We start from the raw sequence: 144,179 nt of genomic DNA, 5'->3' as shown, positions 1-144,179 counted from the left end.
TATATATATATATATATATATATATATATATATATATATATATATATATATATATATATATATATATATATCTAATTTACATACGCTATATTTCTTAAACGAATAGAGATTTTCGAAATGGGACAAAAAGTGATCTTATTCTACTTGTAATACACTTTAATATAGCGAAAAAAAAAATCATTCCCTAAAAATTCATCCCTTAGTTACAACCATTAACTTTAATTTTTTTAATAGTACCCTGTATATTTTTTTATAGTTTTGGATGTGGTCTTTTATCGTTTATTCAATAGATTTATTAAAAATAAAATCGGTTTGTAAATAATCAAGAAATCAATTTATTTTTTATTTTTGTTAATTAAGTGTCCCAGACTAATTTATCCAAGCTATAGTTATTAACAAAATAGAGATTTGTTAAAGGGACAAAAACTGGTCTATTCCATTTGTAATACACTTTAATATAACGAAGAAAACATCATCCCCTAAATATTCATCTCTTAGTTACAACCCCTAACTTAAATTTTGTAATGGCACCCTGTACATTTTTTATAGTTTGGATATGGTCTAACGTCTATTCAATCGATTTTTTTTTTAAATAAAATGCACTGAAAATTTTACTATTTGAACTACGTAGTATAACTTCTTACGTGTGTACGAAGTACACACTCTTTTTATTTAAACATTATTTTTAATTTTTCAAAATTTGGTCTTTGTAGGAGCATACGTTATCTTCCAGTGTGCAAAATTAAGTGTGCAAAAATTAACAAAAAAATCTCTTATAATAAAGTCACAATATTTAAAAAACTTTTGCGGTTATTTTACGTCTTGGATATTACCCTTAATTAGGTTGCCACGATTTGATCTGTCAAATCAACAATTATTATTTTTGACGTTTGTAATTAGACCAGTAATAATTATATTTGTTGTAATTGTGTATCTATAATATTTCAATATGCCATATTTATTTTCGCCTGACGAGTACGTTGATAGCATTTTGATTTATGGAGAATGACTAAAAAATAGGAGAATTTCCCGACAATTATATCAAGAAAGGTTTCCAAATCGAAACATTCCAAGCGAAAAAACCTTTAAGAATTTGGAACGCTCACTTAGACAGGGACATTTTCCTAATAATAAAAGAGGTACAATTGAACGCACAGTAAGATGTATCCAAAACCTTATTAATATACTAGCATATGTTAATTTTCATCCCAAGGTGTCTGTTAGAACCCTCGCCAGTAAATGTGGCATTCCAAAAAGTTCTGTGCATAGAATTCTCAAAGATTTTAAGTACCATCCTTTTAAAGTGCACCTAGTTCAAGAATTACTGCCTGGTAATGACCAAAGACGTCTTGAGTTTATTGCAAAACTCAGTTTATCCTTTAGTCTATTTATAGACTCAAAGACTTTAGAAAGTGAAAATTGGATAAATGGAATGTCAACAGAATTTTTTACTTTAAAATTGAAGTTACTTAAATTAACTTTGAGCGATAGACACTAGAGAAATGGCTCGCAAACAAGTTTGCTATTTCCTCACTTGATTCAGCTAACAAGTCATTAAAATGCAAAGAGTTTATATGGTTTCAAAATTGTTTTGAGTCTGAGTGAATAGATTCCTTAATGTTGGAGATATAAGATCTGTAGAATTGATCTGTTAATGTTTTGCATTGTGTTCTAAGATTTGAAAATAAGGTATAATCAGCTGCTAACTGAGTATGTTTGAATTTAGCATGAGCAGTTTATTTTGAAATAACAAGTTTTTAAATCTGGAGAAAACCAACGAGGAAATTTTGAAGGTTTATATGTTTTTTTTTTCAGAACAAAGAGTGGTATTGCTTCAGAAAGAACTTCATAAAAATTATTTACTGAGATATTAATATTTGAATCATCAAAAACAATATTCCCGTCAACCGAAGAAAAATAATTACTTAGACCTACAAAATTTGCATTACGATAGTCAAAATATGTAGTATTATAATCTAATTGTTCAACATTACCATTAAAACTAAGATCACAAGTAATTGCTATATGATAAAAATTATTGGGAAGCAAAGTGTTCACTGCCTCATACACTGACAGTTTCTGATAGTCTTCAATACTGTGGAAAATGAGATCCAAAAATACTCCACGTTTATTCGGTATAATATTTGATTGCCTGAGGTTCAGGTAAGAGAAGCATTCGCATATCAGCTTTGCTGGATATTTTTGTGGGCAGTCAACGAGCAAGCCCTCTCCATTTTGAGCCAGCCCAAGAAGCTAGTGGTAAATCGTAGTACCAAATAAATATATATGTACATCTGGCCTATTGTTTTTGATAGTTTTAACTGCCAAGCAATGACTAAGGTCATCTTCTGACGAGTTTGGAGGAATGTACACTCCACCCAAGATAACTGATGCACATTCATAATCCACTTGAACAAACAAATGCTCAACATTATTAATGACAGATTTGATTTGTTTAGCTTTATAATGGTTTCCTAACAAAATTAAAATTCCTCCTCCACGCTGCTTAGTGCTAGTTCTTAAGTTACGATCCAATCTGAAGATGTGGTAGCCAGAGTTTAACAATTCATTATCTGAATAATCTTGATTAAACCAAGTTTCTACCAGAATGATGACATCATAGTTCCATTGGAAGATGGAAGTTCGAAGTTCATTGAGTCGAGTACGTAGTCCTCCAAGATTCTGATAATATACAGACATAGTGTTTATTGCGATTGGCTTTTTGAAGTTTTTTTAGCAACTTTCGGAAGCTGCTTTGTAAATTTAATAATGAAGTCAGATTCTCTCTTCTCTTCTCGAGCACGCAACTCTGTCAAAACAGTTTTAAATTGTTCCTGTTCAAGTTTCGTTTTATCGTAGCCTATTTTTATGCCATCCTCAATGCGATTGCGCTTATTAATTGCGTTTATGACTAATTGTCAGTGTTTGGTTACCATCTTTATTCGCCTGTTTTTGCCATCAGATGTCTGCCCCACTTGTAATATCTTCACCACATCGTTCTGAGCAAGACCAATGTTGTTGAAAATGGGAGTAAGTGCGCTGTTATCAGCATTTATTCTTTCTTGATGCTTTGATATTCTTTCTTGATGATTACTTGTTGATTCAGGGATGCCATCAGATTATTAGCACGTTCAGCACAATCCTCAAACTCGAGCAATAATGTTTCCACATTAGTTGTACCACCAACGCACTGCTGCTATTGTTGCTTAACTGCGTCTAGCTCTTCCTTTAAAGACTTGATTTGTTCCTCTAGCTAAATTTGTTGGTTAAAACAGGTATTTTTTTAAGGAAAGCACACAGTCTCCGCAGAAGAACAAAATTATCTGTTTTTGAACGACAATGGCTCTCTGCTCACTTGCACAAAGACCTGACCATTTTTTCGTCATCAATGGGTTTTGAGCATTTATTCATATTCATATAACAAGATTTCATTTTAACAAAATAACCTCAAAAATTTTGATTCAGAAAAATGAAGTGCCAGCAATAATGTATATATATATATATATATATATATATATATATATATATATATATATATATATATATATATATATATATATATATATATATAACAACTTTCACCCAAAGATCTTTAGATCTTTATTAATCTTCACTAGTATGAAAATAGTTATTTTTAATCACTTATTTTAGTTTAATTAGGAAAATTAATCACAAACATAACAAACACATGTGATCAACTTTGATGTTATCTTTGGTGATCGCTAAAAAATATAATAAAAAACTCGAGTTTTCCCAACAAATGATTTGTCTAACTAGAATTGTGCTGGTTTTTGTGCGTAGATAGAGTTTATAAGACGACAGTACGAAAAAGTTCAGCAATTCTCTAAAATTTGGTATGAAAGTTATACAACAGACCAAAACATTTTGTTTTTGTCCTTAAATACGGGAAAGCTAGAAAAAATTTAGTGGAGTGACTGTAGATGGCAATTGATTGGATTCTCCGTCTCATGGTGACGGGCAGAATCGTAGTATTATATATTCGTACGAGGTTGGAATAACGTAAAATCATAAAATTAAACAAAATCAGATATATATTTACTTGGTAACATCATATAAAAGTAAAATACATCTTTTTTATATACAATAAATATAATTTATGTAAAGTATAGTTCTACTAGAAAATTTGTATAAAATAAAGTTCTAATTCTTGGTAATAGCTACTATAATCAGTTTAATTTGCATGTAGTATATTACAATTATTAAATTAGAATGAGCGTGAATACCAAGTATCAGTTGTGAGTCGTAGGCGTAGATCCTTTTTTATCGTTTGTCAATACTCAAATACCCAGTGAGATACTCAACAAGTATCTCACTGGGTAAAGTTTCACCGTGTAATCTTTATTTAAGCACATCGGCATTATTTTCTTAAGTAATTTTCATATCTGCTCTAGTTTTTAAGTCAAGTTGCCTGTGTATGGTTATGTTGTTGCTGTTTTTCCTCGAAATGATATTTAACCATTGCATTTGCACAGATTTTAAATGAAGTTAATCCAAAATTGCCTTTGTAACTCTTGTGCATTATATTAGTAAATATAATATTACATTATACACTTTATCACAATCATTTAAATTGTTTGTAAGTAACTAATTTCTTTTGGTATACCAAGCGTCTGTGGCTGGGTCGTAAACGTATGTTTTATATTGGTTATTAATGATCATGTTGAAGGAGTTTCCAGTATTGTCTGGTTTTGATTGACTACTACTCGCATCGAATCTGCTTGCAACTCCTTGATTTCCTCCATTAAATATAGGTTGGTTTTCATTAACGTTGCTTTCACGGTTTAGAGAACCTCCTCGATGTTTTTCAATAGCCTCAGCATTGACATACCAAAATGGTTTGTTTTCATCGGGCCAGGTTTTGATTCGGTTCACAAGATTCACATCACCACGGGCATCTATAGGAATTCTTTCTGTAGTACTAACGGCTACTCCAAATCTATTGCCGACATCTTGAGGAGCTTGATTATACAAGCTGCCTCCGGGTCTGAACCGTGCTGCTACACCGGGAACGCCTATCGCACTGCTGCCTGCATAAGATGGTCTCTGTGCGGCTGCAGATGCAATAAGAATAGAAGCAAGTATGAAGTAGTTCTGAAAATAAAAAAAAAAATTATAGAAATATAAATTAATTACGTAATTAATTTTTAATAATTATACAATTAAATTATTAAAGCAACCGTTAATTAATTTAATGCTGTTTATTTTTATTATGGCAACAATAATAGTAGCATTGTCGTAAATTTACGAAGAAGAAAAAAAAACACTAAATGCCACGGAAAGACAAATCTAACGGGATTATTGCGAGAGAGAAACTGAAAGAGCAAATTAGTTAAATAAAAAAAAGATATTGGAATGCAAAATAGAATAAACAGATTAAAGAATGAAGACCGAATATTGCGACATTATCAAGATATCGAATGAGATGGTACGATGAGATTAAGTAAACATCATCAACAAATCCCAGACAGAGAAAGAGTGTAAATGGAGACGAAAGGGTAAGGTAGAGACAACATAATTCTCTATTAACGTTATTCTCACAATCTGAATAAATGATTCGCTATATATAGAGGGGTCGATAGATATTTTATTGTCATTTCGTTATAAAATATCTATTTCTACGTCCTATCTTTAAATATATTTATATAACACCGATTTGCTGCTCTTAATATGGCTGTTTATATATAAGACAAGGTAGACTAATTGCTGCAATACAGTCGCGTTCCCCCAGTGTTACAGAGAAAACTGACGCAAAGCAGTGACTGCGTCTCTGTCTGATGGGCATCGACCACGTGACCTTCTCATTGGTCACTTAGGTCATGTGTTCGATAAACCTGGCAAATTAGAAAGAGATGCAGGGACTGCTTTACCTCAGTTTTCTCTGTCGCACTGAGGGAACGGGATGGTATTTCAACGATTAGTCTATCTTGTCTATAGCTAGAGTAAAAAAAGTAGAAGTAAAAAAGTAAAATGCCATAACCTTAATTTTTTTTTCAATTTTCTTAAAGTAATACAGCACTACAAGGTAACACTGATTAATGGGCAATATATCCACACCCTTATCGAAAATAAAATATCCAGTTACTTTTGTTACAGAACATAAAGTCCTCACGTATATTATAAACCAGCGGCTCCAACCACTGGCAGAAAATATTATTGAAGAGTATTAGACGGGCTTCGGACGGAGAAGATTGAAACTGGATCAAATAGTTACAGTCAAACAGATCTTGAGTAAATCATGGGAACATGACATTGATGTTCACAATGTGTTTGTAGCTTTTAAGCAGGCATACGAATCAGTCAAAAGGGACAAACTCTACAATATATTGTCTGAATTGGCAATACCACACAAGCTAATTAGACTCATTAAAGCAAAATTGGATGAAACTCAGGCATGTGTATGAATACAAAACCACCGAACAGACTTTTTCCAAATTTCGCAGGGATTAAAGCAGGAAGATGGGCTGGCTCGAACTTTGTTTAACCTGGCACTAGAGTATGCGGTAAAGTAAATGCAAACTGGACGAGCAAATCTACTGACCAACCAAACTGTTTAACTGGCTGCTTATGCCGATGATTAATATTATGAGTAGAACATCAACAGGAGCACAGGAAACTACGCAGAGTTAAAAACGCAAACAAAAATGCTTGGTCTGGAAATTAACACAGAAAAAATAAAGAAATAAGAGAAAATAAGAAATATAGTCCCACAAAACACTATGATAAAGATGACATTGAAACGGTTGGAAAGTTTACATACCTGGTAATAGAAATATATGCCGACGGATCAGAAGATGGAGAAATACAGAAGAGAATAACGCAGGCAAACCAAGCTTATTTTGCTCTCTCCCATATATTTCGGTCTAAAAATTTCCACCGAAATACAAAGATAGGAATTTATGAAACCTTAATTTGACCAATAGCATGATATGGCAGTGAAGCATTGGTCCTGAAAGAAACATCAAAAAGTAAACTCGATACATTCGAAAGGAAAGTACTGAGGAAAATACTAGGACCTGTGAGGGAGAACGAAATCTTCAGTAGTCGATACAATAACAAGTTTTATCAACTGTATAAGGAATCACCACTGTCAGACTTTATTAGAATACAAAGATTGCAATGGGCCGGCCATGTGATAAGAATGGGAGAGGATACGCTACCAAAAAGAGCACTGAATGCTAGAATGCCGGGAAAGAGGCGATTGGTAAGCCAAGAAAGCGCTAGGAAAATACAGTAAACAGCGTCGCACAAGATCTTTTAGGAGTCCGTGTATGAAGAAGATCAGTCACAGACAAGCAAGGGTGGAGGCAAAAAATAAAGAAGGCCAAGACTCAATTTGGGCTGTAGAAGAAGAAGAAGAACTTCTGCTACAAGTTACAAATTTTTCATGAAGTTCTATCGTTTGTAATGTAAAAGTTTGTTGAATTTTGAGATTTTTAGTCTTATTTCAAATGCCTCATCGCCGTATCGTCCGCATATTGCAAATTAATGACGGTTTCACCGTTCACGATTATTCCTTTTTTGTTTTTTAGAAAGTTCATTTCCGAAAACTCTTTCGGAGTAGATTTTAAAACGCAGAGGTGACAAGAGGTATCCCTACCATACACTTCTTTTAAAATTAAGAGCCTGCCATTCCAAATCGTCTACTAAAACTGATGTTGGTTGATTCCAATACAAAGTTGCAATTATGTGAAATTTTGATATATAATTGTTAGAAAAAGGGTTGATAACTATCGTAAAGCACACTTAACGATCATGTTCCTTTTAAAACAGAGAGAGAAGACAAATTTTCTAGTCTAAAGAACGGTTGGTATATACATAAGTACCGCATCTAGTGAAACAAATGAAATAAATAGAATAAATAAATTAAAGATATAGAATAAATGTGTCAGATGAAAAAACAGAAGTTTGTTTAGCAGAAAATGGTTGACTTCAATTAGTGCGGTCGTAAATATTATTTATCTGACTTCGCCCATTGTGAAGATCTTGTACTTAAGGTAAAACATTATTACCTGAAACTGGGCCTTTTATACTATTATCGGTTTACCCAGGATGTTTATAGTCGGTACTAATTGAAGTCAACCATTTACTGCTAAACAAACATTACAAGCACAATTAGTATATTATTTAGTACACTAGAAGAATATTTTGACACACAATTTAGTACTGACTTGTGAATTAATACATATTTCCATGTTAAACATTATAGAAAGGATAAAGATATGGAAGAACCTGAGAAAATTTTTCATAAAACCAACATAAATTTCAATGTCCAAAAAGTAACATAAATAAAAGTAATATACTACCTTACGACTAAGATGAAGAAAGATGTAGGTAGTTAAAAAAAAACACAAGGAAATATAGAAAAAAGGATATTTAACATAGTAAATTTAAGAATCGCATTCCACGTACCTGAGCTATTAAGTTGAATTAAAAAATATCATACAGGACACTAAAGGACATTTGACAATGAAAAAAGTGAAAAGATAATAAAAAAAATTAATGGACGTAGATATTACCATATTTATCAAGATTAGTATTAGTACATATAAATATCAAAATGAACATAATGGTGAACAGCTTGAACTAAATGAAAGTAAAGCAGTAATAAATAAGTACTGTAGAGTACATGTATACAAAAAATATCCAAACAGACATCAAACATCAACTAAATATTAAATAACAACATAATATAGCATTTGAAAAAATTAAGATAAAATTAATATTTAGACGTTAAAACTATCTAAAGATAGATTATCTATAAAAAGAGTATATAATAAGAATATATATAAGAATCTGAAAAGAGCAAAATACTATACGAGACGGAATGGTAATCAAACAAAAATGTGGGAATAAATTTATAAAAAACTACATAAATCCAAAGATTTTTCACAGCACCATTCATATTATTTCACACTTTTTTTATAGAGAGAATTATGAGTTTTAAATATCTATTAACAGAAGATTACTAAAATAACTAATATAATAAAGCATATAGTAAGAACATAAATTAAAGAGCTGATGAATTTAAAAAAAAATTAACCATTAACTGAGAAATCAGCAGGATTTTAATTAAATTAAATAATGTTTCGTTTGATTCACAAAATATATAACTTACCATGATATATAATGTTTTACTGGCAGTAAAATAAATAAACAACAAATTATTATTGAAGAGCCACAGTTCACTTAACAGTAATGAACAAATCAAGATTCAAGAGAAGACTGGCTTATCAACCAAACTTCTCGGGCTATATAACTATTTCAATGATTCGATGAGTGGAATAATGATTAAAGATATTTGCAAAAGAGGAATTCCCACCGACATGACATCGAATAAAAGAAGGGCGGGAAGCACGATAGGACGACCGAAATTTCTGAACATGACTAATACTGTAAAGCGTTTATGTATTTTGTTAAACTTATTCATATACTTCGTTAGAAATTTTCTCGGTAAATGTTGCTGAATGTTAAACATATAATAATTATTGTTGAAATATGCAACATATTTTTGCTATTTTGTTATTCTTCTCGTAGTTACTCGAATTATATTTATTTTAAAAACTTTTCAATATCGAAAAATGTATTTGACGGTTTTTAAATGCTACGAAAATAACATTAAAACCCCTGTGTTGCCAAATACATACATTTCGTCGAATAATTTTGTTTCTAACAAATAAACAAATCCAACAAATTTCTACCGAAGTTCTTAGGCAAAAGGCACTAAATATTTAAATATAAGAAAACAACAAGTAAGAAAATATTTATTTCAATGATTTATTTATTTGTTATAAACATAAATAATATAATCTTTTTTACGAAATCAATAAAAAACTAAATCAATAACTACATTCTATATATTTTCTTATTTTTGCGGTAGGCTCATCCCAAACTGGCTTTTGGAATTCACCACAGCACTTTCTGGTCTTTTTTCATTTGCAAATAGGTGACATGGTGACAAATGTAGCATGACAAGTTTCCTGTCTTTTGGTTGATTATTAGTAGTTGATTGAACTGTAATAAATTCTAATCGCTAGTTTTGACGAATGGTGTTGCATGCTCTACTGATTTGAAGTTCACTTTTCAATCAATGGTAGAGCTAATTCTTCATCCAGCTGGCACAAAACAAGCATTCTTTGGACCGTCCTTTTTGGTGTCATTTTATTATTTTTGTAATACAAAATATAAGCAGCAAGAAAGATGACAAATATTTTGTAGAAAAACATATCGTAACTTTTTCATGAAAGTCAAAAAGAGTTGACAAGAATTCTCTTGTTTTCGAAGCTGTCATTTCTTTAGGAATGTATGACTTGTTTTTTTTTTCAAAGTGGCAACGATAGTGAGGGTTCATGAAAGAAAAAGTTTTAGCTACAGGAAAAGTCATGAAAAATATAACTATACTTATATTTCGAGCAGATCTTTTCAAACCGACTGCAAACTCTTTGACATTTTTCTCCTTGATGGACATTTCTGGTATTACCCTTTTTGCAGAATTTAGCAGAATTTACAAAGCAGTCATCAGATCAATAATGGCATACGCGGCAGAAACACGACCTGATACAGAGAGGATAAAAGGAATGTTAACGAGGAAGAAACAGCAGATATGCAAACACTTACAAAACTGATAGTAAACCACATTGGGACAGAACTAGAAGTACAGATATAAATATGACGTAGATGCAAGGTAGAGAACATCAACGACTAGGTAAAAAATAGGAGAGTAGAGTAGAATGATTATATAAGTGGAATGACATCAAATAGAGTAGTAAAAGGGCAAGAGACAGTTCTCCAATAGAAGACCACGTAAATGATGGAACGACAACTTACTGGAGGCACATTGAAAAATAGACAGAGACATGTCTACATAAAAAGAAGAAGCCGCAGACCTTTTCTTGTGTGTCTAAATCATTTCTTTGAGCCGAAAACCGTTTTCCGCATCATATATCCACAACACTTTTATGTCATATTTAGCAGGCCTCGAAGATAAGTACCGAGTAAACTTTGTTCTCCATCGGGATGGAAAGAACTCTTCATCGATAGTTAAATTTTCGGTTGGCATGTAAATAGCAGCCAAGTTTGCAAATATCAGCAACTGGTGTAGCTTTATCATTACCTGTTCGTGCACGACGTGTATTCTGGTCATAAAATCGTATAAACCGTGAGAACTAACCTAAACTCATTTTTAAATTTGTATATTTGTTTCAAAGATTTCTTTAATATAAAAGAATATAAAGAATATTATTTTAGGCTACTGATTAAGTTAAAAAAAATAAGGCTAAAAGGAACTACAACGTTAAAGGGGTTTTATTGTTTCATATGGTCAATGGATTCCCAAATTTAATAAAAACCGCGGAGTGCTACTGTTTAAAGGGGTGCATTTTTGAGAAAGAAGGGAATTTGCCCCTATCTACGACGCCGCTTTTGGGTAAATTATATATGCAGTTTCAGTACATTAACATCTACAGAAATTGTTCAAAATTAAATTTTTTATCGAACTGCCACCTTTCAAAGTCAAAAATAATGTTTTTTGACAAAAATGTATTTAAAAGAATAAGCAAAAAAAGACAGGAACACACGCGATTTCTCTTTTTTGTCTCATAACTTTTGTCCACAGTGGTTATAGGTATATACATTGTTTTACTTAAAAATAAAATTATTCTTCTTCTAAAATGAAGTTAGGTAAAAGTATTTAGGATTTACAGTATCCCAGATACGATATTTCAAAGTTTACCACGCACACCTTTTTTAACCATCTTTCCTATTTCTTCGCAAACATTGCGATAAAAGGTCTATAGTAGAAGGCTTTAAGACTAATTTTAAGCAAGATACGATTCTTCAAAGTTTTCTATTATTTAAAATTTTTGCTGTTAGTGTTAAGTTTTACGGTTATTTTTTAAATATCTCATTATTTCAAGTTTACAACTTTTTTTCTTGTACATTTAGGTATATGCAATATTAAATAAACGGAGCTTATTTTCTGTGCTTTAAAAAAGTCGATTGCAAAATATTCTAGGACTAATGGTAACCAAGATATGGGCCATCAAATTGTGATGCGTGCAACAATTTGTATACAGATCACGACATTGTTTTATTGACCATACAAGACAATGGCAACCGCTGTGACTGTGTTACCCGTTTCCACTTCTATATTCATTTGACAGTAGGTACGAATTGTCGTAATGGCCACATTGACATTAAAAATTTCAAACAAAGTTCTGAGAGAATAAACAAATAATTAATAAAATGCCTATTACGGTTTATACCGTCCAAGAAAAAGTGCAACTTGTAACATGGTACTTTTAGGGTCATTCGATACGCGAAGTAATTGATTTATTTATTTTTGCCTTCGAAAATAAACCCCCACCAAGTGTTACAACAGTTAAAAATACCATTTTAAACATTTTCAAACTTCGGGATGTATAAACAGTTGTAAAAATGTCATAAAGGTAAGGAACTACGTGTTATACCTGTCGATGAGGAGCGCCAAAAAAGGTATATTGATATTTGTGCTTTTGTGGAAGCTAGTGAACCCTGCAATAGTGTACAAATTGATAGGGAAGTTAACGTGAATTCTCGAACTGTCCAGGGAGTTCTCAAAAGGAATGGGTATCACTGTTTTAAGATACAACCAACACAAGAACTGTTTCCGAAAAATAACTTTAGGCGGATGGAGTTTTGTGAATTTATTTTAGATAAACATAATGAAAATGTACACTTTTTTAATTTTTTTTTAATTTTTTAACTAATCTTCATTTTCATTACATAAAAAACACAATCCATCCATTGCAAGGTATTATTCCCGGAAAAATAAGCACCTCAGTGTTGCAGTACGAACGCAGCATTCGCAAAAGTTAAATATTTAGAGTGGGAAGTTAGGCGACCATATTGTCGGTCCGTTTTCTATCGATGGGAACCTAAACGGGCCCAAATATTTACAACTTTTACTCCAAAATATGAGGAGAAATCTGTATGACAGATTTGGTTACTGTTTAACTTAGATTAAAGAAACCCTTAAGAAGTTGATCTACTAGCTGAGCCCCTAATAATGAAGCTAGTAGTTAGCACTAAATGTGGGATAGTAATTGATTTTAAGGGTGCTACCTTTGCTTTGGAGCACAGTAAATGTGTTTGATATATACTTTTAGCATCTACACTTCTTTTGTAAATGCAACTTGCATAGTGCACTTCTTATGTAAATACACTTGCTTGTAGTGATGCATCACAAAAACAATGCAGATCCAATAGTTTATGGGTTCTTTCGACTGCTAATCTTGGAATTTTTAATTGATTTAAGTAGGCAATTAGTTGTAGACTTGAAACCATTTGATAAATATAATTTCTGGAACTGGTTCATCCCAAGGTAATTTAAGTGACCATAGTTGCTGTATAATTATTTTTGAAATGATTATAACTGGACTTAAAATTCCTAAAGGATCATAGATTTAAGATATGATAGATAAAATTTGCCTTTTTGTAATCTGATTTTCATGCTTGATGGAACATATTTTATACCTTAAAATATCTTGCTTGCTAGACCATTGAATACCTAGCGTTTTAAAACTTTTTGATTCTCCTATATTTAGAATTTCATTGGGAATGTCATATTATGTACCAATATTGTTTAATACACGGGCATCATTGGAAACCCGTTTTTTAATATAAAATGAGCAGATTTTAAGATGAGTGAAATGTCTCTACATCTATCCTGGAGTTCAATAATATCATCAGCTTTAATCTAAGCTGTTTAGCACAAGGAGGTGGAATATTTGAGCACTTAATTCATTAATCTGCTCTCCTAATTTTTATTTTTTGTTAGGTACATTTTACGAAGTTTACAGGTTCTTAGTTTAAGTTTGTAAGAATTTTATTGTTTTTTTATTTAAAAGTAAAAACGATTCTTATTCTGATTTTTTTTCTTCTTTCTTGTCTTATTGTTATAAGCTTTGTCCATAAAATTTGTACGATTTTCAGTGACAATAAAGCATATTACTTATTTAGTTACTTATTTATTTGTATTGCTATTAAGGCTAAAAAATAACCAAAAAATTAGTTTTAGAGCATTATAATAAATATACTCTAGAGATGGAATTGCAATAAATCTTATTTCCTATGGTCAACAAAACAATGTCGTTATCTGTATACCTAAATGTAAAGAATACTCCAGTCGCAGTCGTTAGAGACCAAAATTCCATTGAACCTTTAAAAATTATACAAACAAGCCGAATTTTGCTGAGAATGTGAATTTTAAGACCCCAAAATATGCAAAAAAGTTTACCACTCCTACCCCCGTACTTCCCCCTAAAACCGCCTCTCGAAGGGGGAGGGCAATCGAAAATGATCAATTTACCAAGAATCTGTGCGTTGCAGAAAAAAATATTTCAAACAAGAAATGTAACTGGGGTAATGTTGAACAAAAATTATAATAAGCGTTTTTTTCTATAGAATAAACCGTTCTCTCAAAAACAACGCTTAAAGCGACCGGTTTAAAATGTGTTACGCGTACAAAATAATTTTTTTTAATACAATTTGTATCAACTCGACGGCAAAAACTCGATTGCTTTTGTTCAGAGTGTTCTATCGACAAAAATTAAAATTGGTTGTAAAGATAAAGAGTGCAGCTTTCGTAAGTAATTTTTGCATTTTGCCGTAAAGAACAAAAACTATTAAAATAGAAAAATTTGAAAAAATGTTCATTGTTTTAAATTAGTCCTAGAGCCTTCTACAGTAAAACATTTTAAAAGTAATTCGTTATTCTTTCTATTTTATTGTATCATTGCATATCTAAAACTGCGTAGAAAAGAGTTAAAAAGAACAATTTGTAAGAAAAAATAGGGAAAATGGCCCAAAAATGGCAAACTTTGAAAATTCATATTCTGGATAATGCTAATTCTAAAGACTTCTACCAAATGTTGTTTTAAATAAGAAGGATAAAGGTTTTTTGGTGTTCCTGCTTTTTTTGCTTCTTTTTTTAATATATTTTTGTTAAAAAATATTTTTACTTTAAAAGACATTTCCATAGAAAATTTAATTTTCTTATATGCGTGAGATTAGAACGAGGTTTTCGCTCAATTATTTTACAGTGGTATTGAGTGATGAACGTCTGTATAGTGTTATAAGAATATTTTATGGGAATAAAAAACAAATAAGGAGCAAACATTCAAAAGCCGATATGTTCAAATTTTGGAAAATACGTTTTAAGATCAGTATAAAGTCAACACCTTGTTTTAATCCATTTTTCAAAGGTATCAATTTTAAATTGCTACCTCGATATTTGCTTTTCTATGCAGACAAGTCCTTATGGCGAGTATAATATTGCAGTTTCATGCAGTCAAAAGTAGACTTACTTGCCGTGAATATGCTTTATTGCCCTTAAAGTCAGACATGTCCAAAAGTAGTTTTATGAAAACTGTACAGTGCTAGACAAAAGTTCCCCTCCCTCTCGTATCTTTTGAACAGTTATTCTTATAATAGTAAAATTTGGAGGGAGGAAATAAACAGACGTAGGTTTCTCAACTAGTCATAATAGATGTCGTAATAGTTATAGATGATTTTACAAAACCACTGTAATCGATAATTTTAAATAGGATCTTATGTCAATTGATATCTTGTATGAAAGATACCGAACATACCTATTCAATCATACTAATTTTGTTTGGGTTTAAGTTGATTTTAAAAAATAAATTAAATAAATACTAAAATTATAGTTTCGTGTTGAATTAATAAAGATTTTATCGTCCGCCTCAGGCTATTTATTTGTCAAAAAAATTGACCTTTTCTCTAGTTGTTTTTACTTTGCTAAACTTTTGCAAAAGTGTTTATACCTTAAATATTTAGTTTAATTATTGTTTACCCTCCTTCTTCTCTAGCCCAAGTTGCATCTATCTATTGAGTAAGTCAAAGGTCAGGACACCGAATGTTGGCTAAAAACAAATTTCATCCATACAAATTAAAAATTGTGCACCAACTTTCAGATGATGACGCCAACCATAAACTAGAATTCTCTAAAAATATTTTCAATAAAATTAACCAAAAGAATAAAAACAATTTGTTTTATTGACAAAGCTACTTTTCCTCTCAATGGAAATGTTAACACACACAATGTGAGGTATTGGAGTCACACAAATCCTCACGTCTCTCGTGAAAAACATATTCAATTTCCAGAAAAAATACATGTTTGGACAGATATTTGGGGAAACTACACAGTTGGGCCTGATTTTCTAAACGAAAACTTTACCGGTGAAGTGTATCTGGAGATGTTACAAAACGCAATTGATCCGTTCATTCTTGAAATTCTGGAAGATAATCCAGATGAACTCGGCAAATTGGAAATAAAGTTTCAACAAGATAATGTTCCTGCACACGATTATGGTGCAGTAACACGTTACCTAGATAAGGAATATCGTAGTAGATGAATTGAATGACGTGATTCGATAGATTAGCCAGCTCGGTCACTGGACCTCGTACCATTAGATTTTTTTCTGTGAGGGTACTTGAAATCTAAGGTTTACGCTGCAAAACCCAACAGTATTGACATTTTTTAACAACGAATTGTAGAAGAATGTAGAGCAATTTCCCCTGACACGTTTCACACGTCAAGAAGTAGATTAAGCATATTTTGAACATTTAATATAAGTACTGTTCTTAAATCTTTGTTAATTAAATGTGAAACTACCATTTTAGTATGATGAAAAGGTTGCTGGTGTGAGCACATATTTATGAATGTTAGGGACTAGTGCCTTATACTCACAATCCTCCTTAGGTTGTAGATTTTTTATTGGTTGAACCAACTGATGACACACTGATATACTTTAGTTTTTTGAGAGCTTGATGATGCTGTATAACTTGTAAACAGCGAACCCGTATCCCAATCTTTAGTTTAATAAAAAAATTTACAACCTAACACAGATTGTGAGTTAAGACCCTATTTCCTAACACTTATACAATTTTAGTATTTATCTTCATTTAGAATTTATTCATCAAAATGAGCTTAAACCCAAAGAAAATTAGTATGATAGAATAGGTATTTTTAATATCTTTCAAATGAGATACGACTCTTCTATCAGGTCCCATTTAAAATAATTATATTATGATTAGTTCAGAAGCTTACGTCCGTTTATTTCTTCCCTCCGTCTTTTTTTTATATTTATGTACAGCCAAAAAAACACAAATATTGTTTATTAGAAAGCAGTAAATTGATTCAACTTTTTTCTTACATAATATTTTGGAGTATTTGCTTTTGGTTTTCTGTTAATTACTTAATTAAAAGCTTATTTAATTCTAAGGAGTAAGACGTTATCTGGGTCAGCTAGTTATAAGTATACGGGGTGATCACCGAATCCGATCGAATATCCGTTCAAAAGATAAGCGGGGCGGGAAGGGACTTTTGACTAGCACTGTATATTATTAGTATTGTGTATTAGGTAATAGATGGTGCCACAAACATTTAAAAATATATTTTTAGTTTGGTGTAAAAAGCACGTGGTTTTTTGACAGTTAATATAGCTTGTTTGCAAGATTTAAACAATGGTACCAGAATAAGGAAAATAAATGAGAGTAAGAACAATTTAGGAAAATGCGATAGTTACGATTAAATTTAGATGTAATTGCTAATTTTGTATGTTAAATCTATGGCTTTTTTTTTGCAGATATTCGAATAGTCCCAAATTTGTTAGATCTTGTCGGCATATTAATAACAGTTTTTAGTGTGAATTAATTACTCAGAATTAATAACTAGACAAACTCAGAATTGCTCGTAAATATTATTAAGAGTATGTTAGCCGTCTGTGAACCACAATGTCGCAAATCTAGAGGCAACATTGAGCCATGAAAGTAAAAAGAAAAAAGTTTTAGATTTCTTATCACTTTCGTATAGAAGAAAATAAAAAATGAAAATGAGTAAATGCAGTTGCAAAAGTTGTTCATGAAGGTAATATTCCCAAAGAATATGTTAGTTTATCGTGTCTGTGTATATGTATCAATGATTCTATTGATTTTCTTTATGATGATTTTATTGATTTCGTTACTATTAGTATATGCATTATTTATCGCTTATATCTTTAATTTAAATACCAATAAACTGTAAAGCATATTTTTAGATTTTTATTAGCTTTAACGTCTTTATTGACACATGTGACCAGAGACTACTTATTAAATTATTTTTGGGTACCTGGTATACGGATAATTTATTTACGGCCTGTGACGGTGATTGTTCCTCTTGGCCATTATTATTGGTCGCTAAAGATATTACGCTTTTGTAATATCCTATTAACCATAGAATATTGTGATGTTTAATTGTCGCTTTTTAGTAATCTCATCAAGAATTCTTTTCATTTGCAAATAAATATTTGTTATATATAGTATTGGTTTAGTCTCATATTTTCTATTTTGTAGAAGTTGATAAGTTAGCATTAAATGTATATGTGTTAGTTTTTTTTATTTTAAATACAGTCCATTTGCTTATTTTTGTTACCTTTTTTTCCTACTCTTTTTGCAATTCCCCCACTTACTGGCCAACAGCTTCGGGCGGATGAGCTGGTAAGTGTAAGGAAACTCCTTTGTTCTAGGGTTAGGAAACTGGCCCTAAAGGCGGATGAGCTAAGATATTAACCAACGGCATAAGTATACAGAACGCAACGGGAAACCACTGTATTAAAGACCGTAAGATATCCCTAGTCGAATCATTATGAAATGAGAATACAGAGTAATCAGACGTGTACTGATCATGAGTATCGGAAAGCAAGATCCGGCAATAAAGGAATCAGGGCTTTTCAGGTTGTCAACCAGCGAAATCACTACCAGAAAAAAAAATGTTCGAATCCGAAAAAACACACAATGTAATCCACGAAATGAAAAGAATTAACATCAATATTTTAGGAATAAATAAAACTCGAAGGATAGAAAATGGAAAATGTAAAGTTGGAGATCATAATAATGACCTACAACATCGACATGGCAATAATACTGAACAATGAAATCTCACAACACGTCCAGAGATTTCTACCTTTTTCCGAAAGAGGTATTCTATTACAACTAAAAACAAAAGACAGAAAAATAAACATATTTCGAGTCTATGCCCCAACGACCGAAAAAGATGACGAAGAGGTGGAATTGTTCTATGAACAAATTCAAGAGGCATTGGGAACTACCAAAACATGTGACGTCACAATAATAATGAGTGACCTGAACGCCAAAATTGGAAAGGTTAGCACAAGCAACGTAGTGGGAAATTTTGGATTAGGTAATCGAAATCAAAGAGGAGATAGGTTGATACAATTCTGCCAAGATAATAATATGATTGTTACAAACACAAATTACGTAATAGACGTTAGTACACGCGAAAATCGCCAAAAGATAACGAACATCAGATAATGAGAAATCAAATAGATTACATAATGATCAAAGAAAGATATCGGAATAGTATTACTGCAGTCAAAACACAACCTGGAGCAGATATAGCATCTAACCACAATCTCTTAGTAGCACATATGAAAATTAAAATAAAAATAATAGAGAAGACAGTAAAAGAAGAAAGAACTGATATAAATGCACTAAGAGATCCAGACATCAGAGAAAATATCAAAATAAAAATAAATTAACATCTAAACATCGTATATCTTGAAGAGAAATGCAATGAAGAAAACATCAACAAATACTGAGAAAAAATAAAGGCTGACTTAACAGAACCTTCAAAAAAGTATCTACGCAAAACCAAAGAAAGGAAAAAAGATTGGATGATGGACGAAATACTAAACTTGATGAACAAAAGGAGAGTATATAAGGACAAAAATAAATCATTGTACGAGCAAACGCAAAACTAAATAAGGCGACAAATTCGTATAGCAAACGAAAATCGGTTAGAAGAAAAATGTGTGAAATAGAAACGCTACAAAATAAAAATGACAGATTTAATTTACACTGGAAAATAAAAGAATTAACTAAAAGACCAGAATACAAACAAAATATACTAGTTGATGAAAAGGGAGACACAGTAATGGATACAGAAAACAAATTGATGGTATGGGCAAACTATATAGAACAGCTGTTTAACGAGAGACGAGAGAAAATAGATACCGAATATTTCGTTGAAGATACTGGATCAAAAATAACAGAAAGTGAAGTAAAACAAACAATTTAATAAATAAAAACTGGGAAAGCAGTAGGACCAGACGAAATACCGACAGAAATGTTGCAACTTATCGCCGACTGCAATATACATGTTATTATTGAATTATTTAATACCATATATAGAACAGGTATATTACCTAAAGAATGGCTTCTATCAACATTCGTGACTATACCGAAAAATAAAAAAGCCAGACAATGTTGCGATCACCGTTCCATCAGTATAATGTACCACATACTAAAAGTATTCCTAAAGATTATTCATCGTAGAATATATAAAAAGTTAGAACCATACATTGCACAAACTCAGTTTGGATTTAGAAATGCTCAAGGAACCAAAGAAGCATTATATGCAGTACATGTGCTAATACAGAGATGTCTAGATGTAAACCAGGACATTTATGTCTGCTTACTAGATTATAACAAGGCATACAGTGAAACATAGTCCGTTAATAAAACTACTGAGAACAAAGAACATCGACACATGAGATATAAGAATAATAAATAATCTGTATTATGAACAAGAAACTGTCATAAGAATAAATAATTTAAACACTAAAAAAAAAATCAAAAGAGGTGTTAGACAAAGCTGTATCTTCAAAAAAGCATTAGAAGATGAAGTAGCAGTCACAAAAATAAATGGACTACAAATACGTGAAATTAGATATGCTGATGATACAATACCAATAACAGAAAATATTACAAATCTACAATGAATTTTAGATAAGGTTGTAGCAGCGAGTAAAGAATTTGGTCTGTCACTAAACATTAGGTTTGTTCCAACACAACGAAAAACCGTCACGTAACGGTTACGCTCCTGCGCACTAAACAAAATACGTTACAACAAAAATATGATCGTTCATGTCATCGTCCTTCCGACCGTTCCAACAAAAATTGTGATCACCCAATGACGGTTTCGTGACGACAGTTTCAGTAATCTGGCAAATGCATGTACTGGTTGGGATGACTCGCGCACTAGGATTTTATTCTACTTCTTTAAATTTGTTGTGCCTTAGATTAACTTAAGACTTTATAGTAAAACAGCAAATTTGTTAAGAAAAAGGAAGAAGTTAGGTTAATGATTTTATCACGTGCTTTAATAAGCTTGTTATTTGTTTATATAGTTGTTTTTCGTTATTTATAACTTAATAAATATGAGTGACGACGAAGGAATTAGCGATTTTTCAGATTATTATAGTAGTGAGGATGATTTGGAGCTATTAGCCGAACCTATGGTGAAAAACCAGAATTATTTAGGTAGATTGGTCTTTATTTTAAATTTGTGCAAGCTACTTATTAATAATCAATTTTAGATGAAATTGTTCCGCAATATTCGGAGGAAGTTTTTTTTGAACACTTTCATGTCTCAAAACAAGTAGCCGAAAATTTAGGTGAACAATTTAAAAGTAGTGGATACTTCAAGAAGAAAAGTGGTCAGTTTGGGAATATTTCGCCTATACATCAAGTAAGTTTGTGTTGTTTATAATTGTAATTAATAATGGCATTTGATTAAAAATGAATAACATGTATTCATTGCATTTTACTTGTAGGTTCTTATATATTTATGGTATATTGGACACCAAACATCAAGCTTCAGGGATGTGGCAGACCGCTTTGATGTAAGTCTAAGCACTATAAATAGAATAATCCATCGGCTTACTATGTTTTTAAGCAATCTTGCTACAGAAGTTATTACCTGGCCAAATGAAACAGAAAAACAAGCTGGTGCAGCACATTTTAGAGATAATGGATTTCCTAACATAATAGGCGCAATAGATGGTTGCCATATAAAAATTGATAAGCCAGATAATGATCCAGATTCATATATTAATCGTAAAGGATATTATTCAATTCAAGTAAGTAAATGTTTCTTAAAGTCATACTTTATGCTCTAAAATTTTTTGTTTCAGATGCAAGGTGTATGTGATCATAAAAGAAAATTGCTGAATGTGTTTATTGGTTATCCAGGATCTGTTCACGACAGCCGTGTCTTCCAAAATTCCAACCTAGCTCAACATTTGGAGGAAAGATGTGGAAGGTATTTTTTACTGGGTGACAGTGGATATCCGTTAACTAGTAATTTATTAACTCCATTCAAAGATAGAGAACATCTGACTAGGAGACAAAATAATTATAACATTAAGTTGGCACGAAATCAATATGTAATAGAACATTGTTTTGGTGTACTAAAGCAAAAATTTAGACAATTGTTTCATGTCAAATTAAGAAACGTTCAATTAAATGTTCATTTTATTTCATGTTCATTTTAAAGCAAAAATTTAGACAATTGTTTCATGTCAAATTAAGAAACGTTCAATTAAATGTTCATTTTATTAGAGCTGCATGTGTACTTCACAATATAGCCTTAGAAGATAAATTTGAAGCAGTTGAACGCAATATACAGGATAATGTACATGTTATGCCTATTTATAATAACCATGACGATGAAGCTGAAGAAGAAGCAACTGCAGTTCAAATTAGAAATAGGATTTGTAATACAATTCAAATGTAAATAAACTATAGATAATTGATATGACATTTTTACTGAACTCTGCAAAGTATTTCATTATTTTGTGTTTGTTAAAAGCAATATTAACTGCATACATTCTTCTTATGGTACTTTCTTTTATTGAATGTTGACAATAATCTTAGAATATGTTTATTTTGTGCAAACTTCCTTGTTTTCAAACATAGGTTGCTTATTATTATGTAACATCCTATTTGTACAGTTTAGTTCTGTGTTTTCTGTCCTATCAATTCTTTTTTATACATAGCAAAATATTTATTCTAATTCCTCTACCTTTTTCTAGTTGTTGAACAATTTGGGAATTTGTGGTGCAAATAGTTCAAACATAGGTTGCTTATTATTATGAACAAAACTGACATATTGGTAAGTAAAATAAATTCTTTTAGTCAAAAAATTGTAATATATAGTTTAATAAACACAAATGTAACTTACAATTAACTAATATACAACTAAATTAAAATATAAAAAATTAAACTAAAGTAGGATACAAAAAATTAAACTACAAGAAATACAAAACTAATCTTAAGTAATAATTGTGAACTACAACAAATGAAAAAAGAGGAAGACCAGACCAAAATAGACATAGGATGACATAATTATAAAGATATTGGAGATAAGAGGTGTGAAATGTACAGACGAAAAGCATATATATATATATATATATATATATATATATATATATATATATATGCTGTCACTATTTTTCCGGGTTTGACTCCGCGTTGTAAAATGATGTTTTTCTTGAAAACCATTGTTTTGGCGACGTTTCGGCAAGGTCTCACTTGCCATTCTCAAGCAAATATAGCGAAAAATAGTGACAGCACATATAGCTCCGGCGGAAACCTCAAAACAAACATATATATATATATATATATATATATATATATATATATATATATATATATATAATAAAGTTTTATTTTGAGGTTGCAGTCATTAATAGGGCAGGAAAGTGAAACTCTTTGTTCTTTAATCAAGCTTTCGCAAAATTTATTTGCTTCTTCAGGATATGCTAAAAAAATATGGTATCAGTAAATACAATGAAATTAGAATTAAATAACATTGTATAAAACTAGTATAAAAACTTACAACATGAGGTTAATCCATTAAATTTTTAAATTAACAAAACATTAAAACTTAACTTATTAAAATTATATATGTAGTTATGTAAGTACAATATTTTAATTTTATTTAATTTTGTATAAATTCATTATGACATTGATTATTATATTGATGTTTGATTTATGTCAGAAAGACACTCGTTTCTGTTTATTATATTTTTTGTTGTTGATAACTAGCTCTTGATTGTTGTTATGGTTACGTACAAAGTGGCGCCAAATATGAATATTTAAATTTTTTGAAATTATAATATTTATAGTCAGAAAATGTAATATTAGAAAATTATAGTATTAATTTTCGTAAGATAGAATGTAATTATAGATATTGCTTAGTTTATTAATATCAGTTTTTTTATTAACGCATTGATATTTATTTATGCATACCATTTCTCTTTTATTTAATTGGTTTTCACGTCTTAATATATTAGTTTCATTGAAATTAAATGAATGATTTTTATTAATTGCATGATCTATTAATGCACACATAAATAAATATCAATGCGTTAATAAGAAAACTGATATTGATAAACTAAGCAATATCTATAATTACATTCTATCTTACGAAAATTCTTACTATAATTTTCTAATATTACATTTTCTGACTATAAATATTATAATTTCAAAAAATTTAAATATTCATTTTTGGCGCCACTTTGTACGTAACCATAATAACAATCAAGAGCTAGTTATCAACAACAAAAAATATAATAAACAGAAACGAGTGTCTTTCTGACATAAATCAAACATCAATATAATAATCAATGTCATAATGAATTTATACAAAATTAAATAAAATTAAAATATTGTACTTACATAACTACATATATAATTTTAATAAGTTAAGTTTTAATGTTTTGTCAATTTAAAAATTTAATGGATTAACCTCATGTTGTAAGTTTTTATACTAGTTTTATACAATGTTATTTAATTCTAATTTCATTGTATTTACTGATACCATATTTTAGCGTATCCTGAAGAAGCAAATAAATTTTGCGAAAGCTTGATTAAAGAACAAAGAGTTTCACTTTCCTGCCCTATTAATGACTGCAACCTCAAAATAAAACTTTATTTTAGATAACGTGTCAGTCAATAATACCTAACTACTTTATATATATATATATATATATATATATATATATATATATATATATATATATATATATATATATATATATATATATATATATATATATATATGTATATATATATATATGTATATATATATATATATATATATATATATATATATATATATATAATTTAGTTACTCAATATATCTAAAAGTTTCTCGAAAAGAGAATTTCTATATTCTATTAAGTCATTGCGCCTTTTCATGTGCTGTACCTTCTCTCTCTCAACACTTATCCTTTCCTCTTGACAATGTTTTCTATCAATCCGCATATTTTCCATATTTGTTCTTCGTTTGAAGCTTTCGTTTCTCTTGCGTTTCTTGGACATTGTTTTTATGGTTGTCATTGTTTCTACTTCAGACTCCTTTCTGTCTTCCTCTGTTTCTTCAGTTCTCTCCAGAACAGTGTCCACCTCATGGTGTGTATCCACCTCTAACAGTAATTCCGGAATAATGTTTCGTCTCGACTGAAACACCTCATCCATTTCTTTTTAAAATTCGAAAAATTTTCGTCCTCGTCCAGTTTGACTTTGGTTATCTTTAAATTTTTTTTAGCCTCGTTCCAGTACCCGCTATCTATTTAGGCAGTTATTTTGGGTTACATTAAGTCCCATTTTATTTAAATCAGTGGCTATTCTTTGCCATAACATTTTTAAATTTTCAATCTCAAAACTGCCCACCTTTTCTTTATATTTTGCATATAGGTCAATTAACACCCTTGACTCGTCACTGCTCCATTTACGGTCACTCGTACAGATTGATTCCATAAAAATAAGACAACTGCAGATCTGGGTCATATAACAAGTGGTGACAGATATGAATTCCTAAAATTAATAATGCACGGAAAGATTCAAGGAAAGCGCAGCATAGGTAGAAGAAGAATTTCCTGGCTGAGAAACTTCAGAAAATGGGTTGGATGCAGCTTAACTGAACTCTTTCGGGCTGTAGTGTCAAAGGTTAGAATAGCAGTGATGATTGCCAACCTCCGTCGCGGAGATGGCAAGTAAAGAAAAGACCGATGAGAAAATAGGGAAAAGCCTACATTTAAAAAGAATTTTCTTGGAGGATTAGATAGAGGATGGCCATAAAATTAAAAGGTATAGTAATATTTATAATTCGGAAGACTATTGTGTAAGATTTTGGATTAATCTATAATGTTAATTTTAAAAGTACATATTTAAATTTTACTTTTCGACAACTTTAAATTTTGTTTTTAAGTTAACATATTTAATCATTAATTTGATTAGTGAGCGTGATATATACTGATGAAGGAATAAAGCGAAAACTATTGAAGAATTATAGTCGATGCGATGACCGAAAATAGAAATACACGAAAAAAAAAAAATGGGTGTAAAGGAAGTACCGGAAATCCAATCCGACGCCTGAGAGGGCAAAATGATATGAGAGAAAGTAGACGAAGCTTACAGAGCGTGTTGCAGTGGTATCAGGAATTTTAAATACGATTGCCCATAATCATATAATCATTCGAGATCACCCTTATGTCTAAATAAAAATCTTTTTTAATAAAACACTAAATTTATCAACCAATAAATATTTATTGAACAAAATATTACAAAACTCAAAACTAGTAGTAAAAAAAACGTCAGAAAAGTGTAAATGTTCTTGTGTACTTGCTATATTAAATTTATAATAGAAATATTCAAAAAGATTCCAAAATTCCAAATGGTTTCGGTATTAATAAACTAATATCATTAGTGATACTTGAACCTTTTTGCAAAAATTCTTTTACAAAAGTATCACTGATGATGGTCTGCCTAGACGGAAAACGCTCTGTAATTCTTTTGGACATTTTCATTATAAATTTAATATGCCAATTACACAAGAACTCTTTTAAGCTTTTTATAACTATGGTATATAGCGAATCACTGGAAATTTTTCCTGTATAAGTTAAAATATATTTAACTTTTTACATCTTAAAATAAGAACACACATTTTTAAAATATAATAAATAATTTGTAAAACATAATTCTACAAAAACGTGTATAATAAAACAGTTTTATTATTATTAGGAACATCTGTTGTGCTTAATTCAGTTTGTTAGCACTATACTGCAAAGAATAATCTGTTAGAAAGAGCGTGAACACCAAACATCATTTCATCAAGATAGTTGATAATTGAATTAAAGCACTGGGTAAAATTTCTCTGTCTAAATCTGATTTTAAGCAGATATATATTGTTTATATAAAATTTTTGTTATATATTCTTTTTTTTTCATATTAACCTTACTATTCATAATTATGTTGTTGCTGTTTTTCCTGTAAAGGATTTTTAGCCAATAAATTTTAACTGATTTTAAATGGAATTAGTCCTATTACCGAATAAGTCTTAAAGATTATACTTGATATGATATCACAGCTAGCCCAATAATAATTTGTAGGACATTAATTTCTCTTAGCATACCAGGCATCTGTGATTGGGTCGTAAACGTACGTTCTCCATTGGTTATTAATGATAACGTTAAAAGAGTTTCCAGAAACTTCCGGTCCTGATTGTCTATCACTACTTCCGAATCTGCTTTCAACACCTTGGTTTCCGCTATCAGATATAGGTTGGTTTCCATTAACGTTGGTTCCACGGTTTGGAGAAGCTCCTATATGTTTTTGAATGGCTTCAGCGTTGACATACCAAAATGGTTTGTTTTCTTCTGGCCACGTATTAATTCGGTTCTTAAGATCAACATTGGCGTCAACAGGAATTCTTTCGGTGGCGGCATCAGCTCCTCCAAATCTATTCACGACGTCTTGAGGAGGATTATACAAAGCGCCTCCAGGCTGAAATCGTGCTGCTACATCAGGAATGCCTTTTGGACTGAGGCCTGCGAACGATGGTCTATTTTGTGCGGTTGCAGATGCAATAAGAACAGAAGCAAGTATGAAGAAAATCTGAAAAAAAGATAGAATAATTATAGAAATATAAATACAGAAAGTAAATTTTTAATAAATACACAAATTTATAATTAACACTGTTAAAGAGCTTATGATAATACAAAAATTTTAAATGTTTAAAGTTTGTTCTTGTCGGATTTCGGACGGATGGTCGTCTAATACTGCGGTTTTTCTAATAAGGTAAATACATCTATTATGCCACATATAACTACACTTGGATATCATAAAAACTGATAAAGAACAGACATAATAAAAAAAATAAAAGTACAAAGACAACCAACAAAGTTCATTGAAATAGATTTTCAAATGGTAAATAAGAAAAATATAGATAATAAGTCATACAGACAGGCCAATTTTAATAGGTTATAACTAAGTCTAGTAATATCAATATATATGATTAAAACAATAATACGAAATGATGGGATTTAAAATATGTTTAGCATACATAACATCAGTGAGTGGATAAAGAATAGTATATAAAAAATGAAATAAATGCAGAAAGTCGGGACAGAGAGAGAAACATGACGGTAGAAGGACTAGAGGTAGAATAGCCTAAGACAACTAATCAATTAAAGGAAAAACCATGTCGACAATAAAAAACCAAAAATGGTAATATTCCAATAGAAGGAAAAGAACAGAAAAATCAAAGTAATATGCTACTATAAAAATACTCCAGAATTTCCTACTATCAATGGAGCGATGCATGCTAGGTATAACAAAGAGAGATCGAAAAAGGATAGAATGAATCACACAGAAAACCAAGGTCACTGATGTACTCCACAGAATTAAACTTTTAAAATGTCAGTGGGCGGGACATGTAGTGAGATGAACTGACAGTCCAGTCCACGAGAGTTACACTGTGGTATCCAAGAGGCGTCAAGAGAACAAGAAGACGTTCAAATTTAATATGGGACTATGACAAAAGGAAACAAGCAGGTACAACATGGCGCAGAAAAGCGAATATTAGGCAATCGTGGGAGACAGACATGAAAAACGACGTAAGAGAGGCTGCACCATAATCTGTGAATACTCTGAGAATGATGATGATGATGGCGATATATATATATATATATATATATATATATATATATATATATATATATATATACCTATATATATATATATATATATATATATATATATATATATATATATACCTATATATATATATATATATATATATATATATATATATATATATATATATATATATATACCTATATATATATATATATATATATATATATATATATATATACCTATATATATATATATATATATATATACCGCATGCAAACAATAGAAGTAGAGACAGATTGACAAGATGAAGTGTCAATATAAAAAGAATAAAGGGATACGGGATTATAACAGCTCAAGACAGAGCCCAGTGAAAAAGCTTAATGGAGGCCTATGTCGAGCAGTTGACACAACACCAGATCATAATTAACTGATTATTAACTACATTTCTGCAGTTCTGTTCGAACAGGTTATGCACACAGAAGTCACTCAGTGATTGTTTTCTTAGATATATGGTGATTATATAGTTATATAGAGTTATACAGTGAATTAGTTATTTGTTATTATTAATTAACATTATATTACTAAACAGGACGTTTGATAATTTTAACAAAAATATCGTTCTTTTCTAGATGTATATCTAGCTTTTCAATTTATTTACGTTTTCATTTTAATTCATTACATGATGACCATTTAATTTAAGGTTTTTTATAATTTCGAAAATATTTATTTTCTCTTTATTACCTTCCTAGAACATTAATATTTCACACATAGAACACTTTCACACATAGCATATATAGCTAAACGTATGTCTAAGGAAGACGAAATTTTTTCTCATAAATACATCAATTTGGACTGGATTTTAAATAGTGACATTTCTTTATATTGCCTGATTAGTCAGCAATAAATTTAGCTTAATTTTAGTATACTATGATTTCTTTATGATCAAACAATCAATCAAAAGTTAAGAAATGCACTAATTTAAGTCAATATAATAACTTGTAGACTAGTATATGGACAAATACCCTGTACATGCCTGAGTTTCTCTTGTAGACCAGGTCCTCTCCAAACTCTCAGTCTTCTTTAATCAGAGTAGAGACAAAACGTAGCTTCATCTGTGAATAAAACAGAACTCCATTCTTGTAAGTCTCACTGCAAATGTTCTTATGCCCCTCTTACTCTGAGTCCACAATTGGGAACCCTTAATGGACACCTGGCGTGCAGTTCAGTTTCATGTAATCTATTTCTCAAAGTTTGGTCACATTACACGTTGACGACTTAGATGTCTTTTAGTGATATTACCAAATTGTTTTATCCATCAGCTATCCATGTTTTTATATTATATTATATTATCCATATTACTGTCAGTTTGTAAAAGCCCAGCCTAAATAATATTCACAGCATTTAACATTTGAACATGTGTTAAATTCAGATGCTCCATGACTATCTTGTCGTTTAATACTCTTATTTTATTAAAATTTTTATGTAAATACAGATGTCTATCTTGAAGCACTATTTCTTTACAACTCGAAGCAATTTAATCGTACGAGTTAGAGGTGCTGTCATTTTTGTCTTAATAAAATAGTGCAAGTGGCAGATTAATTTACATGATTGCCTTGATTTGTATAGAACAAGTTTTTAAATCGAATGTATGCATTAACAAAAAAGTATTTATTGAAATAAGTAGAATAATGGTGTTCCTTAAGACATTTTTGATTTATGTATACATATTTTGAATGTCTTCAAACTGTAAATATGTAGATATCAACGTTTTTAAATAAATTTGTAAATTCATTAGATAGACTGTTACTATCTTTTTCATTTAGGTCATCAAGTTTTGAATCGTCATTATTGTTAAACAAGTTTTAATTTTTATTTTTGGAATATGTGTTACATAATAAAAGGGTCCAAATTTCCATACAAATGGTTAACACCATTTAAAGCTGTAAAAATATTTTGTTTTGCTATCTGGCTATTAAATGTCAGCTAAAAATATAGCAACCAACAAAATACATACAAATTTATGTAAACTAATACAGTCGTAACCGCTTTAATGTCAAGTTAAATTATGTTCTATTACGTAGAGTTCATCAATTTCTTTTAAGGTTTATTAAAAACAAAAATAAAATAAGTTATTTATAGTAATATAAAAATATTAATTATTCAGAAAATATTATTGATTTGATTGAATATGATTAATATAAAAATATTTTTTTATCAGGTTTTATTTCCTACAAAAGTTGGTGACATTTTAAAGTTTTCCTAATTACATATTATATTTCTGGCAACTGTAATATGGATACCAGGGTATACAGAAATTGCTGTTAGCCTGTATTCTGATATCCTTGTAAAGAAGAACCTAATACTTAATTTATCGGCTCAGAAGTATTCGTGTGGTATATCAAAGCTGCATGGTTGAAGATGATAAAATAAACCAAGAGTAATTAAACAAATAGTAAAACTGTGACCCCAACCAACATCGAATGGACCACACCAAGTAAGAATAACGCGATGAGGGTCGGTCATAGTAACTTAACCCATAAATACCTCTTTGCACGATTTAATTTACCAATGTGTGAAAATTGCTAAACAATCCTTCTCGTGAAACATATATTTACTTAGTGTAAACTATACGAAGCTGCAAGAAAAAAGCATAGAGGAATGATATGTAAAATCAGACAAGACTCCAGAAGAACTCGTCGGGATGTCAATTGGCCGCCGATCTATTCTTCCTTTGAATTAGAAAATAGGTTGGTTGAATATACCCTAACTATGGAGCAATGTTATTTCGGGCTAAGAGCGCGTGATATAAAACGACTGACCTTTCAACTTGCAATACGAAACTCAATACCACATTCATTTAGCTAAATCAAAAAATCAGCCGGAAAGAAATGGTTGCGACTCTTTCTGAAAAGGCATCCGACGCTTTCAATGTGTACTCCCCAGGAAATGTCATCTGCTTGAGTAAAATCGTTTACTGCTGAAAATGTATCCAAGTTCTTTGACCTGTATGAAACAGAATATATTAAGCTGACTAACCCTGCACAACGTATATTCAATGTGGACGAAACAGGCCTTACAATTGTTTAGTACAAACATAGTAAAGTAATTTCTATGAAGTGAAAGAAGCAGGTTTCGTCACTTACTTCAGCAGAAAGGGGCAAGCTGATTACTGTTATTATGTGTATGAATGCTGCAGGAGTTTTTGTACCACCATTATTAATCTTCCCTAGAAAAAATAAGAAAACAGAGTTGATGCTAAGAGATCCCACTGGACCAGTGCCACGCAGATGCCACGTGTCAGGTTAGGCACACGCCGATATTTTTACTAGGTGGCTTCAACACTTCATAAAATTCACTAAACCTTCTACTATCAGAAATGTTGCCCTAATAGATTTGGCCAAGCCGAATCATGTGACGATTATAAATTTGCCTCCTACCACATTCTACACATGCAATGCAATCGTTGGATGTTGCTTTTATGGCACCTCTGAAAACTTACTAGGCACAAGAAATAGAAAACTGGCTTAAAGAAAATCAGTTGAGTGTTCTGTCGCCTTATGCCGTTGCCAGTATTTTTTGTAAAGCGTATAACAGAGCTGCAACGATGAAAATATCTTGCAATGGTTCACGAAAAACTGGAGTGGTCCCTACTTGTCGCTCTATTTTTAGGGGACTTTGATTTTGCAATTCAAGAGCACTTGGAAACACAAAACGAAATGGATGAACAAATAATAGAACCAAACCGTGAACAACAATCATAAAATGCGAGAACAGTGAACTCCTAATCCACCAATACCTCATAAACAACTTGTTTCTCCGAAAGACATCTGTCCAATGCCTACATACAAGAGAGATACCACTAAAAACCACATGCCAGATCAGGAAAGGCTTCAGTTATTACTCTAACACCCTACAAACAAGAATTAGAGAAAAGTTTGCAGGATAAAAAAAACTAATTCCCCAGAAAAACTTGGATTATGTATTAGCTCCAGAAAAAAATAATTCAACAACAAGTGTTAAATAAAAAAAAACAGCAACGCCAGAAGAAGAAATTCTAGGACATGAAGACGTAGGTCAACCTTCTACATCAAAAGGCAAAACATTAAGAAGGAAAAGGAAAGTTTCTTCAAGTTCAAGATCAGACGGCAGTGAAGACCTTCCATTAGCTGATTCATTATCCGCCAAAAGTGAAGAAAACGACGCGGAATGTCTATTTTGCACCGGAAAATTTTCGACGATAGATATGACGAGCAATGGGCAAAGTGTTACCAATGTGGCAGATGGGCACATGAAAACTGTGGAGAAATAAAGTCCAGCACATTTATTTGCCTTTTCTGCGAAGGAAAGGGCTTTTTTGAATAGTCTCTTAAATTGGGGTACCTGTCTCAAATTTGCATACCCAGATATCCCAAATTAGACCACCTTTTATTTTTAACATTAAATGTCGCAAAAAAAATTAAATGTATTTTTTTGGAAAAATATATGTTTTAATAGCTTTATATATTTTTTGTGTATTCTAGAAACATTAAATTTAAGTTTTGGCAATTAATGTTTAATTAATGTAAAAACTCTTTCTCTTTTTTAATGTTTTGTTTTATATTTGTTGTCAAAAAAAGTGTCTCAAATTTGGTGCCTTTCCTCTACTATCTCAATGCATATTACAGAGGCCTAAGGAGAAAACATGACTGTTAAAAATATAGAAGGTGATTTAAAAGACCCTGGCTTATATAAGTTATTGTAACATTACTTGTATTGTACTTAGTGAAAAAATGACAAAAGTAGACGAAACATTTGAATCCACGTGAATGATATTACACTCATTAAAAATAAAAGATTAAATCTAAGAGTCATTAATAAATATATCTAAATTATCTAATATAATATATGACTTAAAAACATACAAATAGCAAGCAAAAACGCAGACTAAAGTAAATGAAAGGCAATATTACATAAGTATAATTTATACAAAAACACTACTATAGAGTGCATCTACAAAAATGGAATATTTGAGTAAATTATAAATAAAGCATTAAGAAATACAGATATTAAGTAAACATTACATAAAGACGTTTGATCTAAATAAAGCAAAACTTGTAACAAAAGAAATGGAAAACAATAAAAAAGATAAAAATATGAAAAAAAAAACACATCCAAACAAAGATTTACATGACAAAAAGTAGTAAAATGATCAAGAAATTTGTGAGGACTTCAAAAGAAAATGAATCAATTATATTATAATTAAAACTAGAATTCATAAATAAAGATTATTTAGATTTCATAAATTGCCAAATCCTGTTTTTAATTTTTTTTAAGACACTGTATTATTTCAGTCATCTTTTTAGTATGAGTTTTTTAACAAAATGTTACTAGAATTAAATCAAAAATAAAAATCGATGAATTTTAAATAAGAATTAACAAAAAATCTTATTTCCCAAAAGGTTTTAAAGATTAAAGTCGCTAGATACAAACAATAATATGGGAGAAACTAATAAACTTGAGCAATCAAAGTCAAAACCGAATAAAGAACTAATGAATCCAAAAAAATTAAACTCTTATGTAATTAAAAATCAGTAACATTTTAGTAAAATTAAATGTCTGGTCTGATTAACAAAAGATGTAACTTACCATGATCAATAATGTTTTACTAACAGTACAATAAACAACAAATTGTTGATGAGTCGAGTTCACGCAATTCTAAACGAACAAATCAAGATTCAATAACAGACTGGTTTATCAACCAACCTGCTCGGGCTATATAACTAAATGATTCCATGAGTAGAATAATGATTGGCGGTATTTGTAAAAGAGGAATTCCCACCTACGTCGAATAAAGAAGCGCGGGAAGCACGAGAGGACGGCCGAAATTTCTAAATATGACTAATTATTGTAAAGTGTGTATGTATTTTGTTAAACTTGCATACATAGGTACTTCATTCGAAATTTTATTGGAAAATGTTGAATGTTAAACGGGTAATCATATTCTTTATAGTGGTGTTTTTTATTTATGACGTCTTATATTGTTACGAGATTTTCCTTATGGAATACTAGATTTTCAGAATAGGAAATAAATACAATATGTGTTATAAAATTTAAAACAACGAAGTATCACTACTAATCCTATCTTCTTCTTCTTCAAGTGCCATCTCCGCGGCGGAGGTCGGCAATCATCATAGCTATTCGGACTTTTGAGACGGTTGCTCTGAAAAGTTCATTTGATGTCAATCCGTACCACTCCCTCAGGTTGCGCAGCCCTGACATTCTACGCCTGCCTATGCTTCTCTTTCCTTGGATCTTTCCCTGCATTATCAGTTGGAGCAAGGTGTATTTCTCTCCACGTGTAATATGTCCGAGATATTCCAATTTTCTTGTTTTAATTATATTTAAAATTTCTATTTCTTTAGTCATCCTTCTCAGAACCTCTTTGTTTGTGACGTGTTCTGTCCACGATATGATATAATACACTTAACAGTTCAATAAAATAAATTTATCATTTGCATACTGCAAACGTTTTAAGCAAATAAATAAACAGAGATAATTTTACTTAAGAACCAATAGTTTACGAGCCCGGGGGGCGGGGGATTGATGGGTATGCCATTTTATGCTACCTTGACGTTTTTTATGATGTTTAGTGCCTAGAAAGAATCTAGGTTTTGAGGGTACCGGGCTGACAACCCGTCATATAATTTGTTATTAACAATTTAATTGTTTAAATGGTTTTATCTCCTAAACTATTACAGATATTTAATTTTACCAAAATGAAAATTGTTCCTTTTGAAAAAATACATATACAGGATGTCCCCGAAAATAGTTTGTTCCTTTAAGGTATGGATATAATACACAATTTGGAACAAACAGTTCCTTTAACATTTTTTTCTAAACTTAATAGATTCCAAAAAAAATTACTTTGTTTTCCATATACGTAAATTTTTATTTTCAGAAAATTAAATAATTTGGCAACGTCATACGCAGTAAAATCGTTTCTGAATAAAAACTAGTTTGTGACTTAGGGTATTTAACATAATCCAACCCTTGTTTATTTACTACTCCAATTTTTTGACATCTGAGGAAATGTAGGTAACATCTGCAGAATAATTATTTCTGGCTTTATTAATGCGGCGTTTGCTATTATCAGAATTAATTAAGATTTTGGATTAAAGTTGGAAGATTTAAATAAATTATTATTTTTACTTAAGTAGGTACTATGGTTTAGTTTCTAAAAAGTAATTATTGCAATTGAGAAAAAATATTTCTAATTTCTTTCTAAAATATATTGAAATATGCTATAATTTTGCATAATTTTCAACGAATTGATAAAATGTTAATAAAACGTCAAAATCAATTATTTACAAAGAAAAACACTTTATCTTTTAACTAAAATATTATTATATGTTTATAAAGCTTTAAAGGTGTTCAATGCCGAGGGCTTTAACTGAATTACATAGTTTACAGTGGAAATTAAATATAACAGAAAACGTTTAATATTTCTAATTTACTTTTTATACTATGTTAGGACTATCAGTAATTTGTTTACTTGTAAAATAAAATTTAATTAGATACTTGTACTTACTTGAGAATAATTCTTAAAATAAATGTTTAAGGTAACCTCCACCTTGCATTGATACGACGAATCAAATTGTTAGTAATGTCATAGTTAATTAAATTATGTCAGATAGTTTCTGCAACATTAAAAATTCGTTCCCGTAATTCAGCTTCTGTTTCGATTTCATCTCGGTTATCATAAACAGACGATTTCAGATGTCCCCAAAAAGAAAAATCCAGTACATTGCATTCGAGACTTTGTGGTTGCCACAGCATGAGCCCATTCCCACCAATCCAACGACGAGGATAAAGGCACGTCTTCAAGAAGTACCGGCAAAACATTTTGTAAGAAATTATAGTAGTAGTCTCCATTTAGTGTTCTGGGTAATTCATATGATCCTATCAAACGATTACTAATTATTCCAGCCCTTAAATTTATGCTAAATTTTTGTTGAAAATTTGTCCTACGTATTAAATAACGGTTTTCGTCACTCCAGATGTGGCAATTATAAAAATTATACTTTTAAAAAACCTTGTTTTTCTTTAGATTAATTGAAGTTCTCTGACGAGTGTATTTTAAAACTACCTACAAACTGTTAATTTTAGAGGAAGATCACCTTGCTGTAAATCTTATACTCTTTGATAGTGGTATGGATGAAGAAGTTGTTCCCTAAATGTTACATTAACAACGTTTTTTGACATTCCAATATACATATATTCCCGACATAAATTTAGACAGCTAATTGCTGTTACACTGCGCTTCTCTATAAACAATCTCAACATGTCATGGTACTCACGAATCGAAAACATTTTCGCGGTGAAACCAAACACGATTGTTCCAAATATCTGTTTACTAAAGTTGTGATTCTCTACGTTTAGATTTTAGTACTTCACGTAGATGACAGATTTCTTTTCGCATACCAAAATGTATTTTCGTTTTTTGGTCAAACGGTTGAATTTGGAAAAAATTTTTATAAGATTTTGCTCTAAATGGTGCCTTCTACCCATACCTGTAAAGAACGTACTATTTTCGGGGACAACTTGTATGTTGGTATTTGTTCGTTGCGAGCTGATCGTGCGCCTAGGAGCGCGTTATTAAAAATGTCATATCTTGGTCAAAAATTAATATAGAAACATTTACCAAATTTTAAAATGTTTGTTTTGAGTTTTTCTATAACCTCCATTAGCCAGATTTTCAAAGTTTGTAGCTTAATTTTGGTTAAATCTCTTGCAAACTAATAAATTCGCAACTTTTTAGTGATTTTTTAAATATGTATTTGTTATAGCTTTTATTTATAAAGGTACAGAAATTTTGCAAAGTTTTTTTGAAAGCTAAAACAATTACCCTAAAAATTATTCTATTTTGAAAGGTAGAAGCACGTAAGAAAGCTGAGTTATATTTGGAAAAGCCCCATCGAATGCACTTTGCAATTGTTTTTTACGAAATTTGTTATAACTTCGATTCTAAGAATCAAATTAAAGTTAACTAAAAGCTGTTCTGATAATATTTTTCAATATGAACAATCTTCATTTTGGTATAATCTTTAAAAGTTTAGGAGGTACAATCATTTAAACAAATTAAATTGTTAATAACAAATTATCTGACGGGTTTTCAGTATGTAACCCTCAAAAAATCGAATCTAGGCACAAAAAAATCGTCAGGGTACCGAGGGAACATAAAAGTACATAGTCAGCCTCCTGGCTCCTAGAATACAAAGATATTACTTTCATTTACATTATTTAAATTAAGGGGTCACAGTACTATTAGGTGTTAATTTAATTAACAAAATTAAAGTTCACAAAAGCCTTGGCTTGATTTGGATAATCATAGTATTACAAAAATACGGTATCCAGAGTTTCAGTTTTCTCATACCAAAGAAAACCTTTATATAAAAATATTGTGTCATGATGTTTGTCCAAGATAATATTCAAAAACCACTAAACCGATTGCAATAACATTTTGTGAGAGTGTATTTGTTGGTCCACCCTCTACTACCTCAGAAAATTGTTAGATGATGGGGTTAAGATAAGAGTACAAGTGCAGAATGATGTATTGGCGTAAATATTTTCGAAACATTTACTAAATATTGGAAAAGTAAAATAAAACTGCATCCAAATACACAATACATCAAAGTTCTAGATAATTTCTGCACTTTTGTTGAGACCAAAGATGAATTAATTGTGTCTTCCCTAAATAATTACTTGGATCATAATAGGCTCATTGAGCGCACAATTTTGACGGCGAAAAATGTTGACGTTAACGTAATTAACTTCCAAATCCAACAATTGTTACTATAAAAAAATAGGTGATCTGATATCTTTTAAATCACTCGACAGTATTGTTAATGAAGACGAAGCCGTAAATTATCAAAACAATTTTTAAATTCTGTGGATAGACCGGGTTGCCATCACAAATTTCATGATATTAACTCTGTTAAATAAATTGAACATAATATTATTCGTATAATAATCAAGCCACAGCAAAGCGTGACCAGGTCAGCTAGCCTGATATAAATCGTTTTAATCAAATTTTAATGAATATAATATTTCTCTTACATACGTTTTATTTATACATCTCAGGTAAATATTTGGGAACAAATTAGGTATGTGAAATTATGTTTCCCAATAGATTTTTGTGAATTAGGATTTTTAGCATAGTTGTGATATTTCCTTCTATGGATTGTTTTTTAACCAGGAGGAGTAAACTAAAAAGACAGATTCACACCCAAGAAAGTTACTAGAAAAGTCAAAAATACATCTTCTTTTTTGGTTGATTATCTCGGCCTTGCGGTAATCCCGTAATCAGTATCGGACAACCTCACACGTCGATTCTAACCTAACTTTGTTTGTTTATGTTTGAATAATAATTTTGTTCAATTCACTTCCAATATATATTACAATTAAAATAAAAAAAATGTTGGATTGTTATGAAGAAGTTAAGAATTTTTAGAGTTTATTTATCACATTATAGAAGAAAATCGTCTTTTTATTTTGTAAATAGACCTTATATGCAAAAAAGCTATGAAATGGCTTGATTTCATTAAAAGACATAAGAGATTTTTGTAGGATTGCATCTCTAAAAACTTACACGTTTATCTGCTCTCAAGTTGAAAATTCATCTCTATTTTGTTTTCCATTTACTCAAGCATGTATCAAAAAGTTAGAGAGAAGTTCAAAGATTTCTAAAATACTGTTCTTTTAAACGACCATATTCTTATTCTGGGAATCTAGATTTTTTTTTTTTTACCAGAAGAGTTAACTTTGACTTTGGTAATTATTTTTAAGCCTAATAATCCAATCTCTTGAATTGCTTCAGCCAATTTGTTTTACATATTCCTTCCCCCCGTTCACCCTTTTTCATGTTTCCCATCAAAGAATAAATTATGGTTTATATATAGGTGTGGTCCTACTTCTCATGCATGCTAATCAGTTACCTCATTAGATAGATTTGTTTCACTTATATATCAATATCTTTAGGTTCTATTTGAAGCACTAAATTGCAAAATGGTACTTTGTATAAATAAGTGTGTACTTGCATTTTCTTGAATGCTGGATTTTAGTTTAATTTTGACAGTGTTTGTCCCATTTGCTATCCATAAATAAAATTTAATAAAAAATACTGGATTTTTGTGAGATAATCAACAAATTTAATGCATTATGTTACAATCTAGCATAATTTTGCAGTTTTCTTGTGATGATTTACAACAAGGAAGAACAAAACCAACTGTATCAATACAGCATAAAAGTACGAATACCAAAAGCAAAGTCTACAGGCCATGACAATGATGCGAGTAACTAAAACACAACAATAATTTACTGAAGTTCTTTTATTGTGATGAAAACAAAATGAAAATGCTTCCCAACAAGTATACACTAAGTTTAAAAGATAGTTGCCGTTTTTCTTATTATAATTAGATATAAATAACATATGTTTATATATTTATAAACATTTTAAACTATATTTAGTATAAATACCATCTAAAAAAATATCACATTAAATACTATTCGCATATTATCAAGTCCAAGTTACTACAAACAACTTAAAGAGTCAAAAATCGATTTAGATATTAGAGGAAAATAATATTCATATAAATAAAAATTTAATAATTTTATTAGTCTAAGAAAATATCCTCTCCATTTATGTCTTGGTGAGGTTCATGAACAACTACACCATTTTGAATTTCTTCATTTAGTTTTTCGACAAAAACTGAATTTATTTCAGATATTTGAGCAAGAAAGTTTTGTTTTTGGTCAGCAGTCCAATGTATAAACCATTCTTTGGATAATTTCACCTAAAAAATAACTATGGTAAGACATTCACAATATAGACAATAAATCAATCATCCTATAAACAGTAAGATAAACAATATATAGTTATGCTATGCAATAATTGCTGCAATGAATCTGCTTATATGTAAAGTAAAAAATATTCCTTTTTTTTTCCTTTTATTCCCTTTCCATGTTCTTATATCTGTTGAACCATAATACTTGACAACATTCCAGTAGAGTATACAATTAAAAACTTAAAATTTATTTTTTTTAATAATTTATTTTATGAGATCATTACTTAGTAAACTCATCATTAAACATACCAAGTATAATATCTTTAAATGAGAACAGTGAAATGTAAGTACATGATACTTAAAATAAAAATATTTGTACACTGGTATCAAAAAACATGTCACTCAAAGACTGTTGTACTTGTGTCTATAAATAGAAAAAATATTTTGATCAAACAAGAAGGGTGCTATTAAAATCATTTCTCATGTAGCTTATAAATTTTGAATACAAAAATTATTTAGTAGTAACAATAATATACCCAATTATAAAAATGAAACCTATAAAATGTTTTAGATAATTTTACTATATAATTGTGGCTAAACCATATTCACTTACTTAAAATTGATTTGCTTAAAAAATTTATATAATATGAACGACACATATTTTGGAAGATCTGGGTGGTTGTTGATTTCACTTAAAATTTTACTTAAAGTGGACATTTCATTCTTGACAAAGAATCTGTGTACTATCTGTCCTACAGATGTTTTAACTCTTTCATCATATGTATGTTGCAACGATAGAAGGTCGACCGCCAATATTTTTAGGACATCTTACTGTTCCAGTATGCTTATATTCCTTAATTATTGTTCTGTAAATAGTTGACTTCACAACACCTAAAATTAGCACATTACTTTAGTAAGTCTTGATTTTAACAATAACTATTCTGCAAAACTAACCTGTTGCCTGTTTTGTTTTTGCTACTATGGCTGTTTTTTTCATTCTAGGATTATCAATTTTTATTTGTTTGTACATGTTTATAATGCATTGGTTTTCATTTGATGATAAATGACCCAAATCTACTCGGCGTTTTTTAGGTGGAGAAGGATAATTACCACTAGTACTTGACATTTAATCCATATTGTTATAATAACACTAATACGTTGCTAAATAGTTCTGAAAAGAACTGTTTTTTATATAAACGCAAACGAAAAATCTAAAAATTAAAGGAATAACGCAGAAAATACAAAAAATCGTCGATATAAATTTTGAATTTTAAAATTTTCATTTTCAAATTAGTGTCAAAATGTCATAATTTAGTGGAGTAAACCTGCCTGCGGTTGGACCAATTACAAACAAGCACTACGGCACGATAAATTTGAATTACTCCTCCTGGTTAAAAAACAAACCATAGTATTATAAGAATGATCCAAGGATTTTAATACACGCTTACCCCTGTATGTAAATAAAATTATCTTTAATAAATACAAATTTATAATACTTAAATAGTTCTGCATTTCGGTAAAGTAGTACAGGTGAGTATAGTTTTACCTCATTTAGCATTATTTTCAGAAATCTCCGTAGGAGTAGTTCAAATTCCGTTAAATGCGAAGCATGTGTTCAATCCCATGCTAAAATGGCATATCTAAAAACAAAATTCTATAAATGAGTAGTATACAATTTTATAGTAAGGTAAATTAAGAATATTGCTGAGATATCGAAATCTATGTAATAATGGTTGTTTCTTCAATCAGCAAAGTTTCATTTATAAAACTCAATTGCGTTTCTCTGCAAAAAGAAAAACTTTGTTATTAGTTGTACAGTATTAAATTAAACTTGACGCAGATTACCATAATCATGACTGCCCATCTAAGTTTTCATATGTCAGATGTCAGTTTAACATTTCCGTTTAGACGAAGAGCTATTCTGTCTCCTGCCGTTGCCCACAATGTAGCTTCGAAATAATTTTTAAACTGTTTGTCCTTTGTCTAGTGTTGGTTTTTGTGTAAATATATTTAATGTATATAACATAACATTTATCGACGTACTGGATAGCCAACATTTTTGACGAAGTAGGTATAAAATGTTATATAAAATTTTTTATCAACCATTAATTGCGAGGTTTTTCGAAGTTAATTAATCTTCCTTCACTTGAAAACACGTTTCGTGGCTTATTTCAGATGCCCCTAAAGATGCTCTGAGAGCGAAAGTACTTGGGCAAGATTTAATAAAACTGTACTCTATATCTGTCTTTTATTTGTAAAGTTCATATAAACAAGTTTTTGCATAAAAGTTATTTAAACCTAAAATTTATATTTAAATTTCGTTGTAAATTGAGTAAAGCCTTAAGAAATACTGTGCGATACCTTGGTGTTATCACACTTTAATTATTGTGATATTAAAAAATACAAAATTGTTGCCTGTATAAATAAATACAAACTGAAAGAAACAATCCGATGAAGTATGAAACTTAGACGACATTTTCATTCAGCTAGCCAATTAAAAAAATTATTTTTAAAACCCCACCATATTTTTTTAATAAAATAAAGTGTCGTACTGATGTAAAATATATGAACAATAAACATAAAGACACCATTTCTATTCCTTATCATCGTACGAAGCAATACAAGCGATATTTTCCATATTATATAGCACATGTTATGAATAATTATTACACTACTGCTATCAATTTTACTCAAAACAAATTTAAAAAGTTCGTTCGTATGACGACATAGTATGAGTAGAACTTACATTCAGGGCGTATATTATTTGTATTACAGATTAAATTATTTTATATATTTCCTACGTTTCTTTAAACTAAGTTTATTTAAACTCTTCAGGGACGGATAAATTCTTTGAATAAAAAAGTCCAATATTTTTCTATATTTTAATTTTTAACAATCGGATACATAAAAAAAATGTGAAAAAATTAATATAATGACAATATAAAAGTCAAGAACAAAAACGTACAAATATGTTGCCTATGAGTAGATGATCTATTGATGAAACGATTACATGCATTCTGGAGAGACACTCTCCTGACACTGCTTGCATCTGTATCTTGTTCGGCGTTTGTAATTTTTGTCATGTCATCGTGGTCCATTTTTGTAGTCAATTTTCATTGAATCCCTCCATTGTCCCACTTCATTCAAGCGATCAACAGGTGCAACTTTAGCAAACGTCTTTTTCTGTTTTGGAGCAGAATTTTCTGAGGGTCTTCCTCGTCTCGTTGCATTTTTATTGAATCTAATTAAAGTTGAAGCGATATATGCATTAAATTCCAGTAGAAATATTTTTGATGATTTGGCTTCTGTGAACAATAACCGAGTATTTATAATTGTGACATTCTTGAAATGAAAAACAATTCTCAGATAGAAATTCTTGTTTTTGATGGCATGTGGACAATGAGCAAACATTCTATTTGATAAATCTACACCACCCATAAAGCAACTGTACTGAATAAGAGCCTGTGGCGTTTAAACCTCAACGTAAGTCTTTGTTTTCCTATCCTATCTGCTGATAGTGTCTTGAGGTTCCTTACCAGCGAAAGATGAAATCATACGAACAAGGTTTGTGTCTGCTCATCGTAGCACTACAATGTTGTTTTCATATGTTGTCACGGAACATGAACCTCTACCTTTTTTTAGGTCAGGCACTAGTCAGTTTTTCGCTAGCTTTGTAGATTTTGTTAGCACTGACAGTTCCTACTACATGTATCTTTTAGGTAAATGAGTAATGGTATAGAAGTGAACAGATTGTCCAAACATATTTTGTAATTGAGACCATCTAATCCTGAACACAGCCTCACAACTGTATCACCAATGATACGTAATTCAGATTTATTTTAATTTTTGAAAGTTTTTACATGGTATTTCTGTTATTTCGCAATACCTGTAAGGAATTAAATTCTTCTTCTGATTAGCCATCATTCTTAATTTCAATTTCCTCCAAATCTGAATTGTTTTGATTTTGCACAGCGCTTAGAATGTGTACTCTCTCTATACATCTGCTATAAAATGATGATATAGGTATTTCTCTAAACATGGTACCTTATTCTAAAATGCAAATAAAAACAAAATGATTTTAACATTTCTGCACCACGTACACAAATGTGTACGGTTATTTTCACGTAATATACTGAACACACCAAAATAATATTTTTAATTTTATTGTATGATAATGTGTATTAGATATTTTATTCAATACTCACCAATTTTGTCGCACAAAATTATGGCAAATAAAAAAATACAGTGCCTGGATACTGGATACCGTTCTTATTATAAGTTCAAAACTCTGTCAAAGAGAGTCATGAATATAAAAATATGAAAGTCAAGTGATTTTGATCTCTATTTCGCTGTAACTTAAGAGGGAGATTGTGGACCTCCACAACGGTTGCCACTACGCAAATAAGAACCAAGTTTAAAGTATTACAATATTTAAAACGAAACGTACACAAATGTACTTATGTCCTTAGAGGTTAATGCCAGATTTTAATTTCATTTTTACATAAATGGTAGTATTATTAATTAATTATAAAGCTAGATATTTTTTGGTTTGTTTTGGCAGGTTAGCTAAACAGAAAAGCCGTGTCAGTGCCTCGCACTGCCGCACTGTACATTTCCTGAATTAAAACTCGCCTTGAGCTTTTTACATATTAATTTATATAAATAATATTATATATGATGAATAAAGGCCTAAAGACCTCTACTACCCCAGAAAATTGTTAGATGATGGGCGAGCAGCACATTTAGTAATCAAGCTGCCATTAGACGTGCATGGCAAACCAAATGCAACATGTAACAATAAAAAAGAAGTGTAACGCTTGCAATGATACTAACTAGTTTATACTCGGTTCGCTAATCCCAGTCCGAACTGTCTAGTGAATTTAGTAATTATTTTTTTGCGAAGTTAGTTACTTTTTGGCAGACTAAAAGTGGCTGGAAATTACTATACAACCAAGCACACATACTCATGGCCAATATTAATAGTAAACAAACTAAATAGTAAATAAAATAGAACTTTGCGAATTACCGACAATCAATATTTATTTATCTGCACCATATAATAAATAGTTTTGTTAAATTATAACAACTAAAATATATTTATACTACCCAAAATTTGATGGGTTTAGTATACACTTCCACTATTTAGAACAATTCTTCTTTTTTTAGAGAAAGAAGTCTGCAATAGTAGGATACTTGAGCTATTAATGCTGAAAAGTAGGAATTGTTGTGTTGTAGGTTTCCGACAATGAATCTGTCAAAATATGCCCGAGCTAAGCGAATGGGGTATAGTTATTATCTAGTATAAATGTACTATGGCTCATAAAGATTCACTCGAAGCATTACATAGAAGTATGCAAGATTTAAACGGCAACGACAAACTATTCGACGTATTAAAATAAGAGAAATGTATTAAGATGAGAGTACAAGTGCAGAATGATCTATTGGCGTAAATATTTTACAAACATTTACTAAATATTGGAAAAGTAAAATAAAACTGCATCCAAATACACAATACATCAAAGTTCTAGATAATTTCTGCACTTTTGTTGAGACCAAAGATGAATTAATTGTAAGTGTCGTCCCTTTTGTGATTTTGATCTCTATTTCACTGTAACTTAAGAGGGGGATTGTGGACGTCCACAACGGTTGCCACTACGCAAATAAGAACCAAGTTTAAAGTATTACAATATTTAAAACGAAACGTACACAAATGTACTTATGTCCTTAGAGGTTAATGCCAGATTTTAATTTCATTTTTACATAAATGGTAGTATTATTAATTAATTATAAAGCTAGATATTTTTTGGTTTGTTTTGGCAGGTTAGCTAAACAGAAAAGCCGTGTCAGTGCCTCGCACTGCCGCACTGTACATTTCCTGAATTAAAACTCGCCTTGAGCTTTTTACATATTAATTTATATAAATAATATTATTTATGATGAATAAAGGCCTTTATCATTACTATTATCGTAGTTACGTCATTAATATTGACAGACCTTCCACACATTCATAAAAAATAACTAGAAAAATAAATCTAATAAATAAATATCATAGAATGAATTCAAATAATATCAATTGAAAATGATTTAATTTTAGATTTTATATTATTTCCAGCTAAACATATAATTTATTTTTTTTTCTAATCTGATATAAAGTTTAGTGAACTTGAGTCATATATTGTTTAATAAATCATCCATTGTAAACAAACTATTTTATTATTTTTAGCAATATTTCACGCTACACTGCAACTATAGGATTGGTAATAACTTTCTGCGAACTATTAGCTTTACTTGAATCATTAATTGTTTAACAAAGCTTCCATCATAAACAAATTGTTTTATTATTTTGAGCAATATTTGACGCTACACTGCAATTTGGATGTGTAACAACTTTCTGAGAACTATTGAGTTTTTTAAAAACATTTTACTCGGCTAATTATTTTTTACGAATATCACCTTTTTGTTTTCCTATGCCATCGGTCATGGTGCATAAATAGGATTAACATGTTTAAAAATTTTTCTCTGCATTGTATGAAAAAGTATTTTCACGCAACGTTATCCTCATTTTTCAACTTGTATTAAAAACTTTTCTTTACATTGGCAGAACAATTACTATTTTTAATTATTATTATAATGTATTTGAATGGGATTGAACCTGTTACAGGACCGGAATTGGGCCGTGGGCCATAGTTTATTCATCGCTGGTCCATGTAGACTGTAAAATATGTAAATAACATCCTTTAAGTCTTAAATATATCTTCATGTCATATTTACAATACTTTCCTAGCTTTATTTGTTCAAATTCGTGTCCTCACAGTTGCGAACTAAGGCTAAAGCGGGCCTTAGGCAACATTGTAATTCTGGGCCCATTTTTCAGTCATGGTATATACTTTGTATTTGGTTTTGGTAGTTTACTTTCAAAGAATATAGTATTTAGTTTTATTTAATTTATCGAATTCCAAGAATACAGAACAAACTGATCCAACTGAACAAAGAATAAAATATGTAAACTGGACTTTATATAAGACTTAAATATTGTTTAATTTCTTTATTATTTTCTTTCAATGATTTCACCAAATCGGAATAAACAGACCACAGTTCGTGTCTAAATTATCTAAATTATTTTCTTCTTTTTCTTTTGGTGCCTATCCTCTGTGGATATTGGCAATCACGTTGGTCCATACAACTTTGTTAACAGCTGCTCTAAATAGTTGTATGGTAGTCATTCCTGCCCACTGTCTGATGTTTTTCAACCACGATGTCCTTCTGCGTCCTTGAGATCGTTTGCCTTCTATCTTGCCTTGTAAAATTAGTTGAATTAGTTGATACTTCGCATGCCCTAAGTATGTCATCTTTCCGATTTTCACCATACGCATAATTTCCAGATCTTTATTCATACGTTGGATCACGGTGTTGTTGGTAACATGATGGATATAGGAAATTCTGAGCATGTGGCGGTAGCACCACATTTCGAAGGCTTCTAATCGTTTGGACGTTGTCTCCGTCAAGGTCCAAACTTGGACTCCATACAAAAGGGTAGAAAATACATAGCATCTCAAGACTCGTGTTCTTATATAAATGTTCAGGTGCATATTACATAAAATCTTCCTGAGGCAATTGAAGGCAGCCCTCGCCTTTTCTAAACGACATCTTCATTTCCTGTGAGTGGTCCCATTCCTTATTTGGGCTGCATCCAAGGAATGTAATTTTGTCGATTATTTTCAAGGGTTCAATATTAGCTGTGAATTGGTGCTGTATTACGTCGTTTTTTGGCCTTTTTAAGAATTTTGGCCTTCTTACAGTTTAATTTCATGCCGTATCTATCACAGGTTTTCACTACACGGTCTATTAATGTTTGCAGATCCTCCACATTATCAGCAATCAAAACTGTATTTTCCGCATATCTTAAATTGTTTATGATTTCACCATTAATTTTTATACCTTCTCTTAAACCATCAATAGCTTCCCTGAACAGCATTTCCGAGTAAGTATTGAACAACTTCGGTGATAAAATGCAGCCCTGACGTACTCTTTGTTTTATCATGAATTCTTGTGAGGTTTCGTTGTCTACTCGTATAGTTGCCCTTTGCTGTAAGTATCAATTTTTAATTTGACTTCTTTTTATGTGGTTTTATCTTTTAACTTCTGGATGTCCGGACGTTTTTGTGCTTTTCTTTTATGGACTTTTTCATATGGAGTTATAAACATCCTAATAAAAGATTATGTCTGATGGAAGATCTGCTCCTGGATATGTTTTTGTGGATTTTAGGGAATTCTGAAATCATTTGTTGATGATGATGTGGTCAATCTGGTTTCTAATGATTTTTTTTGACAGTCAGCTGGACATTCAAAAGTGTAGTAGAGTCTTCGAGGTGGCAATTGGAAAAAGGTGTTCATTATTGCAGTATCCGTTTCCTGGCAGAACTGAACAAGGCGATCTCCTCTATCATTTCGCGTTCCTAGTCCAAAGTGTCCCACAGTGTTGCCAAAACCTTCTTTGCCTACTTTGGCGTTGAAATCTCCTAGCAGGATATGTACTTCTTGTTTTTTGGTATGTTTTAGGGATTCGTTCAATTGTTCATAGAATATTTCTATTTCCTGCTCTGAGTTTTTCGAAGTTGGAGCATATGCTTGAATTATGTTCACGTTAACTGGTTTAGAATTAATTTTGAGTACTACAACTCTATCTGATATTCCAATAAAACTAAGTACACATTTGTTAAACTAAGTACACACTTTATTTACTATTATAGCCAATCCATTTTTGTTTCTTGTTGTAGTATCTTCATAGTAGTATATTGTGTGGTTTTCTATTTCGCACTGGCCTAAATTGGTCCATCTAACTTCACTGCATCCAATTATGTCAATGTTGAGTCTTCAACTCGTCAATTTGTTTAATTACGTTATTCACTTTTCCGGCCTGAAATAAACTTCGTACATTCTATGTACCAATCGTCTTATCATATTTTAATCTAAATATTTGTAGCAACCGGGGGATTCTTAGCACCCTCTCCCCACTTAAGGGGTGTCTAGAACTAAGGGCTGTTTCTATATTGACTTGATCCATTGTGATTGTACTAGGGAAAGTTAATTGGTGTGGTTTCCCGTTGCCTTCCCCAATGATTTGTCTTTCGCGTGAGGTTTACTCATTGGGAATGGATATGCGAGAGGATTTATTTGTTTTCTGGTAGGTATCTTGGGTTGGGGACATGACTTCCCCCGACACGGGTTGGGGGATAGCCGTGGCTCGCGTGGACAGGTTTGCATACCTGAAGTAGATCTATCTCATACCGGGATCATACAAGAGTATCTACCCGCTACCACCTAATTATTTTAAACTTCTAAAAATTATTTTAAACTTCTAAAATAACTTTCTTCAAGTTTTCACCAATATAAGAAAATATAGGTAGAAATCTAAAAACCTCTCCTTTATAACATTTGCAAGAGCATAGCGAATAATAACGATTAGCTGATCTACGTGAGATATATCAGGTGTTGAATCAATATTAATAATTTTAGAGAGTAACATTTAGCTTCATTTACTTCGTTTACTATTGTGAGTTAAAGAGTTATGAGTGAAACAGGCCTTAGTAGCCTTAAGAAGAAAGAACAAGAAGAGTTAGTTTATGAAAAAAAAAATAACTAATGCAGAAAAATATACCTTATGATAAATTGCGTGTAAATGTGAGTGCATTTTCAAATAGTAAAAAACAATTCTGAGTAGTCTTTTATTTTAACTTTTTTACCTGTTATATGCCACTATGTTTTTGACAATGAATTATTGTTTCTACCGAACTATAGAGGAGAAATAACGAAATATGGAAATGAACTGTTCGGCAAAGCCAATCGGTCAAAACAATTTTTCATTAGTTTTTAAGTTCAAAATATCCGGACTCACATTCGGATTAAAACGTTTTTTTGTTGAATTTAAAATTTAATTTGAACAGAATTCCATAATCTTTTTAGCCATATTCAAATCGTAATCGTTTAAGTAATTAATGTGGTTATATTATTTTGGAATTATTAGTTGTCTGCGGTAGTGGCTCATGTAGCAATATTTTTTTAATAATAACTATCAAGATAGTGGTCACCCATTTCTTAATGCGACTCTCTTTCGAAGTTACCTATTTAATTTATCGTATTAACTTTTATTTACAATTTAGGTCTAACCGACCTGTGCAGCATCAACAAAATATGTATTAATAATACATTTTTCCCGCATACAGAAGAAGACAAATAGAATAGATAGACTATATTCTCTCAAAAACGAGTTACACCCCTCTTAAACCTTGGATATAATAGCACTAGCATAAGTAGAAATAAGAAGAGATTATAAATTAGTATTATGCAAAATCCGAATAAAAATACATTTACGTGATAACTAAATACCAGAATACACCACAAAGATAAAAGTCGAAAGCTTACAGGATAATTTCACAAGATACCTATTCCAAAAAAAGAATAACAGAAAGAAACAGAAACCTATATCACAGAAAGTGATGAAGTCGAAGAGAACTGGTCAAAAATTAAGTCTAATATCTTAGCTTTAGCTAAGAAAATACTTGATCAAAAAAATATAAATAAAAAGTGAAGGAAAGGTGTAAAGAAAAGAAAAAAGCTTACCTGAAACACATGTTAACCAATAGACAGAGGCATACGATAATTAAAGGTCAATAAGAAACGAACCACACACACAACTACTGTAAGAAGAATAAAAATGATCACTAGGAACGTTTTTCGAAAGAAATGGAACATGATTTTTATATTCTGAAATATATTTCAGAATTTAAAAACATTTCTGGTTTATATATATATATATATATATATATATATATATATATATATATATATATAATATATATATATATATATAAATATATATATATATATATATATATATATATATATATATATATATATATATATATATATATATATATATAAACTACTGAGTTCTGCGGAAGAGCCGCGTTGAGAATTTAAAACTCGACGTTTCGGCACCCATTTTGGAGCCATTATCAAGAGTGATACGGTTCGGTTCGAGTTCGGGGTCTCAATCTGCCTACTCCCCTCACTCGAGACGTACCAGTATCGTGTTCTATATTGCAAGAACTGTCTCTCGGCACTGAGGTCTCAATCTGCCTACTTCTCAGTGTCGAGTGACAACCGGTCTTACCCTGTGTGGCTGCTTTTATACTCGCTGTATGCGCGGGAACGGTATGGGCTGAGGTGGTCTGAACTGACGTGGCCTGAGCGGTGTGGACGGGAGGTCGCTGAAGCAGGGGTCGCCATGTTGTCGCCGTGTTCAAGCTGTTATGCCGTTTTTCGATTTCGATAGCTTCACGAATGATTCTCGCTTTTAATGAGCGGATGGAAGCGATGGTTTTTGCTTTTTCGAAATCTATTTTGTGGCCTGCCAGAATATGATGTTGGGCTAGGGCTGAAGTGGTATCGGAATGTTTGACTGATAGAGAATGTTCGTAAATACGGTTATGGATTCGTCGGTTTGTCTGTCCTACGTATGTACGTGGGCAACTGGAACAAGGTATCTCGTAGACACCATGGTCTTCATTGGGGACTTGGTCTTTTACGGATCTGACGAGATTGGACAATTTGGAGTGAGTGGTGACGATGATTTTGATATTAAGAGGGATAAGAAATCTACTGATCTTGTCAGTGACACCTTTAATGAAAGGTAGAAAGATTTTGGGTTGATCCGGCGGCAAGGTTTCTTTTTTGGATGGAATGGGGTTTAGAAGTTTTTGAATGCTTCTATTGATTTGGGTTTTGTGGTAGCCGTTTTGTAGGAGTGTTTGTCTTATTGAATTGATTTCGGATGACCTGTGATTGTTGTCGCTAAGTCTTATGGAACGGGAAATAAGAGTGTTGATGACTGAATTAAGTTGGGCGGGGTGATGACGTGACTGGGCATTGAGATAGCGGTTTGTATGAGTAGGTTTCCGGTACACGGAATAGGAAAAACTGTGAGGTGGATTTTTCTGAATAAGGACATCAAGGAATGGCAAAGACGCTTCAGACTCAACTTCCATCGTGAATTGAATGCTGGGATGTATTCCATTCAGGTGGGAGAGGAAGAGATCTAATGTGTCTTTACCATGGGGCCAAATGACAAAGGTGTCATCAACGTACCGTAACCAGCAGGTGGGTTTGAGATTTGACGAGGACAAGGCTACTGTTTCGAAATGTTCCATGTAGATATCTGCTATTACGGGAGAGAGGAGCGATCCCATTGGGGCACCTTTGATTTGACGATAGAAATGATTTTGGAACGTGAAATATGTATTAGACATACAGTGTTTTATAAGAGATAATGTGTCTTGGGGAATTTGATGTTTAGAGTCCAAGATGGAAATGGTTTCATCGATGGGAATGTTGGTGAATAAAGAAACAATGTCAAAACTGACTAGTATGTCTGAGGGTGAAATAGAAAAGTTTTTCAGAAGATCAATGAAATAAAAAGAGTTTTTGACAAAGGACGAGGCGTTTTCGGCTAATGGTTGTAAGGATGAAGCAAGATGTTTTGCCAATTTCTGAGTGGGACAGTTGTATGCACTGACGATGGGTCTTAGGGGAACATTGGGCTTATGGATTTTTGGAAGGCCGTATATATTTGGAATTCGAGATGATTTTTCTCTGGGTATAAGAGATTTTTTGAGGTCTGGAGGTAGAGTAGACTTATTTATAATGGATTTGGTCGTTTTTTTCTAGATATGTATTTGGATCATTTGGGACATGTTTGTATTCTGTGGAATTCAGAAGTTCGGACATTTTGTCGAAATAGTTAGAAGAGTTGAGAATGACGGTGGCATTACCTGTGTCGGCCGGAAGGATGACGATGTCATTGAAAAACGAAAAACGGCCTAACAGCTTGAAAACGCGCGATGACGCGAAACGATTGCCGGCAACATGGCGACCTCTGCTTCAGCGACCTCCCGCTTACACCGCTCAGGCCACGTCGGTTCAGACCACGTCAGCCCATACCGTTCCCGCGCATACAGCGAGTATAAAAGCAGCCACACAGGGTAAGACCGGTTGTCACTCGACACTGAGGAGTAGGCAGATTGAGACCTCAGTGCCAAGAGACAGTTGTTGCAATATAGAACACGATACTGGTACGTCTCGAGTGAGGGGAGTAGGCAGATTGAGACCCCGAACTCGAACCGAACCGTATCACTCTTGATATTGGCTCCAAAATGGGTGCCAAAACGTCGAGTTTTAAATTCTCAACGCAGTTCTTCCCGAGAACTCAGTAATTTTCATTTATCTGACCGCGGAAACTTATCCGAACATATAAATATATATATATATATATATATATATATATATATATATATATATATATATATATATATATATATAAATACCAGATAAATATACAGGAAGTTCGAAAACACTTTTAAACCTCAAGAACAAACAGGTAGAGACAGAATTCCAAACGAACTACTGAAATCTTGTTGAGTAGCAATGGCAGAATAATCAACAAAATTAATTAATAAAATTATGAAACACAATAAAATACCGGAAGAATGGAGAACTAGCGAACTAATTCTACCATTTAAAAAAGGAGATAGAAACAAACAAACAAAAAAACTACATAAGGTATAAACTTGTAAAATACTACTTTAAAACTTACTGCTAAAACCTTATAAGACGTAATGAATCAGAGGATACGTTCAGTGTATGAACCAGGGTTTTTGTAATGGAAGATCGTTACTGATGCAATATTCGTCATAAAATAAATTACAAAGAAATCACTAGAGTCTAAAAGACCAGAATTTCTATTTCAGATTGACTTAAAAAAAGCATTTGACAGATTAAGACTCAAAGATGAAATCCATCTTCTGTATAATAGAAAAGTTCGCCTTGATATCATAAAAACTATTAAAAAAATCTAAATATGGAGATCAAAATAGATGGACAACTTACATAACCTATTGACATACAACGAAATAAGACTTAACTATGCTCTTCAATTTGACATTAATTAAATCATCAAAATTGCCAGCAAAGGAAGAGGAAACAGAATGGTAAACAAATAAGTAAAAACACTCTGTAATGCAGACGACGCAATAGTGGTAACCCAAGATGAAGATAGTCTGCAAAAAATAGTTCACAGATTTAACGTAAGAGCAAAAGAATTTAATATGACAATCTTAACTTAGGAAATACAGAATACTAATCAACAAAGTAATGAAAATAAAATACCTTGGAATAACACTGTCCAGCCATAGAGACGTAGACAAAGAAGTGAGAGATCAAGTAAAAAAAGCTAATAGATGTAATAACACTATATGGCAAACCCAACATACTATCACTGAGATAAAGTCAAGAATTTACCAAGCCAGTGTAAGACCAATAATGGCATATGCATCAGAAATAAGACTCGACTCAGCCACAACACATAGGCTATTGGAAACGGCAAATATGAGAGTATTGAGAAGTATTGAGAGAAGAATTAAGAGATCAAAAAAGGAGTGAAGACATTAGAAGAAAATGTAACGTACATTGTTTAAACAAATGAGCACTAAACAATAAAAAAATGGAATCACCACACAAGCAGAATGTGGGAGACTAATGTGATCAAAATAGCAAAAGATAAATACCCAATTGGTAAAAGAAGTATCAATCCGTCAATGAACAAGCAAAATTGTTTATGTAGAGAAAAAAGAAAAGAAAAAGAATTCCATTAAAATAAATATTACCGCTGTTGTTATCCATTCCGTCTCCTAAATTCAATTGATTGAGATTCTTTTTATTTTACGTGCATAAACTAATAAAGACGAAGGCGAAGGATTTACTGGCTAAAGAATCTACGTAAGTGGTTTAATACAACAACCGCTAAAATTTTCAGAACAGCAGTGTGCAAACTACAGATTGCCATGATGATCGTCAACATCTGAAACAGAAAGGCACTACAAGGAGAAGAAGAACTGATGAAAAGAATGCTTGGATTGACTATCTAAACAAGTTATATATCTACAGAGGAACAACAAATTAATCTCCAGGTGGTAGAAGAAGATTACACAAAAAATGGAGTAACAATCTTCCATAGAGGCAACATCCCGTCAATGAATAAGCACAATTGCCTATATAAACGAAGAAGAAGAAGAAAAATAAAAAGAACTAATTCCATAACTCTACGAAAACTTCTATTACTTTCTCAAACTACTAAAAGCTTATCCTAATTTATATATAACTAGCTAACTCGACAGACATTGTACCGATTTAGAATTATAAAAAGTGTTAAAAGTTTAATAAGCTCCTCTTTCGAGTCTGTTCAAGTAATAGAATCTCTGGGTAAAGAAATAAATCCGGTCAAGGTGTCAATAGCAACTTTATCATTTACAATATCTAACAACTGCTTCAAAAACACGATTGCATTTTAATCTTGTTGTTGTTGTTATTATTTGTCAATTGGGGCGTCTTTACGTTCCGCCAGAAATTGAAAGACGTTAGGCATGCGCTTAGTTCGTCTGCAACAGTTAATTCGAGAATAATTATTAAAAAATAATAATAATATTAACTAAGGAACAGTCTAACAATGGCTCCACCAAAAATATGTTTGATTGTCACGAATATCTGTTAAAGTTCTGTCCAGTGCCTGTACTGACCTCTTGTGGCCCAACTTCGCAATTGCGCTGTTTTTGTTTGTTGCAATTTGATGTTTCATTAATTTGTATTTTTAATGATAATTTCAAGGCAAAGTTTGCAGTTCGTTCGCCTTTTAATAAATTGCAGATATTACAGATGAAGGCAACGCTGGGGCTACAATTTAATCTTTGTCAATAGCAATAAAATTAATAATATTTTTTGTCCATCACGAAGCATCAAGGAAGTAAATTCCACCAGATCCAATGTTCACAGCTTCTATCAAAGTATTGTACATAATTCATTGTTGTTGATTTAATTGTAGAAAAGTTGTAGTAACTATTTCCGCAAATGCTTCAGTGTTGAACTGTTATTTTCTTTGTGACTGTTGTACAGTTACGCGAATTTTATCATACTTCGGGTTTAATAATATTTGTCAAATAAAACATTTGATTTTCTTTATTCTATTTTATTTTAGTCTATTTTATTCTATTTTATTCCGTTTTATTTCACTTTATTCTATTTTATTCTATTTTATTCTATTTTATTCTATTTTATTCTATTTAATTATATTTGATTCTCTTTTATTCTATTTTATTCTACTTTACCCCATTTTATTCTAATTTATTTTATTTTACTTTGTTTTAATTTTATTTTAACTTAATTTTGTTTTTTTTATTTTATTTTATTTTACGTTATTTTATTTTATTTAATTCTATTATACTCGATTCTATTCAATTTCATTTCATTTTATATTATTTTATTTTATTTTAATTTTATTTAATTTTATTTTGTTTTATTTTATTTTACTTTAATTTATTCTTTTCATTCTACTTAATTCTATTTTATTTCATTTTGCTCTATTTTACATTTATTTTGTTTCATTTTATTTGATATTATTTTGTTTTATATTTTGATCATAGTCGAATTTTTTTTGAAAATTATCTTTTACACAAACCTGGTCCTGATAATAAAAAACACAACAAACATTTCGGCGATTCATTTTTATTAATATAGGTTTAATTTATACAATTATAAGATTTTAGTAAACACGTAAATATACTTTATAAACTAACATTAATTTTTACAAGATATCTTTTACAGGAAACTAGTTAGCTATACTCGTATTACATTGTTTTGACCAGAACTGTACGTGATAAAACAGAAAAGTTCTGCCATTACTTCTTATTTCATTCCACATCAAGGAAAATCCAATAAATCTACTGGCACATCACAGAAACTACCAGCATTAGTCACAAAAGTACAAAACTTTGTATAGCTGTTTTGTTTATGTTGCATCGTTTTCAGATTCTGTAAAACACGCTCAATATTGTAGGAATTTGGTTCCTCCACTTCTGCCTTAAGAGGATTATAAATAAGTTTTAAACATACTCTAAAGTTGAAACTTTATCATTGACGGTATTGAGTATGTACAGGAAAGGATAAGGATTAGGTATATTAAATCCACCTAGCATTCAAGTAAAAAGTACAAGAAATAAAATAAGAAAAGTGTCACACGAGAAAGCCCTCAGGCGTAAATCTTCACTTTAAAAGGAAATCGCCTTAACAGATTAGTGGATGTAACAAGTATGCTTTCAATGTGTAGTACTACATTATCTAAGTATGAAAAATACTATTTTTAACTTTAAAAAAAATTGCTATTAGTAGATAAAAAACAAATTAATGTTTAAAAATTATTTAGTTTTCTATGTAAAAAACGTATCAATTACAAAAATTATATTAAACTAAAAAAAAATCAAAATAAAAAAATTATCGAGGGAAATGATAATGGGAATATACTACAAAAATTAAGTATTTTGAGTTGTATCGTTAACCATTTTCACTTTTTGACATTTTAAGGCAAAGAAGTTTACCTTCGACAATAGCAATGTTATATTTCCTTAAAACCCTTTTTCTGTTTAAACATCAAGCACTATTACAATACTATGCAATAAATGAGTGACAGAACTATTCAAAAACTCAATTATTACGAATATTTGAAGTGTCAACTTCCTGTTAAAAGACTTGTGGGTGTATAAGAGAGTTTTATTTGAGGTATTTCTGAGTTTTCCAGACAGTGCGTGCAGAAGTCTAGGGTGCTTTTGATGTCATTGTAACAGTTGAGAGTCCTGCTAAAATAAACTCCCAAGTAAGACATGGAGTTTCTGAAATTAAGATTTTCTCCTAGAAGGGGTATGTGGTTCCTCTCAGCATCGCGGCTGTAAAGAGAATTGAATAAAATTAGTTCAGTTTTGGAGAAATTGAGTGTGACTTTTCATTTGCTGCACCACGTGACAATCCTGTTCAACTAGTCCTGTACTCTATCGAATACAGATGCATGTCTTAGCGTCCCATTGTATGTTTCTGCAGAGAGGAGTGCAGTATTGTCAGCGAATATTGACTCTGATCTAGTTAACGAGTGGGGGACGCGACTGTTGTAGATTGTGTATAATATTGGTGCCAGAATTGAGCCCTGAAGGACTTTAGCTTGTGGAGTGAATGGTGTTAATAGCGTGTTAGCGACTTTGAAACGGATTGTCCCATTGGAGAGATAGAAATAGATTATTTTTACGAAGAAGGTAGGCAATCTAGCAAAGGGGTAGCTTTTAGATTACGCCTGTGTACCAAGTATGCTCAAATAACTTCTGAACATCGAGGAAGATGCCTATGGCGTACCTATTTATTTCATTGAGGGCTTCTAATATGAAGGTTGCTGCTCCAATCAATAGATTTTGTGAGGAGTGTTCAGTAAATGTCTTAGCTGTTGGTTTCTTTTGACTGTGGACTTAATCCATTAGCCGGTGAGTGTCTAAAGTTATTAAGGTTTTTTAGCAATTTCCAAGCAAACTGGCTATTTTGTGCAATGTCAAATACGCTAAGCAAGCTCGATAGTTTAATTGAAGAACGGACCATTGTCGTATGCTTATTGGTATTGCTTTACTAGCACCTTAAACTTGCTATTACGAACTGCAATATATTTCTTCCGGTAACCTCTGGAAATATGTTTTCTAAATGTTATTTAAAAGCTCTTCAAAGTTTCCTATTTTCTGGTGTTGGTACTATTTCTATCATTTCTTCATTAAATTATTTGGTGAAGTCTTCCCAATGTGGCTTTTTAAAACTAATGTTCTTTTAAAAGGAACTTATTTGGATTTACGGGAGATGATATTGGTCAGGTTAGCAGCAAAGAGTTAGTGATTATTACCAAAGACACTTTTCAGGTTGCGGAAAACAGAGAAAAAAACTTGGTAAACTTCTTAGCGACTTTACAAATGTTTCATGTGTGAATGCTAAGATAGCCAATGGCATTGTTCTGTCTGTAATAAATAACCTTTGTTCAATGTATTCTCTTTATGTACTGAAGTAGTAGTCTTCAGTTGTCACCTTATGTTAGACTTTATGCACTGGGAAAACAGTAGACTGAAAATGTAAATGCGTATGTATTACGTATGTAGATTTTTAAACCAGGAAATCCTTCGCCTTCCTGGCCATCGTGGTCCGTCTACTTTTCTTGTTGAATTATTTACAGCAACCCATATCTTTCGCTATTGCTCATGATGTGACCGAGGAATTCGATTTTGGCTATTTTTATTGTGGCTAACAACTCTTTTCCGTTTTGCATTCTTAATAAAACGTTCTGGTTAGTAAGTTGGTTGGTAGCCTCACGAGTTAATCGATAAAGCTGTCGATAGCAAGAGAGACTTTGACCTGGTCATTGCTTTTGTTACCAAGACAATAAAATAAAAAGAGGAAAAAGAGAGGAGTCTGCAAGCGGGATGACCGATCGTCACTATTTATTTTTTAACGTGTTGGTGTCATCTAAGGCAGTCAGCGGGGGAGGACCCTTTACATTCAAACTACGTTGACTGCCCTTATTTTATTTTATTTTTATTTATTCTGTTTTATCTATTTATTTATTTACCAATTTTATTTATACCACATTTTACCGGTTTTACTCTAATTTTATTTAACTGTGATGTATGTCTTAAGAGACATTCAGTAAGGGAAGGCCTTTTACATCCGACTCAGACTGAGTGCCTCTTGTGTTTCTTGTTTTGTTTCTGTTTTGATTTATGTTTTCCTTATTCTACCCGTGTCCGTCCTGGGGCAGTTAGCAGGGGAGGACCTTTTACATCCAACCTATGCCGACTGCTTCCGTGTTTTAAATCTTAAGTTTTGAATGAATGTGTGTATTGAATGAATGAATTGATGAAAATAAGAATGTTTGGTGTTACTCGTAATTACCAACTGGTTCTGTCTCCCTAGTTCCATCACGGAGGGAGGGCAGCCCGGTCGCCCGACCCGCGAATGAGTTGCGCCGGACGATCACTTCACCGACCAGTCTACCGCGTGGCTTTTGCGGAGGGGGGAGGATAGGTGGCCGCCAAACCAATGGAATGCCCGCGCAAAGTGCCAGAGGGAATTAGGAGTAAGGTCGGCGGGTCAGACATGCACGCTAAGTGCGGTTCTAGACCCGTTGGCTGAAGGAAGAGGGGGTGAGTTTAGTCTGTAGGCGCCACGCGTTGAAGCGTGCCGGACTGAATCCGACACACCTGGGACACCTTCCCAGATGGTCTTTTTGAAGATTCTCACCTCCCAAAAAAAAGTAAGTTGGTTGGTATAGGATATTTTTAGGATTCAACAATAAAGACACATTTCGAAAGCACTAATTTTCTTGCAGAAAGCGTCTGTGAGAGTCCACGACTCAACTCCGTACAGCAGTATAGGAAAGATATACCATCGAAGTAACCTGATTTTTATGGTTACTGATAAATCATGTCATTTAAATAGCTAAGCCATTTTTTTGAAACGCAGAACTTGCTTTCTCTATCCTATATTTTATTTCTAGGGAATGGTCCCAATTTTAATTGATGTTCGTACCAAGGTTGGTGTGCGTTTTTACTCTTTCTATTGATTGACCATTCACACTGATTCTTTAAATTTTCTGTTCTTTCTTAGATATAATCATATATGTTGTTTTCTTAATGTTCAGTGAAAGTCCATGTCTCTAACTTACTTCTGTGATTCTATTAATTAATTCCTGGAGGGATTCATAACTGTCAGCGAATACACCTTGTCATCCGTGTGTCTGATGTTATTGATACATTCGCCGTTAATTCGAATTCTGGCTTTAACGTACTCTGTTGTATTTTGAAAGATTTCCTTAGAGTATTTGTTGAGCAACAAGGGGCCCGATAGAGATGTATACTATACATCTCTATCGGACCCCACGTTTGATTTTGGTATCATGGGATTCTCTTACCTCTGTACGAATAGACGATATTTAATTCCAGTAAAGATTACTAATAATTCTTAGATCACAGGTGTTGATTCCAATATTTGATAATATCTCCATCAGCTTGTCGTGTTTTACTGTATCGTGTTTTACTCTACATCGTTGAAATAGCACTTGTATGCTAAAGAGAGCCTCTCTTGTACCCACTAAGTTCTGAAAATCAAATTGTGTACGGCTGATTTTTTCTTCGCATGGTCTATATATTATTTGATGTATAATTTTTAGAAATAACTTTGAAATGTGGCTCATTAAGCTGATGGTTTGGAAATCATTGCAGGATACCGATTTTGTTTTCTTTGATATAGCAATAAACGCTGACTTCAGCCATGATCTGTGTATTGCTCCGTTTAAATATATGTCATTGAATATTTTTGTTAGTCGTTGAGTACCGTCGGTGGTCAATAGCTTCATGAGTTCAGCATATGCATTGTCAGGTTCATGAGCTTTGCCATCTTTTAGTTGTGATATTACTTTTTTCACTTCCTCTGATGTGATTGGTAAGTAGTCATTACATATGTAGGACGGAGGTTGTTCGGACCTGTTATCGTCAAAGAGTTCTTGTATGTATTTGGTTCATATGCAAATTTCTTGATTTTTATCTGTGATGAGGTTCCCTTGTTGATCTTGCAGTTTACTAGCTGTGTTGAATTTTTGAAGACCAGCTCTTTGTTTAACCTTTGTATGCATATTAAATGTATCGTGTTTTTGTTCCAACAACTCTATCTTTTCACACTGTGTATTTTTTTTGTAACCTTTTTAAATCTAAACCTAAATTTATCTATACCAGGAATATGATCTGACGATACGTCAGCACAAAATGAACATTCCATTTTGACCCTAGGTTGATGGAAGACCGAACAAATTGGAAAAAGTTGTACAGTCAGCCAAGACCCACCCAGGGTTGTAGCGCTACGTGATGATGATGATGATGATGATGATACGTCAGCACCGAAGTAACTTTAAAAAATAGGCATACATTACGGAATCTCTTGTTCATCATTACGTAATCAATTTGATTTCTTATTATGTTTCCTGGTTGATCTTACGGAGCGTCCCAAGAAAAAGGCATCAACTAAATTAATATATCTTATTCAGTCATTTTTTTTTTTAAAAAGTAAATTGTTTTGTGAATACACTTACATTATGACAATACATAATACACATAACCAATATCCACATTCAATGCTAATACGATAAATATGACTCATATTTAACCTGTAAACATGTAATTATTCTAAACAAGAATTCTCTCGTAGGTTCTGCGAGCCGATATAAAATTGGTCTTCTTTCCATGCCATTCTAGAAGGGTCATGACAGGTCGCCGGGATTCCAGAACAACGGTTAATATATATATATATATATATATATATATATATATATATATATATATATATATATATATATATATATAGAGTAATTCTCATTGTGGGAGCCAGTCTGAATAATAATATCGAGCCGAGTTTTAAAATGTAACGGGTGTATTGTCGGGAATAGAAATTGTAATAAATGTTGTAAATAAACTATATAATTATAGTGTAAGATAAATTAAATGTAAATAAAGACTTTAATAAACTAATTGTTAAAACAATTTTGTACTAAATAAAATTAATAAATTAGACTAATAAACTCAGTTCAATGCTCAACAATTTATTTTTCTCGTTTTCCCGCAAACCCGCAGGATAGGTATCTTTTTTTGTCTGTTTTGTCATAAAATAACCGTTTTGCGTATTACCAAGTTTTAAGTTGATAAAGCTAGTCCGAAACTTCAATATTCTATGATAAAAATCATAAAAAAAGCTAACCTAAATGAGATCTTTTAAAATTTTCTTATATGCAGTCGTGTAATTTTCAAATTCTTGCCTTTCTTGCTTTTTTTCCCGCCAAAATATAGCGCCCTCTAGCCGGCTTCAATTCTGTCTCAATACCATCATAGGGAGTTTGACCTAAAGATTAATAGAACTATGTGGTGTACACATATATATGGAACCTACAATTACCCTCAAGTTTGCTATAGATAGCTAGTAAGATTTTGCAGATGTGTCATATTCACATAAACTCAGTATTAAAAATTAAAATAACTTGTTATAGTTTCAATCAGCTCCTGAAGTTTTGTATTAAAACGTTGTAATTAATGACAAGGATGAAAAATAAGTTTATTTATGGTAAATATTTATGGTAAAAAAAATAAACATTTTTTGTTTAAAATATAATAATTAATTAGTCACCATTTCTCAATACGTTAAATTATTAGCCTGTATTTTTAGTAATGACGGCGTTGACGGTAATAACGACTAAACTCATCAACATATTCTCTACCATCTTTATTATTCACTTTAAATCTGTAAGCTAGACCTGGAACACCAATAACACGTGACCCTGCATAGCTTCCTCTGGATTGATCAGCCATAGCTAAGGCCAAAAGGACAGCTAACACAATTAAGAAGCTCTGTAACAAGTAAAACTCAACTTTAGTGACATAAAAACTAGTAAATATTACAGTGCCACACAAAAGCATCACGATAACACCCAAAATAGCTAGAAAATGAGGTGTATATATTTTTACTATCGATAGGTGATTTATTGCAGAGAAAAATTAGGCGGTTTTATAACATTATGGTATTGCATACATTAATATTTGGTTAGTGATAGCGGATGATACACCAAAAGCTACGTTCAATCCAAGGGAATTTATATTTAATTCAGTTTTTGGATATGGAATTTTAATTTATATTTTTGCGGAGTAAGTTTGGGCAATTAAAACTTGCGTAACAATCATTATTATATATATATATATATATATATATATATATATATATATATATATATATATGTTTATATATAAATAATGTTATATTTGGAACCATGGCTGTATCTTTGGTGTTATTGTCGAGAAAGGCAAAGCTGAGATATGTTACAACTTTAACAGTTGTTTTATGGTGTTATATTTATTATTATTTAAATCAGAATAAAACATATTTTTTTAGGTTCCTTGTATCTTTTTTGGTATTGATCGCTTTTGTGTTTTTTGTTTTCATTTTTATTGATTCGTATATCTCCCACTTCTTTTTGTTTGGCTCGGTTTTTTACATGCAAGTACAATGACACATACCAGATCTGACGCCATATTTTTTATTACTACTTTACGATTTTATCGGAATCACCTCCAACTTATCTATTTTAAATGGTACACCCTTTAATTTTTGCAGCTTTTAAAAGAACCTGTTATACCTAATTCATACGTACCAAGTTTGGTAGAAAAAATTAAGTTAAAACGAGAAATTATCACTTTCTTTTTTTCACTGTTTTCACTTTTTTCCCCAGATCTACTGAATTTGTCACGTTAGCTGCTATCCCTTACATAAGGCTAACATCACAATTTTTCCAGAATGCGCCACGGAGTCTGTTTCTCTTTGTCACTTAGTGGTTCCACGGTGGAACTACTTTGAAACAAATTTTACTGCTTTTTCTACTGCTTGAGTAGTTGGGATTACCAGACTGAGAGCGATATATACGTCGTGTATTTCACCTACCCCTTTTTCTTCTTATTTCGCCGTCTCCTTTTAAAAATTGGCGATCCAAATGGCAATTGTAGCTTTGAAAACTGCTGCACGAAAGATTTCTGTGGATGACCGGTCAAACCGTCTTCTCAGTTCTTTCAGCCACGAGTTCTGGCGTCTTCCAACTGATCTTTTGCTCTGCACTTTACCTTCCAATATGATTTGGAGTAATTCATATCTTTCACCTTTCAACACATGACCCAAGTATTGTATTTTTCTGTCTTTGATTATGCTGAGTAATTCTTTTTGTTTACTCAGGCGTCGAAGTACCTCACCATTAGTAACTTTGTGTATCCATGGAATTCTCAGCATTTGTCTGTATATACATTTCAAAGAGATCTATTCTTTTTTCTGTTTCAGAGTCCATTGTCCAACTTTCACAGCCATACAGCCAAACAGAGAAAACGTAACATCTGATCATTCGAATTCTGAGCTCTAGCCTAAGGTATGATATTGTAAAAAAAAAATTTATGTACATGAGTATTTTCCTTGCTTGTCCTCCTCATCTACCACGCGATTACAAAATTCTAGGAGTAGTTGTGCATAGTGTACATCATACATTTGGCGCACTCACAAGTGAATGAAAGTGAGGTTATTCATTGTTGTAAATAAACATCCTTCTACTTATAAAATATAATATGTGTTATGTTAATTTGTTGATAAATAGAAGTATTTATGCATTACCTTATTGGGTCTTTATGAACTGCGTAGATAAATAAGTAAATTTTATTATTTTGATTGGTGGTTCCAATAGGTACCACTACGATCGGTAACTAATAAGTATATTTTTGTTACAAAATTCCAAAATGAAAAGACATCTTAATTTGAGAAGAATAATATCCCATCGGAAAGATTTGACGTATCCGATTTTAAAGCCAGGTTTTTTAGATGAGCAAATGATATTTCAGACAATGAAGACGGTGTGCATGACACTGACTGTGATGGTGAAGACGAGATATCAGTTATTATTCTTGATGAGTTAAAATGAATTATCGACCCAAATAATACCCCTCAATCAACTTCGTTCTTTCTAAAAAAACGTTGGACCAAAATGTTCCTAATACTTTAATGACTTCTCTTAATTTCTTCTTTTATTTTTTTAGTGAGATTTAAACCTGTTGAATACACTTGTTTTCCAACCGAATTTATACTTAGTTCAAAAAAATTACATCACACAAAAACAACAATCCCACAACATTTAAAGAAGTAAAGTGTTTTTTGGGAAATCTTTTGATGGGAGTGAAAAGTTGACCACTTATAGAGATTTCTGGTTTTCTAATTTTGCTCTCAGGAATCAGTTTATTCCTTCATGTATTTCGAGTGACACGTGCATAGTTGCTTACTCGTCCTCATATAAATGACCATTCATTAAAAACTAATAAAGATAATGGCAATTATGATAAACTCTACAAAGTACGACATTGCTAAAGGAACTTTTAACTACTTAAAAAAGTTCATTTTATCCTAGCAGGCAACAATTAATAGAAGAATCGATGGTATGGTTTAAGGGACGAAGTAGTTTACGCCAATATATGCTAATGAAGCACAGAAAAAGGGGTTATAAGGTATGGGTACGTGATGATCACTCAGGATATGTTTTGCAGTCCCAAATATACACCGAAAAAGTAAAAGATGTAAGGGAGCAACACCTCGGTGCAAGAGTAATAAAAGACCTTGCAAGAAATTTGGTTGGAAAAAATTATGAAGTTTATTCCAAAAACTACTATTTTAATTCTGTTGCGTTACAATGCGACTTGCTAAAAGACAAGATCTACTCATGTGAAACACCTCGAAAAGATAGAAAAGGTTTTTTCAATGAACTTAACACAAATAATAAAATGAAAAGAGGTGACTGAAAACTAGAGAATTAGTGAAGATTGCGTGCTAGCTTTGCAAGGGATAGTTAAGAAACTCATTCATTTTCTAATCAATTTTCAAAAACCTGAAGAAAATGTCACTGTGACGAGAAAAATAAAAGATGTGACATCAAACAAAGGATGGGAAATTAATTGCAAACCAGTAGTAAAAGATTACAACAAATATAGGGGCTTTGTAGATAAGTCTGATGTCGTATTATCTTGCTACGAATTGAATATGTGACCCAAAAGGGGGTGGCATATAATTTTTTGTAAACGCTCAACAAATGGTACGGGAATATCTCTAAAAGATTTTGCTGTGGCCACCGGTTTGATTGGACCAGACCACCAAATGCCTAAATTTGGAAGAAGAACTATGGACAAACAAGTACTATTGCTTAGATTCTGTTAGTGGTTCTGTGTTGAACCTGTTACAATGGTGTTAGCCAATGGTTGCAATGGTTACAATGGTTCAAAAAACAAATTTCTCTAGAAATAAGAACTGACAAAGTACGTTGTACATACTGCACTACCAAGTTAACTCTATTGTAAAAGATGACACTGACAAGAGATGACAAAAAATTGTTTTATTCCATTTCAGGCTAAATAACTTTTTCGTTGTGGCCTAGTGGTTAAATTTAATTGTGAAGTATATAAGTTAACAAAGTCAAGTTAATTGATTAAATTAAATTATTGCATGATCTTACATTTGAGCAGTGACGTAACCAGAAAAGTTCAAAATATGTTTGATAATATGATCGAGAGGTAAATTATTATACGTCAATAATAGTTATGAACTTTGATAAACTAAAGGCAGATATCGAGCACCGTTTTATTAATTAAATCTTGACCAAGTACTTTCGCTCACTAGAGCATCTTCAGGGGCATTTCGTCAATTTTGGGCTATCCAATAATCCCAGAATGTCATAAACATAAAATTAAACATACAGTTAAACATAACACTACACTAAACAAGGACAAACAGTTTAAAATTATTTAAAAAAGTCAAAGCTACATTCTGGTCGGCAACAGGAGAGAGAATGATTCTCATTCTCTCAATGATTCATTCTCTCTCCTGTTGCCGACAAGAATGTAGCTTCGACAAATTTAAATAATTTTAAACTGTTTGTCCTTGTTTAGTATAGTGTTGTGTTCAACTTTATGTTTAATTTTATGTTTATGACATTCTGGGATTGTTGGATAGTCCAAAATTGACGAAATGCCCCTGAAGATGCTCTAGTGAGCGAAAGTACTTGGGCAAGATTTAATTAATAAAACGGTGCTCGATATCTGCCTTTATTTTATCAAAGTTCATTTATTCGACCATTCAACCGTATATCAATAATAATTATGTTTACATAAGAATGATGGAGAGAGGAAAAAAAATAATTGAATAAATTCATGGTCCCACCAAATGATATTACATTAATTGTGAAGTTGGTTGCCTGTGTAGGGTAATTTTGTAGGCCAAAGTGTAGGATGAAGGTTAAAGAATATATATATATATATATATATATATATATATATATATATATATATATATATATATATATATATATATATATATATATGTATATATAGTGGTCCTGGATCTGAACCCAGTACCAACCCTATATAAAAGTAATGTTGTTTATGAAATACCGTGTCTAGGATGTCAAAATAGCTACATTGGCCAAACATCACAATGGCTAAAACAACGTATCACACAACATAAAAGTGATTGCCGCTTGGGAAAAAATACTTGTGCAGTAGTTGCGCACTATGAAAATACCGGTCATATGCTTGACTCTAACAAAGCTCGCATTTTGGCACAGAGTGATAACTACAAAAGTAGATTATGCCTTGAGATGTATCACATAAACACAAAAATAAATTATAAAACAGACAGTGGACAATTAAGTAACATATATTGTAATGTATTCAACAAAATTTATAAATGTTCAAAATAGCTAACATTCACCTTAATAACAATTAACCGTAATAATTCATCAAAGAAACATTATTTTTCTAAGGTTTCTTTAATTTTATTGTTGTTTTTATTTGTTCATTTGAAATAATTTTAATTTTTTTATCGTACTGCTGTGGGGAACGTGCTTAGGACAGTTTAATCTTGACATTCAGAAGTTTACATACTTCAAAGTTAGTTTTATTTGTGAAATCTTTTAATTTCTGTGAGTGTTTTTTAAATCATTTGTTTGTAATGTTTCTAATTGTTTTACAGTTTACTACTGATGAAGCTATAAAATAAATGGCGAAATATTGAGTCTTAGAAAAAAACGAAGTATATATATATATATATATATATATATATATATATATATATATATATATATATATATATATATATATATATAAGCTATGCGCTCCCGACGAAGCTTGGAAGAATCGACGAAGAATGGATCATCCCATTCTGGTTCTGGTTTTAAAGTTTCTGGTGTGACTTCGCTGTTTTCTACACTACTTTTTCTCCATTCTTCTTTCTCTTTGATTGTACTTTCTATATTTCTAATTTCCATACTCTTTAAGTCTTCTTCCACTTGTTTCCACCTCAGTTTAGGTGTGCCTTTGGTTCTTTTAACTTGTGGTATTCATTCCGGTATAACTCTTACACCGGAGTGATTCATCCATTGTCTTGCATCCTGTTTGCTGTTTACTCTTATGTATGATATGTTTTTACTTATGTGTTTGAATTCCATAACTCTATGTCTCATTTCCCCTATCACCATAAAAGCTGTTCCTCCATATCCCTGTTTCTCTTCGCCTGCATGCCATACTGTATAATTTTTCTTTTCTATTTTTCCATGTCCCCCGCATCTGTTTTCCTGAATTCCTGTTCTTTCATTTTTCCTATTTTCAGCAGCGCCCTCACGTTCTATGTTCCAATGTTTTTTGCTATGCTCTGAATTCTCCTTCTCTTTTTCGTATTTTTCTTATTATTCTGAATATACCTTGATTCATTTTTCTCTTCGTTTGTATTGTCTGTTTTGTTTTTATATATCCATTCTTTTTTTTCTAGTTTTTTGGAGCATTTTAATTTCTGTGAGTTTATTTACTTTTGCATTTCTTATTAAGGTAAAAGAATAAATTACAATAAAAATATTTTTTAGTAAGATAAGAGGACTAAATTGTGGTTTGAGAATGTATTATTATAAATTTATAAATTGTTAACTAATGATGAAATTGAAACGTTTAGATGAAACATTATCGAGAAAACTGTTATATATTTTGGTACCCATGCTAGCGTCAGATATTCCTTAGGTTGGTAATATGTCAAGAAGGGCTGTTGTGACATGGCGGCCAGTAGACTTAGAAGTTTAGTTATTACTTTTAGTTGTACAGTTTTAATTTAATATTAATTAAATGGTGTTCTCGTCAACTACTTGTTCTATTAGTACACAACATTCTGGCGACGAGGATAATATAGTTTGTGCAGGGTGAACACGGTAGTTTATAGAAAATGGCGTTAATCGGCAATATAGAAGCATTCGGCGGGAAAGCTGAAGAATTCGAGTTATACCTGGAACGAATGGAGCATCTTTTTATGGTGAACAAAGTAAGGCAAGAAACAAAAGTCTCAATATTGAATGATGCACGTGCTATTTCAATGCGTGTCCTAATTTCTTTGGTTTGGTCTACATCTGATGTTATCTATGTTCCTAAGTATTTATAGTGCAGATTTAGTCATGATCATGCATTTAGTTTTCTTTAAATTCATCTTCAGTCCGTACTCATGACAGCGTTCATTAGGTTCTGTAAATCATTGTTGTTATCCGTCATTATTACTGTATCGTCTGCAAAACGTAAGTTATTCAAAACTTCTCCATTGATAGATATACCTTCCGAGTCTAAGAGCGCTTTTTGAAATACCGCTTCACTGTAGACATTAAAAAGTAGTGGGGACAGCACGCAACCCTGGCGGCTCCTCTCTGTATTTTGATATTTTGGGTGTACTGGTTGTCAACTCTTACCTTGGCAGTTTGATTCCAACATAAATTAGATATAATTTTCATATCACGACTGTCAATATTTTTGCTTTTTAATATATCTAAAAGCTTTTTATGTTGAACCTTATCAAATGCCTTTTCAAAGTCTTCAAAATATAAGTACATGTCCTGATCCATGTCCATGCATCTCTGAGCCAGCACATTCAAGCCGAACAAAGCATCTCTTGTACTAATGCCATTTCTAAAGCCAAATTGTGTGTCAATAATTTCATATTCAAGAGTTTTAACAATTCTGCTGTGAATTATTTTCAAAAATATTTTAAGTGTGTGACTCACTAAAGCTATTGTTCTGTGATCTGAGCAGGTTGTTGCACTTGGCTTTTTGGGAATTGCTACAAAGGTCGATTGCAGCCATTGTCTGGGGATTGTGGCAGTCTGATATATTAGATTAAAGAGTTCAACCATTACATCAATAACATCTTCATCGATGAGTCATAATAATTCGATTGGCACATCATCTGGTCCAGTAGCTTCACCCTCTTTTGTGTTTTTGATGGCATAGATGACTTTTTCTCTTAATATTGGTGGTCCGGTATCCTCGGTGATTTCAAATGACAGTTCTTCTCTTTCATCATTAAATAGTTGTTGGATGTAATTGTATGTTGGATGTATCACTTTTAAGGATATTCGTTCTTGTACGTTTTCTAGAACCTGTTGTTTCTTTGATTTTTTGTGTAAATTAAAGCTATCATACTTTTTATCCAGATCTTCTATTTTCTTGCATCTGTCGGAGAGCCACCTCTCTTTTGCCTCTCGAATTTTCTTTCTGATGTTTCTCTGAATTTCTTTGTATTTATTTAGGTCTTAATATCAAAAGGCGAAAACTTGAGTACTTAGGACATTTGATGAGAGGGCAAAAATACGCATTATTACAACTTATTATGCAAGGCAAAATCCGAGGAAAGCAAACTGTCGGAAGACGAAGAATATCCTGGCTTAAGAACTTAAGTGAATGGTTTGAATGCAGTAGTGCAGAACTTTTTAGAGCGGCAGTCAACTGAGTCCGCATAGCCGTGATGATTTCCAACCTTCGATAGAAGATGGAACTTAAAGAAGAAGAATTATAAGGACAGAAGATGTCTAGTAAAGATTCAGTACTAAAAAAAGTATTAGATTATGTCAAATCAGGTTGGCCAAATAAAGTTGGCAGTGAATTTAAAGCATATTATAGTAAATGTAATGAACGTTCTATTGAAGAAAATTCTCTAATGAAAGGTATAAAAGTTGTTGTCCCAGAGTTAAAGCCTCTGGGACAAAGATATTTTGGAGCTTCTTCTTAAATATCACATAGGTATAGTGTGTACAAAAATGCTTGCTAGATCTATTATCTGGTGGCCAAACTTCCAACCAAAAATTGAGGTTATGGTGAATTCATGTCACGTTTGCCAGGTAAATAGAAAACAGCATGAAAAATATTTAATATCATGGTCTAAGACTAAAAATGTGTTCTCAAGTGTTCACATTGATTTTTATAAGAAACATGGAGTCATGTTATGCTCATAGTGGATAGTAAATCAAGATGGCCTGATATTCACATAATATCAAAAGGCACTAATTTGACTCAAACTGTTGAAAAGTTGAAACATTTTCAGTTATAGGTTTACCTCATGTAATTGTGTGTGATGGTGGTCCACCTTTTAACTCATTGGAGTTTAATAAATTTTGTCACATAAATGGTATTACTCTCTTAAAGGCACCAGCTTATCACCCACAATCCAATGGAAGTGCGGAAAAGCATGTTGAGATTGTCAAAGAGGCAATAGATAAGTATGTTTCTAGCCAATCATCTTTGTCAGTAGAACAACAACTTGTAAATTTTTTTATGGAGTTGTATGGAGAGTATTTATTTATCCTTTAGGAGTACGACAGCAAGCTCAGGTATTAGCCCAAACGAAATGATTTAAAATCAAGCCGAAAACAAGGTTAGATTTGTTGAAACCAAAGAAAAACAGTTAAACAAAATTGTCAAATATGCAGGTACCCTTGTTTTCGGCTGGTGATAAAGTGTTAGTGGGGAGTTGAGGCCCACTGTGTAGTAAAAAGTGGAAAGTAGGAGAAATTTTAAAACACATAAGTGCTGTGACATATTTAGTTAAGGTGGAAGATAAAAAGTTATATAAAATGTTAATAGTTTAAGAAAATATGTTGAGAACAATGAAAATGTTATAGATAGAAAATCCTATTCACATATATAACTGATGATGCTACTAATAATAAAAGTGTATTACCTGAGAAGGTTGATTGGTCCACACCGTACATTATTAGATAATAATGTACCACAAACGGTAGTTACAGACACAGGTAACCAAAACCAACCGTGCAAAACCAACCAGAGGTGCTTGTACGACGTAGCAGTCGTATAAGGCAAACACCTTAAAGGTTGGATTTGTAAACATAGGATTAGATTTTTATGCGAATATAAATTCTTGTACGAAAGGAGAAAATGTTATGTATTTTGGTACCCGTGCTAGTGTCAAATATTCCTTAGGTTGGTAATATGTCAAAAAGGGCTGTTGTGACATGGCGGCCAGTAGACTTAGAAGTTTAGTTGTTACTGTTAGTTGTACGGTTTCAATTTAATATTGATTAAATGCTGTCCTCGTCAACTACTTGTTTTATTAATACACAATAAAAACAAGACACTGTGAGTATGAAGTGAAGAATGTAAAAGAGCGAAGACTATTAAAGAGTACCTTGAAAAATTGGTGAAGAAATATTTATATTGTAGAAACGGAATAAAAGAAAAGCAAAATATTGTTTGTTGTATTAGTAGAGATGTGAAAAAGTCGAGGCTGAAAATGGAGTGTCAAACGGTAAAAAAAAAATGAATTTGAAGTGATCATATGAACGAGATATGGGAATTGATTTAAGAGAATGTACTAAATTTAATTAACTACTATGTGTGGAATGAGGTTGGAAGGTGTCGTGGAAAGGATGACACAATAAAACATGTTTCTAGGTAATGGGTGTTTTTAATGGGCTTCCAATGTTAATGAGTGTTTAGTCTGCAAATAGAAAGTAAAATGTTAGTTAGGAAAAAGGGTCATATGAACCATAGCAATAAAATAGTGGGAGAGTTCTAACTAAAATGACTGTACTGAATTGAATTGAAATGACTTAAAATTAGGAGAAGAAAAGTTGACCTTGTATAAGGGGGAAGTCACGATTAAAGGTAAGTAAAACTTATTTTATAATTACTTTTATAATGTACATTGTCAGTATATGATTTTTTTTATAAAAAGTTTAGATCTCTTTGTAGTGAATTGCAGTCAACAACAGCATAAAACAAATAAACAACGGCTTATATTTGATAATCAGTCTAAAATTCTGAGTAATGCCAAATAAATGTTGAAGGCATCAGCCGAAGCAAGAGCGAATATCTTAGCAAGCTCCTGACAAAGAACAAAATTGACGTTACAGTCCAAGAAACACATACTCCAGATGACCTTCAATTAAAATGCCGTGGCTAAATCCCTGGATTAGAAAGAATTATCAAAAATCATCTTAACTGGACAGTCAAACACTATAATCTTCTGCCAAGCATTCAGTAAGTATGGATTTCGATCTGGTCTGGGTACACTAGATGTAATAAGTGACTTGATAACAGATATCCAACTAGATTTTTCAAAAAAGAAATATTTAACATGTTTTTTTATAGGCCTTAAAGTCACTTACGATTCTGGTAATTTAACAGAAATGCACTCAAAGTTATGCGAACTGGAGTTGTCCCCAAATTTATCCGCTAATATAGTAAATATTTTTAGCAACCGAACTTTATGTATTAAAAACCACAGTAATTAGTTACATGGTCCCAAATATTTCATACAGGATTTCCATAATGTGCCACTTGCAGGAAATGGGGTGCTGATCCCAAAGTTGCATTGATGTTTTACAGGACCTAGGTGCGATCAATTTTGGAGAACAGATATATGTTATACGGATCAGCAAGCAATACACATTTACTAAAAATAAATCGTATTCAGTTTATAAAATTTTGATATTAACTCTGGGTGCTATGAAATCAACCCCATGCTTTCCGTTACTTGCTGAAAGTAATGAAATGCCATTAGAAAATCGTAGAAATTTATTGGCAACAAAATATGTATTAAAATAATTAAGGGCCAGAACAAGTGGCTTACTGGAGTGAAACAATTATTGAAAAATGAAAAATTCTCCACCATTAGTGGATACCTTTCTGGAAATCAATGATTTACATTATCAACAAATTTTGGTATACGATTCTATAAATTAGAATTTGATACGATCTTTAAAAATCCAAATAATATATTATCGAAATATTCAGATTCACATCAAATAAATTACAAGTTGTTGAACTCCATATTGAGTGAATATACTAATAACAATAACACTATAATTTACACAGATGGATCTAAACTGAACGATGGGAAGGTAGGGTCTGCAGTGTACATTCCTTCCAATAACAAATCATTTAAAATAAAACTTCCTATTGCTATTGGGAAAGCTCTGGATTGGTACGAAGATTTGCAAGATGCGGTGGTCATCTCAGACTCTAAGTCAGTTCTTATCGGACTTAATTATACTGAGTTAAACTATAAGACAGGTGAGCTGATATGTGAAAAAGAAAGATGTAACATTTATTTGGGTAAAAAGTCACACCTCCGTAAAAGGTAATAAAATAGTAAACGAGCTTGCTAAGAATTCTACTCATTCTGGTATACAAGAATATATTTACACAATAAAACACTCCAAGCTACATTTTATGAAAATCTGGTTAAAAGTAATGTGCAACTTCCAGTAAGTATAACCAACCTACTGTTACTGAATCAGAAATCAGAAACTTATATGCAATCCGGATATATAATATAAATTTCTTACAATCAAATTTTAATTTTAAATATAACATAAATCATTTAAAAATCTAATCACTAAAAAATATATGCCAAATGGACTAATTTTTATGACACACTATCATCATCATTAAATCCCTGGATATAGTTTAATAGCTTACGAAATATCGAAATAACGAAAATCAAATATTTCAGAACATTTTACTCTAACTTGACACAATTCGTACATTCTTGCTGAATTTTGTTTGCTATTCCTAACTCCGGGCCCTGAAACCCCCTCTCGTAGGAAGGGGACAGAAAACGTCGATTTACCAAGAATTTGATTTTAACAAAAATCTTTATTGGCACTTTTTCTGTAGATTAAACTGTTCTTTCAAAAACAACGCTTGGAGCGACCGCTTATTTGAACTAAATTTTGTATCAACTCGATGGTAAAAATTTGATATCTTTTGATTATAGTGTCTTATCGATAAAATCAAAATGTGTATTAGGTCTGAAGAGTGCTGCTTTCCTATACAATTTTTGGATATTGTCGCAAGTGAAGTCAGGTTTTATAAAGCTGTTAAATAAATAAACATTTCGCAGTTTTTGCCATTTTTTCCTCAATTCTCATGAAATCAATCAAATTTATCACTTCCTTCACCGATCACCATAAAATTTTTATTGTTAGAGCCTAATCTTTAAAACCTATAGTAAGGAATTTCGAGTTTTGGCAACAAATACCAGGCATTTGAAATATGCCTAAAACCAGCTGAATTTAAACTAGCACATTACAAACGATATACAATTTTCAAAGGTGCTTTTTTGATTGTATAAGTACGTTTTTTAAAACTACACAACTTTAGTTGCAAATTCCACTAAATGTCGTCTTCGTACAATCATTTCCCGTGACGTGAGAAACATGACCTGACATAGCGATAATAAAAATATTGATGGAAACAGCAGAGATTAACACCCTTAAAAAAACCGATGGTAAGACACTATAAGACAGAGCTAGAAGTACAGGTATACGAAGAAGAGACAAAGTGGAGAACATAAAGTACTAAGTAAAAAAGAGAAGAGTACAATGGAACGATGATCATATAAGACGATCAGTCAGAAGATCACCAAAAACGATGAAACGACTTACTTAAGGCCCATTAAACAACAAACTCATGACCACAAGAAAAGAAAAAAAACACTTTAATTAGATCTTTGAAGTTTTGTATTAATACGTAGTAAATAATGGCGCGAACAAAAAATTAAGATGAAGTTAAACTTAAGAAGAGTTCTTTAGATAATGTGGAGAATCAGGAATATCGTTTGTGAATTTTGGTATTTTTGAAAATAAAATAAACATCTTTTGTTTAAAATATAATATTCAATTAGTGACTGTTTCCCCAATACGATGAATTCTGGGACTGTCTCATTGGTAAAGTTGATGATATTGATCTTCAATAGTTATGGTCGCTGTAAATCTGGCATGCACACCTGGAGTATAACCTTGATAGCTTCCTTTGACTATATCAGCCATAGTTGAGGCCACAAGGACAGCTATCATAATGAGGAAGCTCTGTAACAAGTAAAAAGCAACATAAGTCGAATCAAAAATTGTAACGCGATATTAATTTGGGATCACCGTTCTTGTATACACAAAATTATTTGTATAATTACGGCATCCAACGCCCGCGTCTGATTCATTACTTCCTAATCCAACTACCGCGTTTTATCAGATGCAACTGCGTACAGATTTATACCTACCATTTTAAGTGAGAGTACTGTACAGTACATTCAACCAACTTACACCTTTAAACGAATAACGGAATTCGCAGACAACCTTTCGTTGTAGTTAAAGGCACGGTAAACTGCACTGGTGTTTTCCATAATGTTTAACACTTTACTAAATTTTAGGTATAAAATAAATATATGTGTCCTTAACCCGTTGTTCCTAGTTTTGCATATTTTGTTTCATTTCTTTTTAATAAACAGTATTCTTCCACAATTTTATTTAACATCAATTTCTTTCACCTACTTGATTAACAATTTTTTTATGAAACAAATACTACCGAGCTAACGATAATTTATATTCAAAGTAGATATACAAAGTACTAAAATATCACTATTAATTTGTGTCAAAAAATTCTTCAAAGTAACCTAGAACATAATATTGTCAATTTAAATAGTAGTGGTTAGATTGACCATATGTCTGTTAGAGTGTACCGTTTTTGAGACGTCTGCGATTACACGTAAGATTTGATTTTTTCTTCAAAATCAAAATCTGCTGATTATCATGAAGACATGAATGCAGATGTTTGTTAAATGGCTTTAGGAGAAACTGTTACCTAGTCTGCGTAAACCATCAGTTATAGTTTTAAATAATGCACCTTACCATTCGGAGATTTTGGAAAACAACCAAAACAGTCGTGGAACGTACCGAGCATAAAAAATTGATTAGTTAAAAATAGTAGCAATTTTCCGGAATACGCCTTCAAATAAGAGTTACTAGAAATTTCGAAACGTAATGAAAAACCAACAGTTTATATAGTTGACCAAATTGTATCAAGCGATGGACATCAAGTACTACGGTTACCGCCGTTCAATCCCATCGAACACATCTGGGTTATATGTAAAACATATTATGATAATCACATTGGATGCAGTGGATACAGTGATGATGCAGTTAGGGAAATGTAGCAAGAAGCTCTTAAAACTGCAACTCTAGAAATATGGGCCAAAACTGTAAATAAATCTGAAAAATTATTAGAAGAGTGGTGGATCCGGGAAAATAAAATTAGTGAAATTAATCCAGTAATTATAGATTTACATAACGCTAGCGGTAGTGAATTTAGTGACGATGATGATGATTTATAAATTTCAATAATCAGTTAGTATACTATTACAATATTATTTACAAAATAATTGTACTGCAGGTTAACCATTATATTTATACAGTCATTATTAGCCAAATAAACAATAATATTTAAAATCCCATTTAAATTTTTGCTCCTCATTGTATACAAATTAACGCTGATAGTACAGACAAAAATATTGTAAAGTAAGTCATTGAAAAGATTATGGAGAACTCCAGTGCAGTTTACCGTGCCTTTTACTACAACGAAAGTTTTCTGCGAATTCCATTAATCGTTTAGAGGTGTAAGTTGATTGAATGTACTGTAGGTAAAAATTTCACGTAAACAAATACACAATGTTAGCTGTGAAATAAAACGAACATTTTCAAGCAGGTAAAAAGTGAAGAAATGTATAAAAATTTGGCAAAATAATATGGAGTAGGGCATAATAATATACAGAATCTTAGGAAAAAACAAAAGATAGTGGACAACAAAACATAAAGCCAATGGATTCTAGATCAGGAAAACCTACATTATAGTACATTTGAAAATGATTGATAACATAAATTTATTGCACGTGGAATAAAACCCAATATAACATCGTAAAACCGTGACGGAGATTTTCTTAATTTTCTTAAATAAAATATTCAGCATTGTTCTGAAAATTTTTGGGTTTTATCTAAAATTTTAAATCATACCAATTTATTTTAATTCTTGTCTTAAATTTTATAGTCATTTTAATCAACAAATGATATAGATACGTAATCTTTACATATACAAAATTTTTACAATTTTCAACAAGGAGAGAGTCTATTTCTAAGTCCTCAACTTTTTTAGGAAAGATTAAAATTTCCAAGCGACAGAAGCTGTTTTGCAGATTGTGAATCATTTTAGTAAACATTAACAGGTTGTGTTGTAGTAGTATTAAATGTACATGATGCTCTTGTACACAAACATTTACAAGTAGGAGTAGGTTTTACTCTTAGAAGTATAGTGTCTAGTGTTCAGATATGACCGGAGTTAGAGAAGCAACTATTTATTGAGTTTTAAAGCAACGAAAGAGTGAAAGTATTACAGAAGTACCTAAAACGTCAACAAGTATAAAAACATTGATATAGACGATACTGTGAAACAATCGATTCGAAGAAAAGTTCATTTATTTTATTTACAAAAAAATATTCCTACTTTGAATAATTTTTTAGTAGACATTAAGACGAATCTTTGCCAAACATTAGAAGAGATAAATTGTGGAAAACTTTACATGAATTAGGATTCATCTACGAGAATAACCATAGAAAATCTGAGCTCATATAGAAAGAAGAAATTATTTGTTGAAAGAGGCAGTATTTGAGGGAAAATCGAAAATTGAGGAAAGAAGGCAAAAATATTTTTTATTGAGATAAAACATGTATAAATACAGGGTGTTTTGTAAAAAAAGTTTGGCAAGATCCTGGTTACAAATGCTCGTTAAGCATTTATAGAAGGTTTGTTTACGGGCTTAAAATTTCCAAATGGTAAAGGTCGCAGTATAATTAACACTCATATTAAAGGAGAAAAAGGATTTGTTGATGCGGGCTTGGTAGCTTTTATTTTAAATTCTACAAACGACAACCATGAAGAAATGACTGCTGATATTTTTGGGAAATATTTCAGTCAAATTATAGAATTATTAACGACTAATTCTGTCACAGTCATGGTCAATGACAGTTACTATTTAAGATTGACGGAACCGTGACCTAACACTAAATGGAGAAAGCAAGAACTCTTGGATTGGCTAATAAATAATCAAAGAAATACTAGTGCCAGCAGAAAGTTTACTTAAAATGGTATTATTGCAGCTATGCAAAAATATTCACCAAAATTTAAGAAATATAGTGTAGATAAAATAGCAAAACTGCGAGCAAAATCACAACCTTATCACTGTGAAGTTAACCCCATAGAACTAATCTGGGCTCGAATGAAGGGATATGTCGCGAGAAATAATACAACATTTAAACTTCAATATGTTCGTCAACTATTATCTGACTCCACATCAAAAATTTCATCTGACAGTTAGTAAAAAGCTATAAGACGTGTCACAGCAGAGGAAGAAACACTCTGGAAACTCGATATTTTAATACAAGAAACAATACAACCAATTATTACTTCTGAGGGAAATAAAGAAACTGATGATGATGCCTCCATATCGGAAGAAGACAACTTATGTATTAAGGTATGTAATTATATATTTACATTACTAATTATAAGTTTATATGACGCTTGCACCCGAAATATATTTATTATTAACTTGCAAGGAAATGTCCTAAAGAAACATCTAGTATTTTTATAAAAATTAATGTGGGTATGTAATATTGACAAGTTTTTAATTCAAGTAATTTTATGTTCTCCATCACTGAGCCGTTTAGTTTTCATTCATCAATCATTATCAAATGTACTATATAGTAGGAATGCACTTTATTATAGGTTTTAGTAAATGTACAAATATTAAAAACACTCTCTACATGTGATTCATGCAACAGCGTTTTAAATAAATTTAGCAGCGAATATGAAGCTTTTTTGCGTTTCATAAATTATTGAAAAGGAATAAAGATAAACGTGAGAAATTAATAGATTTTACAAAAAAAAAAAAACATAAATTCTAATGATATTATCAAATTACGTGCACTCTTGGAACAAAAATGTATTTATTGGAACGGAGATGGGATACACTAAGACCATAAAAATTAAAAAAGGAGTTACACAAGGTTTTATACTCTCGCCATTAATACTTAACCTGTAAGATCTTTCCACGAGATTTGTATGTAGCACAGGAAGGTATAATGTCAAAGGAAGACTTGTTAGTAACATCATATTATATGTTAACAATATGGTAATAATTGTCGGAAGCAAATCTTCTTCTTCTTCTGGTTCCTATCCGTTTCGGATGTTGGAAATCATATTGGCAATCATGACCTTGCCCGCTGCGGCTCGAAACAGCTCCGTTGAGGTTTTTTTAAACCATGTTCTTAAATTCCGCAGCCATGATATTCTCCTTCTACCGGGTCCTCGGTTACCATTGACTTTACCTTGCAATATAGACTGCAGCAGGGAGTAACGGTGCTGATTTCTCATAACGTGTCCCAGATATTGCAATTTTATGCGTTTGATCGTAAACACAATCTCTGGTTCCTTCTTCATTTTTTCTAGAACTTCCTTGTTCGTGATCCTTGCTGTCCATGATATTCTCAGCATTCTTCTATAAAGCCACATCTCAAATGCTTCAAGTTTTTTAATAGTGGTGTCTGTAAGCGTCCATGCCTCCGCCCCGTACAACAACACAGAGAAAACATAGCATCTCAAATGTCTCATTTTTGTATCTAGGGATATGTTGTGACTTTTGAAGATGGCGCTCATTTTGTTAAAGACCGTTCTTGCCTTTTCTATGCGGCACTTTATTTCCTGTACATTGCTCCACTGTTCGTTTATAATAGTTTCCAGGTAGCAATACTGTTTTACTCGCTCTATCTGCGTCCCATTAATGTATAGATGAGCCCCATTTATATTCTCCTTGCTGACAATCATTTGTTTCGTTTTGTGAGTATTAATGTTTAGTCCGTACTGTTGACTGTACTCGTTTATTCTGTCCATTAGCCTTTGAAGTCCCTCTAAACTATCTGCTATCACCATGGTGTCGTCGGCATATCTAACATTGTTTACTCTTCGTCGGAAGCAAATAAGAACTACAAAATCTGCTAAACAAAGTAGTGAGTGGGTGGAAAATATGGTTTTAAATTTCTTTTTCTTTTTTTTTGTGTATACATGTCGTTTTTTCAATTTGCCTTAAGCAAGTTGTGGTTTCTTCGTCTTCGTGATCTTCCCACTGATCGTCTTTCTATTGGGGACCTGTTTCTCGCCGCCTTTACTACTTTTTTTGTTGTTATTCGATTTATATGATATCTGTAGTTCTAGCTCTGCCTTATAGTGTCTTATCATCGTTTTTGCTGACGGTTTTCATCTCTGCCGTTTCTAACATTATTTTTGTTCCCTTTGCGTTATGTCGTGTTTCTGTCGCTTATGTCATTATTGGTCTGATAATTGTTTTGTAAATTCTGCCTTTCATTTATTTTCTGATATTTTTATGTCTCCATATTGTTTCATTCAGCCAACTTGCGGTTCTGTTTGTTCTACTTTGCTCTTGGTTTTATACTTCTATTTTAAGTTTTCCATAGCTAAATCGTGTGAAGCCGAGATATTTAAACTCAAGCACTTATTGTATTATCTGACCCCCTAGCTCCAATAATTTATAACAGCAAGTCTTAGTAGATTGTTGTTAATCATGTTCACTTTGAGGGATTAGTATTGCGTCGTCTGTGTAGCAGATTACTTCAAGTTGTTTTTTTCCCATTTGATATTCTGTTTGCGATCTCACTTTTATTATTATTTTATCCATGATCGGATTAAATAATAGAGGGGTCAGGATAACTTCCTGTCTTTTCCCATTGTCAGCTTCAATTGAGTCAGTTAGTTCTTACTTCTATTTTGTTTTTCTGGTAGATATTTTCGATTGTTTTGATTATTTCTAAAGGAATCGTTCTTGCGTACAATAAGTGGATAACGTTCTTAAATTTGACTCTACACAGTGAGTACGGAATATGGTTTGAAAATAAATATGCAGAAAACCAAGTGATGATCATCGATAGAATCAGAAACAACCAGGCAAAGATAAGAATCATGACAGGTTACGAAGTTGTCAGGCAATTTAATTATTTAGGATCCGTTATTAGTAACAGTGGAGGATACAAAGACGAGATGCATCGACGCATCACAATGGCCAGATCGGCAAAGATGTGGGTCTACGGTAGAATGTTGCGCATACCATGGACCGCCCATAGCTCAAATAACTCAATTCTAGCAGAACTTAACATCAAAATTAGACTTATCACAACTATCAACCAAAATATACTGAGATATTTTGGACATATAACTAGAAGAAGAGAAGGCATGGAGCGAATGATAGCTGAAGGTAACGTAGCGGGTAAAAGATCCAGAGGAATATCTCTAGTACGAAAAAAAAAATATTCCAAACATAAAATTATTAGTAAATGACAAACTAATTGAGGAGGAGGCGTTTAAAAAAATATATTTGAATAAACACTGTATCTTATGAAGAAGCTTTAAGAAGAAGGTTCTAAAATAGTGGTCAAAATAAATTAAGATCTTATCAATAGTATTTTCACCGTCATTTTTGGAAACCATAATTAAAAAGTTAGATTTTACCGGTTGAATAAATACAAGATATTCACAAATATGCATGATATTTCCATAATCAGCCGCAACGAAATGATGCTGATTTAAAGAAAAAACTTTATTATTAACGAATTATTACTATATTATTAGATTACAGTACGGTAGCGTTAATCCGAACTCAAGGTCGTCCAAACGACTTGGTAGTCCGAATAGGCTCGCGCGACAGCCCCTGCCCCTCACGATTGAATCGACATGAATCAACATGACGAACACCTGTTTTTACTTTCCTTGTCCACCTACATATTATTTAGTTCTATTAGTGCTTTCATATCACGATGGCTCCACGTAAATACGTGACTTTGACTATCGAACAAAATCGGTATTGGCACATCTACCATTAGGGACATAGAAGAATGAAGAAAGAAAAGATCAAAAAGTTCGTCAGCGAAACGAAAAGCGGTCCAGGGAAGAGGAAATCCATCAAACCACCCGAATATCCAAAGGTAGAAAGTTAGTTGTTCATGTGGTTCCTACAACAGCGAAGACAGCATGTTCTGGTGAGTGGTGAAATGTTGTGTGAAAAAGCCCGTCATTTCCATCGTGAATTGTCACAAAATCACCAAGCTTTTAGCATATGTAAGGGTTGGTTGGACAACGACGTCATGGCGTTAGATATTTGAAAATTACCGGTGAGAAACTTTTGAGTACTGCCGACGACATCTATCAGTTTCGAACTGCCTTTGAAGAACTATTGATTAAAAAAATCTATTTGCTCAGAAACCTGAGCAAATTTCCAATGCAGATAAAAGTAGGTTATTTTGGCGCATGTTACCAGACCACACATTGATGTCATCTCAAGAAAAGAACGCCCGTGGTCAAAAAATTATACAAGAAAGAATCACCTTTATGCCTTGTACAAATGCTTTAGGAACTCACAAACCTCGTTTGCTTGTTGTGGGGACGGCTAACAAGCCTCGCGCATTAAAATTTGTTGATTTCGTATAATATCGAGGACAAAAAAGTGTATGGGTGACAAGAGATTTGTTCTTGGAGTGGTTCAAAACTAAATTCGTCCCTGATATTCGTCGTCATCTCGCACGTGTGAACCTCCCACAGAATGTAGTGATGCTGCTGGACAACTGCCCTGGTCATCCATTTACTGATGAACTTCGTAGTAAAGACGGTAAAATTTTTGTCATGTTTTTACCACCCAACAAGACAGCTATAATTTAACCAATAAACCAGAATGTCATCCAGAACACAAAACTGCGCTATCGAAAAGCTTTACTCTTCATCATTCTTGCTGAAGAGCAAAGTGGAACGAATCTGGTAGCAGTAGTAGAATCTGGTGAAAAAAGGTAATCTTAAGGAGGTCGTTATCAATTTGGTAAATTGTTGGTAATTTCACAACGTTTAATTCAACTTTCTTGGAAAAACTTGAGCCCAAACTTAGTGACTCTTCATCCAACGAAAAAGACATAATTTTAAACCCCCTTATCCCTCAGCTGGCTCAAGACAACATGACAATAATTACTGAATCTGAGGTTCGAGAAAGGGCATCAGGTGGCTGTGACAACGAAATTGACACCCAAGAAATTCTCGCGGATGAAGAAATTGTAAGGGCTATTTAAAATAAAAAAAAACGGAAGTGGAGGATTTTGACGATGAACCACCTGCTTCAAAAACTACTGCTGCTGAAGCTGTTCAAGCCCTAAACACGGCCATAAGTTGGGCAGAAGACAACCTCAACAGGCGTATAAGAGACAGAGCGTTTGATCAGCACGTCAAGACTAGCATCCAGAAAAAAATTACAGATTTTTTTACTGCTCCCCATTGAAATTTATATAGATAATATGTATTTACTAAAAAATATATTTTATATATATATATATATATATATATATATATATATATATATACAAATATATATATATATATATATATATTTGTATAATATAATATTTTATTAATATAGGAACTTAAAGCATTTTCAGTCATTTTCATTGTATTTTTGCAGTTTTTCTTCTCCAAATAAAAAAGTCATAGGTAATCCGAACGATGCGACCATCCGAACAACCCTTTTCCCCGATTCCGTTCGGATTAACGCGACTGTACTGTACTATATTACTATAGGTATCATAAACGAAAGAAAGCTAGATATACTCGTATTAAGTCCACAAAGTGTATCTAATTAAGAGTAGGACCTTTTTAAAAATATAAATTGAAATACATTACATATAAATATAAATTTACTTTGTAAAAATTTAATACAATGTCTTATATAATCTAATAAATAAACATTCGTAAGTATAATTAGATAGTATATTTATACTGGAAATAGGCATAAAATAGTATCGTTTTTATTAGGAACATTTTACAATCAGTTCAATTTATCATAAGAATATTAAAATTTAATTAGTACAAGCGTGGATACCAGGCGTCAAATTCTGGATTGTAGACGTATGTTTTTCTTCGACCACTCCTCAAAACTTGGAAAGAACGACTATCCGAAAATTTTATTGGTGAATTACCTCCACGGATTTCCTCATTATTCTCATAAGGAAAATGTCTTCCACTTTTAAATCCTTGTTGGTTATAGATGGGTATGGGGTTTACATACACGGAAGGTCTGTCATCTTCTGACCAGGATTCAATGTTATTGCCGGATTGACCTTGAACAAAATTCTCACCAAATCTGCTAATTAGGTTAGGATTGCTACTATCTCCAATCGTGTTAGTATTAGAGTTCCCGGTAGAACTGACATCGACGTTTGTTTGCGGAACCAGGTTTCTATTGGGAATGTTATTTGTACTACTGCTACCAGTATTCGTTTGTGTAAATCTATAAGCTACATCTGGGACACTATGACCCTTACTACCTGCATAATGGCCTAGTTGAGCCGTAGCTGAGGCAATAATTACAGCAATGAGAACGAATTTCTGCAACAAAAACATGATAACGTTATCAGTAAGTACTGAAATTAAAAGTAGTTTTATTTTAGAATAAAACAAAAGATAACAAAAATTTACAGGAATTAAAAAAATATTATCAGTTTATTAAGTATAACACACAACAAAAGCTACTAAGTAACTAATACGGATTGTGCTATTTGTAAATTTGGAGTTGGAATAAATTAGAAGAGAAGGAAATGTTTTATTTACATCTAGACGCCGCATAGAATTAGTCCCCAAAAAATGACATAAAAATAATAATCGGCGACATGAATGCTAAGATTGGAAAAGAATCAGAATACATAGGAACAATAAGTAAGCATAGCCTCCATGATTTCTCTAATAAAAATGAAAAACTACTAATAAGTTCTCTGCTAGCAAACGACTGATCATAACCTCAACCTTCTTCTCTAAACAAGATATCCATTAGGTCACATGGCTCTCACCAAATAGTCAAACTACCAACTAGATAGATCATATGTGAATAGACAGAAGAGGGGCAACAAATGTAATGGATACGAGAGCTAGGAGGGGAGCATACGAGGGGAGATGCCATATAAACAAAGCCAGGAGAAGAACAAATACCTAAAGACCAAAAAATTAAACCTAGACAACCTGAAAAATACAGAAATAGAAAAAAAATGCGAGAATAATTGAATAGAGCACTCCTAGAATATAGAGAGGAAATAATAAAAGAAAAATGTATTAAGCTTAAGAGGGTAACATGCGAAACGCCTAAAATAAGGATTGTAATTAAAACATATCAAACAAAAGAACTTTGGTTTGATGAAGAATGTTAACAAGCAATATACAAAGAAAATTCAACTGCACGTGCAGTAACTCAAAGAAGAACTATGGCAGAACAATGAATTAAGGCAGATAAAATACAAAGAAGCAAAAAGATGAGATGCGAGAACGACGAAATACTAAAAATAAAAGAAGATTTTAATCAATGTGACTCTGAATAAGCTTATAAATTACTAAAACATCTCATAGATAATCCAAACACTAATCTTTTTATAAATAGTGAAAGACAAATTTATTCGTGATGATGCAGCAATAAAAGCATGCTGGAAAAACTATTTTGAGGGTCTAATAACAAAGCAAATACAAACAAATACAGCCCATACAGTAGCGGATTTGGAGATAACAGAACCTCGGAACCAGAATAATAAATTAACATAATACCCACAAGACATGGAAATAATGGATAAAGCACTGAAGAATAATAAATCCTCAGGTATTGACAATATACCAGCTAAAATTCTTAAAATTGGAGAACATTCACTGATAGACAAATTTTATAGACCAATAATGGACACGTGAAACACAGAAGAAAATCGAGAAGACTAAAAAAAAGCAATTATATGCCCAATCTACAAGAAGGGAAACAAACTTTACTAAAAAACTATAGAAGTATGTATTTGCTTACTTTGTGTGAGCAAGTTGTTTACTTGTACAACCTGGACTGCCTCATAGTAAACTATACTTTCTGAACACCACCAGGAAAAGGGCAATCAAGAATTATAGACTTTAGGATAAGTAGACATAATGCTCGTTTTTAATCAATATTTTCTGAAGGCAAAAATTCAGACACGAGAGATATATCTTTCTTCAACTAACAATGAAAGGAAAAATAGAAGGAAAACAGAAATAACTGACAAAAATGCACCACAAATGAGTTAGGAGGAAACAAATACAATATAAGAAGCTTATTAGGGGAAAGATACAAAAATTATATCAAAACAGGTTAGACGATAAATTATAGAGAACAAAATTTGAGAGTATAGAAGAATACATCAAAAATTGTATACACGCAGCTACAGTAGAAGCCGTAGGTTAAATGAAAATACCAATAACCCCTATTGGTGGGATACAGAAGTTGAAAAGGAAATAAAATAAAAAAGAAAACTGCATTACAATTACCTAAACTCGCAAAAGATGACCGAAAAAATAAAATTTAAAGAAGCCAACTAGGGCCAGAAAACTGATCTGTAGAGAAAAAATGACAGAGGGGAGAGAGGAAAGAGAATTGGAAACTGCATACATATCTCTGACGTTAAAGAAGTACAGAAGTTTGAAAAGTATCAAAAAATTATTAAAAGAATTAAACAAAGTAGAGAAAAATCAAGAATACCAAAGACATAATATCACCAGTAATAACTCAAACATAGAGTTGCAAATCTGCTAGTGAAAAACAGCCAAGTTTAAAACCAGTGAAGACATAAATTACCAGATCACAACTCCAGGCTCTCTCCTTAGACTAAATCTGAAGGAAATAAAAAACGTTTATAAGTTTCTAAAGAACGAGAAAGCACCAGGCCTAGGAAATCTAGTTGAAGAACCAATAAAACACGGAATAGATAAGCTATGCTCTCTATTGAAATATCTGTTATTAGCATTGTATTAATAAATCAAAAGTCCAAGAATGTAACGAAATGGAGTCAGCAGAACAAACCAGATTTAGAACGGAACAATCAACCCTTTGCCATTTTGTTTACACGGACACAAATAATCGAAAAAAGTAGCATATATTCAAGAAGTCCAGATATTTTATGCTGTTTTAAAAGAGCTTACGTTAGAGTTTCTTAAAGTCAACTAGGAAAAACCCTACAACTCTCTAACATCAAAATAGGAAAAGGCACTACCTACTTGAAAAAAAAAATGCCACAACATAGATAAAACCTTTGGAGGAAGATACAACGTTGTATGCACTGTCATTTGTAGATGATCAAATTACGGTGTATTTTTTTGACTTTCCAAAATGGACATTCTCAGCAAAATTCAGCTTGTTTGTATGATTTTTAGAGGTTAAGAGGCTTGTAGAGGAAGTAAAGACAAAATGTGGAGAAAAGAACAAAGCCTTTTTACAATACAGAACACAATAAATACAACAGGCATACAACCACTATATACGAATCAGAAATGAAACGAAGACTTTAGTTAGACAAATAAATAAGGACCACTGGGATAGTTTCTCAAAACAGTTGGAATACGACTTCTACGAAACATAAAAAGAAATATGAAGAATGATTAGTGTACAAAGAAAAGAAATAAACGAACTAATAAAAACGAAACACATTTAGATGGAAACATGGGTAGACTACTTTCGATCACTATTTGCTAAAGTTGACGATAATGAACCACAATTACAAGAGGTGACGACAAACGAAGGAATAAATATCGAGGAGGAAGAAGTAAATGAAGCAAGTAAATTAAAAGATAGAAAATCACCAGGAGAGGACATAATACCGAACGAACTCATAAAGTACGGAGGACCAGATCTAACCAAACAACTATTAAAACTAATCCAAAAAATAATAGAACAAAACAGAATTCCTCAAGAATGAAGATCAAGCATCCTAATACCTCTTTTCAAAAAGGGAGACAAATCGGAATCGGAATATTATAAAGGAATTAATTTATTAAACACAACACTAAAATTAATAACAAAAGCGATAACAAATTAACTGAATGAAATTATAACACTAGCAGAACAACAAGGTTTCAGGTCAGGAAGATCATGCACATATCACACTATATTTATAATACGGCAAATGCAAGAGAAATCATTGGAATACAACACACTGGCATATCTATGTTTCGTGAACCTAACGAAGGCATTTGACCGGGTCAAATTAAAGTACGTTATCCACTTACTGTACGCAAGAGAGATACCTCTAGGAATTATCAAAACAATCGAAAATATTTACCAAAACAACACAACAAAAGTAAAGTAGAAGAAGAACTAACCGACCCTATTGAAGCTGGCTATGGGATAAGACAGGAACATTCTCTGAGTCCCCCAGTGTTTAACCTGATTACGGATGAAATAATAAAAAAAAGTAAGAACTAAAAACAGATACCAAATGAGAGAAAAACAAATTAAAATAATCTGCTATGCAGACGACGCAATACTACTCTCCCAAAGTGAAGATGATTCACAACGTATGCTGCACCAATTTAATATAACCACCAAAAAATTTAACATATTAATTTCCCCAAAAAAAACAAAATACATGGTTCAAACAGCAAATTTACTAAGATTTAAATTAGAGCTAGAAGGTCAGATAATAGAACAAGTGATGGAGTTTAAATATCTAGGCATCACATTATCTAGCTACGGAAAGCTCCAAACTACAGTGAAAGATTAAGTGAATAAAGCAAACAGAGCTGCAGGCTGCCTAAATGAAACAATATGGAGAAATAAAAATATCGGGAAAGAAACGAAAGGCAGAATGTATAAAACAGTCATTAGACCAATAATGACATACGAGACAGAAACAAGACCTGACACAAAGAGGACAAAAAGGATGTTAAAAATAGCAGAGATGAAAACACTTTGAAAAATTGATGGTAATATACTATGGGACAGAGCTAGAAGCACAGATATACGACGTAGATGCAAGGTGAAGAATATCAAGAACTGGGTAAGAAATAGAAGAGTGGAATGGAACGATCATATAAGCCGAATGATAACAAATAGAGTAGTAAAGACAGCAAGACTACGAAAATGATGGAACGACAACTTATAAGAGGCACATTCAAAAACGGACAGAGTCATGTCTATATAAAAATAAGAAGCAGAAGAAGAAGTGGCTTTTTGTCCTGACGACTAGAGTATAAGTGAAATAATCAAAAAAGATAAAATCAATAATGAATATATTAGGAGGAACTAATAATCAAAAAGTAAGAAAAACCCATGCTAACTATTGAAAGTAGTAACCGAGGAAGAACAAAGGTAGATGGTGAGAGATAATTAGGCAAGATATGTCTGTATTTTCCAAGATAGGAGCTCATGGCGAGGAGCATCATGCTACTAGGAAAAACAACCTCGTATATGTATCGTCTGACCTGCCTTCTGGTCCCAATCAAACTTAGAGAAGTGTAGTCAGACCAATAAAATACATCTTAGTTTAGTTTTCACGAGGTTACTCACTGAAGCAACTCTTTATATCGGTATATTTAACAAAATAAATAAGTGTACTTCATGGAGTTAAATAAAAAATATGTATCAAGACCAATTAACATATGGTGACGATGACATTGAAATATTCAATTAGGAAATGTGCACGCGTTGAATTTGATTGTAAATTTATTATAAAATTTTGGAAAATGAATGAATGGGAAAAATAATTTCATGTTTTTAACTCCATTAATTTAAAGGAAATTGTGAGATTAGTTCATACCAATTAATAACATTTTTAATTACGGAAATATAACGATAAGAACACTGTTTGGGTTTTGTGGTAAGGACAAAACCAGATATACGGATCTTTTCGAAACCTTTCACAGATTTGCTTAAATAAATTATTTCCTTTACATTGTGATAACAAACTTACGTGTTATAATTAAGAAAAACATTGTCGTTATGAGTATTATCTACAACTTGTTTGTTACTTAACAGCAATTACAGCAATTAGTAATAATTATAGTATTGTTTAGAGACATAATAAAAAGTACTTACCGTTAACATCTTTTAGAATCACAAAATAATAATGAAGTGATCGCTGTCTGCTACCAGTTTAAAAACTACGTAAATTAATATAATAAACGACTACATTAAAGATACTTGGAAAATGAATGGGTGTAATTAATAACAGATTTAAATAGGTTTTACTGAATCGTGGATATTTTTGTAGTTTGTAATAGGTAATTTGAAGGAAAATGTATTTGACTGCATGAACAGTAACACAAATGATTAAAACTTAGCTAAAGATATCTTCAAAAAACATATTTTTTGAAGATATTTTTGAAGTGAAGTTCGAAAATTACCACGATATGTTTTTGTAATTTTTAGAATATTAGAATTATAGTTTTACTATTTTACTAAAAGCTACTAAATTATTAACTTTCGCTAAAAATGACTAAAAACATCGTTTTTTTTCTATTTTCCTTGCATATAACTTTAAACAATTTATTTTGAAACCATATAGAAGTTTGCCTTTTTTTTTACTTATAAAAACGTACTTAACCTATCTAACGCATAGTATCGTTTAAGGAAGATTTTCAATATTTCTCATGTAATTCGATAATAATCTGATGGTATCTTTGGATTAATATTTTAAGTGATTTGAATCACTAATTCTTGATGTGTAGTTAACCTTATTTTATATGGAAAGCCTGTGAACTGTGGACTTACAAGAAAATGAAAAAAATAATATAGGTAGATCGAGTTAAAATCTCGGGGTCTTGAGAAAAATGGAAAACACAAAGACGTTTGAACACCATTAAAATTTAAAAATTTCAATAGCTGATATCTGGTTTGGATAGAGCAACACCTAGGAAGATAGTAGAATATACACTACTGCCCAAAACTAATGCACCTCCTTAAATGTACCATAAGTTTTTAGCTATTTTTCTTCTGAACGGATGTTTCGATTTTGATGATTAACATTTTTCCTGCATGCAAGGTGTAAAAATAAAGTTGTGTTTTTTCTTCGTATTTTACAACACCCTGTGGAAATTATTAGGGAGAAACGGTACACCTTATTAAAATTATGACATAGTTTTATCCTTTTTCAAGATTGTCGTAAGAATATTATTTCTATACCTCTATTATCAAAGATTATAAAGAACTTTAAATGTTAGAAGCTTTTATTAACATTTAAAGCACAAAGAACACTACTTACATAAAATTTATTGACATTTTATAAAACTAAAACCTAAGAAAAGATAATCTAAATTATCATTAATAATTTCCTTTCTCAAAAACACCGAGTAATCTAATATCACCTCTACATCTAATTACTTCCTCACATCGACGAGACATACTTAAAATCAAGCGGCGTATTTGGTCTTGATCAAACGCATTAAAAACTTCTCTCGCCATAACTTATATTTAGTCAAGAGAGACAGGTGGTGATTATCGGCTCCTGAGTTGGCAATCAACAATATCCCACAAATTCTCTATTGGATTTAGATCAGGGCTACATGGTGGCCAGTTCATAGTTTGTATTTCAATCTTGTCCAAATAATCACGGACCACACGTGCAACATGTGATCGAGTATTGTGATGTATTAAAAGAAAATTATTTCCTAGGAAACAAAGACAAAATGAAACTACATGGTTAGACAAAATGTCTGTAATATAGCTTTCACTTGTTAAGGAACCTTTTTGTAAAGCAACAAGATCCGTTCGCGCTGTAAGAAATATTTCTCCCCAAACCATTACAGATCCTTCATTCAATAAAGTAATATCCTTACATGCAGATTTTGTTTAGCGATGCGTTTTTGTATAGTGTTTGTACTAATATTTTTTTTGCTTATTGGCTTTGGATTGGAACCTTTAGCCACGTAATTACATATAAATATTAGTATTCATTCATACAGGATTGTACAAGGAGGACACTTTTCATGCTCATGGATTCATCAGAGCGGTTTTATTTTAACAAACAAGAGATTAACCACGGTTAGGTAGGTGGGCAACATATATGGTAAACATACGAAGAAAATGTTCATGTATACGATCAATTTTACACTCATACCTTTAATTTAATTTTTACAAGAAATATAATGATTTTAAAATTTTTTATATTGTTTTCACTTAATAGAAGATTTACGTTTAATGGTGTACTTAAACCCTCTTTTATCAATTCTTTTAGCAGCCACGTGCTTGTATTACGATGTAGTGGGCAGTTGAAAAATATGTGATTTAAATCAGCTATACCAGTTCCACACTCACATCGGTCACAACTCCTATTTTGTGTAGATGTTTCGGAAAACATCCATGATCTACTTTTAATCTTAAGACAGTTGACACTGTGTTCCTGCTTAGTGTAACATCTTTGTAAAATTGTTTTACAGCTACTGTTGATTGTAATTTGTATAAATTAGTGCCTGTGCTTTCACCAAACTGAATCCATCGTCTGTCCCATTTAAATTTAATATGTTGTTTAATATAGGCAAGTAGGTCATATGTGTTGAATTCTTCTATCACCATATGTGGGTGCTGTATTAGATCTTTAGCTATAGAATCAGCAATAGTATTGCCAAAAATATCTGAGTGTCCCTTAACCCATACAACTTTAACACCATATGGATCTGATAGTTTTAGTAACTGTTGAAAAATTTCTAATATAAATATATTGCTATTAATTGTGAATTTAAAGTTTTGTAAGGAGTGTAATACTGACAGTAAATCACTGCATATGACAATTTTGTTCCACTGGTTTACACAGCACAATCCAAGGGCTTTGTATATAGCACATGCTTCAGCAGAAAAGATGCTGGATTGATTATTTAAAATAAATGATCTTTTTATTTTCATTTTTGGTACAAGGTAAGCACTGGTTGTACATTTTACATGTTGATTTCTGTGTGAGTAGTGCAACAAAATTCGTTATGGTATATAGGAATAATAATATTTGTAGCTAGAATACTTTTTAGATGTGGTATATCCAACGATTCCCAGATAATCTTACAAGGGAAATTTATTAACTTGAGTTCGTTGCAAGTTATAATTGCTCTTGCAAGTGGTGGAGAGTTTTTTTAATGAAGTATGTGGATGTTAAATCAGCTGTATTTAATTCATTAATTATTTTTGCATTATAAGTGCCACAATAATTTTGGTTTGGGAAATATTGGCTTGCCAGATAATTTCTGCGCACTGAGAGTGGGTTTTCAAATGCTAGAAATAACGTGGCTTTATTTGGAATTCTTTTCATCAATCCTAACACAGTTCTTAGAGCTTTAAATTGAACTCTATCAAGTTTACGTAAATTGGTTATGCTAGCTGACTCATACACCAAACAGCAGTAATCTATAATATATCTTATATAGGCTCGATAAAAATTCAATGCAATGTTTTGATCTGCACCCCACGATCTCTTACACACCATTTTAAGAAAATTAATACCATTTTCGCAGCGACCAATTGTATAATTAATATGTTGAGTCCAAAGCAATTTTCTGTCAAGTACGACACCAAGATTCCAATTCCGAAACAATTGGAATATCATTGCCATGTAAGGTTACAGCGTGATCTTCAATAGGGTGTTTTATTGAAAAAAGTACTACGGCACATTTTTGGTACGAAATATTGAATCCATTTAATTAAGTCCAATTATCCAAGTCGTACATAATATGTTTGAGTTCAGTAGTGCTTTGACTGTACGTTTCCTTATGTGAGTAGATGACAATATCATCAGAATATTGTAAGCAAACAATATTGGGAGACCATAATTTGTGCAAATCGTATGTATACAAATTAAAATAAGAACTTAAAACAGCTCCCTGTGAAATAACTTATGATGTAATCTTGGGTCTAATAACATAGATTGGATATAGTGTATATAGTGTATAGATTTGATAGTAAATGTGCTATCGATTTTGGAATGCCAAGAAACACAAGTTTATCACAGAGTATATTTTAATCAATATTGTCATATGCACTGTTTATGTCGATAAACAATGCACCTGTTGTCATGGAATTAGAAAAACCAATTTGAACATCTGTAGTCAGGCGAACTATTGCATCCGTGGTTCCACGGCCTTGTTTATATCCATATTGTGTTGCTACTAGAATATTATACCGCCTTAATCAAATTTCCATTCCTGATTTTAGAATTATTTCAAATGTTTTAAAAATGCATGACAATAATGTTATTGGTCTATATGATTCCGGATTATCTTTGTCTTTTCCCGGTTTTAGAATTAATATAACAAAGCAATCATTAAATTTGCAAGGAGGTATTCCAGTTTGCAAAATACAGTTATAAATATGTAGTAGTCGTCTTTTTGCCATTACACCCATTTTTTGTAACATAATATAAGAAATCTGATCTGGACCTGGAGCTGTGTTTTTGGATATCTTGATAGCATATTCCAGTTCGGATGATGTTATTTCTTTTAATAAATAATGTTATTCTGAATGTAAACCCATGTGAGGTATATGTTTGTCAACAAATGATGGACATAACTTCCGAAGAATATCTTCGGCAACTGCGGAAGGAGCATGTTTAATGTTTGTGTTTTTGTTGTTTAATTTGTTAGCCATCTTCCATATTTGAGTTGATGGACAACTAGAGTTAAGATTGAAGCAAAATTTAATCCATATTGTTTTGGCTCTGTGTTTAAACATTTTTTTAGCTGTAGCTTCTATCTTTTTATATTTAAGAAAGTTATTCAGTGTAGATGCGGTTTTGTATTTTTTAAGAGCATTCTTCTTAAGCTGTAGCTGTGTATTACATTCATCATCCCACCAAATTGATTTTTGTCTATGTTTAGGACTGAAGGATACGTTTTTGGGGATAGAAGCTTCGCTGCTTGTATTAATTGCTCTATTCAGATTAAATGCCATTTCATTACAGTTTTCAGAGTATGCAACATTTTTCAGTTCCATTTCAAGAATTCTCTGAAACAATTCCCAGATGGCCTTCTCTAATTTCCATTTCCTTGTCGGATAGACATCAGAAGAGGGTACATCAATATTCAACTTGATGGAAATAATATAATAATCATATCCAAGAGTTCTATCCAATGTTTGCCAATGAGCTAGTGTAATTAGTCCAGGAGTTATTAGCGTTAACTCTACAGCTGATTTTGTATTGTTTGGAGGGGTAATTCTAGTCGCCGAACCATCATTTGGAAATATTAAATCCATATCAGTTAATGCATCAACTATTTATAACATCCAGTATCTTATACTTATTTATCCGTAGACCTAAAAATATAGCTACACCTTCAAATCTACGATCTTGACGATTTTTTCTAATAATTTGGTATCCCTTATAAACAATGTTGTGTTTTGTCTTATAACATGTTTCAGATAAAATTGCAATGTCAATAGCATTCGAATATAGAAATTTTTTAAAAGATTGCGCATTAGATACAGTAGAACGACTTTTCCATTGAATTAAATTTAAATTATTTGAACTGTTATGCTCCATTGGATGAGAATAAATTTTCCAATAGATTTGAAATAGGTTTTTTAATTAAATTTTGATCATTGTATATATTATCTTTGCAATTTAAAATATCAGAGAGAAAGCTGAATATTATATTAGTAATACCTTCAACTATTTTTTCTCTATGTCTCATGAACTCACCCCTGTAAGGATTTGGTAAGATTGATGAACTGGCTGTACTATTCTCAACCCTTTCATTATCAATATGTTTGCTCTCATTCGATTTTCTTTTTTTAAATGATTCTGAACTGTTACTTGATCTGGAATTTCTTCTCACATTTCTCGGTTTAGAGATACTGCACACTAAAGGTAAATTAACATTTTTGGAAGGTAACGGAGAAAAACTACTAAAACCATTAGCTAGTAACGAGAATCTATTATTAGTTAATATGTTTGAATAATAATTTGGATTACTTTGAATTTTTCAACTTCCTGAAACGAGATATTTTTGTTGCCATAATTTCCTTAATTTTACGTTGTTTAATATAATCTGAGCATTCTCTTGATAGTGCCGAATGTTGCTGATCACAGTGTTAACATTTAGTTCCCACAGAGCAGTCCTTATTACTACGATTTTCACCACAGTTTTTACAACGCTTTTTCCCATTACATTGTTGTGTCATATATCCATATCTCAAGAATTTCTCACACTGTATAACAGGATATTAGTACGGTTCCACTAGAAAATGCAGCTATTAATTATGACTTCTTTTAGTAAAGAAGCTCCAATGAATGTTGTACATACAAATTGTCTAGGCACTAGTTTAGTTTCATTTGTTTCTGTAGTGACTCTACGCTTTAGTCGTTTTATTTCTTTAATATTACTATTTGGATTCTCACTTTTTTCCAGTAGATATGTTTCAGTAAACCCTGTATCAACTGAACGTATTAAACCTCGACGTTCCACAAAAAACTATGGGATATAAGCAATTAAACTGTTCGCTTCTAAAAAGTCGCCACTTACAATATTATTAGCAGATAAAGAATTATTTAAAATTACCTTAAGTTTATTCCTACCAATTGATTTAAATTAATTTATATTTAAATGGGAATAAGCCACAATTAAAGGTTAAAATACGTTTATTGACGTTTCAATTTCCACTTCGGAAATCGTTCTCAAAATACAAACATTAGTAAATTGTAAATTTACTAATGTTTGTATTTTGAGAACGATTTCCGAAGTGGAAATTGAAACGTCAATAAACGTATTTTAACCTTTAATTGTGGCTTATTCCCATTTAAATATAAATTAATTTAAAATGCCACAAGAAAATAGCTTCAGAACAACAATAGATTTAATTTCAGAAATATTATTTTTAAAATTATTTAGATGTAAATAATGACCAACTCTTATCGGATGTAAGTTACCGATATTTTTATTGATAGTCTCCACGTACACAACGAATGGGCCAGTGTCACACAAGCGATATCGGATGTTTTTTTTGTAATGTTTTTTATAAGACTCGAATCGTTATCATTTTTATAATCGTCTGTTATTTTAAACGACTCACCAGATATTATAGTTGTTCCACCAGGATCATCTATCTCATTTCTCACTTCCATTTCACATAATATACTTTGTCGTCACCACTACACTGCTCGTAAATGTGGCTACTCTCGTTAAAAGCTTAGACTGAACTGTTGTACTAATTTAAATATTATATACTACTACTACTAAGGATTTTTACAGTTTTCACTGTCTTCCTTCACTCAACCGTTTTCTCCAATTTTCCCTGTCATTCCAGTCTCCATCTCGCAGGGTTCTTTTCTCCATAGCCTCGTCGATTTCATCTCTGAATGACCTTCGGGGTCTTCCTCTCTTTCTTCTTCCAATCGGGCTCCATTCTGTGATTTTGTTTATCCAGCGTCCTCTGTCCGCTCTTCTGACGTGGCCGTACCAGGATAGTCTCTTCTCCTCTATATAGTCGATTATGTCTGATTGCACTCCCATTCTCCGCTTAATCTCTGCGTTTTCAATTCTGTCTCTTTTTGTAAGTCTACAGCTTCTCCTCAGGAACTCCATTTCTACTGCTCTTATTCTACCTCTATTTCTCTTGTTTATTGTCCAGTTTTCGGACCCATATGTCAGGATACTTCTTGTCAGGGTGTTATATATTCTCTTTTTTGTCTTTATCGTAATGTTCTTATCCCACAACACTGAGTCTAGTTGTCTTATACAGTTTCTTGTTTGTCTCAGTCTCTTAAATATTATATCTGTCACTTATATTTGTAAATGTCTCATTGTGATAAAACATTCTCTTATATCATAAAGCCTGATAAACTGATATTGGCGTGGTGTTGTGGGTCTTTCTCTTACTTGTCTCGTGATATTTTAGTATAAGATAGTCTTAACCTGAAGCCTAGTTCACGATAACTTAATCCTACATTAATTAAAGTAATTGCCTGCACACATTCACGTTCATATAAAACAGCAAAACAATTTATTGAATTGAAAACAATATTGACAGTCTAAAACTTTCCTGTCAAATTGTTTGATTTTTCACAGCCAACAAACTGATTCCATTAACGAATATTACATATTACATAATTACATAATTCAATAAAAAATAAAACGTTATGTTTAAACGTACTTTTCTTTTTTTTTTTTTGATAATAAAGATTTCGATGATTTTTATTTAAAAAATGAAGTTATCTCGAAATATTAATACGATGTAGAGTTTGCTGCTAATAAATTCCATAGGGGAGATTGCAAAATAAAATGAAAAAACAACTTTATTTTTACACCCCGTATATTGGTAAAACATTGACATTTCCCAGAAAACATTAATACAGTAGTTACTTAGAAATAGATCTGTAATGCAAAAAAAAAGAAATAATCGAAATCCAATTAAAATTTAAAAAAAATAGCTTAAAAATTATGTTACAATTGAGGTGGAGCATTAGTTTTGGAGAGTAGAAAATCACGTAATGCTTTGAACGTACTTTTTTTTGATGATAGAGATATCGAGATGATTCTTTCACGAAAATGTTGAAAAAGGACGAAGCTATCTAAAATGTAGCGTTTGGTTCTAATACAATTCACAAAATTAGATGAAAAAACACAACTTTATTTTTATACCCCGTATATACGTAATCCGTTGACATTTCTCAAAAAACAATAATATAGTAATTAATTAGAAATATATCTACAATGTTAATTTTAGAGAGTAGTATATTTGATTTTCTTCTAAGATTATTTTATTTTGACATTTCAATTTCTACTTCGATAATAATAGATATGAAAATGTTACGAAAAAAAATACTTCCAAAAAATTATCATAAATATTCAGAAATATTCACTAAACAATTTAGCAAATGGATACAATTTTACCCAAATAATACCCAAAAATTATGCTTCCCTACAGATAAATCAACAAAACATTGAGGGAATTACTTACTTTAAATATCTGGGATGGTACATTACAGACCAACTATTCAATTAACCATTAAAAACACCATTTTTGATTAAAGTGAATAATGTTTTATAACAGGCAATCACAAAAACGTTAAGATTGACAACTCTAACCAAAAACTCAGTTTACTAAAGATTCCAACACATATCCTGTCACTTAATTCTTTTTCTAACGTTTTCCATTGTAATACATTAGTTAAATTTAAACTAAAAAAAAGTCTGGTTTATTTACATTGCTTGCCATATATCTGGGTTCCCTTTCTTTTTTTTTACTTAAACAGTATACTATTTTTTAATTTAGTATTTTTACATACTTGGAACTCTTCTTGTAAGTATACTTAACTGTACGTTCAAATCTTTCATAATTGTTAAAATTTTTACCTTATACCTATCTGCGTTTTAGGACCCTGTTATACAAGCGCTACTTTAGCGTAGGCCCAACCGGACAAAGAGTAAATTTACTCCATGGTAGCACCATTGTCCGGTTAAGCCGACGCTAACGCATCTCTGCTACCGCGAAAACATTAGCACTCGAATAACGGGGCCCTTATGGATTCATATACCAAAACTGTTCCAATAAAGATCCTTTTAATTTATCTTTAACTTCAAAACTTATGATCCACTTATATTCTTTTCACAAGATAGAAATTTCTTTATATCATTTATCGTTCAAATTTTTTTTCGCTACTTTTATAAATAACGAAGGACATCAACCGTACTAGAAAAATACAAAACCAGTACAAAACCACCAACAAAAATCAATAATCATAAATGGAAAGAAAAACTAAAAAATAAAAGGGTGTGGGCCTGAAAAAATGAGACAATAAATAAAAAAAGACAACAGAAATGTCCTCTAAACAATTTTTAATTTAATAAAAGTTCATTCAAAGTAAGTCACATGTATTTTTGAATCAATTCAACTGGAAATTTACAACCAATTAAGCTAAGCTAATTAGTTTTGTGACAATATAATTCAAATTTCCCTAATTTTCATATGCTTTCGTAAGAATCTAGTTTCTCATTTCCTTGGACACCAGAGATAACGAAATATATATTTTACATACAAAAAAATGTTAAACATATGTTACGAATGTTAAACATATGTTAGAGAAACGAATGGTACAGGGGAAAAGGCAACTAAGTCAAAACACTCTATTTTCGGGAGAATGAAAACATTTTTAGCTAAATATTTTTATATACTTAGTTCGATATGTACTTTTTTTAAATATATATATATACCCGGTATTTAGGCGGCACACGCCCTTCCGGTAGGGATCTATGGAGGAGTATCACCGAGCCGCAAGCCCTTATCTCTTGCCGTACTGCTCCACCATAGGCCGATCAGATACCAGCATATTCTAGACTAAGCCGCAGATTCATTTTAGAATTTTAAACTGCTGCGTTAGCCTTTTTGTTTTCTGTCACCGAGCTGGGGATCGAACTGACATCTCTCGCAGTGAAGCGAAGGAGAAGCCAGCCGCCCAGCCCGCTTGGCTAATCCGATCGACTTTTTTTAAATAGCGAGAATAATGTTATAATGGTCTATGGACATGACCAGAAGGGCTGGCCATGTCCTTAGACTCGCTAATAACCGCCTTGCCAAGTTAATATGGGGGAAGCCCCCACAGGAAGAAGGCCCTTAGGACGTCCACGAATGCGATAGAGAGACAATATATGGTCAGATCTCAAGAGGCTACCCACTGACCTAACTATTATGGAAGACCGTTCAAGATGGAAGCAAGTTGTGCAGTCAGCCGAAACCTACCCCGGGTTGTAGTACTACGAGAAGAAGAAGATCTTATAAATGAATTGAATTGATTTATTATTTCGTAGTGAAATATTTTTTATTTAACCAAAATGTGGACTGAGTTGGTTCTTTCCCTGAACAGATCAAACAATTTTTATTTTTATTAAATTTTTTATTTTGTGAATCATTTCTACATCACACTAAAAGAAAAAACCAAGCTACAAACTACTGAATAAAGTTAAGTTTTACAGTTGATGACTTTTTAGCTTCAGTTTTTGCACGCCTTTTCAATTCATAAAACAAATCGGCCTTGTGTAAACGGAGTATCTTGCTCTTAGAGCAAGTCTAAACTCGCTCTAGGAAGGCAGGCTGAACATGAAGAGTACCCAAAGTTTTGAGCAATGATTGGTTTGCGGTGTTATACACAATACATCCGTAGTCCAGTTTTGATCTAATTAAAGCTCTATATAACTTTATTGGGAAAATCTACTTCCCAATTTTGATGTGACACAGATTTCATAATGTTTAGTCCAGCTTGGCATGATACTCTTAGCGAGTGTATATGACTTGTCCAACTTAATTTTGAGTTCAGTTGCATCTCTAGGAATTTTAAAATTCTTTTGTATATTCTATAGGAAAATTCTATAAAAATATATTTGGGAGCTTTTGTAGATTTGATTTTTGTGAAAAATGTATAGCTTTGGTTTTTTTGGTGGAAAACTGGAGCCTCATATTGTTAGACCACGATTCTATAGAATTAAGAGATGTAGCAATACGATTATGAGCAGATAATATGTTTTTATTTCTTGCTAGAATTAATTGTGCCATTGCAGTACGATACAACATTTGCCGTAGAAAGTTTGAAATAAAAGCAAACATGTTACCGTGAATCTTCCAATTGTGGAGTGTAGTTAATCATAGCGCCATACTGTATCAAAAGTCTTTTTTACATCAAAGAATATGGCTAAACATTCTTGATTGCATATAAATGCTTCGTGAATTTCTGATTCCAATGATATTAAGTTATGTAATGTTGATCTATTTTTCCTAAATTTAATTTGTTCTGGTATAATAAGATGTTTATGTTCAACATACCACATGAGTCGATTGGCAATGATCTTTTCCAGCAACTTACATATTGAATTCGTGAGAGAGATTGGTCTATAGGATTCTGCTTTAAATTTAGGTTCACCTGGTTTGTGTATTGGAACTATGATTGATAAGTGCCATATGTTTGGGAATACTTAATTGATCCATATAAAATTGAATAGTTGCAATAATAGTTCTTGGCCTACTAGTGGTAGGTTCTGTAGAAAAAGCAGAGGTGTATTATCTGGTCCTGGACTAGTACTTCTAATGGAGTTAAGAGGGTCAATAAGTTCAGTAAAGCTTATAGGATAGTTTATTGGTGAAGTGTCATTGATTAATGGTATTCCTTTATTTTCTTCGAATCGTTTCTTATTCTAAGAAGTTTTATATGATGTCAATAACGTTTGGGGCCTCGACGCCCCTGGACTATTAACATCATTCATATTCGTTGTTTAATGGCATCAGGTAATATAAATAATATGAAATTGTTTTGAAGTAAGTATCTAATTAGAGTAAAATTACTTACAGATTTTCTCCAATAAGTTCACTAATTTTTATTTATCGAACAGGATTTTGATTTCATTATTATTCACTATTTACACTTTCAGAACTGAAGAAATAATCGTTTAAATATTTAAATTTTTAAGAGAATAGAAATATTCTTAAAGCATTTATACCGCTTACACTGACAGTTGTACAGTACTGACATATGTATTTTCGTCACTGTCAGACATTTTAAACACTAGAACTTTTAACAAGACTCTTAAAACTGAAGAATACTGTGTACTTCTTAACAACTTAACGAACAAGCTTGAATAAACGTGTCGAAAAAACAACTAATAAATACAGCTACGATGATCTGTATGAGAGTAATAACGAATTTTATGGACTGTCAGGTTATTCCTATATTTCATTAAGCTTGTCTGCCACAACAGAAGTAGACGCAGACCTCAAACCAGATGGGTTGATGAAATCAAGCGAATGACTGTTCATTGTCTGTGTTCAGTGTCATGACTGTTCAATTGGATGCAAAAAACAACTAACATAAATGAATGGAAACAACTAGGGAGGCTTACATCAGACGATGAATAAAAGTTTAAAGTAAAAATTAGTTTAAAGAAGGTTAAGAATTGGACATTTACATTCAATGGCAACTGAGACTTCTCAGATGAATTCTACATAAAATCGCACCAAAAGAGAAAACAGTTTAAAGAACCTTAAGGATTTGATATCAAAATTAAATAAAAGACTCCTTCACTGTGCTCTAACTGAAATGAGTTTCTTTGAGTGAAGGATATTCTTGTTAATTGTCCGGATATAACCAGATGAAGTGGTAGATTGACTGAAACAGATGGTGTGGATAAGTATCGCTGTGGCAAACTGGCACCAATCTTTAAAGAATCTAACCAAATGGAGAAATAAAATAAATCAACAACCAGACTGTATGAAATCTAACACAACATTGTAGGTACAAAATTGTATTCTCTCACACGAGAAGAAACAACAGTTTAAAGGACATTAACAATTAGACAGCAACATTATTTAATCACCTTACAGACTCCTCCAATATGTTCGACTTGAAATTAAAAGAAGACAGAAAATAGTTTAAGGGCTCGTTCGATATGTTTTAGCTAAAATGAGTTTCTTTCGGTGAAACACCTTCTTGTTGATTGTCCACTATAGTGACCTTCCAGAAAATATCACCATCTACAAGAAAGTCTAAGGAATATTGAGAATTCGGTGAACAGAGTTAACTGATTAGACTGAGAGTTAACACTTAAATAGGTATACTAAACTTTTTGAAAGACTGTCGATATTATTACAAAATTAAATGTATTTCCTACAATTGTTTATGAAAATCATATATCAATAGTGCAGAGGTTTGCAATCGGATATTTTTTAGGTAATACTGTATTTTTATAATTACTTGAACATATTTATCATTTATTTTGAATGTGTCAATCATTCTAGTTATTGAGACACATTAATCTCAATAACAAAAAAGTAAAGAAAATCTTTTAATTTGAGTTCAAAATATTATGAATGTTATGTAAACCTTTTTTAACACGTTGACGAATTCATATTTCTTAATATTAATTTCTTGTAAAATGTACAATTTAGTATAATTAAATTAGTATTAACTTACCAGGATGTAAATATTTTTCATCATAACGACTCACCAAAATTCAGTTAATTAATCACAAGCAAAGGTAACGAAGTCAACCAGTAGCTAATAATCAATGTGAGATAAAAATAAGAATAACCGCCCATTTTATTGTTTCGACCTATTTATATTTAGTATTAATTAAATTATATTTTGTGCTCCGAAATTTGAGATAACGAAAATTACGCAAAAGTTTTCGCAATTTTCCCCATGGTCCCCCACTCTTTCTGACATATAACCGAATTATAATTTTAGCTATTTATTTTATTATTTAAAATATTTTATTTTTAATAACCGTCTAATTGTTAGATATATTTATCAGTTTTACATGCGATTTATTTTACGGCTGGCGTCGCTTCTGGCATCCTAGTTTCCAGCGTCTTTTATACAAATAATCCATTTCTCTTGGCCTCTTATTGCCATTACTTTATCGACATCTATCCCAAAAGTATTTTACCTTTCTTCTTCTTCTTTTAGATAGTGTTCGTTACCAAACTTTCTTTGGCCATCGCTTTCCGGTCATTCGCTGTAAATGATTCGCTAAGATATTCGCATTTCCTCACTCTATCCCCTTTAGTAAGGTAGCAGCAACGTTTCCAGTACTTCCACAGTTCTGGTCCATACAGTCCAATGCTTTCAACAATCATTTCGACAAACGTTCAAAGTTGCTAATTTAACTTATTTTAGTCTCAAGTCTATTCCATTATTGCTTCCCCCAACAGCCGAGATTTAGCATAGTTATGACTGCACCAGGGGATTCTGGCCCCCGGTCCGCATGTTCAAACGTTTGATAAATGATTGGGTGCAGCCTACTCAAGTGCTTTCAGCTTGCTAGCCATTCCGTCGTTCCACCTTTATCTGCGCTTACACTATTGCCCATGTCACAAATAGAATAGATGGCGGCAGGCACTGAAAGGCCGTATTACTACTTGGAATGTATTTCCAAGAGCAATTAAAACTTTAATCACTATGCGATGTATACAGCCAGGCGCAGACCCAAGAAAATCCAGACCCCTTACCCACTCAATAACTCCGTGTCAACATGAATGGTTAACGAAGATCTCCTACGACTGGTGAAGTCTCCGAACGAAGACAACTCGACAACCTCCGATTTGTGTAGAGCAGGGCGCATGTGATTTTTGACTGACATTCAGGAAGTATTTCTATCCTATTTTGGTAGAACCAATGCCCCGATGAGTCTGTATCTTAGTTGAAGGTGGCACTGACATCTTTAGTCATAGTCTGGGGCTCCAGTCTGACCGTCGTACTTTTGTTGCTACACGAACACCTGTCCGTTCTGCTTATGTGGTTATTTCATTCTTTTTTTCTATTTTGTGTCCATTCATTTATACAATATACGTTACATTTTCTTCTAAAGCCTTCACTTCTCTTTCGATCTCTCAGCGTATATCCTGTAATTCTTCTCAGTACTCTCATCTCTGCTGTTTCTAGTAGCCTTTGCGTTGTGGCTACGTCGGGTCTTATTTCTGAGGCATATGCCATTATTGGTCTTAAATTGGCTTGATAAATTCTTGACTTCATCTCAGTTTTAATGTGTCTGTTTCGGAATATAGTGTTATTATGGCATTCTGCCAGTCTATTTGTTTTCTGTACTTAGTCTCTCACTTCTTTTTCCAGGTCTGCATAGCTAGACAGTATAATTCCCAGATATTTTATTTGCATTACTTGTTCATTACTAATGCCATCAATTTCTATTTTCTATGTGGTTGGTTCTTTGCTGACTACTATTGTTTTAGTTTTCTGAGATGAGATTGTCATATTAAATTCTTTTGCTCTTATGCTAAAACTGTGTACCAGTCTTTGCAGACTATTTTCATCTTGGGCTATCAATATTGCGTCGTCTGCGTACAGAGTATTTTTACTTCTTTGTTTCGCATTTTGAATCCTCTTCTTTTGTTAACGCTTTTGATGATTTCATGCATTATCAAATTTAAAAGCATGGGGCTCAATTAATCTCTTGTCTTATTCAGCTGCTTATTTCTATAGGTTCTGTAAGTTGTCCATCTATTCTGACTTACATTTTGTTTTCGGTAGTTTTTATAATATTTAGGATATTTAGGAGAACTTTTCTATTATACAGAAGATGGATTACATCTTTGAGTCGAACCCTGTCAAACGCTTTCTTCAGGTCAATCAGACACATAAATGCTGGTCTATTATACTCCAGTGATTTCTCTGTAGTTTACTTTATAACGAATATTGCATCTGTACACGATCTTTCCCTACGTAAACCTTGTCGTTTATTTGCTAAACTTATCGTCTGATTTATTAGCACTTGTTAAATTTTACTTTTACATACTAAGTTTTTACTATCATATGCGTATACATCAGATTTTCAACCACTAAGACACCATTTCTAATCTACATATCGAGCAGTATTTCTAGAATCTTCAACTTTGGGCTTCTGCAATATAATTGGGTCGGAGTTTCGTGTTTATAATTTGTTATTAAACTCTTATTCATAAAATGTCATTTTGGTTAGTAGATCATTATGTAACTCGTAATTGGTTTGCTGTGAAATATACTTAGGTATCTGTTCGGAATTTTAATTATTGACTTCATTTTATTAGTATCTGCTATTTAGTAATCCTTTAACTATCTTTTGAGATACTTGAAGTTATGGATTTTCCCAGTCAAATTTACTATCTAGGTTATAGTGTACATTTTATACATACTGTTAGGTGTCAATTTTTGTTCTACACACGAAAGGTATCCTTGCTACCCGTATCGGTTCTCGCAATTTCCTATTTTTAAGGGTACCACTAATGGGTACAAACATTAAAATTAATAGGTTTAAAATAACAATTACATTTTCTTTAAAAATCCTAAAAGGTTTATTGGATATCCTACAATACTCCAGTCTTTTTTTAATTTTCAGGGCCTAGTGAATCTGTCCCTATTATTTCTATGTGTATATCTACATTAACGATGCTGTCTGGTTATTCTTAGTACCAACACCCAGAGGGCAGCAGGGGCATACCGATCAATATGGTGTTAAATAATTTAAGTTTAGTGTCGCTATGAAAACAGAGGGCGGTGTCAGGGTGCTAAGGAGAACCACAAGCAAGCCAATCAACAACAAGAGCTCTACACTCTGAAGGTACTGCGTTGCCACACCAGCTAGGAATCACCCAAGCAAGATAACCGAGCCAGGACATGAAATGGACTGTCCATGAACGAACATATTTTGCGCTCCTATTCTTCTTCTTGATGTGCCTATCCGTTACGAATGTTGGCGATCATCATGGCAATCTTTATCTTATCTGCAGCAGCGCGGAAAAGCTGCACAGATATTGTATTGAACCAAATTCTGAGGTTTTTTAACCAAGATGTTTTTTTTCTTCCTGGACCTCGTTTTCCAAATATTTTTCCTTGCAGGATGGCTTGAAGGAGGGTATATCTGGATTCATTTCGCATAATATATCCGAAGACCTGTAACTTTCGAGATTTGATGGTGGTCAGTACCTCCCGGTTCTTATTCATTCCTTTGAGGACCTCCTCATTTGTGACTCGGTCAGTCCACGGGATCTTAAGCATTCTCCGATATAGCCACATCTCAAATGCTTCCAGTTTTCTGCACATATCTTCCTTCAAGGTCCACGATTCAACACCATAAAAAAGAACAGAGAAGACGTAGCATCGCAGCATTCTTACTTTTGTATCAAGAGAGAGGTTGTGACTCTTGAAGAATGCCCCCATCCGATTGAAGGTGTATCTAGCTTTTCCGGTGCATGCTCTAATCTCCTGGTTGTTGGTCCATTCTTCATTTATTATGGTGCCGAGGTAGTTGTAGTGCGTCACTCTTTCTACAGGGGATTGTTTGGCGTAGAGTTGACCTTGTGTTATTCTTTTTTTTGTTAATTATCATAAGCTTTGTCTTCTTAACTAGACAGCTAAGTGACAAATCTTCGCTCAAGAATCGGTCAAGAAACGATCGCTTATTGATAAATCGATAACATCTGTATGCCGAATTGTGCGGGGAGTACCAGCGTTTCAAGTATCTGAACAGTGACTGCACCGAGTAATCATAAGAAACAATCTTATCCCAGAGACTAGACGCGACACCAAAATAAGCGAGGACGAACTAGAGATATACAACAAAGATGTAGTTGTAGAACAAGTACCCAATGAAATAAACGAACAGTTTCCCAAGATTGTCATACAAGAAACTCTACCTGATAATGCATAGCAGGATCACAATGAAAAATTGATTCACATTACTGATACGTAGGTATATATTAACCTACTCGATCGTCCTTTATTATGGAGCTTATATATTCTGGCCTAATTCAATCTAACAATGAAGTTTTCACCCAGTAATAGATGAAATAGAGATATTTAGTTTATCCGCCCACCTAGTTATTGTGTAATTTGTTATTTATTATTTTTAACAAACGAATTATTTTTTGGTTTGTTAAAATAATTGTTTATTGAAAAATAATTGTCGTTTGTGGAATATACAATTATTTTTTTAATTTATATTTTTATTTAAATGTAGTAATAAAATTATAGAATATTATTATGTAGAATTAATGGCAGATATGTTTTATAAGTCTGACGAAATTCTTTGACAAGGCATTCTCTGAATATAATGATTTAAATATAGGAATATTTATTGGCTTGTATTTAGAAATATTTAAACAATATAACTCTACCTTAATCATCTATGTGCTGTATAATTCGTTAGTATAACAAACAATAGCAGGTGGGTAGTGAATTTTGATGTGCATATATAAATTATTTAGAATAGACACACAACCAAACTTGGAATGATCTGATATTTCTTATTATTTTAAGCGAATTTAAAAAAAAAACCAGTTTTTTATACGAAATCAAACAATATTTAATTTATAGCAATTTAATCACCAATACATAAAAATTAAAGAAAACAATAGAGAAAAAATAAAATAAATTCTTGAAATAACAAATTGAAATTATTTGTTACAAAATTCAATAGCATTAAATATTTTAATGTTAAACAAACAATGTTTAAATTATTTTTATTTATTTAAATTTTTGTTATTACTCAGTGTTACCACTCCTGGCCCTTATGCAAGTTTCAATTCGCGTGGGCATGCTCCTAAACAAATTGTCAATATTTTGTTGTGGTAATAGTTGTGGTATAATAAAATTTTAAATCAAAACTATATAAGAAAGCCCTGAATTTGGTATCTCCTCCACCAGAGGAAAAACTCAGTACCTTTTTTAGAACAAACAACTTGGGCAAATATATTAAAAACAACAAAAGCCAAAAGAAAAAGCACTTACGCAGTAGTGTATACAACCTTAAATGTGGCGACTGCCCAAAAACTTACATTGGTCAATTTGGTAGAACTTATCAAACGTATAGCAGAACATAAAAGGGTTTGCAATAATAGAAAAACTAATTCTACGTACGCACTTTACCTTTTACAACATATACATTCTTTTAATGACAAATTTCAAATTCTTTACATTCAAAATAAAGGCCTTAAGCTATATTTATTAAAATCTGTGAAAATTAACAAATAAAAAAATATCGACCTAATTCTGAATGACTAACTTGAGACAAACAGTTCTCCCCCCCACAACTTATTTAGTTAAAGACTACAAAGTGTAAACACATACCAAAAATATATCACTTGAGAAATGCAGTCTGCCGAAACAGCTGTAGTGATAATGATTCAGTGTAGTTTTCAGTGTCTTTGTTTTTATTTAATAAAATTTCTTTAAGCCGATCATAAGATAATCTGTCAAATTCCTTCTCAATATCAATGAAACAGTCATATACTTCCTGATTCATATCTAGGCATCTATGCGAAAGAACAGTTACGGCAAACATTGCATTTCGTATTCCCAGACGTTTTCTAAATCCCATTTCTGTATTACTTATGCCTTCATCTAGTTTCTTATGCATTCTATTTGAATTACTTTTAAATTCAATTTCAAAATATGACTCACTAATGCTATGGTGTGATGTTCATTGCATTCCTTTGCATTGGCTTTTTTACATTATCTCGCATAGCTTTAATTCTTCTATTAAGCATATCCCACAAGTGCTCTATAGGTACAAGGTTGAATGAGCAAGCAGGCCACTGTAGAACAAAAATATCTTCTACTTAAGGGGAGGCTGTACCCACTCTGATGCTAGGTAAAGGTGTATTATCATGTCTGACTTTTTCTTGGTCTATTGTAAGGTTTATTTATCTTATAATGTCTTTGCTTATTTTGTTGGTAGTAGTCACTAGCGAGCCAAGATATATAAAGCTCTCAACATTTTCTCAAAGATATGACTTCCAAAGGCTGTTACCCGTTCCTCATTTGCTATAGGATCCGTAGTAACCAACATGCACTTAGTTTTCTCTTTGTTGATGACTAGACCGAGCTGTTCGCCGCCGTTTCCAATTCTAGGAAATACTTCTTAACATCTAGCTTGCTACGCTCTATTATGTTAATGTCCTCAGCATATGCTAGGGTTTGTATTAATCTATTGTAAATACTACCGCCATCTTTAAAATTTGTGTGTCTCCGACTGTCTTTTCCATGGTAAATAGGAGGCAAGGCAGAGCATCCCCTTGTTTGAGTTCATCCGTTATCACAAAGGATCACAATTCTTTCCCTGTATCTCAACACTAGCTTTAACCCATTTGGTCCCACTGTACTCGTCTAAGTACAGCAGCAAAAATGGCCTAGTAGTGACACATCTGGTATAAAAGTGGTACTCCACGTGTATGTCCGATTCTATTGCGAAGTATTCTAGATTTTCACAAATTATATCCTAGGTGGCGCTCTTCTTCATAATTTTTGCCGCAGTAATTATAAGCTAACCTCCGTATTTCTGTTGGATCATTGAAGTGTTTATTATTTTGAGATTTTGATAATATTTATCCTTTTTTTAACTTTTATTGTTGTAAGGGTAAGTACTGGTAATGTATATTTATTTAGCAAGATTTTTTTATTATTGTTGTTTTTATGTTACAAAATAGACCTGTACTTATCTGAGTACAGTGGGTTTGTATGAGATTAAAATGATTATTTGGTTTTATATTATTTCAGGTTTAATATTGCTATTGGAATGGATTTTCAAGAATTACCGCCTATTAGTCCGATTGGGTTTTACGTTATAAAATTGGGACAACGTTATAGAATTCTTGCATTAGCTTGTTTCACTCATAAAATGTATCGGTGGTAGTTATTCCACCTGAGAATGACTATCAAACTGGCAATGAGGACATAGATGAGAATTATTTTCAGACTCAAAGATTTCCGAATGACGTTCCCTGAGAAATAGAGGTTTATTACCAGTATCAGTACTCAGATGAGTTATGACTCTAATAACGATGAAGAAAACAATCTTCCTCTTGCTATTAGAAGAGAAAATTTACCAAAGGGTCAAGATAAAACCAAGAAATCTAACTAGACGGAAGAAATTACTGATATTAGTATGATATCTACAACAGGTTACAAGGGTCATATGGATAATATGAAAGAACAACTCAGAGGTAAATCTCCTATAGAAATATTTGATAAATTGTTGAACAATGAAATTATTGAATATATTACACAGCAGACAAATTTATATGCCGCTCAAAATAATAATCATCAATTTCATGTAAAGCAGGAAGACATTAAGATATTTCTGGCTATTTTACTTTTTACTGGATACCAGAAATTGCCACAAGAGCGCAACTATTGGTGTTTAGATGAGGATCTTCGGGTTCCCCTCGTGATTAATGCAATTTCATGAAACCGTTTCCAAGAAATTAAAAAATACCTACATTTAGCAGATAATTCGCAAATTGATGCAAGGGACAAAATGTATAAAGTGAGGCCTCTCATAAACAAACTTTAAAAAATTTTAACAATTTGGCATATTTCATAAAGACTTATCAATTGATGAAGCGATGATAAAGAATTTTGGGCATCACTCATCTAAACAGTTCGTAAGGGAAAAGCCAGTAAGATTTGGGTACAAGAACTGGATGCTTTGTAGTTCAACTGGTTATTCCTAATATTTTTTACATATATTGTGGAGCATCAGTGGATAAACCAAAGTCGCGGCGTTGCCTTTAGGATTACAAATTGTTCTAAAATTTCTTGATGTCGTTGATGTGCTTACTGATTACGAAGTACTTTTTGACAATTATTTTACTAGTTACAATTTGATGTAAACTTTAAAAGAGGAGGGCTTTAGTGCAACAGCAAGAGAAAATCCTTTGTTACCTTCCGCTGTAATGAAAAACAAGAATCTTGGATATTTCGAATGTCGCTTTGACAAAACAAGTCTACTACTTTTTGTAAAATGTAAGGATAAAACAATGTGGTCACAATAGCATCAAATTACCATAGTATTGAATCACTTTAAAAAGTGAATCATAAATGTACTACTACCAAACGAAAAATTAATGTACCCCACCAAAACTTTTCTCCTCATACAATGCGTCAATGGGCGGTGTTGATCTCTTTGACCAATCGGTTAATAACTACCGAGTCGGTATACAAAATAAAAAATGGTGGTGGCCCATTTTTATCCACATGCTCAACTCAGCTCTTGTTAACTCGTGGAGGTTACAAATATTTGCTGAAAATAAAAAAATGGATCTTTTGGCTTCTCAACGAGATATAATACGACATTATTTAAGAAGTTGTGGGAAATCTACTTATTCTAGAAAACGACTAGCAGTATCTGTACCAATTAGTATAAAAATGGATGGAAGCGGTCATTTTCCAAAGAAAATAGACAAACAACTTCGATGTCGCTTATGCCATCAAAGAGTACGTTGGAGTTATATAAAGTGTGAAGTAACTCTGTGTATTAAACGTGATTGTTTTGTACAATTTTATACTAGTTAGATTATAAAACAGAATATACACAAGTATGTACCTATATTGTAAGAAAATAATATACTCGTATTTTTATTTTTACACAATATTTTATATTTTTGACTCCCGATCATCCAATTGTACTCGTATGAGTAGACCTACTTTTTGATAAAAATTTAATTTTTTTATGTGAAATAACAATGGACTGTTACTATTTAACCCAGATCCAACAAAGACATTTAAAGAAATCGTGTATTATCAAACTCACGCATTAATTGATATAGTACTGTTTTCTTGACACTATCGTATGTGGCCTAGAAGTGGACAAATAGGTGATTGGTTTAAATATTAAATTCTAATGTTTTCGCGGAAATCTGTCTTATTGAATGAATCTGGTCAATTATTGATTTTTTGGAGTGAATCTTTCAGCATTTAAAAAGGGTTATTTCTTAATCCCTTCAGTTGAGCGATCTGATATACCATGTAGTATATCCCATTTGTGGTTTGGAAATTTTTTTTTGTCTGTTTCGTTGGCCGTGGTCGTCTTAATAGTATTAATTCGGCTCCAAGTCTATACATTATTTCTTTGAGCAATATACGTTTTTACGATTGGTAGGTTGCTAATCTTGTCAATCAGCCTCCATATTTTATCCGGGCTTGGTATCAGCTGTAGTAACCGCAGAGTTACTCAATCCATCAATTATCCCAGGCAGTGTTAGGTAAGAAAATGTACACGATAATCAACAATAGAATAATGTCACACTGACGAACTTCCGAGCTTAGTTGTGGAGATTGTCCAGAAAAAGCCGATATTGAAGACTCTAATTTTGTTAAAACATGCACAGAACTTCTTCTTTTAAATGTGCCTATCTTCTAGAGATATTGGCGACCACATTGACCCATCTTATTCTATTCACATCAGCTCGAAATAGATCAGTTGACGTTAGACCAGTCCACTTCCTAAGATTGGCCAGCCAGGATATACGTCTACGTTCAGGGCCTCTCTTACCCTCAATCTTGTAGAACCTTGTAGAATTAACTGTATATATCATTACGCATGATGTGACCGAAGTAAGCCAATTTTATGTTTTTTATGGTGTTAATAATTTCTTTGTCTTTTCATAGCCTCTGGAGAATAGTTCTGTTACTTGTTTGGTGGTATATATGAGACTCTCAACATACGTCGGTAGCACCACATTTCAAATGCCTTTAATCGTTTTATGGCATCTTCAGTAAGGCTTCAGCTTTCTACTCCATAGAGGAGGACACTAAAGACGTAACATCTAAGATTTATTATGCGTATATTGATACTTAAAGATAAGTTACAGAGAATCTTCCTAAGGCTGTTGAAAGTGCTTCTGGCTTTTTAAATATGAGTTTTTATTTCGTAGTTGTGATCCCAAGTGTCTTTAATATTGCAGCCCAAATAGCATATTTTTTCCACTCTTTCTAACGGTGTATCGCCAATTGTAATTTGGGCGTTTATGTTGGTGCTCTTACTAATGATCATTATTTTTGTCTTCTTGCAATTTAGTTTTAGGCTATATTTATTACATGCTTCTTAAATGTTATCGATCATCCTTTGAAGCGCCTGCGCACTATCTACCAGCAACACTGTATCATGCACAGAACCCACAAGGAAAATAAAATTCCTGTAGTTAGCTCTATACCATAAATCAAAAAAGATTTATTTAAAAATTCTTTCTAAAAGAGATATAATTAAAAATACCCTATCGGTCTACATCACAGAACGTTTTCGGACCAAAAAGTCCATCATCAGTGTAATATTACCTGAAATAAATATTACCACTTTAGTGAAAGCCAGTGAAACATAAAGGTTTGATTTTGACTAAGGTTGAGAAAGCAATGTGGTTAAATACTTATGAGATATACTTGAGTCAAGCCACTTAATATCTGGGTAAAAACCCTTAAAAAGTTACAAAATTTGTTTTGTTTTACATTATTATTAAAAAATATGTTGTGATGTTAAAGTATTTAACATATATCCTGCATGGCAACGTAAGACTCCCAATAGGGGTTTTTGCTGACACTCAAACCTTGTCTGAATGGGATCGAGACTGTAATTAATTAACCCTTATCCAGGCAACACATTTTACTTACGTAACCGGACAACTCGGGTCTGTTGGACCCACCACTGTTCTTGAATGTACTATTCATATTTATCCATATATTTCTAATATTCTTCTTTGATTTTTTAATAAAGTTAAATTTAAATTGTCTAGATTAAAAAAAAGGTGCTACTATAGTATACGGTCTACCTCTAAGGTGCAATCTACCTAAAGGATTTAAACAAAATAATGAAATGCAAGAAAAGTTTTGTAGAAAAACTATTTATTCACAAGTAATAAATATTTGGAGCCAAATAGAGACAATTAATAAATAAATAAAAACTTTTGTAAATCTACCAGGCCATTTTATTTGAAAAGAGGGGTTGATGTTTACGCATACCCTGGAAAAAGATTACGGTGTTGTTGCCTTTAATTATTATGTGAAAATCCTTCTGAGAAAAGATTATGTTAATTAGCAGCTCATGTATAAATTACCGACAAAAACAACCTTTAAGTCAGAAGAATACTATTATTTTACTTTTACAAATGAATTTTTTACTTTGTCATATCAATTTACTATTTTAGTTGGGACTAAACCACAAGATTAGCTTATTGCCAACTGGTATAGCAAATTAATATGACAAATCAAATTATTATTAAGTGTAAGATTAAAAAAAACCAATAAAAATAAAAAACAACATGGATTAGTCATTTATTTTTCTTTACTACAATACTTACAAACTTTTTTAATTATATATTGATCGTTACACACATTCCTTTTTTGTTAGGCACATGTGACAGCTTTTTCTTGCTAAAACTAGAGTTTTTTGCTTTTTATTGTGTGGTGTTTGCATTTTTCAATACACTATTTTGTTTCCTATTGTAGTTCCCTTAATTTTTATTTTCAAAATTTGAGGCAACACTAGTTGTTCTGCTGTAGTTGTAGGAAACAATCTTCGCTTTTCATTTTTGTTTTCGTTCCATTTTGTATGTAAATTAGACCAAGAAATAAATAAGGCTACTCCAGCCACGTCTAAAATATTCAAAAAAATGCAAAAGGCCAACGGTTAATTCATCTTTTGCACATATATTTATGAACCATTTGGTCTAGCGTATCGGCACCACATTTTGTACTATTATAATAGAGCATCATATCTGGTTTTTCGTCAACATCATCTCTGCACAGTAAGCATTCTGATGCATGGTAGACAGGAATAGGACACTTTTTTGTTATTTCGGAATGTAAGAAACAAGAAATGCTTTTGGAGTGAATCCGAAAATTGAAGATTTCTCTTAACGGTTCTTGTTTGGTAGAAAAACAAATCTCTTATTTTTTTTTACTGTGCCCACAAGATTTAGTGAATTTGTCAGTAATTTATGTGTAAGGGCAAGATTAGTAAAATAGTTATCGCAAGTCACATTCCTCTTGGAATTATAATAAGGCTTAACGAGTTGCTTTACAACTTGAGGTGCAAGACCTTTGAATTAAAATAAAATAATTTATGATAAACAGTAATTTATAAGATGAACGTTACAAAAAACCCTTCAAATCTGAAATTAGCTGATAACATTCCATAACAACGAGATATTGTCATTAAGTCACAGCCAAAAAATTAAATTTGTTCGATCAGTATAAAAACAAACAGGTCATCATAAAAAAAATAAATTAATATAGCTGGCTATTTTATTTATATTTTACCAATTAGCATTTATTTCACAGAAAGTATACTTTACTTTTTAACAAAGATGTAGCTAAAACATAAATTAAACACAATTAAACATGAATTAAACTTAATTAAGGACATAATTAAGGACCTTTTATTCAGTGAATTAAAACACAAGTAGTTTACATTTAAATTATTTAATGATTTTTTTAAGAACAAGGTTATTTCTTTATACAATAATAAATTAGCAGATTTTTAAGTTTATCTGGATTAAGAGCTGTACCCAGTTCGAGGTCAAGGAAAAAGATTCCCCAGAATTCAGACGACATTGATCGATTTCAGTCAACAAAGAACCGACATAATAAATAAAAAATTAGCGTATTACCGTGGGTGAGTAATATTATGGTTTGTGGTTTGTATATTTGGAATATAATGGAAGTGTATTGTTCGATTGATAAGTAATACTGATAAACTTCAATAAAAATATGTATAAATACAATTTTGTGGTGTAGTTTGCCTGTTATCTGCAACACCAAAAGTCAAAACACAGTCAAATTTGCATATATATTAAAATATCAATAAGATACGATTGTCTGGTCGAAAATGTAAATAATTTATTCTTAGAATTTAATTTCAAAATGTGTTGAGATGAATGTTAAAACTTTCTACTGTCCTCTCGTGATCGTAAACAAGTGCCTCAAATAGGATGTTAAATCGTTTAAACAGTATTCTTGTAGGATCTTACATTTTATCAAATATTTGGGATAAATACGTTTTAAAACAAACTTTTTAATAGACATTTCAATGTCGGAAGACGTTTCTAAAAGCAGATTTTATCTGAAGTCTGTCAAGAATACTTGTATATAATTCTCAGCGCAATTTCTGATTGCAAAATGCGCAATTCCTTAATACTAGTCCGTGGCTAAGCAACTTTTAGAAAACAGTACGGTAATATCCTCAACCTAGTTCGACAATATTATTCTAGGACTATCTGGGGAAATTAGACTTCTAGAACTCGACTGACGTCGTTGACGTTTCTTTAATATTATAATATAATAGTATAATTTTTAAGTATTTTGTAGAGATGCATTTTAAATTTTCTAATATTGAATGCGATTTCAGAAAAAAATCAATGTGTACCCCGTAGAAAAAATACATCTCCAACTTCGATGATTATTGTCCTCGGTTGGCGCGTTTGCCACTAATCAGCATCGTCGTTCGGATATGTGTTGCTTTCACTACTAGGTACAAAATATATAGTTACGCTAGTCTTGCTACGTCTTTAATAAAACCTTCATGAAGAGACGATTTGATCCACAGCTGTCTAAAACCGCCTAGAAAATTCTAGTAAACTACTTAAAACTATATACGTGATAAATATAACTTAACTTATAAAGTGTTAGTCGATAATATAAATTAGTATGGTTAAGTAAATAAATATTTTGTAAATTAATTGTGTTTTTAGTGTAAGTGTTAGAAGACTGCAAATAAATTAAAGTGAACATTACAATACTATTTAATTAAATAAATATTTTACTTTTTCTTCCTACAATAAAAACTGATTTTATAATAATTTAATCTTATCCACTTCACATTTATTACAAATTTAAATTCACCACCAGCTTTTTTGTATGTATAAGATTTTGTATGTTTCAAACGAATTTTTTTGGGATACGTGGCTTACTACTACTTTGCAGTTATCTTTCAACAGTTACGTTATACAGAGCAATCGAAAAATATTATAGTATATAAACAGTAATTTTATTACAAGGAACTCATTATAAATGCAAATAAATACTACCTAACCTATTTAAAACCTGCCATGTTTTAGGTGGTCACCACATTTTTTCTTCCATGTCTTTACAGCTATATATATATATATATATATATATATATATATATATATATATATATATACATATATATATATATACATATATATATATATATATATATATATATATATATATATATATATATATAACATGGATTAAAATATAGTATTGACAGATGAGATCTGGCAGATATCTTAAAGTATGAGTGATTCAGGGTCGAATTTTAAACAAACCCAAACCATACCTAGCAATAATAATAATAATATCACTAACTCCAACAAATCCTATATATTCTATTCTTACCATACATGAATGGATTTATATATATATATATATATATATATATATATATATATATATATAGAAAAGAAATTTAATCTTTGCAGATTAGTTAAATAGTAAACTCTTAAATATTGGGGAAATCTGCAAGAAAGACTCTAATGTGTATCAATTGTTTCGCCGAACGTTTTCGACAAAGAGAATTAATTTGGCTTCTTCAGGGCTGAAAGAGAATAACTTATAATTAGCTACCATATATTATCTATTAAAACATTATTGATCTTACCGTAACTTAGAATTGTAGAGTTAGAATATTAAAAAACTTAGCTAGTAACATAGTGGTGTTTTTTGTTACTATGTGCAAAAAAAGTTTTTTGTAAGGTTTGAAATGTATGGTAGCTTTGAACTTGACACGTAAAGGCTTACCCAAGGTTAATCGAAAAACCCAATGTAACTACATTTAAAAGGAGGTAATTCTTTGAATTGTCGGCAATAACTAAATTTTTGATTTTTAGATAGTTTAAAAGTGAGGTTCTGTTTTAGCCAGAACGCAAGCGCTGACAACTTCATTGTTCTTATGAATCTTTATGTCGTTAAGGTTCATTGGTAAAAAACGAATGAATTCAAATCCCAGTAGGTATAGGAAAATATTATTTTGATTTACTTTATTTAATTATATTATATTGTTCATGTATTATTGCATCTTATTGAGATGTATCTAAGAAAAGCAAGGGAATGTTATATATTTTTTTTTATATTTTTTTGTGTTAATTTTCATTAACACAAAAAAATATATAACATTCCCTTGCTTTTCTTAGATACATCTCAATAAGATGCAATAATACATGAACAATATAATATAATTAAATAAAGTAAATCAAAATAATATTTCCCTATACTGGGATTTGAATTCATTCGTTTTTTACCAATGAACCTTAACGACATAAAGATTCATAAGAACAATGAAGTTGTCAGCGCTTGCGTTCTGGCTAAAACAGAACCTCACTTTTAAACTATCTAAAAATCAAAAATTTAGTTATTGCCGACAATTCAAAGAATTACCTCCTTTTAAATGTAGTTACATTGGGTTTTTCGATTAACCTTGGGTAAGCCTTTACGTGTCAAGTTCAAAGCTACCATACATTTCAAACCTTACAAAAAACTTTTTTTGCACATAGTAACAAAAGACACCACTATGTTACTAGCTAAGTTTTTTAATATTCTAACCCTACAATTCTAAGTTACGGTAAGATCAATAATGTTTTAATAGATAATATATGGTAGCTAATTATAATTTATTCTCTTTCAGCCCTGAAGAAGCCAAATTAATTCTCTTTGGCGAAAACGTTCGGCGAAACAATTGATACACATTAGAGTCTTTCTTGCAGATTTCCCCAATATTTAAGAGTTTACTATATATATATATATATATATATATATATATATATATATATATATATATATATATATATATATATATATATATATATATATATATATATATATATATATATTGTGGCTAAACACCCCACACGGGGTTACGCCGCTTAAGCTCTCTATTCTCCGTTCATAAATTGTTGAGAGCACGAAATGTGCCCCAAACTCATGAAACGGTCGTAAGCCATAGGCGTTCCTGAGGTGTTTATTCATTAAATAATAATATAGTATTTTTTAATACTGTTATATATATATATATATATATATATATATAATATTAATAATATTTTAATACTAATATATTAAGCAAAAAAACAATTAAAACTTTCACGGCTAATGTTATGTAATTATATTATATTAATAAAAATAAGAATTTAACCATTAAAAATTTTGTAAATAAGAATACCTTATCTCTTTGGATATTTCAATACTAATCTTCGCGTTTAATCACTTTACTAGAAAACCTGGAATTCATATCCGAAGGTACTATTCGTTGCAAGATAATTAGGATGGAATTCCCCAGATTTTTATTATTATTATGGGTATGCTTTGGCCACGTGCCTCGTTTGTTCAGTTTATATTCGAAACTTAACTTAAAAGGGTAAAGTTATTACGAACGAAAACAATTTTTTTGTTTAGTACGTTTTTGATCGCATGTAATTTACGGCTCGTCGGTGTGTCCGCGTCTACGGCAGTAATTAGCGTCTCGAATATTTCTTTTGCGAATTATATGCAGTGCGTGAGTGATTTTTTATTTCATATACCTACGAACATATACGTACCTTTCGCTCGTGCTCGTTTTGTTGGATTGTTTGTGATGGCTTCATCATCAACATCATCAAGTTTTACACCGGTACTGTTGCGTACAGTCAGTAAGTCTGTCTATTCACCAAGAGAGAAGACTATTGTCCTGAATGTTCACGATGCTCTGGTTTCTCAGAATCCCACAAACACTGTTCGCAACATAGTCGAAAGTTGTGCCAACATGACTGGCGTAGGAGAGTCAACTGTATATAGGTTCCTATCAGAAAGAAAAAAAACACGGTATAGCTAACCCAAACACAAACGAACACTTAAAGAGAGGGAAAAAGCCTATTGAAATTGATGAATTTGCCAAAAATGGTATTCGAAGGAAAATTCATGGATTTTTTTTCAAAAAAGAAATACCAAACCTAAACAAAATTTTACAAGAAGTTAGAGACGACCCGGTTTTGCCTCATATCGGACGAACTAAATTGTGGTAAGTTTTAAAAGAATTAAATTTCCGGTGGGAGAAATCAGACCGAAAATCACTTTTGATTAACCAAGAGGAGATAATATGTTGGAGAAGAAATTATCTAAGATCCATACGAAAATTCCGGGCTAAAGGAAGTCCCATCTTCTATCAGGATGAAACGTGGGTAAACTCAGGTCATACTCAAAAAAATATATTAAGCTCCAGGCAAGCCTTTATGGAAGGTTGGTCTACTGGTATCTCCCCACCTTCTGGTAAAGGCAGTAGATTAATAATTTCTCACATTGGCAGTGAAAAAGGATTTGTTAAGCATGGTTTGTTGGAATTTCAGTCCAAAAGCATAAAAGATTATCACGAGGAGATGACAGCTGATGTTTTCGAAGAGTATTTTGAGCAGATGATTGAACACATAACACCAAATTCAATTATAGTATTAGATAATGCACCTTATCATTCACGACTAGTAGAAAGACTTCCAACGACTGCGTGGAAGAAACAGGATATTCTTGACTGGCTGCGGAATAAGTATCTGCCTTACGAAGATGGAATGGTAAAAGCAGAACTTCTAAAAATTGCCCGTCAACACAAATCTAAGTTCAAGGAATACGTAGTTGACAAAATGGCGGAAAGGCGAAACATTACAGTCCTTAGACTTCCACCCTACCACTGCGAAATAAATCCAATTGAACTCATTTGGGCACAAATGAAAAGTTATGTGGCTAGAAAAAATACGTTATATAAAATACAAGCTGTACGTGAATTGTTATACGAGTCTTTACAACATATTACAGAACAAAACTGGAAAGATGCAGTAAGGCATGTAATAGAAGAAGAACAAAAAATGTGGGATCTTGATAACATAATTGATGCGACCGTAGAGACACAACCGCTAATTATTAACCCTCAAGATGACTCGGATTCCGAAGTTGATCCTATTTATTTTGAATTTAAATAGTTTTCTAATCGTAATTATATAAGGTAAGTAATAATAGTTGTAATCGTAAGGTATTAAAGGGGAAAGGCGCAAAATGTCGCCTGTCAAAATGATCAATGTGTTTTAAATGTATTAATTTTTTTTTCAAATCCTGAGAAAACTAAACAGCATTTTTGAAAAATTTTAAGGCAGAATGAAATATTTTTTAGAATAAATAAAAAGTTTATTTTGCATGCAATATTTTCAATTAAAAATTATACTATATTTTCTCTTTTATTTTCACCCCTGTTACATCACATATTAAAATAAACATTGTAAAAGTTTTCAGGGACTTTCTGCCCTGAGTAATAATGTAATCTTTCATTCTGCGTTTAAATTTTTCAAAAACATTTATTAGTTTTCTCCGGATTCGAAAATAATGGATACATTTAAAACACATTGGAAATTTTGCCAGGCGACATTTGGCGCCTTTTTCCTTAATTAAATAAATGTATCTTTTACAAATGGCAAGAAACTTTTTATTTTTGAGTAAAATAAATAAGTTTTATTAAAAAATACAATTTACATAAGTACAATTTAAAAAATATATTTATTTAGTTCAAATAAATGTTTCAATCATATACTCTACGACACTGGTCGTTCATCTCTAACCATCCAAATACCCCCGTAATAGGATTATAAGGTATTGTATTCCTTCAGATATAAGTTGGGTTAGTCGAAAACGTCTTAAACCGTCAGTTTTAGGTTGGTTTTTACTATTATATCGTATTACCTATTGTTTTGTATAAAACTTAATGAGGTCGCTGGTTAAATGATAATCGATAAATAATAATAACGAAAAAATGAGATAATTTGTTTGTAAGTAAATTAGCGAAAAATAGCAAATGTTCGTAAATAGATATGTAAAATAAAATGCAATTCAAATAACAATTGGCAGATTTAATATCTTATTGTCAATTCTATATGAGATTCACTTACCTTTTGTCTGTGGTTGGGCCTCGCTCGAAGTCTAAGGTCTGAGGGTAAAAATGGGATGCACATCCGATGCTGGCTTGCTTGCGTCTCTTCACGATGAGAGGTTCTTGTAGAGTGGCCGATCATACGAAACAAAATATGTATGTACGCGAATCCATCGGGGTGGTTCTTCTGTTCTTAGGACCTCCGTGAATAGCCGTAAATTAAGCTTAAAGTGGCATTTTAAATTTTCTACACAAAGAATGGGTACGTTTCCTTAAGGACTCTGACGTGTTTGGGTTGATAAATGTTTCCCAAAAACATGTTGTTTTCAGACAAGTGAATTCTCAGAACTTGACAATAATTAATCAGCCAATTTGAGAATTTAAAGGATGAACTAAAGCCATATTATACTTAGCTAATATACTATGATTGAATAAAAGATTTAAAACTAAATAAGGTCATATTCTGAATATTAAAAATAAAATATTTAAATCAGTTCAGAATCAAATCAGAATATTTCCAAACACCTATCCTCTCTGTATTTCAGTTTTCTAATTAGGGTTAAACTTGTAGTGAGCTATCATCAAATTGTGAACCGACTGTAGATCTATGTTACGAGGTAAATCAGTCCTCATTTTCTTTATTTAATTTTTTCTGTTATTTTTCTCCACTGTTTCCTATCTCTGGTTTTTCTCTCCATTGCCGTACGCCCGCCCTGTTGAGATCATTTGTTACTTCTTGTAGCCATGTAGATCTTGGTCTTCCACGTCTTCTTTTACCAGCTGGTGTCCATTCCAATATTGAAAATATTGTCGTGGATGGTCCTGATCTCCATATATGTCCTAGCCATTTTGCCCTTTGCTGTTTTATTTTACAAAATATATCCTCTTTAATTTCGTTTAGTAGTTCATGATTCGTTCTTTGTCTATATTGGTTTTCATCAATTTTTATTGGTCCTAATATTGCTCTTAGTATTTTCCTTTCTAGTATTCTAAGGCCTTCCTCTTGTTTTTTGTCATGCTAAGGGTTTCGGCAGCATACATCATAGCCGGTCGAATTATTGTTTTAAATATCTTCATTTTCGATTTCTTGCTCAGTAATTTATTTTTTAGAAGTTTTTTATTTGCATGGTATATCTTATTGGCTGTAATTATCCTTTTTTTAATTTCTGTTTCCCTTTCTCCATTGTTTGTTAATAATATTCCCAAATACTTAAACTTTTCTACTTCTTCAAATATATATATTCTCCTAGTCTAGTCTTTTTGTTTTCATATTTTTTGTCAAATCTCATTATTTTTGTTTTTTCTTGATTTATTACTAAGCCCATTACTTTCCCTTCTGCTAACAAATTCTTTTAACATACTTTCCATTGTTTTTCTGTTCTTTGTTATTAACACAATATCGTCGGCAGATGCTATTATTTGTCCCTCTCTCGTTCTAAGTGTACCTTTGTTGATTTTTCTGACTATATATTCCAGGGCAAGAATAAACAGAGTTGCAGATAATGAATCTCCTTGACGTACACCTTTACTTATAACAAATTCTTCTGTGTCTCCTTCTTGTGTTTTTACAGTTAATACAGTTTTGCTCATTGTCATTTTTATTAATCGTCTTAATTTGTTGTGTATTCTCATTTCTCTCATAGCTGCAAGTAATTTCGCTCTGTTTATTGAATCAAATGCTTGTTGGAAGTCTATAAAAAGCAATTCAATTTCTATTTTATATCCATAAGCTTTCTTCATAATTTGCTTTACCGTATGTATGGCATCTGTTGTTGACTTTCTCCTAATAAATCCGCATTGATACTGTCACGGAACAAGGTTGACATGATATATGCTGTGTTTAATAATGTCAGTAATCTATAATTACTACACATTTGTTGGTCTTCTTTTTTATGGACTGTAATAATTTGTCCTTTGTACCATTCTTCTGGCATCTTTTCTTCGTCCCATATGACTTTTATTAATGGTATATTTTTTCTCTGAGTTCATGTCCACCATATTTTATAATTTCCATGTTTATACCGTCTGTACCTGGTGCTTTACCGTTGCGACTACTGTTTATAATTTCCTCAACTTCATCTTTCGTTGGTTTTTCTAGCTCGGTTTCTATCATCGTGTTCTCTTCTTCCACGTTATCATTTAAGTCTTGGTCCTCTTGCACTGTTAATAATTATTTAAAACAATCAGTCCAGATTTCTTTAAACTCTTTGTCATTTTCTGATACTTTTCCATTTCTATCCCTTATGCCTTTTATCTTTCCTTTAAAGGTTCTGTTCTGCTCGCTAATTTTCTTATAAAATGCTTTTGTGTTTCTGTTTGTGTTTTCTTTTTCTATTTCATTTATCTTATCATTTAACCAGGTTCATTTAATTTTCCTTATTTGTTTCTTACATTCTGTCCTTAATTTGTTGTATTCTTCTTTATATTCTTGTCTATTTGCTCTGATCCACTTTTGTCTTATTTCTATCTTTTTTTTTAATATATTATGACAGTCTTGATTATACCATTCTTCTTTTTTGTTCTTTCTCTCTATCCTTACATGTTCAGAAGCTGTTTCATTTATACAGTTTTTATATTTCTCCATTCTGTTTCAACATTCTCTGTATGTTTACAGTATTCCTTCAGTTTTTTGCTTATATCTTCTGCTTATTTAATTCTTCTATCTGTAGCATTCAGTTTTTCTATGTATCATTTGTTCTTTGTTGTCTTGTTTTTTAGCGTTCTTTTGAGTTTTTGTCTTAACGTTGCAGTAACCATGAAATGGTCTGTGTCTGCATGTGCACCTCTGTATGTTCTCACGTCTGTTATCGATGTTTGCCTTCTCTTTGTGATCAGTATATGGTCTATTTGGGACCATGTTTTTTGGTCTGGTGAGATCCATGTTACTTTGTGGTATACAGGGTGTGCAAATTTTGTACTACTCACAATCATATTGGTGCTAGTTGCTAAGTTGCATAATCTTTGACCATTATCATTTGTTTTTTTATGTAATGTGTATTTACCTGCAACTTGGTTAATGTAGTCTTCCTTGCCTATCTGGGCGTTAAAATCTCCCATTACCAGAATTGTGTCTTCTTTGGGTAAAGACTCAATTTCTTGTTCCAGTTTCTCATAAATGTTATCTTTTTCCTCTGCTACAGCACTTTCAGTTGGTGAATATACGTTTATGATGGATATATTAAATTGTTTGGCTTTAATTCTCAGGTATGCCATGCGCTCATTTATTGGTTTAAATTGCATAATATTATTTTGTATTTTTCCCGTAGTTATAAATGCAACTCCATATTGACCTTGTTTTTCATGCCCAAAGTAGTGTAATGTGTAATTTTTTTATTTATTTCTCTTTAACCTGCCCATCTAATTTCTTGAATTACTGCAACATCAATTCCGTATCTTTCCAGCTCTAAGACAATCTGTTGCATTTTTCCTGGTTTAATTATTGTTCTGATGTTCCACGTACTTATTTTTACTTGCTCGTGTTTTTTAATTTTTTTGTTATGTTTATTTATGTACGTATGTTTCATTATTTTTTCTTGAGAGTTCATATCCTTTTTCTTTTCCATTTCGTATTTCGTTTCTTGATGAGTATCCGATACTTCTTGTTGTATCAGTTTTTTGACGTCCCTTATTTATCTTTGTCCAACTCTTTTTTTCTTTATTCCATTTTCATATGTCCCCGTCAATATTTAATTTTTGAAAGCCAACTCGGATGACCTTTAAGGTTTTCTAATTTTCGAATTTTCCGTAATTCCTGTTGTATCGTCATCTCTTTGTGCGTTAGATCATCATTAATGTATATTTCTGGCTTCGTTGATCTTAGTTTGTTTTTATTGCGCATAATTTTCATTTTTTCATTTCTGTCTTTTGTTTTTATAAGACATGTTTTTTCACCTAGTTTGTAAGCTTCTTTAATTTTTACTTGTATGCCCAATTCTTTTTCCATAAAATTAGTCATGGTCTTGTTAAGTTCATTTGGATCATTTGTATCCGTTGACAGTCCTTGGACTATAACATTGTTAGCTTTTCTTTCTTTCTCGAGCTATTCTATCTTCATCTTTACTATATTTAGTTCCTGTTTAATTTCGTTATTTTCTTTCTTTAGCTGTTAGTTACTTTGTTTGAATCCATTTATTTCTTCTTTCAATTCACGGATTTCATTTGTGTATTCTCGTTGTTCTTCTTTTACTCCTTTTAACTCTTCGGTTAGGCATTTTATTTGTTCCGTTAAATTTTGCATCATTTTTAAGAGCTGATCAATTTTGCTCTCATCTTTCTGTTGTTTGAGAGGGGTTCTGGTGATTTTCTTGCTCTTGTTGAAAATATTTCCTTCATCTTCCTTTCGACTTCTCTTTTTGCTGTCCTCTGAAGTATAATCATCGTCGCTATCCATTTTTTTTCTACTTTAGATGATTTTTCTTCTACTTTCCTATTTATATCGTATTAACTCTATTATAGCAAGCGATAAGCTCTAGTTCTCCAGTCGATCCATCGAAAGCTCTAGAACTTCTCAAGCAATAATTGAGTATAAATTTAAAGAGTTGAAAAAATAAATTAAAAACAAAAAATTATCTAAGTTCTGTAGTCGATAGTCAGTTCTATTATGATATTACTTGATATAAAACAAAGTTTTGCTCTATTTAAGTGTGAAATACGTGAACTTTATCACAATTTTATAATAAATTATATAAAAATTACAAACAGTTATAAAATTTCAAGTCTGATTCTGCAAGGTTAATTATTGTTCACTGATTTTATCGCCTGAGTTGAGAGCAAGTTTTTATTTTAGAAATAAATGGCTTTGCTATCAATTTAACCTTAATTCAATAAATAATTTATATTATTTTAATGCTTACAGTATATTCAGGTCACACAATTTTTTACACTATTTAATACCACATTACTGTGCACTATATCAATTTTTAATTAAAACATTTTACCAAAACAAAAGTTATTATGATTTGTTGTCCCAGCGACACAAATACGTGTTTATCGCCACTATACCAGGGCCGATTATATATAATATATATATATATATATATATATATATATATATATATATATATATATATATATATATTTATATATATATATATATATATATATATATATATATATATTTATATATTATATATATATATATATATATATATATATATATATATATATATATATAAATTAGGATTTGGTACTTACGAAGTAAGTTTTATAGTTGAAAAAATTAGTACGAATTATTTTTAATAAATTTCGTTTTATTTTAGGCTAAGGAAAAACCACTTTTAACATTACAACAAAAGAAAATAGACTAAGATTAGCGGACCAACTCGACATCGAGTTTTTTAAATGAAATTTTTATTTTGCGAAAAAAATTAAGTAAAAATATTTTTATCAATAACTCAAAAACTATAAATGATAATTTCGTAAACTTACATTTTTGAACTCTACGTTGAATTCTCTATTGATTTGACTAATAAAAACGAAACTGGAAGTCGACCTCAAAACCGGAATGCAATTTTTAGTTCATCAAATGTCGACATGGATATCATTTAGCAGTTAATTTTTCATGCTGATCACGAATCCGGTGTCAGATTTGCTCTATCTTGACGTTTTATGCGCGTTTCGGGTCACTTCCGGTGTCGGATCGCAACCGGAAGTACATATTTAGATTCGTCTCGACGAGACCTTTCGATCCATTATACATTGTGGGATCTAAAACTTAAAGTAAATTTTAACTTCCGGTCATGACCGGTCATCCGGTCATCAAAATCGGAAGTGAATTTTTGTACCAAAAGTATATCTTGACAATCCCATACGTAATACTAATAATATTCCGAAAAAATATTTTAATTATCTAATATGGTTTTTGAGTAAAGTGGTGGACAAGAAAAGGGCTTAGCGTTTTAGTATATAAGATGGTCAAAATAGCATAAAGATTGGACTCAGTCGCAATGGGATTCAATATAATGAAGTGATAAGCCCAGATTTAAAGTGTGTGTTGGAGACAGTGAGAGTCGCGTCATTTGCAGGAAAAATGAAGCTTTCCATCCCGACTGTCCGAAGAGAAAAGACAAATTTCCTGCATCCGTCATGATCTGGGGCAGCATGTTATCTGAAGGTGTGGGAAAGTTACATTTTATTGATGGGATTGTAAAAACGGACAAATATTTGAATATTTTTGAAGCATTTCTTTTACCGATTATGGAACACCGTTTAACATCAGCGGAAGATTTTGTCTTCCAACAGGACGGCGCAGGTTTTTATACCTTCTATACGGCGCAAAAAAAAGTTTCTAATAGTCCCGACTTGTCCTTGATAGAGACTTTTTGGCGCGAAATAAAAAAAACTTTGAGGAAACATCCTGCCAGGTCCATCAACGAATTGAAGGAAAAATTGCAAGAAATCATCATCATCTTTGGCTCTACAACCCTGTGTGGGTCTTGGCCTGTTCAAGAATTACTTCTCATTCCGCTCTATCTTTCGCCCTGACTTTCCAATTTCTGACCCCTAGATTCCTCAAGTCATCTTCGACTTGAGTTTTAAATCTAGATCTTGGCCTGACTCTCTTCCTGGTTCCTACAGGCTCTTGATATAATATCTGCCTTTGGGGGTCTTTAGTGTCCATTCTTTCAAGGTATCCTAGCCACCTTAGTCTATTAACATTTTACATAGCATTGATACAACTCAAAATTGTAGCGCCTGCGCCATATCCCGCTTTATTGTACTACTCCGTATATGTTCCTAAGTATTCTTCTTTCAAAGCGGCCTAACAGTTCTTCGTCGCTTTTTACCACAGTCCATGTCTCTGACGCGTATGTCAGGACAGGTTTAATAAGAGTTTCATATATTAGTATTTTGGTTTTTCTGCTAATTATGTGTGATGTTAAGAGCTGCTTTAGTCCAAAGTAAGCTCTGTTTGCCAGGTATATTCTTCTCTTAATTTTTACGCTTACTAGGTTGCTGTTATTAAGTTGTGTTCCAAGATATATAAACTCCGTGACCCCTTCGAATGTGTGTGCTTCTGTCACCAGATCTTGGGTGCCGCTATTTGTGTACTGTTCGTGACCTTCATGTATTTTGTTTTGAAAACGTTGACCTGCAGTCCCATTGTCTTCTCGACTTTTTCTAATGTTTTAAAAGCCTGTATCAGGTCTCTTTTTTCCGTGTTACTATTTCAATGTCATCTGCGTAGGCCAATATCTGTACACTTCTATTGATGATCTTACCTCTTGTTGTTATGCCCGATTTCTCTATGGCTCTTTCTAGCGCGATGTTAAACAATAAGCACGATAGACTGTCTCCCTGGCGTAATCCAGTATGTGTTTGAAAAGACCGCGACACACTGTTTTGTACCTTGACTTTGCACTCAACTTTCGAAAGAGTTGCCTTTACCAATGTTATTAGATGCGACGCAATATCTAGTTCGCCATTCCATTATAAAGTGCTCTTCTGTCGACACTGTTATAAGTGCTTTTAAAATTTATGAAGAGGTGGTGGGTATCGATTCCATATTCATATGTCTTTTCTAATGTTTGTCTGAGAAGGAAAATTTGATCAATTATTGACCTTTCTTTTTGGAATCCACATTGGTATTTGCCTATTTATTCCTCAGTATATACTAGTAAACGATCATAAAGTATATAAGCCAGTACTTTGTAAGCCGTATTTAAGAGGGTAATGCCTCGATAGTTGTCACATATTAGTGGATCCCCTTTCTTGTAAATAGGTATTATAATATCTACATTCCAACTGTCTGGGAGTTTTCCTTCTCTCCAAATAAATGCAAAAAGTGTTATTATGTATTTTTTTAGCACGTTTGCTCCATACATGAACAGCTCAGGTATTATACCATCTTCTCCAGGGGATTTGTTGTTTTTTAACCTTTTTATTGTCTTGGCAACTTCTTCTTCTGTTGGTATATTATTTTTCTTCCTCTCATCGTCTACGTCTCTACTGTGGTCATTTATGTCAGTCACTTCTCGGTTGCCTATATTAAATTTCTCAGCAAAATTCTCCGCCCATCTCTCCACTATTTGATCCGGCTCATTAATAATTTCGGCTTCCTTACTTTTTATTATGGTTATTCTAGGTTTAAATTCGTTTCTGTTTAAAATTTTCGCGCTTCACTTGTGAATTGAGCTTTTCTAATTCCTGTAGCTGGTTTTCTAAATGTCTTTTTTGCTTTTGTTTTAGTATCTTTTTCTCTGCTTGTCTCATTTGTTTGTACTTCTCTTGATTTTGTCTTGTCCTTCTGTTTAAGAGTTTCCCATACACCTGATTCTTTTTTTGAGTTGCCTATGCGCATTCCGCATCATACCATTATGTCCCCTTCCTGTCTTGTTTCTTCTTTCCTAAAACTGTTGTTGCTACTTTTTTTAGGATATTTTGGCACTTCTTCTTCATGTACCATGTCTTTCAGAACGTTGGTTACCATCATAGCTATCTTAATTTTATTCACTGCCACCCTAAATAGCATGCTTGTATTAACACCATACCAATCTTGCAAGTTCTTTAATCATGAGGTTCTTCTTCGTTCCATTCGATATTTTGTAGCAACCTATATTTGGGACCTCTCATTACATGTCCGAAATACTCCAGCTTTCTCTGCTTGATGCTTTTTATGCTTTTCGCACTCATTCCAGTAATTATCTATGTTTTCAACAGTACTACTCATTTGGTTCTCTAGTTTTTCTTTAAATTTTGTTTAAATTTTCTAACTATCTTAGGGTTTCGTAGTCTGTCCACCTCGAATTTATCTTCTTTGATTTCTTTATCTTTTTTTGCGTTACAGATTCGTGCCCTTAGTTTCGCCTGGACCAGGTATTCATCGGAGTCAATGTTTGCTCCACGTCTGGTACGTACATTCATAACATCGCTGTAATGTCTTGCGTCCACATGAACATGGTCAATTTGATTGATTGTGTTACCGTCTGGGCTAACCCAAGTGCCTTTGTGTATATTTTTACGCTCGAAGCATGTGCTGACTATCACCATATTCATTAAGGCCGCAAGGTGTATTAAGCGTGTTTCCATTGTTACTCGACTCGTTATGGAGGCTATGTTTTCCAATGGTGGGTAGGTAATCGTTTTCTTTTCCTATTTTGGCGTTGAAATCTCCAAGTACTATTTTTATACCATTTTTAGAGCAGTTCTGTATTATTTCTTCTAGTTTTTCGTATAAATCATCCTTTTCTTTGTCTAGCTTCTTCTGTGGGTGCATGGGCAGTAACTACTGAAAATTTGAAAAATTTTCCCCTAATTCTTATTTTGCATATTCTGTCGCTTATGGTTTGACTAAGTTTGACGTAAGTCTATGACTAGGTGCTTCACTCTGCTGCTGATTATGAATCCTGTTTCAAGTTTATGCTCTGTTGGGTGGCAGCTATAGTACATTGTATATTTTATTTTCTCGTATATTTTTTCCCAACCACCTAACTTCTTGAAGCGCTATGATGTCTATGTTATATTTATCCAGGATGTCAAGGAGTTCCCGCAATGCTCCAGTTATATATAAGGATCTCACATTCCACGTACTTATTTGTAACTCTTTGTCCTTTTTCTCGCCAAGTCGTTGTCTAGATTTCAGTCCGGAAAGTTTATCTTGAATTCTCGTAACCTGTTGTTTTTTACGGTGTCGGGGTGTTAACCCTACGCCCAACCTCCCAACCTGGAGGACCAGTTCACCCGCTCTCGTCCGTTTCCGACCCAACTTTCCACCCGGGTTGGATACCGGATCTCCAGTTGGGTTGCTCGGTTTAACAGGGGGCACCAGCTTGAAGGTGAGAGTCGGATTTGAGTAGAAGAGGCTAAGTGGAGTAAACTGGAAGCAATCCATGTTTTCGCATTCTACCCCTTTACGCCCCAATTGCAAGAAATATGGGATTTAAATCATGAATATGTTGCTTGTGTGAGTCCATTTCAAATAGGCAAAAAGAAATAAAATAAGACTTACTCACAATCAATTTAATTTTACTACATGAGTTAACAGTTTACTACAGGAGAGATGTTAACTCATGAAATAGGAATAAGGTATTATGTGATTATTTTGTTACGTGAAAGTGATGTTTTATATTATTTAAGTTATTAATAGGTATTTATATTTATTTAAAAGATATATTTTAGAGATGTGTGTTTATTTATTGATATTTAAAAAAAAACATCTAATTTCATTCATTGTCATACAACTATCCTTCAAAAAAAAATTTAAAAACCCTTATTCCTATTTCATTAGTTAACATCTCTCCCCTCAAGAAACTTCCCCGCTAATTATCAAACAGTTACAATAAAAACCGAAAATCACCTACCATCAGCAATACAGGATAGTTTGAACTATGCTTTCCAAATCATTAACTAGTAATTCCTGTACCGACATGTAAGTAGTATTTTGTTCTTTACTAATTTATTACAATTCAATAGATTATCTCATACCAATTTGTGGGTTTTTATTTTGTCTGCTAAATTAATTTTTTCATATTAATAAACACAGACATGTAATATTGGCATAATTACTGTAATTGTTATTTTTATCTTTATAAGACAGGACCCTAATATGGGCTTTTTATAATTTCAGCATTTAATTTACTTTGTACCGTTTGACCTGAAGATGCTTTGCAAAATGTAGAAAGCGAAACCGGTCATGTTTTACCTATTTAAATATGGGATTCGTTTTCATTAAATTTTTTGTCAGTACTTGGTAAAAACTATGCTTCGAAGAATTGTGGATGTCATTAAAAATAAAGAGGATTACTGGCAAAATTTCAATTTGCCACTTTTTTTTATCTCTAAAATTTAATTTTCCTATCAATCTAACGTTGGCCCAACTGATATGGGAAGGGGCTCGTAATCAGTAGGTTTTAGTTTTCATTCAAAGACCCTCTACCAATAAAATTTACAATTTATATTATTTTTAAAATTGTTAAAACTGGTTGCGTCAAGAATTATAGAAAATCCACAGACAATGATGAAGATGAAAATCAACCAGCTTGTGCAATTAATTAAGAACGGGAATAGCGTGTACGTGTACGCGTGCCGTATGTAGTCTAGCTAAAATCAATTTTCCTTGTAACAGCATCCTAATTGTAAAAGAAACTGGTATTAGTGCTAGAACTGTACGAAATATTTTAAAAAGAAACAAATACCATTTCTACAAATTTCAAAAAACTAAGGAAATTTTTCCTGCTGATTATGAACGACGGATGGTGTTTTGTGAGAAAATGATGAAACGCACTAATCGTGATGAAGATTTCGTGAAAAAAATCTTGTTTACAGATGAGTCTTCTTTTTCTTTAACTGGCCATCACAATCCATCTGTTACCGTAGGGTACTCTACAGAAAATAGGCACATAAGTGTTCCTTACAATACACCATACCGTCAAAACGTCAACGTCTTGGCTGGTATTTTAGGTGACAACGTAATTGGCCCTTGTTTTATTGTGAGCACTTTGTGTCGTCATAAATACCTAGATCTCCTGAGAATTCACATAATGCTAGCAGTTCTAGTATTACCGATTAATATGGATGAAATTTGGTTAAAGCAAGACGGCTGCCCAGCTCACAATGCGCGCGAGGTGTTAAATTTTTTAAATAGTACGTTTTCAGATAGAGTCATTATTATAAAAGGTACCATAAAAATGCCATCTTGCTCTCCCGAGCTTGCACTTTTGAACTTTTTTGTATATAGTTATGTAAAGCAATAAATTTATCGACATAAGCATTACAGTGTTAGAAATTTAGACAAATTACGTCAAAAAATCAATAAGACCTTCAAAACATAACACCCGAAATATTGTCGAACACCCGAAGGCAATTATACAATAGATTGGTCTACTGCTTGGCTTAACGTGAAATTGTTATTTTTTAGAATAAATTATTTTCATTTATACCGTTAATAATTTACTATGATATCTTTTACGAACCGAGATTAATGAAACTGTTGATTTAATCTAAGATATATATGAACCTGCTTTTAAATCTTGAAATCACATTGTTGAAATATTTCCCCAGACCATCGCAAAATAAACTTTCTTTCGGCAATAATGAACAAACAAGACTGCCCCATAGTGCTTACGGGTATATCACAGACATATAGTTACGTGTTATTCTCTCGGTCATGCAAGTCTATAAAATATTTTTTCTCAATAACGGTCTTATTTTTTATATAACAATTGTTAACAATTAACACCATTTTTAATCACAATACTTAAAATTGCAGTCAAATATAAATAATACGAACTGATCAATGCGATATTTATCAACATAACCAAGATTGTAGAATGTGAGTTGATTGTTTACTACTGTTGTTTCCAATCCATCATGTTACAAACAACACCATGATCCAAGGTATGAATAAAGATCTAGAAATTATGTGTATCGTGAAAATCAGAAAGAAGACATACTTAGGCCATGTGATGCGCAATAAGAGGTATCAACTAATTCAACTAATTTTACAAGGCAAGATAGAAGGCAAAAGATCTCAAGGACGCAGAAGAACATCATGGTTGAAGAACATCAGACAGTGGACAGGAATAACTACATACCATACATCTATTTAGAGCAGCTGTCAACAAAGTTTTATGGACCAACGGGATTGCCAACATCCATAGAGGATAGGCACCAAAAGAAGAAGCTTGTTTTCAAGACTTGAGCAAAGATGGGTTTCAATTAAAAAAGCGTATACAAAAAATTAAAAGTATGTTAATAATATAATCAACAAAAAAATATATTTTAGCTTATTTTTTGTTTATGAGCCCATTTCAAAAGCTTTTCTATTACTCTAATTAAGTTAAATTATGATATACTATGTTATATTTTGCTCCTTATTATTCTTTATAAGCCGCCTGATTGAATTTCTTTAACTAAATTTTGATCATATTCAATTAACCTCCCTCATGTTTATAAAATTATTCCCCTTCGTACTCTACCACCTGTACTATCAACAAGTGTTTTTAATCCCTCCGATTATATTTTGTAACACATAAAAGAAAGTGTGAAATCAATTTCCTTTTACACTTTGTTCGCGCTTCGAATTAAATACACATATTTTATGCTGGCGTGTGAAAGGCTTTTATACACGGCTTAGAGAAGGTAATGCAGTAATAGGAGAAAAACTGAACTAAAAAAATATTTCAACAATTTCAATTAAAATACCAGTACACGAAAAATAAGTTTAGAAGAAAAGGCGACGTTTAATCATCGAAAAAAAAAAAAAATTATGATTAAATTTGTTTACGTAGTTATGGAGTGGAGACTCTTTTTCTGACCGGGGAGAAGTAAAGTTATAAAGTTATAGGGTTTAAATCAGTAGGCGGACCAGGCATGTGCTAGGATTTGTTTTAAAAATATTATATTTTGTTTTTTTGGGAAGAAGAGCAGTTGAAGGAAAATTTTGGTTTATACCGTTTGGTTTACAGCCATTTTGAGCCGGTAAATGGATCTAATTATCAATAAAAAAGGAAAAAGTATAAAAACCGTCAGCCATTTTGATTTCTAAAATATTGTCATTTCTCCTTTGATAGTTGATATATGTATATCTGTCATTTTTCATATCATTTCATTAAGACATATTCTAAATTTAAATCTATTAATAATATAAAATCATATGTCAATTTTCTGTTTTACTTCCCAGCCTTAAAAACATATAATTATCTATCTTTGTTTAGTTTCTAAAAATATTCTGTCTCATACCGTTCTTTTATATTTTAAAACATATCCAGAGCATGCATTTCGTTAAAATTATCTATTTAATCAATCCATATCACGTAAAATATTGTTAAAACATTCGAAGATCACATTTCGACAAAACCATTTTTGGTGTGGGGTCTTTAGTCTCCTTCTGACTGTCCAAACGCGGGTAACCACACCTCAGACCTCTCTAAGCTCTTCTTTGAGAAGATACCATTCAAATATAGATTTCTTAGGGATTTCGATAAAAGAAATCGATCATCTCTCTCCGTTGTTATCCGTTTACGGCCTCCTCCTTGCCGACGGATATAATTATCTTGGTACCGACGACGATACACCCGGGACACAGCAGATTTTCTTAAATTCATTCGATTTACCACGGCCCTTTGGCTAGGGCTTTCTATCAATAATGCTACTGCTTGAGTTGCGTTGACAGATGTGGTATCCATATGTAATGCAGTTACGAACTTAAGTGAATGATGTATTAGTGGGTTGCTATGCACGTTGCTATGGAAATTGATGCGTACGATGTTAACCCAACGCGTAAAGTCGGTGCGTGTTGATTTCAATGAGTCAAATTTTGACTCCCTCTCTACGTGTTGTATTATTTTTTTGCAATGCGTCATCCAATTCACCAAAAAACAAAATTTTTTAAAACTCAATAATGAGGTTAATGATTGTACAGTAAATATTTTTAAATTTACACTTTTTAGATTAAAACAGGAGATGTACTTTCGCAAAATAATTTTGAGTCGATTATTTTACACTCAAGTATATTTCTTATAATAATAAAGACCTGTCATTTTTTTAAATAATATTTAAGGACTAATTGTCGACTACAGTTTGAGGTTTTAAATCCTCCCTATTAACTCTATTGTATGGTTTTTTGTGTACACATTTAATCAGAGAGTTCGTTTTTGGTATTTTCCTTAATATATATTTAAACCTTTGGCACCTATCCCATCAGGATATAGTGTCCATATTACTTTTAATTGAAAGCTGAAGTACATAATTACATTTCTAGTAGGCGAGCAAATTACCTTTTTAGATAGAATTGGTAATTTTCTTACTTGTATGTATTATTTGTAAATTCCTTAAATAGTATTAGGTCCTATCTTTCAGTAAATTTAAATTCATAGATAATCAGGGATAAATTGTGTATAATCAGGGATTTTTTTGTGTATAACTAGGTTAAGTGTACATAAGTGGTGGTGGGTAGCATACATAATTAAGATAGACTGTATATATTTTTTTAGGTAATAAATTTGTTGTTAATACTAAATATTTTAATTATTACCTGATAAAAAGGGTATACAGCATTACAAGATACCTTGGAAGGTATATGTTAATACTTTCCTGGCACTCACTCACATCTTAGAGCAAGTTCCATTTTCTATCACTTACATTAAACATCTATTCATATTTTTTTTTATTACCTTGTCATCTATTTTTTCATTCTACGTTTTTTGTAGGGCATACAAATTGGCCGAATCCTCTTTTGAGTGTCAAGTAGTCACTCTCCGGCCCAGTCCGCTAGCCAGCCTTCAATTTGGTTATATTTTTATATTCCAATTTAGTTACATTTTTTCTAATTTCAATTTTGTTATATTTCAAATTCTTATTTTACATTTTCCCATATTTATCATACTGATCTAATCTCTTTTTTTTTGTCAGGATTAGTAGTATCTTTAATGTATCAAGGTACATTTTATAGCTGACTCTTAGTGGTGCACAAAGACAACCTTATCTAATTAATTTGTTTTTTGTTACATTGGCGCTCTATTGTAATTTGTTACATTGGCCTGAAATATTTTTGTTACAGTTAACCATAAAATATCAATCCGTAGACGGTTAACAGTGACCATGTTTTACTTATAAATGTCCCATTATTTGTTAGAGTATGATTAGATCTTTTTCTCCTTCTTCTTCTTCTTAATTTATTGAACGGCTGGCACTGGTTCTATCTTTGAAGGACTTATCATTGACATCCAGGTTACCACTTACACTTTCTTCACCTTCCTGTTTTCGGCCGTTTGGTGACTATCTCTTCTTCGTTTTACTAATCTGTTCTCTCTCATTCTACCTTAGGGGTTACTACCTTACATATTATTGTTCTGAACCTATTTTCTTTTGGCATCTTAATGCAATTTATTATTTTTGTTGAGAATAAGCCACAATTTGTCTTTAAAATAAAATTATTTGACGTTTCAATTTTTACTTTCGAAATCGTTCTCAAAGTATCAAAATGTTTTATAAATTGTGATTTCCTGATGTGTGTAGATGATTTGAAATTATTTAAATCCGTAGATTCAAATGATGATATAACTTTAATTCAAGGAGATTTAGACCGGTTGAGGATTTGGTGTGAGAATAATATTTTGATTTAAATGTTGCTAAATGCTGCTATTTTAGTTTTTATAACGGTATTAGAAAATATATTACTTATTATACAATTTATGATAATTAATTGTATTACGTCAAAACAATAAAAGACTTAGGAGTCACATTTATTTGATGCATACTTGCATATTGTATAACATATAAATAATGTAATAACAGTAAATTTAGTAAAATCTTAAGGCTTTATCATTCGCAACTGTCTGTTTGGGATTTAAGAACAGTTTATTATGCTTTGGTCGTATCTAAAGTGGAATATGCATCTATTGTATGGTTTCCACAATACCAAGTTCGTTCTTCTACTTTAGAGAGAACAAATCCTTAAGGTATTGTACACATAAATTAAACCCACGCATTATTAATTATGAATGTACAGATATTTTAAAATTAGTCAACATGAATTTATTAGAAGACCGACGAGACGACTCTGATTAAATATTTGTGTTTAAATTATTAATTGTTGAATTTTTTGTTCTCAACTTCTCCAATCTATTAGTTTATATGTTCCCTCCACTCTTAGAGTCTCCCATAAGTTTCAGACACGTTGATCTGCTTTATATAGCTTTTCACCATACAAATTATGATATACGAGTACATTTGTCTATTAAGCGAATACTGAAAATTTTAAATAGGAACAATTTAGAAATATTTGGTGTCTTCTTGGCTTTATTTAAAAATCTGAAAAAAATGCTTGACAAGTTATAGTTATTTTTTTGTTTATTTTAATTCATTTTGTTTCATATCCAATTAATATTTTAATTTATTTTTAATTAAGATTGTAATTTAATTTAGTTTGTAAGGAATTATAGATATTGATTTATACACATGTTTATATATATTACAACAGAGGAGATATCTTTGAATGCTCTACCAATAGAGGAATTGCGCATTTAAATGCGGCGTATAAAATATTTTCCACAGTACGGTACCACAGTATATGGCGCCATATGCAAAGCGGATAGTAGGAAAATACCAGGCTGGTTTTAGAGGTGGTAAATCGATAATTCATCAAATTGCAATCTTAGAACAAATTTTAGAAAAAAACACTGGAATATAGCATTGAGATTCATCACATCTTTATAGACTATAAAGCAGATTACGGCTCTGTGAATAGGAGAGACCTGTTTAAAGCAATGAAAGAGGATGGAATACCAAATCAGTTGGTAAATTTTGAAAAACTAACTCTTAAAAAAGTTGAATGTAGAGTACGAATTCAGGGAGAGCTGTCTGAATCTTTTAAAACAAATAACGGGCAGCGCCAGGGAGACCCTCTCTTCTGTATACCGTTTAATCTGGCCCTGGAAAAAGTAATACGCATGTTACAAATTACAACCACTGGTACAATATATATTAAATCAATGCAAATCATGGCCTATACTGATGATATCAATATTATTGGAAGAACGGAAAACGCTGTACGAGAGGCGTATGTAGCATTAAAAGAGCCAGCTACAAAAATATGTTAGTTCTATAATAAACACCAACAAAACGAAGTATATAAAAATAAGCACGCAACCACAAATCCTACGACCACTTGTTATAGAAAACGACGTCATCGAAGCAGTAAACAAATTTGTATATCTAGGAGCGCTCCTTAAATCTGAAGATAATACTTCCACAGAGATAAACCGCAGAATTTGCACGGCCAACAGAAGCTATTTTGGGCACAAGCTCCTGCATAAATTCACAATTATATCGAGAAATATAAAAATAAAACTACAAAACAATAATATGACCAGTCCTAACATATAGTTCAGAGACCTATACTCTAACAAAAAATAATGAAAATATGTTTCGAAAGATGTTTCGAAAAAAAGTACTAAGACAAATCTATGAAGCAATAAATGACAATGGAGTTCGGAGAAGACGATAAAACTTCGAACCTTATACAATATACTAGATACCTGAAATCGTAAAATATTAAGATAGGACGTCTGAGCTAAAACCCTCCTTGGTGGACCCATTGTTCGGAGAAGAAGAGGAAGACCCAGAACGAGATTCCTTCATAACATCGATGAAGACATGATAAATATGGGAATACGTGTATGGCGGATGAAGGCGATGGATAGGGACGATTGAAGAAAAAATTTTAAGAAGGCTAGGACCCACGCAATGTTGTAAAGCCCGAATGATGATGTTATTTACATATATTTTTTTTGTAATGGCTTTAATCCAGTATATTAGTAACTATATAAATAAACAAAATACTCTACTTTTAGCCCTTCCACTCATTGTTTTCTGTCTAGCACTAGTCACACAAGTGTTTTTGCGAGGGTATATATAAATTATATAAAAATTGTCGGTAAAAAGAATTCTGCCTTGATCTTAAAGTGGTTCCAATAGTTGCATTACAATTTTTGTTCAACTACTTACATTTGGATCCCTATTAATTCCTTTACAACAAAGTTTATATAAATAATTGATGGATTCGACCGTTACTTGATGGAAATTCATTTTATGTAGCAATAAAACACTGAAAACTTTGTTTTCAAACTTCCACAAAATTTATTTTAAATTCTTATCACTACAGCTGTTTCGGCTGATTGCCTTTCTCAAGTGAGACTATAAAGTGTAAACCCATACCAAAAACAGATCACTTGAGAAAGGCAATCAGCCGAAACAGCTGTAGTGATAAGAATTTAAAATAAATTTTGTGGAAGTTTGAAAACAAAGTTTTCAGTGTTTTATTGCTACAAGTTTATATAAGTTTATCCCAAACTTGAATATTTTATTTTGTATG

General features: G+C 31.9%; 3 protein-coding genes and 1 long non-coding RNA gene across 4 annotated transcripts; all 4 read right to left on the bottom strand.

Moving 5' to 3' along the window:
• Window positions 1–4,034: 4,034 nt before the first annotated feature.
• On the bottom strand, window positions 4,035–9,294 carry LOC140446822 (uncharacterized). Its single transcript, XM_072539407.1, has 2 exons — window positions 9,137–9,294; window positions 4,035–5,112 (listed from the first exon to the last, which is right to left on the bottom strand). The coding sequence occupies exons 1-2, from the start codon at window positions 9,137–9,139 to the stop codon at window positions 4,606–4,608; spliced, it is 510 nt and encodes a 169-aa protein (XP_072395508.1). The 5' UTR covers window positions 9,140–9,294; the 3' UTR covers window positions 4,035–4,605.
• A 17,155-nt stretch (window positions 9,295–26,449) lies between these two features.
• Window positions 26,450–34,618, bottom strand: LOC140445485 (uncharacterized). The gene is made up of 2 exons (XM_072537531.1): window positions 34,465–34,618; window positions 26,450–27,816 (listed from the first exon to the last, which is right to left on the bottom strand). The coding sequence occupies exons 1-2, from the start codon at window positions 34,465–34,467 to the stop codon at window positions 27,316–27,318; spliced, it is 504 nt and encodes a 167-aa protein (XP_072393632.1). The 5' UTR covers window positions 34,468–34,618; the 3' UTR covers window positions 26,450–27,315.
• Window positions 34,619–63,691: 29,073 nt separating this feature from the next.
• Window positions 63,692–106,376, bottom strand: LOC140446821 (uncharacterized). Its single transcript, XR_011951507.1, has 2 exons — window positions 106,117–106,376; window positions 63,692–64,009 (listed from the first exon to the last, which is right to left on the bottom strand). It is a non-coding gene; the product is annotated as an uncharacterized lncRNA (long non-coding RNA).
• LOC140446820 (uncharacterized) lies at window positions 86,100–92,405 on the bottom strand. The gene is made up of 2 exons (XM_072539406.1): window positions 92,283–92,405; window positions 86,100–86,803 (listed from the first exon to the last, which is right to left on the bottom strand). Exons 1-2 carry the CDS (start codon window positions 92,289–92,291, stop codon window positions 86,279–86,281), a joined length of 534 nt encoding a protein of 177 aa, XP_072395507.1. The 5' UTR covers window positions 92,292–92,405; the 3' UTR covers window positions 86,100–86,278.
• Window positions 106,377–144,179: the final 37,803 nt, after the last annotated feature.

Source organism: Diabrotica undecimpunctata, chromosome 7, assembly GCF_040954645.1.
Source record: "Diabrotica undecimpunctata isolate CICGRU chromosome 7, icDiaUnde3, whole genome shotgun sequence".
Lineage (NCBI taxonomy): Eukaryota > Metazoa > Arthropoda > Insecta > Coleoptera > Chrysomelidae > Diabrotica > Diabrotica undecimpunctata.
Note: the sequence above shows the minus strand (reverse complement) of the source record. Positions and strands in the feature narration are given on the sequence as shown.